At 39.8% G+C, this 144,179-nt stretch overlaps 5 protein-coding genes and 1 long non-coding RNA gene across 11 annotated transcripts; 2 read left to right on the top strand and 4 right to left on the bottom strand.

The window, feature by feature from the left end:
• The first annotated feature begins 2,189 nt into the window (after positions 1–2,189).
• LOC141282325 (uncharacterized) lies at positions 2,190–3,281 on the top strand. Its single transcript, XR_012336920.1, has 4 exons — positions 2,190–2,461; positions 2,579–2,617; positions 2,794–2,884; positions 3,030–3,281. It is a non-coding gene; the product is annotated as an uncharacterized lncRNA (long non-coding RNA).
• A 4,281-nt stretch (positions 3,282–7,562) lies between these two features.
• On the bottom strand, positions 7,563–25,652 carry LOC135744146 (NACHT, LRR and PYD domains-containing protein 1 homolog). The gene is made up of 17 exons (XM_065262113.2): positions 25,355–25,652; positions 25,037–25,162; positions 23,994–24,131; positions 19,095–20,229; positions 18,926–18,974; positions 18,576–18,799; positions 18,318–18,404; positions 13,298–13,387; positions 13,117–13,215; positions 12,883–13,026; positions 12,641–12,784; positions 12,418–12,492; positions 12,206–12,340; positions 11,970–12,119; positions 9,366–9,455; positions 8,874–8,972; positions 7,563–8,739 (listed from the first exon to the last, which is right to left on the bottom strand). The coding sequence occupies exons 1-17, from the start codon at positions 25,389–25,391 to the stop codon at positions 7,563–7,565; spliced, it is 3,999 nt and encodes a 1,332-aa protein (XP_065118185.1). The 5' UTR covers positions 25,392–25,652.
• Positions 25,653–33,429: 7,777 nt separating this feature from the next.
• LOC141282291 (uncharacterized) lies at positions 33,430–41,422 on the bottom strand. Of its 5 annotated transcripts, none has more exons than XM_073814894.1 (3): positions 41,032–41,422; positions 36,431–37,364; positions 33,430–36,244 (listed from the first exon to the last, which is right to left on the bottom strand). In XM_073814894.1, exon 3 carries the CDS (start codon positions 35,267–35,269, stop codon positions 34,331–34,333), a length of 939 nt encoding a protein of 312 aa, XP_073670995.1. In that variant the 5' UTR covers positions 35,270–36,244; positions 36,431–37,364; positions 41,032–41,422; the 3' UTR covers positions 33,430–34,330. The 5 variants fall into 5 exon arrangements, 4 of the variants coding, with proteins under 4 accessions (XP_073670995.1, XP_073670996.1, XP_073670998.1 ...); XM_073814895.1 differs by lacking the exon at positions 41,032–41,422 and having other exon boundaries at positions 33,430–35,820; positions 35,867–36,244; positions 36,431–37,900; XM_073814897.1 differs by lacking the exon at positions 41,032–41,422 and having other exon boundaries at positions 36,431–36,953; positions 37,141–37,900.
• Positions 41,423–45,633: 4,211 nt separating this feature from the next.
• Positions 45,634–65,756, bottom strand: wdr47a (WD repeat domain 47a). 2 transcript variants are annotated; one of them, XM_065262043.2, is made up of 15 exons: positions 65,581–65,756; positions 64,732–64,908; positions 62,865–62,948; positions 61,441–61,525; positions 59,856–60,646; positions 59,509–59,626; positions 53,303–53,484; positions 50,914–51,156; positions 50,493–50,556; positions 50,229–50,386; positions 49,864–50,033; positions 49,514–49,684; positions 49,166–49,297; positions 48,441–48,659; positions 45,634–46,798 (listed from the first exon to the last, which is right to left on the bottom strand). In XM_065262043.2, exons 2-15 carry the CDS (start codon positions 64,887–64,889, stop codon positions 46,656–46,658), a joined length of 2,718 nt encoding a protein of 905 aa, XP_065118115.1. In that variant the 5' UTR covers positions 64,890–64,908; positions 65,581–65,756; the 3' UTR covers positions 45,634–46,655. The 2 variants fall into 2 exon arrangements, with proteins under 2 accessions (XP_065118115.1, XP_065118116.1); XM_065262044.2 differs by having other exon boundaries at positions 49,864–50,030; positions 65,581–65,755.
• A 10,077-nt stretch (positions 65,757–75,833) lies between these two features.
• camsap2b (calmodulin regulated spectrin-associated protein family, member 2b) lies at positions 75,834–143,745 on the bottom strand. The gene is made up of 19 exons (XM_065261994.1): positions 143,111–143,745; positions 123,836–124,095; positions 122,251–122,412; positions 115,611–115,688; positions 100,287–100,428; positions 95,324–95,463; positions 92,301–92,391; positions 92,133–92,217; positions 91,990–92,033; positions 91,744–91,813; positions 89,178–89,411; positions 87,296–89,078; positions 84,701–84,837; positions 83,281–83,501; positions 82,954–83,050; positions 82,729–82,794; positions 80,146–80,258; positions 77,892–78,010; positions 75,834–77,686 (listed from the first exon to the last, which is right to left on the bottom strand). Exons 1-19 carry the CDS (start codon positions 143,274–143,276, stop codon positions 77,390–77,392), a joined length of 4,305 nt encoding a protein of 1,434 aa, XP_065118066.1. The 5' UTR covers positions 143,277–143,745; the 3' UTR covers positions 75,834–77,389.
• LOC135744044 (sterile alpha motif domain-containing protein 9) lies at positions 116,663–121,632 on the top strand. The gene has a single exon (XM_065261993.2). The coding sequence runs from the start codon at positions 116,663–116,665 to the stop codon at positions 121,586–121,588; it is 4,926 nt and encodes a 1,641-aa protein (XP_065118065.1). The 3' UTR covers positions 121,589–121,632.
• Positions 143,746–144,179: the final 434 nt, after the last annotated feature.

Genomic DNA, 144,179 nt, shown 5'->3' with positions numbered 1-144,179 from the left:
GGCAGTGCTGAACATAGCCTACAGGTATACAAATCACTTTCGCACCATTTATCTCGAGATATTTGGTGCAAAACAGAGAGCACACAAAAAAGAGTGTTTGAAACTTGTAGCAGCAGATTCAAGCAGTTGTATTTATGTACTTGTGTTTGTGCTAGAAAATATTTCAAAAAGAAAAAAATATTTGTGAAAATTTTTTTTACACACATGCAACTCTCATCGCACAGATGCACAAACTGATTTTTCGAATGTACAAAATTTGTGTGTGACTTCACATACTTTGATGCAGGTGTTCAAGTAGGTTTTGCACCATATTTACTGCAGCAATTGTAGCAAAAAACGTGAGCTTGTGAGTTTCTTAATCTGTGATTTGTAAAATGGGATTTGTGCAGCTGCATTGAAGGATTTGTGAATGTGTAACTGTTGTGTTGTATTTGAGGGAAAGAAAAAAAATCTACAAGTTTGCAACTCTTCATCTGTGACTTCAAATTTACTGATACACATGTGTGGATAATCTCTACAAATACAAATTCCACTGTCACAGGTGTGCAGTTGTTTTGCACCAAATATACCTTCATAATATTCTCCCTTTTATATGTAAAGTGCTTTGAGTGTTGCAGAAAAGCGCTAAATAAGTGTAACAAATTATTATTATTATTATTATTACTTTGTTGCCCTATTTATTGTCATAGCTGTGTATTCAATATGACCATAGTTGTGATATTGAGAGACTGAGTGCATCTGTTCACACTGATTTCAATAGCAGGCAGCTATCTTATTATAATGGTATCAATGTTAATATTTTTATGAAAACAAAAAAACACATTTAAGTTATGATATACCACCACTGCCACGTACGACATCGGGACTGTGGTCACCGTAGCCCCGACGTGTGTGGCCCCCCGCGCTGCGGCAGCTAGGCGTGTCCCTTACAAAAAAGTCCAGTGGTAATCCTACGTGGTACTGCTTCGGTACAACAGGAAACTACCACACAACAAATGAGTGGAGCTAAATATGACAGGAATACCACAGCACTGTTGTACTGTATCACACGAATTTACCATTAGATGCAATATGTGGTTTTTTCTGTTGTTTTTGTGTGATAAAACCATAGCGTTTGGACAGAGCTAAATATTACAGGAATACCACAGCACTTATTGTTGTACTGTATCACACGAATTTACCATTAGATGTCATGCGTGTTTTTTTCTGTTGTTTTTGTGTGATAAAACCATAGGTTTTCTTAATGTATTTAGGATATTTTTAGTATTTACTTAAATACTATATTTTGACTATATTTCGTTTTATAGAAAAGCTACACTGACATACTGACCACAGTTATGAGGCCTTATGGTCTTACAGTAACTCTGTGACTTTGTGTTAAAGTCCACGCAGTTAAACAACTGAGGAAATATAGACAATGTAGATGCAAGTCTGAACCAGCAAGTATTTACCAAGCTATCATGCCTAATATGATGTTTAATTTTGCGAAAATATTCAGATTATTTAGAAAATCTTAAAGAGTAGGAAACAGGTTTATTTCATGGTGGTGGACTTTATATCTGTAAACGTAGAATATGTAAACTAGATTGGCAGTTACATGTTAAGAATGATTTTAACCATAGCACTTTAAAAACATAAAATGATGTTGAATAGAAAATGCTCCACATGCTTAAATGACATGTTTTATGCAATATAATTATTTTAGGCAATTTCACAATTCACTTGGGTTTATGGGGCTTCTATTTCTTGGGTGCAGTGGGTTTCCTCGCTGTTTTAGGTGCGGGTTGTTACTTTGCTTTGAGGCTGCTTCTGTTTTGTAGTGCACTCTTAAGAAAAATGGTTCTTCAAAGGTTCTGAAACGATGGTTAAGGTTCTATATAAAACCATAACTTACTGAAGAACCCTTTTTTCCCGAAATGGTTCTTGTCTTGACAAAAAGGGTTCTTTATTTCCCTCCTTTTTTGATTTTAAATTTAGTCAGTTATTAGTCCTGATTATTTTCACCTGTAAAAGCCCTGAATCATCAGTCCTGCTGAACCGTCTGCAGATTAACATCACAAGCAGGTAAGAGAGTAAAATAATCATCATTTACTGTTAAAAACATTTTGAAAATTAAAGTTTTGTGTGTTCTTATTGTAATTTATTTATTTTATAGGAGGTAAACTCTATACTGTAAGCTTCATTCCCTTTAAAGCAGGTAAGCTTCATCCATTAATTTTTAAATGATATATTTAAGGGACTCTGCTTTAAGACTTAGGATATTGATTTGTTAAAGTGTTAAAAAGCTAATACATGTATATTGTACATTAAGTTTATTAAACTAATTATCAAAAGAATGTGGTACAACATGTGTTTAGTATTTTATGGATATTTCAGAGTTTTCGTATGTGAGGTAATCTTGCTGGGAGTAAAGGCAGTGTGTATGACCGCTTGATATGAGAGACACATCCTGCTTTTAAAGGTGATGTATGCATGTTTCTTTCAATGCTTACATTAAAATAATGGTTATTTACTGTTTAAACATTATGAAAATTGAAGCTTGGTGTGTTCTTATTGTACTTTCTATCGTTTATAACAGGTACACTTTATACCGTCAGCTTCATTCCCTTTATAGCAGGTAAGCTTCATACTGTTTTAAATGATATATGTAGGGGACTCTGCTTTAACAATGATTTAGGATAATAATTTGTTAAAGTGTTAAAAAGCATATGTATATTGTACATTAAGTTTATTAAACTAATTATCAAAAGAATGTGTTACAACATGTGTTTAGTTTTTTTATTGATATTTCAGAGTTTTCATATGTGGGGTAATCTTGCTTATGCTGGGAGAGATGGCAGTGCGTATGACCGCTTGTTATGAGAGACACATCCTGTATTTCAAGGTGATTATATGCATGTTTCTTTCAATGCTGGCATTAAATTAATAGTTATTTACGGTTTAAAAATTTTGAAGATTGTGTGTGTGATCTTGTGGCACATTTACATGTAATAGCAGAATTACTTATTATTTTTGTCTATCTGTTGTAGGTGGATCATGAGTGAAGCTCTGCAGGTCGGCCATTGACTTGATAACAGTTGTTTATGTTTATTCAATTTAAGAATAAATCTCTCGCCAACCATTCACCTATTTACTGACAAAACAGGTAGCTTGAGCTGAATCATATTAAAACTTCTGTCAAATCATGTTTTACATACAGTATGTAAGCAAACTTCAGGCTAATATTAACTTGTTTTGTCTTTATGTCTTATCCTTTCACCCATGACCAACAGATCCAAATCTTGTTCGGCCTGATGCTCAACCCATGATGATGACCACTGCAAGGTGATGGGAATCTGTGGTAATCACTGCCTGCGTCTCAAGATCAACATGACAACAGCAGAGTAGACCATCTCTTATCTTACTCTTATCTGACAAAATGTTCAACGTCACTGCCACAAAACAAAGAACATTGAATGGAACATGTACTGTACAATGATCCAGCAAACAAAATAATATGGACTTTTTTGGCGAGATTCTACAAACATTGATACAATCAATGTTTATTTTTACAGTTAGTAATGTATTATTAACATCCCATTCATTTGTATTCTATCCCATCTATCTGTTTGTGCTAAAATTTTAAAATCTGAATGTAATGTCATAATATGTTAATATTCAGTATTTATTATCATTTGCATGTTTTGATGTTGCATTTGTCAAGATTTTATTGATTTTATGTTATTGTTGTCTCATTGTTGAATGATTGTCTTTGGCAAATGTTATTGTTCATTTATTTAATTTTGAAGCTGTCATTTAACATCCATATCTTATTTGAGTAATGATTTGTTATATTTGCATAATAATTAATATATTTATTTTGATTGTGATTTTAATGCACATATTTATTATTTTATGATATCTCATGTAATGAAAAAGTGAAAATAAAAGTATTTTTCTGATTTCTTGCAGTTCTGTTTACTGTTAAACTGTGTAAAGTGTTATAAATAACAAAACAAAACAAAAATATAAACAAAAATAATCCTCTTGACTGCTGATAAATGAAAGGGTTCTTTATAGCACCACTGAGGTTCTATGTAGCACTTTTCAAGGCAAGGTTCTATATAGAACCATCTATAAAATGGTTCTATATAGTACCAAAGAGGGTGCTGCTATTGTTACGAGCTGAAGAACCCTTATTTGGTACTATATAGAACCATTTTTCTTAAGAGTGTGTTTTCTTTTTCTTGGGTGCAGGGAGCTTTTTTATTTCTTGAGTGTGGGAGGCTTCTTCTCTTTCTTGGGTGCAGGGGGGTTTTCTGTCTTGGGTGCAGAGGCCTTCGTCTTTTTCTTGGGTGCAGGGGGGTTTTCTGTCTTGGGTGCAGAGGCCTTCGTCTCTTTCTTGGGTGCAGGGGGGTTTTCTGTCTTGGGTGCAGAGGCCTTCGTCTCTTTCTTGGGTGCAGGGGGGTTTTCTGTCTTGGGTGCAGAGGCCTTCGTCTCTTTCTTGGGTGCAGGGGGGTTTTCTGTCTTGGGTGCAGAGGCCTTCGTCTCTTTCTTGGGTGCAGGGGGGTTTTCTGTCTTGGGTGCAGAGGCCTTCGTCTCTTTCTTGGGTGCAGGGGGGTTTTCTGTCTTGGGTGCAGAGGCCTTCGTCTCTTTCTTGGGTGCAGGGGGGTTTTCTGTCTTGGGTACAGAGGCCTTCGTCTCTTCCTTGGGTGCAGGGGGGTTTTCTGTCTTGGGTGCAGAGGCCTTCGTCTCTTTCTTGGGTGCAGGGGGGTTTTCTGTCTTGGGTGCAGAGGCCTTCGTCTCTTTCTTGGGTGCAGGGGGGTTTTCTGTCTTGGGTGCAGAGGCCTTCGTCTCTTTCTTGGGTGCAGGGGGGTTTTCTGTCTTGGGTGCAGAGGCCTTCGTCTCTTTCTTGGGTGCAGGGGGGTTTTCTGTCTTGGGTGCAGAGGCCTTCGTCTCTTTCTTGGGTGCAGGGGGGTTTTCTGTCTTGGGTGCAGAGGCCTTCGTCTCTTTCTTGGGTGCAGGGGGGTTTTCTGTCTTGGGTGCAGAGGCCTTCGTCTCTTTCTTGGGTGCAGGGGGGTTTTCTGTCTTGGGTGCAGAGGCCTTCGTCTCTTTCTTGGGTGCAGGGGGGGTTTCTGTCTTGGATGCGATGGGCTTCCTCTCTTTTTTGGGTGCAAGGGGCTGCTCTTGATTTAAAGAGCCCATTTTCCTCTAGAACCAGCAACAAAGCACAAATTTTATTTACATTATTTGGTGTACACATATTTGAGCATATTATGTCACAATGGTGTACAATTATTTATTTCATTATACTTCATTCATGCTGTCTTGTCATCCATAAAAATAATAAAAACATTATTAAAGTAAACTAAAAATAGTTTACTAGTTTACATATGTAAACTAAAAACTTAACACAAATGGAGTTAATTATCCCAGTATAAATGCTAACCGTAAAGAACAGTCACCTTAAGCATATACTTATTAAAGTTTAGTAGGCTACTTCATCAGATCCTGTTCAGTCCTGTCTTTGAGATAATGTACAGTATAAATTTGTTTTTGTTGACACATTTGAACACCTTATGGTAGGCCTAATGTGTTAACTATTGATACAATTGACAAGAGAGTGTACTCACTTTGACTTGTACTTGGGATTCAGTATAACAAAGCTTGCGTTTCCTAGTAACACCACCTGTAAATAACCATAGGACAGGTCGTAGACTGCACTCTCTGTATCGAGTACTGAGCTCATACAAAATTTAGCAATTTATACCTAATGTAGAATCTCTTACCCAGCTCTTTGAAGAGGTATGGTTCATGTATACTCAGTGCATCATAAAAGGCTTTAATAACTTCAACTCCTTTATTGCACACTGCTGTCATAAGCGTCCTCATTTTCTCTTCACTGGTTTTTTCTGCTCTGATCTCTGAGTAAGTTTCTTCATGTATCATCTTCTTACTTTTGATATCATCTGCTATTGCCATCACTGAATTGACCCTTGCAGCAAGCTTATTAAAGTTGCCATTCAGAAAATGAGCCTCTGGAAATAAATTGTAGTACATTTCAGTTTTTAAAAACTTTCACTAACTGCGTTTATTAATTCACAAATTTGTACGTATATACCAACATTAATAGCGTTTTCTCAAAGAAATCACATATCACCAATTGTGCAAACATAAAGTTAATTTAGCACCAAATAAAATCACAAACAAATTACTAAGCACAAGTTCAGGTCTTATATTCTCTACTGAAATGTGATGGGCACTCCAGGACAGGGTTGACAAAAGCTGATCCATCAACCTACAGTATCCACTCTAAAAAGTGCTGGGTTGTTTTAAACTAAGGTTGGGTCAGTATTAAACACAACACACTGCTAAGTTAAATAACTTAACTGCTGGGTTGTTTTAACACCTGCATCAACATGTTTTTTTTTAAATCTTGCAAATATTGAAACTTTTAAAAATGCTGCAACCTATGGATAAGAGATGCTCTACCTTCGCAAGTGTCCTCTTGCTGATGCTCCTCTGGTTTGTCTTCGTTCATTTTTAAGTACGAGCTCCTTGAAATACAATACTAGGCTTATCATCAAGGGAATGTTTCGTTCATCTAACATACGATGCATTTGTCTGAACAGTTTCACATAAAGATCTAACGGATTTCCGCCTTTCTAAAGATCTAAAGGATTTCCGCCTTTGAAAACGAAAGCAGTTTGAATGGTTGGGCATGTTTACGCACGACAGTGATACATACAGTAGTAAAATGTAGGTTATATGATTCAATAATAAACATTATTTAAAAGGTTTTGTAGTGGCCGTTTGTCAACAAACAAAGAAAAATTAAACTTAAATCAAACCTTCAAACGGCAACTTCTAGCACCCTGGGCAGGTGATGTACGCAGGTAAGAAATAAAACAAATTCAAACTGGATTCAGACTTGTGGCTGGTTTATTTGTTCCCACTGAGCAGACAATACAGCATCTCTCACGCTGGTAAAAAACCATATGCCCGTCACCCAGGTGCTATAGGACACCTCCTACTTCCTACCTATATTCACCTTTACCTGTGCCCACTACTGCCCTCAGGTGTATAAATCAAGTATTGTAATTATTAAACTAACCAAAAAATAAAGACTAAACATATAAATAAAAGACTATTAATAAATAAACAACAAAAAGAATAATGTCAAAATATATATTACTAATTTGAGCAAATCATAATAGTACACAAATTAATTAGAAAATTATAACAAATTACCACTACTTGAATATAAACTAATGTGGCTCCAACAGGTTTTCTATACAATACAGTATAGAAATATGAGTAACCCATAGAGCCGGTTTATACGTTCATCTTTCTTTTGTAAAGCAATAAATTCATCATTCAGAACACATTAGTTTGTATGATATGTGGAACTATAAGACAACCGTTAAATTTTTTCAAATGTCAAAACCAAAAGGTAAAAATGATCTAGGACAAGACTTTATGAAATGCTTTCTCATGTATTGAAGAACCTGCTTTCATGCGTCTTCTATGTAGTTGCTGTTTTAAAACAATACATTCAACTCAAAGTGTTAAATACATTCAGCTCAATCAGAACATATCAGTTCTTCATAAAGGTTGGGCTCCTCTTCCTGAAGAATGGAAATGAATTTGTCTTTGACAAGCCTACTACCTGAATCCACAACAGAACAGATCTTTCTCATGCTATCCTGGCTAGTTAAATTCATATGTGTTATTTGTGAGTACAGTTCATCTTTAATTATGTTCTGCTCAAGCAGTTTATCTGCAATACTCTTCACATTTTTTACTCTTTGAACAAGATTTGACCAGTGGTTAAGAACAAACTGATCCGTATCAATCGTAAAATGTCGCTGTGGTTCATTTTTAATTTGCCTTGGAAGTTCATTTTTCCAAATTGTTGCTTTCCATACAGGAGTACGATCCTCTTCTCTAATAAGAGTCATTTCTACATCACCATCTCGATCCTGCTTAACCTTGAAGAAGTTTGGGTGGATGTCTCTCCGAAATGAAATTCCCTCGATGGGATGTACAGAAGAATCAAGAACTTCGAGAAGGTGAGGTGTTTTCATCCGAAAAGGCCTGTTAGGTCTGGGATGGCTGATCTGAAGGCTTGATCTTTCATTTTGCTCAACCTTTTTTTTTGAACAAGTATCATTCAATGGAAAGAAGTAGACATGAAGTATGAGAGGACTTTTACATCGCATGTAGAGGAGAAGATCGCAGTGTTCCTCCCATTGCATTAGCCAACTTATAACGAGAGTTGTGATGGAAAATGACGGTTGGACTATTTTGGCATGAAAGCGAGTCAGCTCAACAGGATGTAAAGCTACCCCTTCATCTTTTTGGCTGAGGACCTTCACAGCATCTTTGAGCGAGGGGTCAGACTCTGCTAAACAGGCGTAATGAGGGAGATGTGCCTCCTTCAGTTTCCCAGAGATCACGGTTACATCAATCACAGGACCAATTCGCTCATACTGAAGTCTCTCCAGCTCTGCAGTGAGGGAACGTCCGTCCACTGTATGATACTGAAGAGTGACATCACAATCACAAACCCATCGCAATCTGGTTCTGATGCACTCGTAATGACCCGGCTCAGTGCTGATCCTGAACTTTGACTCTCCTTCATCTTTACAGACTGACGGTTCAACTTGAACCCACTGATCAGAATCAACTATGTCAACACAACACTGACATACAGAAAGTGTGGGAAGATTCATTGAATTGAGTTTAGGGATAATCAGCCTAGAGAACAGAGAGAAATCTGTGTAAAATGTGCTTTTTTAATCCACACATATGGATGCAAATACAGATGCGACTTAAAATAAACACTAAACTAAGTCAGTACTAAAAAATTATAAGCATTAAAATATACTCACTTTTCCACTACTTTTGGTTTAAAGCAAATCTCCTCTTTCTCATGACAGATGTGACTCCAGTTCTCTGTACAGTGGTAGGTAGGTGTACTACACTTAAGTCTTTATAAAGAATCAGAAAAAAAACATAACATCACATGCATTTAAATGCTGATGTGACTTTTTCAAAATTTCCATTTGCAAATAATAAATTGTTACATAGCTTGCGTGTTAAAATGTAAATGGGAAATTTAAAATAAAATCTCCTTATGCAAAATTATCCCAAATATCCAATAATCAAAATTTTATATTAGCTTAACAGATTTGCAATGCACTGTGAGTCACTTAAAAGTGTCTGCCAAATGCATAAATGAAAATTGTGTAATAAAAATTTTTTTCTGCAAAATAATTCCTATCCACAACACAAAAATGCTTTTTTGCTGTTTTGGTCACAGTTATGAGCTTCCCAATACTTACAGCTGTCAACATCACAGCTTAAGTATCAAGCACACAAACCTTTGAATGATCACAGTGCAGTGTGGATCCGTCAGTGATTTCTGTAGTAACATGTGTGCCTCCATCACCAGCAACCCAGTAACACTGACACTGCAATACAAATATAATTTAGTTATAGAAAACGTAAAGAAACATTTAGAAATACATTTTGAAGATAGTCTTTAAAATTACAATAAATTAATGTTACAAGTAATAAATTCATGGAACCCACAAGGTTATATGATTCTGCCACATAATCCAACCCTATGTCCTGTAAACCTGCCAACATATTTCGATGGGGCCAATGTAGGCATCATATGGGCTTGAAGTATGGGCCCTAAGTGGGTTTGTCCGTAGGTTCCATGCTGGCCCCATCTAACTTAGCCCATATTAACCTTTTGTCGAAACTGAAGCCAATGTGAACTAAACCAAAGCAAAGAATGGGTGTGGTTGGGTTGAAGAAGTGATGAAGTTAATGAGATAATGAAAAGATGAATGAAGTAATGATTGACCATTAATGATAAACAACTGCTGTTAATAAACATAATCACTAAAGAAAAGATGAACAAGAAGAGAAAAAGAGAAAAGATCAGCAGAAACCACAACAACTACAAAAAAATTAAATAAACATTTCTTGGTGGAGCCATGCACCATATGGGTTAGAAGTATGGACACTAAGTAGGTTCGTCTGCATAAGCATTTGAATGAGCACAAATAAACATTAGGTAGAAAACATAAACATATGTAATGTTTGTTTCATATGTGTAAACAATCATATAACACAGAAATAACAAAGGTTTAGCACTAGTTAATGTTGATGTTTTATTGTTTCATTTGAATTCACTGTTATGGTGTTCAGTGTTTGTTTTAGTTGGACTCATGACTTTTGATTTTTAACTTGTTTGTTTTATTTCTGGCTGATATAACTTTGTGTGTTATATTTGTTAGTATATTTATTATGGCAAAAAGAGACAATGTAGCAATTCTATTATGGTGGTTGTTACATAATGTCAATCACCATCATCTACAAAATTGACTTATTAATTTAGTGTTTACTCTCTCAGCAATGCTATGATAATGCAGATAATATGGTGAGACATTTAAACAACGCGGTAGTTCTGTCACCTACAGACCTAGCATTTCTCTGTTTATGCTTCACTTAATTCGTCAGTATATAACACTCTCATCATCCCTGGTCTGCGGCCGCCATGTTTCCCACATAAGCACACGCAACAGGAGATGCTGGCCCGCCCTCGACGCAGTGATTCACCCAGCGGGGCGTGGTGAACTCAAAATGCATTTTCAACTGACGCGGTATGTAAATGAAAATGCAATTCCATGTGTTCTACCTGCAAATGTAAATAGGAAAATTACATTTAAATTATCGCTTTGCTACAGTTTTTGCTTGACCATGTTAAACACATCTAATCAGTTCAGGTAATACATTTCCAATTTAATTTTGAAACTTAAAAAGCATTTAATAATGCATTTAAAACAGGACTAGGAAATGGCAAATGTAATTTAAATGATTGAATTTTCATTTTGCACCAAACATTGCACATATAGCATGGAAAATGTAAATTTAAATAAAGAAATGAATTGCCATTTTACATATTGCATTGCCATATTGCAATGAGAAGTTGTGCTTTAAAAGTGTATATTTGTTATTTTTATTGTCAAAAATGACAATCGTTTTGCTAGATAAGACCCTTATGCCTCATTTGAGATCATTTAGAGTCCTTTGAAACTCCGTTGAAAAAAACTGTTAAGTGTTGCGTTAAGTATTAAATGTTGGGCTCTATTAAAGTCCATTAAAATGAGAAAAATCCTGCAATGTTTTCCTCAAAAAACATAATTTCTTCTCGACTGAACAAAGAAAGACATCAACATTTTGGATGACATGGTGGTGAGTAAATTATCTGGATTTTTATTTTAAGAAAATGGAATATTCCTTTAAGAAAGTTAATTTGAAAAATTGTTTGGCAACCATTTTAAATACTTGGTTAAAGTAAAGCATTCTGGGAAATGAAGTCATGTTCCATGGTGTTCCACAAAATTACAATTACAAAAAAATCAAACTTAATTTTTTGTTATGTGACTAGAGTTTTTAACATTAATTGCAGTAGGAAAACATTTTCTGTTAATGTAATCTACAAGTATTTCAAACTAATATAATTTATGGAATCTGTAATGCAATCATATCTGACATATACTGAATGCTTCATTTACAACACTTCACTTTCTGTATAATATCTATATGAATTTCTTTGAATTTCTATTGAATTGCAATTCTGCTTCCTTTAATTCAAATTCGAACTGTAATTCTAGATCCTGTTTTTGACATCAATTCATATTCAATTCAAATTCAAGAATTGAATTGGAATTCAGGATTGTGGCTGCTCGAACACATTCGACCACATGTGCGTCTACAAAAGCAGTCCGGACAAATGCGTTTATCAACTACTTCTGAATGTGGCCGAAAGTGGATGTTTTACACCCCATTTACACCTATATTTAGGGTCATCACGACCAAAACGCATCTTAATACAAGGTGACACAGCCTAAAGGCATCTACAAAATGCATACATGTAAATAAATGTAGCCTAATTTAAGTCTCAGGTTTACCAGATTTCTTGGAGACTGGTGCAGGTTTGGATGAGGGAGAGAATCCAGATGGCCCAGCATTTATTCATGTTAAATATCATCAGCTCCAATCTTTTCAAACCACTTACAGAGCGCAGGAAAGAAAACAAAGCATCCACATCTTCGGAACACCTGTGCAGAAACAAATAAAAACACATGAAAATGACAAAACTGACCAAAGCTTGGAATTTAATGCAATACTGGACATGCTCAATTACTCTGATTGGTATTGAGAAACTTTCTGAAATCTCTGGAAGAAGATTCTCCAGTTCGAGCTGCTTAATGTTGAGTGTGGACAAGTAAGACAGACTCTTGAGAGAGCCTCCATCTTCCATCTGAGCCTTACAGCCAGACTAAAAACATGCAAAAAAAAAAAAACATTACCAAATGCCCAGTGTGTGTGTGAGTTTGTGTGTGTAAGGTCATTTACCTGATGTCTTGATCACAAGCTAAAAAACTGAATGATGAGAAGAGACTGTTACGACTGCCTCTCTGTTCTTCAATACTGGCAAACAGAAAAACACCAAGAATGCAAAATATCAAAACTGCATCCAAACAAACGTCATTAATGAAAACATTCAATTGTGTCTTTCTCCATTAAAGCAATGTCAACCATCGGTTCTTTATTCATTTTTAATATTATAAATGAAAACCTTAGCTGCTGCAGACTGGTGCAAGTCTGGATAATGGAAATGATCCCTCTAGCCCAGGTCTCTGTCAGACTGACCACCTTCACATCCAGCGTCTTCAGACCCACAAAGTGAAGCCATGACAGCAGTGAACTGACGTCTGGAGAACTGCAAAAGACATTATATAAGGCTGCTACATGCAATATCTGAATAGCTGGTGTGATACCAATGGCATAATAAGAAGATATGTGGACAAATATTCTTACTCCTCTGCTAGATTTTCTGCCTTGCAGAGTCTCTGTAAGAAGACTGTCCAGTCATTTCTGGATATCTCTGAGTGAGGACACGTAAGAGTGATTTTTAAGAGTGAGGGACATGGTGGATTCATCTTCGAGAGGCTCACATGTAACCTGAAACAGCCATAAATACAAACATTTCCTAATAGCACCACACAGTTATTAGGTTATCTAAAATAAACAATGCTTATTGTGTAGTTTCACCTGTCGTTCCAGCCGGCCGATCTTATGATTTCAGCGCATATCTCAGTTTGCATTTCGGACATCATGGCATGGATGAAGGAGCGACACCTAAAACTTAACCTAGCAAAGACAGAACTCCTCATCCTCCATCCCAGCTCAATTCATCACTTCATGGATGCAAGTTTAATGAGACATTTCTTACAGAAAATCTCCCTCTGTGACTGCCAGGTCAAGTGGCCATCTGTTATGTACCAGTTTGTAGCAGCTATCACTGTATTCATCTCCTTGTTTGCTGCCAATAAATAAAAGACAATTCATCATCTTTTTCATCACACACTTTCATTAATTACATTATTTAAAATTTAAAGGGGTCATATTATTAATTTTTTGTTAATATGTAAAAATTAGTCTTTGGTGTCCCCAGAGTGTGTATGTGAAGTTCTAGCTCACAATACCCCACAGATAATTTATTAATACATCTTAAAATTGCCACTTTGTAGGTGTGAGCAAAAATGTGCAGTTTTTGGGTGTGTCCTTTAAAATGCAAATAAGGTGATGAAACGCTAACACTGATCGCAATGATGGTTGTTTGTTGAAATTGAAACTCAGTTGTGTCAATTATCTTTCCTCTCTCTTTTTCTCTCTGCACTTAATGGCAGTGCCGTGGTTGGATAGTGCAGATTAAGGGGACAGTATTATTGTAACCTACTTACATCACAAAACAGGCGAAATCTGAACGACCTAATTTTTCACATGCGTGCAGAGAATGGTTTACCAAAACTAAGTTACTGGGTTGTTCTTTTCACATTTTCTAGGTTGGTAGAAGGACCCAATTATAAACATGGAGAACGTAAGATTTTCATGCTATGACCCTTTTAAAGCACTCTGACAAGTGAACAGACAAATGCACTAAATTGGAGAAAATGTGAAAAGGTCCAATATCATTGGTCTTAAAGATCCCGCCAGGCGATATATTTTCTTTAACAGAATTCCCCTTTCAAAGCCTACAGTAAACGTCCAGTTTGGACAACAGCCCTCTACTTCCCGGTTGAATGACATCAAAGCAAGACTACGTTTACACGTAGGCGGGTATTTTCATAAACAGACATTTCAACCTTTTAACAGAATCCTGAAAACGGAAACTTATCACTTCCTGTTCCTCTTTTGAACAAGATCGCACTTTTGACGTAGGTGCCAGCTCTGGTGCATACTGTGAAGTTGGCTGCCTAAACATACATTTGTCTCAGTTAACATGCAACCGTGCAACTGAAGATTTTCAAAATCTCCACTCTGGACGGAGTTTTTAGAAAGAATCGGTTTCATAGGCGATTTCTTTGTTTGCGTGTAAACGAAGGGTGCAAACGAAGGGAAATGTCTCCGTTTTTTAAAATAACCATGTACATGTAAACAGGGCCCAATTTTTTGACAAAACTCTGCCCACAGGAATACGTCAGTCACCAGCTAAGCTCAAACGGCTCTGCTAAGCTAAGCTGCTGTCGAATCACAACACACTAAACAAACTACACAATCAGAACTCAATACGTATTTCTGAAAGAGGGACTTTATAGAACAAGGAAGACATCAGCCCGTTTTTAGGACAGTGAAAACGGTGGTATAGAGATAAGTAAACTGTGTGAAAAATATTGCGTGTTATATTACGTACCATAAACAATCATAGCTTTAAAAAAAACAGGAAAACGGGACCTTTAAAAAGTGGGTGGGTCTTGTATAATAATGTTTCCGACGCCCATGACTCTAGTAACGATTTTAAAGTCACATGAGATCTCTCAAAAACATGAGACCACACGTGACTTGAAATAAATAAATGTTGTGATAGTTTTTGCATGACACACAAAAATAAATGTACTGTTGCCATAGCTGTACAAGTTGATATTCTTTCTCAATAATCATCTTTCATGTCATGTTTTTTGGTGTCTTGTTTCAGCTATGAAAGCACACAACATCCAGTTGCAACTTGCTAACTATCATTGGCTATTGCAGCTGTCATATTGCAGCTGCTCGATCAAGTTTTTTTTTTTTTTTTGACAAAAAAACGGTTGCAGTAAAACATTAATCTGGTCACTCCCCCTTTCGATCGCTGAGAGTGCAAATTGGGCTTAAAACCTTCATGTGTGTTGCCAGCCTTAAACAACAATTTTGACTGTAAAATTTAAGATAAAACACACTATTGCCTTGACAATGCTTAGCTAAAGGCAGGACTTAGTTAAAATAAGAAGTTTAAGCATCTTAATTAAACATCCCTTACAAAAAGACATCAATTGGGTGTGTATCCTGAGCAAATCAATGGCACTGGCATATTTTAAGATTTGTCTGTGCAAGTTCTTTTCTGTTGAGACAGCTCAAATATGTGTCTTTGTCTAGGGCTAGCCTTAAGCCTTGTCTGTCTAACCAGAGTCATCAGCAGACAAATATAAATTGTGTCAATGCTATAATTGTGTAATGTCTCTGCGATTTTCTAATAGAACTGGGCTTAATTTAAATTGTTGCCTTAGGTTGATTTTTTATTCTGGTGTGAGGGTTTAACATTTTGCATGCATTTAAATGTTAAAGCAATAGTTCACGCAAAAATGAAAATTAGCCAATATTTTGCTCACCCTCAAGCCATCCTGTATATTAATTTCTTCCTTTCAAATGAAGCTGGGGTAAAGAGCCCTTTTTTCCTTTTCATGATTTTACATTTCCTTTGGCGTGTAAGTGTATGTTAGTACATGTTAACAATCTGCAAAGTTACAAATCCCAAAGTCTATGATGATGCGAGTTATCATCTCCAACCTTGCCAGGATATTTAATATAACTCTGTGTTTGGTTAAAAGAAGAAAGTTACACAGCAAATTCTCAGAGTTAACCCGTATGGGTTGTTGAGGCCATTTTTGGCCATTTTTGTTTTCTTTTTCATTTTTTGCCATTCTTTGACCACAATTTTCTCTGTGTTTCAGCAAATGGAATGATTTTTGGTGACAAATCTTATATTGACACATATTTTGAGAATATTCTTTGACATTTTTCAAAAACCCAACAATATACCGTGGGCAAATTTACTACCCTTTCGGGTTGTTTGTGTACAAAAAAGCCACTAAATTAAGCGGTTGTAAAAATTTATCAGATTAACATTTTATCCATTTTTTTCCATAAATCTGTTAATCTCCCTCAGTACTGATCAAAACTACCAAATGCTTACAAAATTTCCATGATTTTAACTCTTTAATTGCCATGTTCATAAGTGGTGTCACTGATTTGATGACAAAAAAACACAAAAAATTACAGATAAAAAGTGATTGTGGACTAATTTTTTTTAACCTTTTCCACAATCTTGGGCTTGTAAAAGATTGGTAAAAACATTGGCTTTTATGCATTTTTAGTTTTTGTGCAGCATCAGTTTTTATTTTTATTTCTCTGTAATTAGTTTGTATTTGTATTTGTGGCTTTTTTTGCACCATTGACTTCCATCCAAGAATGCATGATTATATGTTGTCATGGCTTTGCAATCAAAAAATGTTGTTATGATAGAAGTCAATGGGGGCAAAAACATTAAATGAGGGAGAAAAAAATAAAAACTGATCCTGCACAAAAACTAAAAATGCTTCAAAGCCAATGTTTTTACCAATCTTTGGCATGCCCAAGACTGTGAAAAAGGGAAAAAAATCCAGTCCACAATCACTTTTATATTGAAAATCTGTCAATTTGTGTGTTTTTCCCCCCCAAATCAGTGACACCACTTATGAACTTGGCAATTAAAGAGTTAAAATCATGTAAATTTTGTAAACATTTGGTAGTTTTGAGATTGATTAACAGATTTATGAAAAAAATAGAAAAAAATATTAATCTGATACATTTTACAATATGTATATACCGTTTATTTCAGTGGCATTTTTGTACACGAACAACCCGAAAGGGTAGTGAATTTGAACAACCCACAAAGGTTAAATGAACACTGCTGGTGTACATACTGTCCCAATCTTACAGTGTGTTAAAAAGTAACTCTGAAGCAGATTTAAAACACAAACACATCCCTTAAACACATAGTAAACACAGTTATAGCAGTCAAAAAGGAAATAACAAGCTAAAAGTCAAGTCCGACTAAAACAAACACTGATCACCATAATGGTGACTTTAATTGAAACCCAAGAAACTCTACAAGTAAGATGTAAAATGCAAGTTTGGGTTTTAAAAAGAGATGGTGACAGAGAGGATAATGTTACAGATTGCAGCTTTTAACTCTGCTTCAGTGTTATTTTTAACTTTCTGATTGGGACAATATGTACAGCCAGCAGTGTTCATGTAACTCTGTAGATTTTGCTGTGTATCTACACCTAATGCCCCATTCAGACAGCCAACGACAAGCAGTAGCAGAGCTACGCAATCTCATTCATTTCAATGGAAACCTGGCGACTTCCGCCGACACGAGCGAAAGTGACCGTTGGCGACCGTATGGGCGTGTCCAGCGACGCGAGAAAGTTAAGAAAAGTTTAACTTTATGCAAATGTTGAGCGACTTTCGGGAGCGACTACCAATGAGAACGAAGCAGTGGAGTTCACATCATCCTTCTCTCGTCAGTTACTGGAGTGGATCATACTCATTTGTTTATGACAAGCAGATTTTGAAACGCTTCATTGAAAGGGACAAGCGACACACAGCGACAACATCGCTGGCTGTCTGAATGCGGCGTAAGATCTTGAGGGTGATTTTAATTTTAGAGAAAACTATTTATTTAAGGTGTTTGACCATCAAAGAGCCAGAGAGCATATGTAAGGGACTGTAGGCCTATTCACTGTCAGAAATAAAGTTAAAGAATGGTCTCTAGCTGTTACTGGGACAGTAACCTTCCCAAAAGTCCACCTAGTCCTCGGGTCCCATTTTTATATGTCTCCATATATAAAAACACCTGATTCAGTTAATCAGCTCAATAGTGTGTAAATTAAGGAGCCTGATGAGTGAAATCAGGTGTTTCATATGAGACATCTAAAACATTCTGGGGGGGGACTGGAATTGGGAACCACTGACCTAAACAGTTCATATTAATACCTCGAGGCTACATATTGGTACCAAATATAAACATATCTGTACTTAAATGGTAGGCTACATTTTAAGACCTTTGTAAAGGCTACCAGTGACAGCTTAGGGCCATTTTTTGATGGCAGTGTAAGATGAAAGACTTAAGATGGCACATGATTTTAGATATTTAGCTAAAGATGGATTATTGCCTGTGACAAATGAGTTTTTCCAGCATCTTTGATGTACCAAGCTCTCGGATCAAATCTTCAACTTCTGACAGGTGATCCACTGTCAATCTTTAAAAGAAAATTAAAATGGTTAAACTACTAGTCTCATAATATTTTAGCATTACTTCAAAGTGGATAAGCAATAATAGTATGGTAACAAGAATCCAAAACACTTACGAGTTTCAACATAAACCTTTCTATCCAGACATACTAACGTAAGACTCTCTCACACATACTTACCTTAGACTCTTACACATAGAGAGCACTGGCTGAAGAATCCTGAGTTTATCAGCTGTTAAACCACACTGTGTGAGGTTCAATTGTGTGATGTGTGGACAGCACTGAAGACAGTATAGCAGCACCCAACAGTCTAGTCTCCTCAGGGATATACAAGACAAATCCAGAGATTCCCAACTTTCAAGAGCTCTCCTCGTAAACTCCACATCCTGGTACTCATAGAGGCACTGAAGAGCAAATATCTTATCTTCATGTGGACAGTTTTGAAGAAAGGTCAGGACTATGTTCTCTACACAATCTCTTAAAGGGTGAGGAACATCCCAGCTGTACTTTTTAAAAAGTGAGCCGCTTACCTCCTGACTACAAAGTCCACAGAGGAACAGGAGAGAAATGGGATTTGACCTTTTATGGTGCAAAATGAAAGACAAGTGGTACTTTCTCAATTTATTTTTGTATGCTTCTTCATAGGGTGACACAACGTTAATTGCAATGAAGAACTCCTGAAAGTTATCGTGCACAAACCTGAACCTTTGTTTTCTGTTCAAAATTTCTTTGTTGAGAAATGGACAACCGTCAGCATCCAAGCCGGTCTCAGACACGATCCCTGCATCAAACAGGGCTCTCTTCTCTGGTACGCCTTTCTCTGCTAGCTGACCCAATCTCTTCAGCGTGAGGACAGACTGACTCCTGCAATGGTCATCTAGTACAGCAGATACAAAATGCATGTATATGGATGTAGTTGTCTCCAACTCCTTCATAACTCTTTTACTGTGTATAACATGCTTCTTCAGACAAAAACAGACAATCCAACACAGCAAAGGAACAGAGCAGGCATTAACAAGGGTTTCATTTGACTTCAAACACTCGTACGCTTCCAAGAAGAGCTGTTCATCCTGAAAGCACTTCCTGAAGTACCCCTCAATCCCCATCAAAGAGAAGCCCATTAACTCAGTGAAACGCTGTCGTCCTTTGAGAAGGTTGTTTGCTGTAACTGCAGCTGTAGATCTGGTGGTGACCAGAAGATACGACTCTGGCAGCAAGCATCCCATTAAGAGCTTCCTAAAAGAAGCATCAATAGTTGAGGTATTTGATACTTTGTATGTGACACTAGTTTGTGCTGGTATCTGACTGTGAAGAGAAAATATCTCATCCTCAAAATCATCAATAAGGAAGAGGACTTTTCCTGGTGAAGATTCCAGTATATGTGTGACCTCCTGTGATGCTAAACTGCAACTCTCGCTCAAGAGCTCAGTTAAGTTCATCTTCTCAGAAATACATTTCAGCATTTCAAATTTCAGAAGGAAAACGACTTCAAAGTATTCACAGAAAAGTCTTTCAGAGGCCCAGTCGAACATGATCTTTTGTAACATGAAGGATTTACCGCTTCCAGATTCTCCACTGAGAATCACAGTTCTTGGTATGTTTCCATCACGGTCAGGACTGAACAGTTGGTCGAGTCGGATGATTTGATTGTTGTCATTTGAAAACAACCAAGTTTGTACATATTGACTGTGCTGGTGCTCTTTTCGCCTCTGATAGATCACTGGTTCAATATAACAAGCGTCCAGGTGCACACGTTCATCTGAGGGAAGGTTACACGTGAACTCAAATAGTTTACTGACTGATGTCTTGTACTGCTGAATCATGCTGCTCTTGTCTATAGGAAAACACACAGAAAAACAACAATATACTGAAGAAGACAGCAGGGTTTAATTACTCAAAAGATCTTATAAAAAAATATTACAAAAATCACTAAAGCAGCAAAACATAATCAGAGTATGAATCTTAACAAAGGTGACAAAGAAAATAATAAAGTCAATAAAGTTTTTTAAGTTAATAAATTTTTTTTGGGGGGGGGGGAATGAGACGGTAAAACCTTAAGATTTTAAGTTGAAATGAACAAATTCAGAAATTGCAAGGTGTGTCAAGTTAAGCAAAATGAAGTTAAAAACAGCAGCACCACGAAAACTTTTTACAGTATGTATAGCCTAATGAGGAGTAAACACCAAACGCGAAGCATGTATTCGCACTGCGTTCCTCGCTTAATATTACTCGCCAGATTTAACGTTGGGTCATGCCAAATTTTAGCTTGAATTTTTTCACTTCCACGTAAGGCACATTTCCGGTGAATAGCCCAATGCGTCTTTGCACTGACTTTGTGGCAAATTATCACAGAATTGCACTATCAACTTTACATTCCCCTTCCATGACGTGGATTTTCGCGTGAATGTCTGTAATGACTAGAATTTCACGTGTGGCATACACGGGGGAATGAAGCGAGTAAACTCAAAAAGAAAATTAGAAAAGTTTCCGCATTACATCTGACTTGCTCTGATGTAATGCGGACTTGTGCCAAAAGTCTCTTGCAATGGCGGGCTCATCGGATTCTGCAGGCAGGCGCAGTTGCTCTCCACCAACTGCGTTAATGAAAAGCACGATGGGAAAAGATTTGCTGAAGTCACAGATTAATGCTCATTGGCCTGGGGATGTCAGCTGATGACTTCTTAATTCTAAGAACTCCACTTCCTGTAGTTGTTATTGACTTGTTATTGACTTGCTATTTTAATTCCTTTAAACTTTTGAATTGATGTTGAATTATTTGTACGGTGAGCTGTTTATATTAAACACAACAGAAAATTATTTGTATTACCACTAGACTTAGATTTCTACATCAGAACATTTACTGAGTAGCCTTTTCCAGTCATGAACAGTTCACCTTCGTTGATTCTACTTATAAACATCTTCAGGTAAATGCATTTATTTGTATTTCCGTTGCATCTATTTCATCTGCGATAAAATACGTGAATGTGGTCTTTTGACATCTGCTGGCGATTGTGGTTGTGTACTGTGAGTGAAGACTGGTGAAGTGTCCGACTTAAAGGGGACATTTTACAATACTTTTTAAAAATGTACAACAAATCTTTGGTGTCCCCAGAGCAGTGGCGAAGCTATGGGTGGGCCTGGCCGGGCCTGGGCCCGCCCACCTTGAGTTGTGGCCCACCCAATCAGAAGGCCATTTTTCCAGAGAAATGTGTAAATAATTTAACAAAAATAAATACTAGTACTACGAATATACGTCTTATCACACTATAATTTCATATATGTAATACAATTATAAATATAATTAAAATATAAAATTTAAGTGCGCGTTTGCATGTTCAGTCAGTTTCGCAGTTTTCTTTTACCCTATTGGTGCACACGCTTGTCAACATGAAACGTTGAATATGATTCGTCAGTCATTGTTAGTTCCGCCTACGCGCGATTGAACTGAATTTGAAAAGAGCGAGTCGCAAATCATCATGTTTAACAGCCTTTCCACGATGACATCTGCTTATGCCTGTTTACTTTTGGAGACGGAGACTATTACATCACTCATGGAAATGTTGGATTACTGAGGACATCTTTTCAAACGTTAACAAAATTAAACGAGCACGTATTACTTTGATAATGACTTCATGCTGTGTTGAAAGACTGTTCTTCACCATATTGTATAAAAAACCTATAACGTTACCCTCATCGATGATAAATGCTCGTCTGAGAAATGTATTTCTGCTTTTCTTTGCGCGAAGGGACATTATGATCAAAGATATTGGACTTTGTTACAGGACATGTAATGGTGAGTTTAGACATTTTCTTAATGTTTATAGTGGTATCATTATTATTTACAGTTTATAGTCAGGAGTATTACTCCAATCAACTATTTAGGGGGGCAGACTGTGATCGTGTCATAGGCTGTATGATTTAATGTTGTTGGAATATTTACACTTAAATGACAACACATGCAATTTTGTATGGCGCCATGTTGTTTGATGGCCATTGTCTCATTAAATAACAATCTTTCGAACGAGTTCTTTAGTAAAATCACTACCTGTTGAATCTGTCATAGCCTATGACGCTTTCACGTCATGCATTTTGCTGAGGAGGAATGACATATTGTTCGGATCTACGTTCACGCAACGTAAATAACGTAAAAACTAATTCCGTTACTAATTCAGTTTATATTGAGTTCTGTGTTTTCAAGTGGATTAATAATTTGGTGGGGCACTGCTCATGACAAGCTGGTTGGTTATTTAAGTTGTTTTATAAATTTCCCCTTGAAACATTGTGCTGCCTGCATGGCATTAAGGTAACTTGGCTTAGGTAGCGTGCACCAAAGCTTTTAAACGCGGCTGAAAACGCCTTGAGGACGCCAAATGCCAGCTGTTTTTTCTGCCAAGCGCTTTGGTTGCTGTGATACTTGAGCTGTGAGCCGGTTGGTTGTTGTGATATTAGTCCCGCCCTTTCACCCACTGTGATTGGACGGCTGTGTGAGAACTTACATTGACAAGCTGAGCTTTTCATCCAGAGTTGAATATTTTTAGACCACAGCGCGGAAAAAATGGACAGTTGCTGGCTGTTTTGAAAAAAGCCGCACTTACATTGGGAAAAAAATATACGCCGGCCATGGGCGTAAACACTCCCAATTTATGTACATTCTATGCTTTGCCCACCCTGTTTTATAAAGGCCCACCCACTTGAACATTTCTGGCTTCGCCACTGCCCCAGAGTACATATGTGAAGTTCTAGCTCAAAATATCTCATACATAATTTATTATAGCAGGTGAAAATTGCCACTTTTAGGTGTGTGCAAAAATGTGCTGTTTTTGGTGTGTCCTTTTAAATGCAAAAAAGCTGATCTCTGCAATAAATGGCAGTGCCGTGGTTGGATAGTGCAGATTAAGGGGCGGTATTATCCCCTTCTGACATCACAAGGGGGAGCCAAATTTCAATCACCTATTTTTGCACATGCTTGTAGAGAATGGTTTACCAAAACTAAGTAACTGGGTTGATCTTTTCACATTTTCTAGGTTGATAGAAGCATTGTGAACCCAATTAAAACACTTAAACATGAAAAAAATGTCAGATTTTCATGATAGGTCCCCTTTATAAGGTCTTTTTTCACTACTCCCCTCACTGCAGCCATCTGCTCTCGTCTAAATTTCAGGCGAGGCGAGCCGCACCTCAAACAAGCCTATTAGCTCACAATGCAATGCTGACAGGAGTTAACTTCCAGGCTGTGAGTCATAAGCGGGTGGAATTATGATAATGACCGTCGTGTCCACGTCAACAAGCCCAGGAAGTAAACTGTTGCCTACAATCCGTGTGTTTGTTGATAACTCACCTCATCTTTTACTTTGGGGTTTGCATATTGTTAACATGTACTAATACACACTTACACACCAAAGGAAATGTAAAATCAGGAATCAAACCATAGTAGCTCTTTATGTTTATATTGAAATCCTTTAATTAAATAATTTGTTTTGATTGTAGAGAGAACGTTGGGTGGATTTATGAGATTTATGAGAATGTATCACATTGCACACTTACAATAAAGTTTATTTTACAAGCATATATACAAAAAAACAACAACATCGCCCTTACCTTTTATGTGTTTCGTCTTGTCTTGTTTCTTTTGATGTTGATCGGCAGATTTGAGTTCACCAGAAGACCTCTGTATTTCTTTAGAAGGCATATAGAGTCCACGAACTTCTACTTTATAGCTGTGGGTTGTGTTTATTACTGTATATTTAGAAGACGCACACAGCAAAAATTAGAGATTAGAAATAAGAAATTTCTTAGTTGAATTCAACACCTAAAGAGTAAATTTAAAATATTTAGAGTAAATTGTTGTTCAGAGTTGGAGTTAATTGACAGAGTTAATCATGCCAGTGTTAACACAACTCCTCAGAGGTGTAATTACACTCCACCCACATATTTCAATCTTCTGTTTGGGCTGGTCGCCCATCATTTTCCATGTGTCTTGCAGATTGAACGGTAAGTAAAACTAAATTATTTACACTCATTTTTTAATGCTCTGATTTGAACTTTTAATTAAACTAGTTCTATCTAAATTGTTAAACCTGAAACTCTGAACAGTGTGGAATGTCTAAATCCCTTTTAGTGTTATTTTAAGTGTTATTTATTTTATGCTGTGTGTTTGGTGGTTTATGGTTCAAAAAACACATTATTTTCCACATTATGTACATCACTGCAGCCGTCTGCTCTCTCATCCAAATTTCAGGCGAGGTGATCGCATCTCATTTAACAAGCCCATTAGCTCATAATGCAATGCTAACAGGAGTTAACTTACAACGTCAACCGGCCCAGAAAGTAAACTGTTGCCTACAACCCGTGTGTTTGTTGTAGGCCAAGAAAAATAGATTTACGTTGGAAACGATAACTCATTTCTTTGTTTACTTTGGGGTTTGTACATTTTGCATATCGTTAACATGAACTAATGCACACTTACACACCAAAGGAAATGGAAAAATCTGACAATAGGTGCTCTTTAAGTTCATATTGAAATACTTTATCAAAATAATTTGTTTTGTTTTTTGAGAGAACGTTGGATGGATTTATGAGAATTTATCACATTGCACACTTACATTAACTTTTATTTTCTAAGCATAAAAAAACACCCTTACCTCCGTGTTTCGTCTTATCTTGTTTCTCTTGATGTTGATCGGCAGATTTTAGTTCACCAGAAGGCCTCTGTATTTCTCCAGAAGGCATATAGAGTCTTATGTTACAGCTTTGGGGTGTGCATTTAACTGTATATTTAGAAGACGCACACAGCAAAAATTAGAGATTAGAAATTAGACATTTCTTAGTTGAATTCAATTCCTAAAGAGTAAATTGAACATATTTAGAGTAAATTGTTGTTCAGAGTTGGAGTTAATTGACAGAGTTAATCATGCTAGTGTTAACCCAACCTAACAGAAATGTAATTACACTCCACCCACATATTTTGTCCTGCTGTTTGGGCTGATCTCCCGCCATTTCCCCTGTGTCCTGCAGATTGAACAGTAAGAAAAACTAAATTACTTACACGTATTTTTTTAATGCTCTGATTTGAACTTTTATGAACTTTTATAAACTTTTTTTCTTTGGCTGCATATTATGCTTATTTCTAATGTTCGGTGTCCTTATCTGAATCATTGCGATCAGTGTTTGGATTTCATCAGCTCATTTGCCTTTTAAAGGACACACCCCAAAATGGCAAATTTTTGTTCGCACCTACAAAGTTGCAATTTTAACATGCATTTTTATAAATTTTGCATGAATTTGTAGTAATTAGTGATAAAATTAGTATAATACTATTTCATGCTTTACCGTTCTCTTTATCTGTGCAGAAAATGTAGTGCAACGGCCTTTGTCTCCGTCCATTGTATGCAAATTAACAGTTGCACTGTGGATCAGTATAACAAAAAATCTTGACGTTTTCAACGTTGACCGCAGATCCTATCCTGGAGTTATCCAGTTGAATTTGTCACATTGTGCCTTTTGTCTTCAAAGAAATCCTCTTGTTTAAGATGATGCAGTGAAAGTTTAGACACTATAAAGAACTTGACAGTTTTGTGCTTTCTCCGAGTATAGATGTCATCTTGCAAGTCCAGCATTACAGAAAGGAACGGTTTGGAGTTTTGTCTTTGCTCGGCTAGTGGTAAAAAACAACTATTCTTGAATACTGGTCCTAAGAAAAGATTTGACTGCAACTTCTCCCAACAATGTGTAATAGGTACCATACAAAAACATGTGTCCACCCGACATGATATCTGGATCCCTTAATAAACCTAGACAAACAGAACTTTTTTCGCAAATGAGGAATTTCCTTGTTCTAGGTGTGTCAAGGTATGAAGCTTTGGAAGGTGGGATTAAGCGGTTGTAGCCCCTGCTGGCATATGCTCTAACTACAATATTATGCAAACAAACAGAATGTTTCTCAGTTGATGGTTCAAACGTGGCCGTGAATGTGTAGCCGTTCGGATGATTTTTTGCAAGGAACAAAAAATTAGCTAAAATATGAGTAAATGATTTCTAGAGGGAAGAAAACACATTTCCAAACACATAATGATCAGATCATGTGAGGCATCCATTTTTAATCCAAAGTCTTTTTCATAGGTGCAAGACCACAAGAGTGAATTTTAAGATGCTGAAAAGAGAATACAATTTTCCAGTTGTGTTGTATGTTGTGCTTGGTACAGATATTGTTGGTTGTTTTTTGTGGATCTTGTGATGCAGAGACAGGCACATTTTTGCTTGCACCTACAAAGTGGCAATTTTAACATGCTAATAAATTATATTTGGGGTATTTTAAGCTAAAAATTACAAGCCTGCAGACGCTTAAAAGGGGTTTATTCAATTCAAGTTTATTGTCCACAAAAAGTGGAAATTTGTCTTTGGCCTCACATGTGGATTTCTAAAACACATACACAATGAAAAAAAAACAATAAATACAACAGACAATTTTTTTATGAAAAAATAGACACTCACGTTTTGCCAGATACCTGCTTAATCTCATGCGTAATCAAAGTTTAGTGTTAAGTTAGTGTCTTGTGAGTATTTTGTGAACGTGTCTCTTTTATCATAAACCATTTCGATGCATGTGCAGGCATGTATTGTGTGGCCCATGATGTATATATAGGTTCACATGATGCACTGAACACATATTTTGAATTCCTGCCCCCAGGAAGAGAAGTCACGGGCCGCCACTGGAAAACAGGTTCATTTGTTTACCACCATCACTAAAGTGAAATACATTACAAAAGACAAAAAGTACTTTCTTCCTTTAATTTTACTTGAGTAAAAGTACAAAAGCATTACATTTTCAGATATTAGGTATTAAATAAAATTTGGTATGCCAGTGGTTCTCAAACTTTTTCAGCGTACGGCCCCCTTTGTGTACGGTGCATTCCTTCCCAGCCCCCCCCCCCCCCCCAAGGAAAATTTATGACAAATTTGTTCTAAAACATAACATTTTAATTAAACAAAACATGTTAAATTATAAAAAGTAGTGCTGCTGGTTAGTAGCCATATATTTCTTAGGTTTAATTACACAGAATTCATGACAAATTAATGTATTTTTTATAAATGTCATAAGACTGGGGCCCCCCTGGCACCATCTCGCGGCCCCCAGTTTGAGAACCACTGTAGTATGCAATATAAAGGAATAAAGAGTATGATTCTATGCTTCAGTATGTAGTAAGATAAAAAAATCCAAGACAAACACAATTACAGATAAATTAGAAAATTGTCCACTTCTGAACACGAGGACCTTGGCCTATTGTCGATGTAGTGATAGCTTTTCCACAATTTGGCCTTTTAGATATTCCTTATTTCTTTGCATTAGAGCTTAAATACATTTTCTGCAGCTCAGTCGGTTGTTTTTGACCATTCTTCTAAATGTCTCCCTTTGTGTAGCAGAAATGAAAAATATCCTAAAAATACCAGCTTCAGTTGGCATTTTTTGCAGATAAAGGTAATCCATTTTAAGTAAATAGTTTGTAGGGCGAATTGTAGGGATGCACCGATACCACTTTTTTGGAATACGAGTGTCACCACCAGGGGCTGGCTATGTTAGACTAAAGCCACGCCCCTTTGCAACTCCCACCTCGAGGAGGTCCCCAAAGCCAACCCAATGACCAGACAAACACGGGAACAGGTAAGTAAAATTTAAAACAAGCTTTATTTAGTTTAAATATTTAAAAGAACTGGGGAATTGGGGAAAGGGAAAATTAAAACTAATAGGTTTCTTCTCCTCCCTCCAGGGAGACTGCAGCCACGGGCAGACAGGGCAAGGGCAACAGGGGTGCCAACCACCATAAGCCGGGGGAGAGAGGGAAACGTCAGGCTCCGGCCTGGACCCTGCTAACCGTGACGCCCTCCTTCTTCCTTCCTGGGGGCAGAATAATTTCAGTGTGACTGGTAAGGAGATTTGTCCACTGTCTGTGTATCTTTCCTCGGGTCGGCAGGGGGTCCTCGCCCCGCGTGCCTTTACGTTCCCTGTCGTACGTCCACCCTCGTCCTCCTTGTGCCCCACAGGTGGTCACTGCGACACAAAAGCACTGTTAGCTTGGACTTTGAGTATTTCTCACCGGCTCTGCTGCTTACAGCTCTCTGGGTAGGTATCACGTTCACAGTCTGCTCTCCAATTGTTCACTCTCGTTTTCCTTTCTCTCCACAGGCGGCCACTAAGACACAAAGACACTGTTACTTGGACTTTGAGTATTTCTCACCGGCTCTGCTGCTTACAGCTCTCTGGGTAGGTATCACGTTCACAGTCTGCTCTCCAATTATTCACTCTCGTTCTTCTCTCTCTCCACAGGTGGCCGCTAGGACACAAAGACACTGTTACTGAGACTTCGAGTATTTCTCACCGGCTCTGCTGCTTACAGCTCTCTGGGTAGGTATCACGTTCACAGTCTGCTCTCCAATTATTCACTCTCGTTCTTCTCTCTCTCCACAGGTGGCCGCTAGGACACAAAGACACTGTTACTGAGACTTCGAGTATTTCTCACCGGCTCTGCTGTTTACAGCTTTCTGGGTAGGTATCACGTTCACGGTCTGTTCTTCGATTATTCACTCTCGTTCTTCTCTCTCTCCACAGGTGGCCGCTAGGACACAAAGACACTGTTACTGAGACTTCGAGTATTTCTCACCGGCTCTGCTGTTTACAGCTTTCTGGGTAGGTATGGTTTCCTCCGTAGGTCAGCAGAGGGGCGAAGGTCACACACCACCTCACCGGGTCGAGCGCTGCCCTATCTCCACTGCCCGTAGGCCGATCGAATCCTGGACAGGGGCGCCCCTTTGTAGAGACCGCGGGGGCGGCGGACCCTTTCGCCTCTGACTCTGCGACAAAACAGACACAGGTAAGTTTACACCACGAATATTTCCAATGTTTTACTCACAGTCACTGACAGCTCTTGGTCTGCATTCCTTCGTACTCCGAAACAGCACACTACGTATGATAGCAGTAATTTCTGAGGTCGTTAGCCTCTCCGTCCTCTGCCCAGTAGAAGAAATGGATGATGCGGGGCTTCGTCTAATAAGACACACAGCAACCCACAGCAAATACACAGCACCACTCCAACGTGAAAAGCTTATTTAATTGCAAGTCTCACTCACCACACTATAAGTGCAACACCACAAGGGAAGTGCCCGGTGTCCTCCACTGCGCTTGGGCTGAGACAGGGGCGATGGAAAATACGACCAAAATAAGTCTCGTTGCTGTGGCTGTTTGGATTTACCTTCTAACGGCTCGCCCACCACACTATTGTAGGGGTAGGGCCGCCCTCCTTCTCCTGGAGGCCTCCAACGGTTACACAGGTTAATTTTTGCAAGTTACTCCACACCAAAAGGGTATACTCACAGCAAATAGCCTCTGTTTACGTTGTACAACAAGATCAATTTTCTTCCTGCTTTACTCCTTCAAAAGTACTGGTTAGACCAAAGTTCCTTTTTACCCATAGGATCTTCCGTTTACTCCAGCAGGTCCACCGTAAACTACAACGAGAGAGGGAGAGAGAGAGAAATACAGACAGCCACCACGTCTAACAATGAGCACAGCTCCGTTCCTCAGCACACACTACGACCCTCAACTGTGATCTAACTGTGCTTTTTATACTCCTCTCTGTGCTCCAGTTGTCCAATTGCCCGGCGATCTCTTTAACTAGGCACAGCTGTGCCCAATCGGCTGATTACAGCCTTCGCGAAGCTGCCGGATGTCCGGTGTTCCTGTTTTCCGGTCTGGACGGAAACATCTGGGCGGAACCAAAACTTCCTCAACTTTTGGTTCCGCCCTGAAAGATCGTCACCCCGTGACATCCTCCCCCGCCAATGCATTCTAGTCCCTGGAATGCCTTTGAGTAGTCCACTCACCGTAACGGGAAGGGGGTCGGCCTCGATTCTCCCGTTGGGAGCGCCTCACAGGGGAGTCAGGTTCGGCGGGCTCGGGCACAACCTCAGGTTGTCTTTGGGCGGCCGGGGGTTCGGCTGGCTCTGGTACTGGCTCTGGTTGTCTCTGGGCGGCCGGGGGTTCAACTGGCTCAGGTGCTAGCTCTGGCTCTCCTGGGGCGGCCGGGGGTGGTGCCACCACGGGTAGGCCTGGTACCACAGCCCATCCTTCCATCCAGGGGGCCGTCGGTGCCGGTTCCGCAACTACCTCCTTCGCGACCTCGGGATAATTTGGGCAAGGGCGAATCATGTTTCGGTGTACCACACGTTCAGGGCCGGCCTTTCCTTCCGGCCGGATGGTAAACACCGGCTGTCCCGGCCTCTGTTGCCTGCAGACTACGTACGGGGTAGTCTCCCAACGGTCACTCAGCTTTCCTTTGCCTTGCCGCCGATTGTCTCGTGCCAAGACTCTCTTTCCTGGTAACAAGGGGGCGTCCCGGGCCGTCCGGTCGTACAACCGCTTGTTCTTTTCCCCTGTAGCCCGTATCTTCTGGGATACCTGTTCGTAAGCAAAGTGCAGCCGTTGGTGGTGGCGCCCCACCCATTCCGTCACGCTCCCTTCCTCTTGGCCAGCGGCCACTCCCAAGACCAGGTCCGTGGGCATCCGCACATGTCTGCCGAACATCAGATAAGTGGGGGCATACCCCGTCGTACTATGAACGCTGTTATTATAAGCTTGCAAAAGGTTCGGTAGAGCACTCACCCAATCGCTCTGCTTCCGTTGGTCCAGGGTCCCTAGGAGCCCCAACAGGGTCTGATTAAACCTCTCACAACAGCCATTTCCTTGAGGGTGATACGACGTCGTATGGGTCTTCGTGCACCCATACAGCTGGCATAATTCTCGGATCACCTTTGATTCGAAATTGGCCCCTTGATCTGAGTGCAGGAACTCTGGACATCCGAACCTTTGGAAGACGTGCCGCCATAGAGCCGTTGCGGTGGTGTTTGCCGTCTGATCAAGGGTGGGAACTGCCCATGCGTATTTTGTAAACAGGTCGGTGATTACTAAGATGTTCGGATAGCGGTCCTGTGGCCGGCCCAGTGTCAGGAAATCCATCGCCATGATGTGGAGGGGGGCTTTGGCATGTATGGGCACCATCGGCGCTCGAGCCTCTCGTCGAGATTTGAACAACATACACCTGGGGCAAGCTTGGACCAAGCTGCGTACTGATGCTTCCAGCCCCGGCCAGTAGAAAAACCTGCGCAGCAGCGATACCTCCGTTCTTGTCCCTGGTGCCCCAGCTGATCATGGTAAGCGGACACCAAGGCTGCTGCTTGATCGGCGGGCACCACGATCTGGCGCACCTCCTCGTCCAGCTTCGGGTCACTAACCTTTCGGCAAAGCACCCCTTCCTGTAGTTCCAGCTTGTCCCACTGTCCCAGCAGTCTTTTTCCCGTCTCTGTCTGGGTCAGCCTCTCAGACGACGTTGGCCGTCGGCCCTGCTCCACCCACATCTTCACCTGGCACACATCCTGATCCTGGGCCTGCCTCGCTTTCCACCGACAGGGGTCCCAGCCCCAGTTCCCCGGTACCGCCTCCTGCTGGCCTCCTGGTGCCTCCACGGCCCCTATCAGATAGCCTTCCCTCTGGCTTTCTTCTTCCTGGCCCCCCCGGCAACCGGGGTTGTCCACCTCTGGTAATCGGGACAAGACATCCGCGTTCGTGTGCTCTCGCCCAGGCCGATACTGTAGTTGATAATCGAAATTGGCAAGTTGTGCCACCCAGCGCTGCTCCACAGCTCCCAACTTCGCTGTCTGTAAATGCACCAAAGGATTATTGTCCGTAATCACTGTTACCTTAGCACCCCAGAGGTAGTCCTTAAACTTCTCGCTCAGGGCCCACTTCAGGGCCAGCAGTTCCAGTTTGAATGAGCTGTAGTTTGCATCGTTCCTCTCAGCTGGGTGGAGGCTTCGACTTGCGTAGGCGATCACCCGTTCTGTTTCCGCTTGTCGTTGGGCCAAGACCGCTCCCAACCCCAGGTTGCTAGCGTCTGTATACAAGAGAAATGGTTGGGTAAAGTCTGCATAGGCCAAGATAGGAGCCTGTAACAATTCCTGTTTCAATCTCTGAAACGCCCCCTCACAGGACTCATCCCAGTCAATAGGGGGTGACCCCCGTCCCCGGTTCCGCCCTGTACCGACCAGCAGCTGGTTAAGTGGTTTAGCAATCTTTGAAAAATCTTTTATGAACCGTCTGTAGTATCCCACAAACCCTAGAAATGACCGTACTTGCCTCACGGTCTTGGGTGCACTCCAATCTCTTACCGCAGAGACCTTCCCAGGGTCTACGGCCACCCCAGCAGCGCTGACCACGTGACCCAGGAACTGGACTTCTCGCCTCAACAGATGGCATTTATCGGGTTGCAACTTCAGCCCATATTTCTCCATCGCCTGGAAAACCTCTTCGAGGTGTCGGAGGTGGGAATCGAAATCTGGGGAGTACACAATTACATCATCTAAATATACCAAGACTGACTCCATTAACTGACCTCCAAGACAGCGCTGCATCAGGCGTTGGAACGTGGCTGGGGCGTTACAGAGCCCGAAGGGCATCCGTTCCCACTCGAACAATCCAAACGGGGTCGTGAAGGCGGTCTTCTCCCTGTCGGCCTCGGCCACCGGCACCTGCCAATACCCACTGGCCAGATCCAAAGTGGAGTACCACGCGGACCGCGTGAGACCGGCCAGGGAGTCTTCGATCCGTGGTAGGGGAAAAGCGTCTTTTTTGGTCACCAGGTTGAGCTTACGGTAGTCCACACAAAACCTCCAAGCTCCCGACTTTTTCTGCACAAGCACGATAGGGGCTGCCCATGGACTACTGCTTTCCCGGACGATGCCCCGCCCCAGCATGCCCTGCAATAGTGAGCGTACCTCTGTGTACAAAGTGGGTGGGATCGGCCGGTACCTCTCCCTACTTGGCCCTGCATCTCCAGTCGGAATGTGATGTTCCACCACCTTAGTGCACCCGTAATCCTCCTCGTGTCTTGCAAACACATGTTGCCATTTCTGAAGGAGGGCTTGGAGCTTTTGTGACTGCGCCTGTTCCAACTTTTCCCCTTGCAGGGACTCTCCTGCCAGGTGCCTCGGCACGTCCCTCTCTCCGTTGTTCGAAGGGGCTTCCATCTGTGTCAGGGCCACCTCGATGACGGTGGGGCACACCTGACGGAAACTAACATCTCTCTCTTCCCTCACCTGATGGGGTGCGACCCCCGTTAGTCGGGCCAGCCGCTGGTGTCGGTGTAAGTGCACTGGATATGGGTGGTCATTTCGAACCTTTACAGGGACCCTCCCCCGGTGGACCGCCGCTAGGCCTCGTGCTACTTCCACTTGGGGGCAATCGGCATGGGGTTCAACCAATACCCATTCTTCGGGGCCAACTCCTCGGGGGGCCACTCTCACCCACACCATGGCCTCACTCCTAGGGGGGATAGATAAAGCAAAGCGACACATTACTCTTCCTACCTCTTCCCGGCCTCTACGGACCTGGGTCATCTGGACCCGACGACAGTCGGCGACTACTCGCTCCCATAGGGGCCTCTCGACAGGGGAGATCCTAGGGCCGGGCTTAGCCCGAAATAACTCCTCCCAACACTCGGAGAGAACGTTCATACCTAATAGGGCTCTATGGACACCCAAACACCTGTCTTCCACAATGATCACCCCTTTCTGGGGGACTAACACCCCGTGAACTTCTAAGTCCGTCAGCCGGTAGCCGATGTAGGGGATCTCTAGGCCGTTGGCGCCCCGCAACGTCAGCCAGGGGGCCTCTCCTCCTTGTACTCTCTGCTTCCCGAATACTTCCTGCGAGAGACTTTCTGCAAACAATGTCACTTGAGAGCCCGTATCTACCAGGCACTGTACTGTCTTGCCACATACCTTTACCTCCGCCATTGGGCTATGCCCCACCATCTGGTCTCTAGAATTGCCACTCCTTCCCGGGTCTTCTCGAGGGGTCCCGGCCACACGACCCACTGTGGCCGGTCGTCCTAAAAACCCCCTTCCGATGCCCTGCGAGGCCCACACTGACGGCTATAATGCCCTGGTTCTCCACAACGATTGCAGATTGGCCGCCCCTGGTCATCCCATTCGAAGCGGGGCCGGTTAAAACGGTTCGGGCGCCCCGGTGGCTCTCGGCCCCTCTCAGAGTAAACTCGCTCTCGGGGTGCCGGCCTCGGTTCCTCTCGCGCCCTACCTTGGCGAAGTTCTCCCAGGAGGGTTTTAGATAGTTCCGACATCTGTTCTCGGACGTCTTTCAACAACTCTACTTTCAGGGCTTGCTTCCAATCGGTGTGTTCAGGCGGTGCTGCTGTATTTCCACTTACGACTGCACATACGGGGGTTTCACTTACTTCGACCTCGTCACCCTCCAGGGCCAGCGCCTCCTTCTTTAGGTCTTCAAACGTAAGCCCAGGGTCCCTCCGAAACTGGACCCTCAGACTTTGCCTCACGGGGCCCTCTTTCATCCCCAAGAGGAACTGGTCGCGTAACAAGGCCTCTCCGTCTCCTAGCCCATGGTCTCGTCGGGCCTGCAGGCGAGTGAACTGCTCCCGCAGCCGGAGGGCAAAAGCTCTAATGGGTTGTCGGGGGCCTTGCTTACAATTAAAAAATTGTGAACGGAGGACAGCTACGGGGGTATGGTCACCATATTGCTCGGTAAGGAACTGGAACACAGTCTGGGCGGTGGCTCTAATTGCTTCGGGGGCGGCTTGTACCTCTCGCCGTGCTTCTCCCTCTAGGGAGTTCAATACAAACTGGAGCCGCTGGGCGGCGCTAAGGCCCTGTAGGTCGGCCAAGTACTCCAACTGGGCCTTCCATTCAGCCAGTCGTACCTCCGACTCTGCTCCTCCATATTTCTGGATCCATGGGCTTCCCATGATGATGGACGTGGCACGGGGTGGGGCTGCAGGCCCCGCGTTGTCAGTCATTGGGTGACCTTGGTTACTCAACTCGAGGTGGGGCCCTGCCGACTACGCCAAAATCTGTCACCACCAGGGGCTGGCTATGTTAGACTAAAGCCACGCCCCTTTGCAACTCCCACCTCGAGGAGGTCCCCAAAGCCAACCCAATGACCAGACAAACACGGGAACAGGTAAGTAAAATTTAAAACAAGCTTTATTTAGTTTAAATATTTAAAAGAACTGGGGAATTGGGGAAAGGGAAAATTAAAACTAATAGGTTTCTTCTCCTCCCTCCAGGGAGACTGCAGCCACGGGCAGACAGGGCAAGGGCAACAGGGGTGCCAACCACCATAAGCCGGGGGAGAGAGGGAAACGTCAGGCTCCGGCCTGGACCCTGCTAACCGTGGCGCCCTCCTTCTTCCTTCCTGGGGGCAGAATAATTTCAGTGTGACTGGTAAGGAGATTTGTCCACTGTCTGTGTATCTTTCCTCGGGTCGGCAGGGGGTCCTCGCCCCGCGTGCCTTTACGTTCCCTGTCGTACGTCCACCCTCGTCCTCCTTGTGCCCCACAGGTGGTCACTGCGACACAAAAGCACTGTTAGCTTGGACTTTGAGTATTTCTCACCGGCTCTGCTGCTTACAGCTCTCTGGGTAGGTATCACGTTCACAGTCTGCTCTCCAATTGTTCACTCTCGTTTTCCTTTCTCTCCACAGGCGGCCACTAAGACACAAAGACACTGTTACTTGGACTTTGAGTATTTCTCACCGGCTCTGCTGCTTACAGCTCTCTGGGTAGGTATCACGTTCACAGTCTGCTCTCCAATTATTCACTCTCGTTCTTCTCTCTCTCCACAGGTGGCCGCTAGGACACAAAGACACTGTTACTGAGACTTCGAGTATTTCTCACCGGCTCTGCTGCTTACAGCTCTCTGGGTAGGTATCACGTTCACAGTCTGCTCTCCAATTATTCACTCTCGTTCTTCTCTCTCTCCACAGGTGGCCGCTAGGACACAAAGACACTGTTACTGAGACTTCGAGTATTTCTCACCGGCTCTGCTGTTTACAGCTTTCTGGGTAGGTATCACGTTCACGGTCTGTTCTTCGATTATTCACTCTCGTTCTTCTCTCTCTCCACAGGTGGCCGCTAGGACACAAAGACACTGTTACTGAGACTTCGAGTATTTCTCACCGGCTCTGCTGTTTACAGCTTTCTGGGTAGGTATGGTTTCCTCCGTAGGTCAGCAGAGGGGCGAAGGTCACACACCACCTCACCGGGTCGAGCGCTGCCCTATCTCCACTGCCCGTAGGCCGATCGAATCCTGGACAGGGGCGCCCCTTTGTAGAGACCGCGGGGGCGGCGGACCCTTTCGCCTCTGACTCTGCGACAAAACAGACACAGGTAAGTTTACACCACGAATATTTCCAATGTTTTACTCACAGTCACTGACAGCTCTTGGTCTGCGTTCCTTCGTACTCCGAAACAGCACACTACGTATGATAGCAGTAATTTCTGAGGTCGTTAGCCTCTCCGTCCTCTGCCCAGTAGAAGAAATGGATGATGCGGGGCTTCGTCTAATAAGACACACAGCAACCCACAGCAAATACACAGCACCACTCCAACGTGAAAAGCTTATTTAATTGCAAGTCTCACTCACCACACTATAAGTGCAACACCACAAGGGAAGCGCCCGGTGTCCTCCACTGCGCTTGGGCTGAGATAGGGGCGATGGAAAATACGACCAAAATAAGTCTCGTTGCTGTGGCTGTTTGGATTTACCTTCTAACGGCTCGCCCACCACACTATTGTAGGGGTAGGGCCGCCCTCCTTCTCCTGGAGGCCTCCAACGGTTACACAGGTTAATTTTTGCAAGTTACTCCACACCAAAAGGGTATACTCACAGCAAATAGCCTCTGTTTACGTTGTACAACAAGATCAATTTTCTTCCTGCTTTACTCCTTCAAAAGTACTGGTTAGACCAAAGTTCCTTTTTACCCATAGGATCTTCCGTTTACTCCAGCAGGTCCACCGTAAACTACAACGAGAGAGGGAGAGAGAGAGAAATACAGACAGCCACCACGTCTAACAATGAGCACAGCTCCGTTCCTCAGCACACACTACGACCCTCAACTGTGATCTAACTGTGCTTTTTATACTCCTCTCTGTGCTCCAGTTGTCCAATTGCCCGGCGATCTCTTTAACTAGGCACAGCTGTGCCCAATCGGCTGATTACAGCCTTCGCGAAGCTGCCGGATGTCCGGTGTTCCTGTTTTCCGGTCTGGACGGAAACATCCGGGCGGAACCAAAACTTCCTCAACTTTTGGTTCCGCCCTGAAAGATCGTCACCCCGTGACACGAGTACGAGTACTTGCATTTCAGTACTTGCCGATACCGAGTACTTAATAAAAAAACATGATTTAAATTTACAGGTAACTGCTTTAGTCATATAATTTAACAAAAAAACAAAGGACTAGTTTTCCAGTTTATTGTAAACTCTGCCTCTTTGGACAACACAAGAGGCATTAACCCCTTACACGCCGCTCAAACATAGACATTTCCCAGACCGTGGTATCGATTCCAGGTATCGGGAGACTTTTAACGAGTACGAGTACTTTAGAAAATGTGGTATCAAGGCCGATACCCGATAAAAGTATCGGTATCGGTGCAAACATAGACATTTCCCAGACCGTGGTATCGATTCCAGGTATCGGGAGACTTTTAACGAGTACGAGTACTTTAGAAAATGTGGTATCAAGGCCGATACCCGATAAAAGTATCGGTATCGGTGCAAACATAGACATTTCCCAGACCGTGGTATCGATTCCAGGTATCGGGAGACTTTTAACGAGTACGAGTACTTTAGAAAATGTGGTATCAAGGCCGATACCCGATAAAAGTATCGGTATCGGTGCATCCCTAGTGAATTGCTCTAAAGTGGGACACTGCCTAATGTGGTACTCCTAAAGCGTAATGTTTTTACAGTAGGGTATTCCAAAAAGCAGGTTATGTGTCTTACCCGGGTAAGTTTTTGAATAAGTAAGCGGATAACCTCTGCTTTCGATTCCAAAAATGGAGATAACTTTTAAAGATTTTTTAAAGTCTGGTTCTCAAATGGGAGGCCCCGAGATGGTGCCAGGGGCCTCCAGGTAAATGACATTATATTATAAAATACATTAATTTATCATTAGTTCTGTGTGTATAAATAGTTTGTAGGGTGAAATGGCCTACAGTGGGACACTGCCTAATGTGGTACTCCTAAAGTGTAATGTTTTTACAGTAGGTTCCCACAAAATACATGAATGCCAGTTAAACTATGCCATCACAAAAACCAAACATGACTTCTCAAATGTCCAGTCATATATGAGGGTGGAGCAATCATCAAATCACAGAAGTCTGAAATTCAAAAAGTGTCCCACATTAGGAAAATTCACCCTATGGGTGTACTTTTTGGTTTCATGATTCCTCCGTTTTTTTCCAGAAATACTCAGAAACAAACTTATAAAACATGAAACATTTATTTAAAGAGGTCATTGCATGAAAATCTGACCTTTTCCATGTTTAAGTGCTATAATTGGGTCCCCAGTGCTTCTATCAAACTAGAAAATGTGAAAAATAACAACCCAATAACTTGCATTTTAAAGGACACATCCAAAACGGCACATTTTTGCTCAGGCCTACAAAGTGTCAATTTTAACATGCTATTGTCACAGGTAGGGGTGGACCCAGGTGTAAATAAGGTCACGCCCCTTTCTCCACCTCGAGGAGATTCCCAAAGCCACCCCAATGACCAGACACACAAGGTAAGCATAAAATTAAAATATCCTTTATTAAATTACTTAAAAATATTAAATAGGGAAGGGGAAACGGGGGACTTAAAACAATGGCCACTCTAGGCTCTCCTCCACCACCACTGTATCTTCACACAGTCCATTCTCCTCATGTTCATTCTCGTTTTCCGTTCTCTCCACAGGAGGCCACTAGGACACAAAGACACTGTTACTGAGACTTCGAGTATTTCTCACCGGCTCTGCTGTTTACAGCTTTCTGGGTAGGTGTCACGTTCACAGTCCGTTCTTCAATTATTCACTCTCGTTCTGCTCTCTCTCCACAGGTGACCACTAGGACACGAAGACACTGTTGCTGAGACTTCGAGTATTTCTCACCGGCTCTGCTGTTTACAGCTTTCTGGGTAGATATCACGTTCACAGTCTGTTCTTCAATCATTCACTCTCGTTCTGTTCTCTCTCCACAGGTGGCCGCTAGAACACAAAGACACTGTTACTGAGACTTCGAGTATTTCTCACCGGCTCTGCTGTTTACAGCTTTCTGGGTAGGTATCACGTTCACAGTTTGCTCTTCAATGATTCACTCTCGTTCTGTTCTCTCTCCACAGGTGGCCGCTAGAACACAAAGGCACTGTTGCTGAGACTTCGAGTAATTCTCACCGGCTCTGCTGTTTACAGCTTTCTGGGTAGGTATCACGTTCACAGTTTGCTCTTCAATGATTCACTCTCGTTCTGCTCTCTCTCCACAGGTGGCCGCTAGAACACAAAGGCACTGTTGCTGAGACTTCGAGTAATTCTCACCGGCTCTGCTGCTTACAGCTTTCTGGGTAGGTATCACGTTCACAGTTTGCTCTTCAATGATTCACTCTCGTTCTGTTCTCTCTCCACGGTGGCCGCTAGAACACAAAGGCACTGTTGCTGAGACTTCGAGTAATTCTCACCGACTCTGCTGCTTACAGCTTTCTGGGTAGGTATCACGTTCACAGTTTGCTCTTCAATGATTCACTCTCGTTCTGCTCTCTCTCCACGGTGGCCGCTAGGACACAAAGACACTGTTACTGAGACTTCGAGTATTTCTCACCGGCTCTGCTGTCTACAGCTTTCTGGGTAGGTATAGTTCTCCTCCGTAGGTCAGCAGAGGGGCGAAGGTCACACACCACCTCACCGGGTCGAGCGCTGCCCTATCTCCAATGCCCATAGGCCGATCGATTCCTAGACGGGGGCGCCCTTTTCGTAGAGACCACGGGGCGGCGGACCCTTTCGCCTCTGACTCTGCGACAAAACAGACACAGGTAAGTTCACACCACGAATGTTTCCAATGGTTTACTCACGGTCACGGACAGCTCTTAGTCTGCGTCCCTTCGTACTCCGAACAGCACACTACAAATAGTAACAGTAGTTTCTGAGGTCGTTTGCCTCTCCGTCCTCTGCCCAGTGGAAGAAAATGGATGATGCGGGGCTTCGTCTACAAGACACACAGCAACCCACAGCAAATACACAGCACCACTCCAACGTGAAAAGATTTATTACACAGTCTCACTCACCACACTATAAGTGCACCACAACAAGGGAAGCGCCCGGTGTCCTCCACTGCGCTTGGGCTACGATAAGGCGATGGGAAATACGACCACAATAAGTCTCGTTGCGGCGGCTGTTTGAATGTGTACTTCTAACGGCTCGCCCACCACACTCTTGTAGGGGTAGGGCCGCCCTCCTTCTCCTGGAGGTTTCCAATGGCTACACAAGTTAATTTTTGCCAGTTACTCCACACAAAAAGGGTATACTCACGGCGGATAGCCTTTATTTACGTTGTACCAGACGGTCAATTTTCTTCCTGCTTTACTCCTTCAGTATTGGTTAGAACAAAGTTCCTTCTTACCCATAGGACTTTCCTGTTTACTCCAGCAGGTCCACAATAAAGACTGCAACGAGAGAGAGAGAGAGAAACACAGACAGCCACCACGTCCAAAAATGAGCACAGCTCCGTTTCCCAGCACACACTACGACAGACTTGACAGCACAATGCTCTCTTCGGGGTGCTCCTTTTCTCCACCCACGTATCGCCTTTCTTTCACCCCAGGCAGCTCCTGTCTTCTTTCCGCGCGCTTCAAGCGCAGCCCGGATCAACAGAGCCTGCGGGCTCTTCAAAAGGTACGTAGTTACCTCTTCTGCACTAAGCAGAGGAGCTCTCCCCGTGTCAATCCCCCTCTCGTGCCCGAACTGTCGAACTGTCATTTAACTGTGCTTTAAATACTCCTCTCTGTACTTCAGTCATCCAATTGCCCGGCGATCTCTTCAACTAGGCACAGCTGTGCTCAATCGGCTGATTACAGCCTTCGCGAGGCTGCCGGATGTCCGGTGTTTCCGTTCTTCGGTCTGGGCGGAAACATCCGGGCGGAACCAAAGTTTCCCGACTTTTGGTTCCGCCCAAAAGATCGTCACCTTGTGACACTATGATGAATTATCTGTAAGTTATTTTGAGCTAAAACTTTACATACGTACTCTGGGGACACCAAAGACTTATTTTACATCTTAAAAAATCTCATAATATGACCACTTTTTAAAAAAACTGTATAAATCCTCTTCGATCCGTCAGAACAATCCAGTGGGGGCGGAGTCTGTGGGATGACACTTATGGCACCTGCCACGTCAGCACACTGAAAGCAGCAAAATGATAGGCTGTCAGTGCACTTTGATTGGGTAAAAAAAATGCATGAATTAATTAATTAATCAGTGTAGCCACTTTATCCCTGCTTGGGTGCAGAAAGCGTCTTTAGAGAAAAAGATCAGTAGAGGCTGTAACGTTTTAATGTTTGTGTTGTACATGTTTAATGTACAAGCGTGGTATTTCTAATAGAAATCAGGGTGTATGCCTACTCACATTTGGCTGGCACTGCGTACTAGTCATCAGCGAGGGTCCAGGCCTTCAACTAATAAAACATTTCATTAATATCTACTATAGATTTGGTAACACTTTATAAAAGGTAACTAACATAAACTACTGAGCATGTAGTTCACTATTTGTTCTTATTAGTTCTGTGTAAATTGTAAATGTAGATTCTCCTACCAGGTCTTCGAAGAGAAATAGTTCGTTCAAACGCAGTGCATTAAAAAAGGCCAATTTAACTCGATCTCCTCCAGAATTCAGTGCTTCAAAAAGCTTCCTCATTTTCTTTTGGTTGGTATTTTCTGCTTTGATCTCCGAGTACATTTCTTCATGTAGCATGTTCTTACTTTTTAAATCATCTGCTATTGCCATCAATGAATTGACCCTTACAACAAGCTGTGCATAGTTCTGATCTACAAACTTGGCCTCTGGAAATAAAGAAAATATATCACATTGCAGCTTTAAAAAACAAGGATTTCATTGTCATTTTTAGTTTTCAAGTGCGGGGCTTAAACATCCGGTCTAAACTTCTGGCTAATGGCTAAACTGTGGGGTATTCCAGAAAGCTGGTTATGTGTCTTACCCAGGTAAGTTTTGGAGTAAGCGGATAACCTCTGCTTTCGATTCCAAAAACGGAGATAACTTTCGGGTATTTTAAGTCAGTGGTTCTCAAACTGGGGGCCGTGAGAGCCCCAGGTAAATGACATTATATTATAAAATACATTAATTTATCCTGAAAAGGTTTGAGAACCACTGATGTAAGTAACCATTAATGTTTTCTTTTTTTTTAAATAGAATACTTTTTAATAAAATGGATTGCTATTTGTGATTGGACTAAACATACATTTAAAGGGGCAATAAGTAGGATTTTAAGTGTTTTATTAATCAAAATCAATGTCTTTATTCATAAATATGTCCTCGTTGGTGTCGAATGACCTCTGCCAGTGATCTGACTTTTCTTTGTAAGCTTTGAATTTCTTCTCTTTACTTACATTGAACGGGTTAGTCCAAGGAGGCATCCATATCGTTCCGCCGTATTTATAAACTACAATAGCAGAGAGGGACAAAAAGCCCTTGCCTACCAATGCGTTTCCACAACGTGTTTTCATTCAGAACACATGAACCAGCTGCAACGGACGTGGAGATCAGCGATTACATAATGGCTACCGTAATTACAACAGGCATTTGGAAAGGCGAGGCGCTAGAGAGCACTGTTCGTTTGAGATAGGGGTAAATCCTACTTATTGCCCCTTTAATTATGTCTATCATTAAAATATTTCCAAATATTAGTGGACATATCAAACACAATTCTATCAGTTAATTAAAGGGGTAGTTCACCCAAAAATGAAAATGATGTCATCATTTACTTACTCTCATGTTGTTACAAACCTGAATAAATTTCTTTGTTCTGATGAACACAAAAGAAGATGTTTTGATAAATGTTTGTAACCAAACCATTCGTGGACCCTATTCATTTCCATAGCAGGATAAAAGAAAACTATGGAAGTAAATGGGGTACACAAACGGCTTGGTTACAAGCATTTCTCACAATATCTTATTCCGAACAAAGACATTTATAGACCATTTCAAAAGATGTAAACAACACTGGTCCAGAAGCACTTCCTGTTTCAGTTTTTTAACACTACATAAACGTTGGGATAAAATAAACCAACAGAACATATAAACCTGAATTAACTGAAGTTAAACAAACATCTTAAAGATAATGATATATGTGAAATAAAATAAAAACGGTCACAAACTGTAACAGGAAGTGTTTCTGGACCAGTGTTGTTTACATCTTTTGAAATGATCTATACAGGTTTGTAACAACATAAGGGTGAGTAAATGATGACAGAATTTCCATTTTTGGGTGAACTATCCCTTTATGTTAACAGCACATTTCCATATTTTGTCAATTCATAAATAAACTCATCACTCTCTTTCACTTGCCAACTAGATAACATGAGACGAATCTCAATTTATTATACATCCCCGCTGAAATAAACAATAAAACCATTTCAGAAAATTCTAATGTTTTTTTTGTTTTATTGGGAATTTTATTGGTTCTAGTAGAATATGGCCCAAAACACACTAGTGTATTGTTTTTTGTTGGTCTCTAATGGTATATGTATTGGTTCTATGGGTTCTAATGAAATATGTATTGGTTCTTATGGAATAAGTACAGTGGTCTTAATGGTAAAAGGTAATGGTTCCTATTGGTATTTTAATGGAAACCATTGTTTTTTTCAGCAGGGATGTGTGTGAAAATACATTATTGAGCCATACACGTTAAGTGACAATGTTCAAATGATACAGTAAATGGGTATAACTAAAAAGAAACACATGATGCCAGTCCTGTGCTTAATAATAAATGATTATTTATTAAGGGACAGAAGTTCCTGCCTGCAGTCTCTGATGTTGTTTACCTGAGCGTGCGGGTTTCTTTCAGCGGGTTGACTGAACTAACTTTACCTCTTAAAGCTGTGTTTTGGAACCGACATACCACGAGTAAGCAAGTTTAGGGTAAATCAAACCAAAGTTCAGGGTTAATGATGGTAAGTTAACCCTGCTTTCTGGAATACAACCCAACTCTATTATTGATTCTTTGCGAAAGTTTACCGGATGTTATGTTTGTTATACAAAAGCTGTTGTTACTGCTGAAATAGTTTATAAACGTTCATTTTCTTAAGTTAATATTTTTATTTTTCAAATATCTTGCTCTTGTAAAGGTTTCAACATTAATTCATTCAATACGTCACACTGTCCATATAGCAAACGTCTAAATATTTTACGCAAGCGCTTATTGTAAAAACGTACAGCCGTATTCGACTGTTGGCATATAACGTGGATCAGATAACTTACCTCTGCATCCGTACCCGTTCATTGTTTAGTGATAATAAAACGGGATTTTAATCACCCAACACTATTTCGCAGATCTACATCTAACAAAAGATCGAAACAAATTCACAACAAAGAAAATATGAAGGATTTCCGCCATGTAATACGAAACTTCGTCGTCAGAGGGTTGGACGTATGCATTAACCAGGCTGTGCATCAGAACTTATACAGTATAGGCTACAGTAGCTAAATTTAATGTGTTTTACTGATCGGATAGCTATACAGTTTCTTTGTTGCCAGGACGACATTGCCAAAACCAAAGATGTGAATACGGCGCTTACGAAAGCCATCAACAATATTTCAAAACATCTGGTGCAGTATAAATGGGGGGGATCTCAGATTATTTTAAATATAGTTCTCAAAAGTACGACTCAAAGGACATTTGAAAACATAACTAGAGAAGGAAGCTTTTAATTATATAATTGTAGCGTGTTTCTCATTCACCTGAGGTAACATAAAAAATTTTGTTTAGCCTACATTACTTCATGCATTAGCTAACATGAACTAACAATGAACAATAGCCTACTTCAACAGCATTTATTTTACATTTCTTCATACATTACAAAAAAATAGTGTAAGTGTCAAGATTAGTTGATGCACGGTAAACTAACACGAATAATATTGCATTGGCATAAACTAAGACAAATAAATGGCTAAAGATTTTTAAGCAGTATTGGTCATTGTTAGCTCATGTTAACTAATGCATTTCCTAATGTTAACAAATGCAATCTTATTGTAAAGAGTTACCATTTAAAAAAAAAAAGAGGCAGAAACAACACATTTTACAATAATGACTTACGTGACCGTTTTATAGCACAAATGTGTCAACATGTTAGTTTGGCTTTTATTTAAAATGTATAACTATAAATAACAACAAAAATAATGAGATTAAATAATAAAATCTACATCATTACAACATATACAACATGGACAACCCATAACAAAGTGCAATTCAAACAAAATAGAGATGAGAGAAACAAAAAAAGTGCAAGTTGAGAGTATTAACTGTCATATTTCATGTTAAATGTTGTGTAAGTTTAACAATGCCCAAACACATTTAAGCACTATTGACAGACAACAACAATTTCAAATGCAATACTTTTCTCCATGCCGTCACTGTAAGAGAGTCTCACAAGGACTGCAAACACAAAGTGAAGCATTCAAACAAAGATTTTAAATAACACTTACTCAATATCATGTACAACAGCAGCCACTTTATGTTGACTTTTCCCTTAAAATCGGCACAGCTTAATTTTGATGTAGTATTTTAAACACAAGTATGGAGACACCTGCCATTCAAACATTCATCCGCAAGGTTGCAATTAGCATGTTATACATTAGAAAGAACTAACTCAAATAATAAATACTGAAGGACGCTAAACATTAAGAATGCTGGATTTAAACATTTAAGCAGGTACTGTACAGAAGCGCTGTGATCGCAAAGAGTGGATGTTTAGGCAGGGTAGATGCAGGGACGTTATAAAATCCGAGGAAGGCCACGGTATACAGTAGATGACATGCCATCACAGAGTCTCGTGTTTATCAGAGTGTATTGAGTGTATTGAATGAATATTTAACGGTACAGTGTTGCATAAAGGTTATTACACAAATATAGCAAAGTATACTGTAATACATCAATCCCAATATGGTTCATGGCCGCCATAAAAATCATACACAAGCACGCACGTACCATCGCAACATATAGATAGATTCGCAACACAAACACGCATATTTGTTCAACCAATTCCACAGACTTTTATGCAAGTTAGATTCCCATAATCCAGACTCTTTGTTCTTGCAGTGTGCGTCTGTGTGTGTGCTGTTGGCCTTGTGGCTGGTGCTGACCCTATGTTGCCTGTGTCCAAAGTGTAACTGTGCGATCGGCAGAAGAGGAGATGAAAGAGAGGTCGTGTGTGTGCCACCTGCACTGAATAACTTTATCAGCATGCTCGCCAGCTACAGTCAACGGCAGCGGTTTCGTCAGGTCCCCTGGAAAGCACAGACATTAAGATATTTTAAATGCACATCAACATACATGCGCTTAAATTTAAAGGGGACATTTCACAAGACTTATTTAAGATGTAATATAAGTCTTTGGTGTCCCCAGAGTACATATGTGAAGTTTTAACCCAAAATGCCCCAAAGAGCATGTTAAAATTGACACTTTGTAGGTGTGACAGGGTTCCCACACCTTAGTTAACTTTAAATTCAAGGGCTTTCCAGGTCCAATACCCTCAAATTCAAGGACTAAATGTGGGGACACATTTCAAGTGAGAGCAAGGTTACATCGTATTACCTTTTAAGATACATTGTTACAGTTCCCTTTCAAGGGAACTCGCGCTGCATCACTGCAGTGACACTTTGGAGATGCCTCCAAGTGCGTCTGAATGTGTAGATCAAAATCAACCAATGGTGAGGCGTAACGACAAAGACAGGGAGACACGGGAGCCAGGAAATATATCGCTATCTGAAATATTGCCAAAGACGGCGTTACAGGGTCACAGGAAGAATGGCAAGGGAGACGCAGCGTCTCGTTCCCTTCTCAGGGAACAACAGTTACATACGTAACCGAGACGTTTTCATGTGTCAAACATAACTATGCAAAAAAGCATTTTGGTATGAATCAACATTCGCATACATAAGATATAAGCATTTATAGCGAACAGTTTAGCACGTGCGCTTAAAAAGTCTAGAATTTTTATGATATTATCCTACACTAAACAGGGAATAATATGGATTTTTTTTTCCAGAAAACTTCTTGCATAAAATGAATTTTTTTCCCTAGATTCACAAACTTTCAAGGATTTCAAGAACCCGTGGGAATCCTGTGCGAGCAAAAATGTGCAGTTTTTGGGTGTGTCCTTTAAAATGCAAATGAGCTGATCCAATTATAGCACTTAACTCTTTCACCGCCAGCATTTTTAAAAAAAGTTGCCAGCCAGCGCCAGCGTTTTTCATGATTTTCACCAAAGTTTAATGCCTTCCAGAAAATGTTCTTCTTTAAATATATAAACATACAATATACCAAATGAAAGAACAGACCCTCTGCTTTCAAACAAAAAAAAAAACGTTTCATCCTACCTTTAGTGGTTCTTTTGCAATCAGCTTTTGAATATGGGTAGGTTTTTGCAAAAACACCATATTTTGAGCAAAAAGCAGAGATAATTCAATTTTTATGACGGACTTTTGATAGAGATCCCATTCAGAGCGATCTTTAAAACAGACACGGAGATGCAGCAGCTTGCCATAGGGCAATACTTCCGGTTTTAAAAAGTTGCGGAAGGGCGCCACCTGGTGGATAATAGCGGTATTGCGGAAAGACGGAAAATCTCGTCATTGGCGGGGAAGCGTTTTCTCTTAATTGACGAGATATCTCGTCAATGGCGGGGAACGAGTTAAACATGGAAAAAGTCAGATTTGCTAGTGTGTGCTATTGCGTATTGCATGTCTATTATGTACATCAATAAATGCAAAAAAATATCAATGTAAAAATAACCAAATATTATCTTTTGGCAGTTCTGCACGGCTGCAATCTAGGGATGTAAGTAAATGATAAACAGTACAGTAGCAAAATTATTTCAACCGATTAGTTTCATAAATCCAATTTAATAGCACTCAGATGAGATCTCACCTTGCAGATCACTGACGATAACTTTGGAGTCGTATGATCCCGTGAGCAGGTAGTGGGCCCCGGGTGAGAAGCGCACCGATCGGACGTCGCTCGAATGTGGCCGGTACGTTTGAACCATGCGTCCGCCTCTGATGTCGTACAACATACAGGAGCTGTCCTCCTGCCCTGTTGCTAGTAGACGCCCACTCGGGTCAACCGCCACTGACGCCACGGGGCTGCCTGTAGATCACACACATCACAAGGTATATCAAGCAACATATATTCACAGAAACAAACCTTTAAACTTAAAAAGGACCACATATTTGAGGTCTTCTCCAGTCTAAAGAAATGTACCCTACCCGAAATGACCAAAATCACTTTTTACTTGAACCCGACATGAATAAATAATTTTTTTTGAAGAAACACCCGACCTGAGACAAACCCGAGAAAATTAGACAGGGGTCCGACCCGACCCAGTGGCAATTTTTTTTAACTCGACTGGACCCAAATGTAAACAAGATTGACGTGTGTGCAGTCTGCATCCCTGCATGCACCAATCAGATAGAAAGAAACCCTGTTGTCCTTGCATGCTCCATTTGTTTTCCTTTGTTATCTTTTAGACCCGAACCCGCTCTGCTCTCGGGTCAGACCTCAAGTTTTCGGATCTAAAATGGACCCGTGAAGACCTCCACCACAGATCAAAAAAAAAATTAACTGACTGTAAATACAAAGTAATTTAAGCCCACCTGAGCCATGGAAAGCTGTGCCCACCACTCTTACACAGCTAGGTACCCGCAGGTCCCAGAAACGCACCGTCATATCCTGTGATCCAGACGCTATCATCCAACCTCCCCACGTGTACAGAGACAAGATATGACCTGAATACACAGACAAATCATATTAGAGACCCAAATATTATACAGTAAGTACAACCAATGTGAGTGCAGGTGTTTGAGATGCTTGAAGGCCAATTTTATATTTGAACAGGAACTGATGTAGGTGTATATACATAGATGTTGTTCATGTTGCTATAAACGCTTAATTTAGGGGCAAACTGTCCCTTTAAATGTTCAGGCGTGTGTATAATTTTGTACCCGTGTGTCCACTCAGCGCGTGCAGACCCTGTCCTCTCTGGCAGTCTGTTGTGTAAATGTTACAGTCTCCAGCGCCGGCGCTGATTAAAATGGCTCCTCCGCTTTCAGGCCCTTCCATGAACGCCAAGTCTCTGATAGTCCCATCATGCATACTGAACTCAAGATCTGGACCTGAAGCACAGAGAGTAAGGTTTGGCATAAATACCTGCAACCAATTGGTTGACTATGACACAAACAACACAAAAGTCGAAGGTTTAAATCCCAGATATACAAGTACTGCACCTTCTGATAAAATAAATAGGACTATTGGGATTTATGAGGTCTTTTTATTTGTAATACATCTCTCTTACCTGTAGCATTGCAGGTTTCAGGGTTAAAGGGCAGCACTTTGACGTATTTGTCGTTGGACCCGGTGGCCAGCAACTGACCGCAGGGGCTCCAGGCCACGCAATATATGGAGCCTTTGTGATGTTTGTTTCTCTTAAAGCGGATTACAGGAGGTTTGCTTGTACCCGGGCTGCTGAGATAAACAGACATCACACACTTGTTCCCTCTACTACTCAAACATTTTATCACTAATCTATCATTTACGGAGTTCCCACACCTTCTTATTCAGATATGAATGTGTGGTTGTTTAAAAAACAGAGACTACACACACATAAAGCAATTTATTGCTAATTTAGCAGGTTTAACGTAGTATGTGTGGGCAGCTGACCTTGTGTCCAGTGTATCAGGATAGGCACACACACGCAGCGTCTTAGAGTTTGAGCCGACAGCGTATAAAGTTCCTGTAGGGTGGAAGGCCACGGCTCGCACCGCCTGTGTGTCCTCCAGAGTGTTAACCATCACAAACTTAGCTTTAGACTTCTCTTTCTAAGAAAGAGAGAGAGAGAGAGAGAGAGAGAGAGAATAAATGTGTGTGATGATAAAGCTGTACTGTATGTATGTTAGTTGTGCTGAGCTGTAGGGGGCGCTGTACCTCTGGGCCTTTAGAGCGGGTCAAGCTGCTGTCATTGGGTTCAGGGTTTTTTCTAGGGGAGGTGCTGCAGAAAGAGATAAACTATTCATAAGAACATCCACTGACCCATGTGAAGTCAACCAGTAATACTGACCAAAAAAAACAAACATTACTAGGCAGAACTAACTTCTAAAAGATGTGAATTATTTGGTTAATTTTAATCATTAAGCATCACTTTAAGGTGCATTGTGTAACCTTCTGGAAGGATCTCTTCTTTCAGTTTTAAACAGAGATGGCTATACTTATACTAGTTTATAACATATGGCTATTTTAAGCTTAATTCACACAAGCAACAGTTGTATATCAAATGCATAATTTGTGTTTGTTTTGATGGATTATGCAACCAGGCAACCAAGAACCTCAAAAGCTTCTGTGGCCTCACCTCAGGGGTAGCACAGGTGACTGGCTGGGTGTAGGTAAGGCTGCCTGCACTGCTGATCTCTGTGGAGTGCTGGTAACCACATCACTTACACCTCCATCTTCTCCCTGTGTGTGTGGTGCCGCTGAAGCTTCTTTTGATAGATTGTTGCCATTACTGCCTCCATTACACTGCTGTGACAGAGCCTGCACCTCTTCTCCTAAATCATCCATTCCCACATTTAGCTCCTCCAGTTTTTGAATAGACCTGCAAAAATACAAAAGAACTTCTTTAGGATTTCGATTCAATCTTCTAGCTTCACACCTAATATAAGTTTGACACGTGACATCTGCGTCAACTTAGGCTGTTTCTCAATTCCAAGAACGCAAAGAAAATTGATTAAATGTAATGTTACGGGGTCCACGACCTTCAAGTCCAAAAAAAGTGCGTCCATCCTTCACAAATTAAATCCAAACGGCTCCAGGATAATAAACAAAGGTCTTCTAAGGGGAATCCGTGCGGTTTGGTTGTAGAAATGTCCATATTTAAAACTTTATTAACGTAAATAAATACCTTCCGGTAGCACCGCCATCTTAGTCGCGTCCGCATTCAGGATGAGAGCTTACGAAGCCTACGGAGGCTACTCTGCTGCTCTGTGCCCCCGCCCTCCGAATTTGTCATACGTCACTAAGAAAAGTGCATACACTACGCTAATACTCTCTCCTGAATACAGAGGAGTCTAAGATGGCGGCACTACCGGAAGGTAGTTATTTTCGTTAATTAAGTTTTAAATATGGATATTTCTACAACAACACCGTGCGGATTACCCTCAGAAAACCTTTGTTTATCATCTTTGAGCCGTTTGGATTTAATTTGTGAAGGATGGACGCACTTTTTTTGGACTTGAAGGTCGTGGACCCCGTAACATTACATTTAATCAACTGAAAGATCTAAAACATTTTCTAAAATATCCGAAAATGTGTTTGTCTGAAAAACGATGGACATATGCAACTCGGACAGCTTGGGGGTGAGTAAATCATGGGTTCAATATCATTTTTGGCCGAATTATCCCTTTAAAGGGATGATACTTCTGTCATTATTTACTCATCCTCATGTTGTTCAAAACCTGTATGAAGTTTTTTCTGATAAACACAAAAGCAGATGTTTTGATAAATGATGGTAAGCACACAGCTGATTGTAACCATTGACTTCCATAGTAGGAAAACAAATACAATGGAATTCAATGGGTACCATCAACTGTGTGCTTACCATCATTTATCAAAATATCTTCTTTTGTGTTCATCAAAATGAAAAAACTCATACAGGTTTAACACAACATGAGGGTGAGTAAATGATGAAATAATTTTCATTTCTGGGTGAACTATCCCTTTAAATATTTATTCATTTTTCCTTAGGGACTCCTCCATCCTCGCTGCACCATCTGTAGAAGCCTCATTAACTTTTCATCCTTTCCTCCGTGTCTATAAAACACCACCCAACAGCACAACTACCATAACTGGTAATTTCCCCTTTCGTCAAGAGGGCGGTTTGTTTAAAACCCACACAACACAAGTGACATGAGGACACAATAGGCACACAGTATAAACAATCATTTTTGTACCACCATAAAAACTCTTTAAACTTAAAGTTTACTGAAACTGCCATATACAATCTTAAATTCAGTTTGGGAGTAATATTCTCTTGATTCCTCTGACCGAACAATGAATGACTGTCCTGTCCCCCTTCCCTCCGACACGCTTCATTATTTATGCTTCTCAACTCTAATGATGACATCACCAGTGGAACGGCACAGTTTTACAACCTCTCTTTGTTATGGTTCTGCTTAAGGATTTTTCTGTAACCACAGTAACACAAAAAACAAGGAACCGTCAGAGCTGAGCAGAAGAGGAAGCAGAGAGGATTTTACAGCTAACTCCCGAAAACATTGTGTCCCCCAACAACAAAAAGTATATTACAGAATATAAACCATTTCCAGAGGTAGTTTTGCACCTTGTGGGCTGCAAAAGGTGAAGGCCCAACAATAAAAACATAGCCCCAGGCCACATGAAAACAAACTACGGTGCTGTCTGGTACTTAAACAATGACTATGCAAATGTGTCAGATGTGAAACAGGTCTCAGAACGTCAATGTGCATATGTGCGTTCTCCTTAGGGATTTCTTTACCCCCTTCAACTGTCCCGGCTGCTCGCTGCACCATCTGTAAAACCCTGAGGTCACTTTCATTGTCATTATTTGTTATTCAACCTTAGCTGTTAGCAGCATCAGATATCAAATCTTTTCTGTCTTTGTGTTTGTTCACTACAGCTGGATTGCAGTCCAATCTCAGTACACAGATCTCTTAACTTCAATAATGGTGGTGGTGATGATGATGATGATGTAGAAATTGACTGACCTGGTGAGGAAGGTCTCCGTGAGATTGGGCTTAGCAGTGGGCGGGGTCTCATTCTGCTGGACTCCGCCTTCTCGCAGCATCTGCTGGTATAGTTCCCTCTGCTGCTGCTTCTGTTCTAGATGCTGTTGCACACGCAGACGCTGGCGGTAAAACTCCTGAAACTGCTCTGTGGAGTCCCGTAGCTACATAAACAACAACACAGAGACAAAGATGTTTAGCTGAAGCATAGCAGACCTCTCTTTATACACATTTTCTTTTACTAATACAATTTCTAATATAAATTGATGTTTTGAGGTAATTTACGTTTCATTTATTTAACCCCTTAGGAATTATTTCCATAAAGTTGAAAATATCTGAACATACACAACTTTACAAATTAGATTCCCACAGGGAATGTACGTAATCTTCTCTGGATAGACCGCAGGAATTTTAGGGAAACCACAGGATATGGAATTAAGGACAATAAATGTCTGTCATAACTCACATTATCTGATGTGTCTGTGTGTGTGCGTGTGTGTTTGTCCACAGAGAATAAAGAATGATAAATGGGATTCCACAATAGGTCTGCATTATAATAAATCTTTAAATCTCAACTTTCTAGAACCCTTTTTCCAACCAGAATCTTTAAAGGGGTGGTTCAATGGTATTTCATGCATTCTGACTTATTAACACAGTTTAAGAGTTGGTTTCCTCATGCTTAACAAATGGAAAGTGTCAAAAAAGCAATTGGATGTGTTACAGAGTATTTCTGTGCCGAATGCACTTCACCAGGGTTCGTACAAGTTTCGGAAAGTTTTTTTCGATTACAGGTTCAGCTGACGTTTCAGGGGTATGCTATACGTATCACTTGTTTTTATGGGCAATTCCCCCGGAAAACCACGCCCACATGTCAATCAGCGGGAGAGCCGAGGACACTAAGTAACAGGCATCACGTCATGCGACAGCTTTGTTTTATATCAAACTCAACAATGGCACAAAAAAAGAAGTGTGTTTTTAGATGTAAGGAGAAGAAAGCCATCATTATGGAAACAATAGATATAGTTTGTTTATTCAGGGTAGCAGCAGAGTTTTGTGTGCGTGTATGTTTAACGCTGGATTTCATTGAAAAGTCTCGTCCGGGTCATGAGTTGCATACGGTAAGTAAGACTTGTGTTATGTTGGAAATAGGTGCGTAAGTGCATATTAATATATTATTATATATAAACGACACAAACATGTGATTCGTAAGTTGTCCAGTCAGTGTTGTATAAAGTGTTGACTCGGACTTGCTCCTCCCGCAGCTAGTAACTCCTCCTTCCAAATTTTTTCGTACATTATCGGAAAGATCTGTCTTTTATAAATCTGATAAAACTAAAGACTCTTCGGAAATATAAAGGATGTAATACTCTATAGGTACTCCAGATTAACATTAGATATGCAGAAACAGTGTATGTTATAGACGCTTTAATGGACCTAACCCTATTCACAATAACAATCTCAAATGGTCAACATTCTAAAAACATTACTAACAACCACAACTTCTATTAGACTCAACCAAATCTACTCATGATATCTAATGGTCAGCATTCTAGAACACAACCAACTAGGGATGCTCACATTGACCGTTTAACTGTTAACCGAAGGTAAGAATTTATGACCGATTAACATTATCAGTTAAAATAAAAAAATATTTGTTCATACATAGTGCGTGTCGTCATGAGCCGACAGACATTTCGCCACTTTTCTATCTTTAATTTGTGAATGTCCTGTAAATGACACAAATTATTGCTGCCCTGACGGTCTGATAAAGTAATCATTTGTATGAGAAATCATTTGTATGCGTGTTTGGAAGCTGAACGGAGACATGCGCGTGTCCGCGCAAGATGACGCGGTCCGTCTCGCGCACATCCGGACAGACGTTCGCTGGTGGCCTCTGACCCTGTCCATAAACATCTCTCTTTTTGCACAAACGGAGACAGCCGAAAAAGCAAAACTTTCTGAAAAGCGTCCTGCTTTAGAAATGACCACTGTGGTAGATGAAACGTAGACAATCTGCCCTTTTAGGATATTAATCCTCTGGACTGATCGCGTGCTTTTTAATAAGGTAATGTTGCGTGAATATCTGATAATGTATGAATCCTGGTTCTGTTGTTGATCTGTCGCTGCTGTTTGCACGTTCAAATTAAATCTTTTGTTTTTACTAGTTCACAGACAACTGTCAACTATATTTTTACTCAATGACAATTTCATATTAAAATCTTATAAGTTAACGGTTAATGTTCGGTTTAGAAGCTACGGTTGTCGGTCTGGAAAATTAACTGATATTAGCATCCCTACAACCAACAGTCAATATTTTAGGAAAGGGACACACCAAACCGACGGCAACAAAGTAGTCCTACATGAGATTAGATATCTTTCCATATCATCAGGTGGCAGTAGTCAGTATTGATTCATGGCAAACTGGAAGAGCTAGTGATAGCTGGGATCCAAAACATAAGCAAAGCAGCACTGGCTTACCAGTTTCACACAAATCCCACTCATCACAGATGGAGTCATATCTTTAAAAATATTCACTTAGGTAGCCTGCCCACCAAATCTTTTACGCCCACAGGCGACGTATGTTTTCAACTGTTTCCAATGGAAGCGCAGCTTTTTTCAGAAAAGAAGTTAGCTTTATTCGTCAATGTCAGTTCTCACACGGCCGTCCAATCGCAGTGGATGAGGCCGTTACCACAACAACCAACCGGCGCATCGTACAATGACTGATTAACAACGTAGAAGTATCACATCAACCAAAGCGCTTAGCTGAAGAAAGCTGGCATTCGGCGTCCGTCCCCCCTAAGAGGTTAAAAAATAAGCCTGTTGGGTCTGTGGGTTCCCTCTTGACGTCTCATTGGAATAATCTGACGCCCAGATGAGCTGCACTGCCGATTTGACATGCTGAATCAGCAAAAACCCAAGCTAACTCAATATAACAATCTCTAATGTCAACATCTAGAACCCTCCTAACAACTTGTAATGGTCAATATTTTAGAACATGCAGAATCGTAATGCTAAGACCAACAGAAGTGAATAATGACAACACTAAATACACTGTAAGAAAGATTTGTTGGTTCAACTTAAAAAGATAAATAATGACATCACTAATACACTGTAAAACAATTTGTTGGTCCAACTTAAAAAAGTAAATAATGACATCACTAAATACACTGTAAGAAAGATTTGCTGGTTCAACTTAAAACATTTTGGTTGCCTTAAAATTTTGAGTTTATTCAACTTAAAAATATTTGCTTACTAAACAAATTGAGTAAACATTTTGTAATTAATATTTTTAAGTTGAATTAAATCAAAAATTTAAGGAGAACCATTTTTTCTGCACTATATGTGACCCTGTCTGCAGTTAAAACAACTTGTTTTTGCAAGTCAATTCAACATACTATTTTAAGTTTTGACCTGTGAATAGTTGACATAACTTTTTAAAAACTAATTTCTTTAGTTTCTCTTTCCCCGCCAGCGTTTAAAAAAAAATTTTGTCAGCCAGCGTTAGCATTTTTTAAATGCTTTTCACAAAAGTTTAATGCCTTTCAGAAAATGTTCTACATTAAATATATAAACATACTGTACAGTATATCAAATTAAAGAACAAAGCTTCTGCTGTAAAAAAAAGTTTCATCCTACATTCATTTGTCCTCTTTTTATCACCTCTCAAATATGGGTAGGTTTCTTCAAAAACACAAAATTTTAAGCAAAAAGCTGAGATAATTGAGAGTGATCAGAGTGATGATCAAAACATACACAGAGTTTGAACTGTTTGACCTAAGGGGTTGCTTTCGGGTTTTGTAAAATGGGTAAGGACGCCACCTGGTGGATAATAGGAAAATACGTATTGACGGAAAAACGCGTCATTGGCATCTCTTAATTGATTAGTTAACTTGTCAATGGCGGGGAAAGAATTAAAGAACCATATATATATTATATTATATTATATTTATATTTATATTTATATATATATATATATATATATATATATATATATATATATATATATAATATTTCGACGAGGCATTTGTTCAAGAGATCAGTTTAGCAACTAGTCAGACCATTAAAAAAACGAAACCGGAAGTAAGGTTCGGATCCAGACGTGTATCACCTGCGTCCGATGAAACCGTCTAATAATATATATATATATATATATATATATTATATTATATTATATTATATTATATTATATATGTTTAATTTGATAAAAATGCTGCGAGATTTGGCTTGGATTTTACACAATCTAATTTTAAGCATCAAAGTTTGATTTCACATTTATTTCAATCTCTGACACGACCTTACTTCAGTTATACTTAGTTAATATTAAAGACATAAAGGTTATAATTTCACAGAAGATTGTTTACATTATGTAGAATGATTTAACCTTAGCTAGGTTTTCACAAGCAGTGTCACATATTTTCTGTAGCACTATGTGACTTTTAGAATTCAAAATCCGATGGGCATGTTGTATTTCTAATGTTTATCAGGGTACCCCCAGGATTGTCAAACCTAAATTCAAGGCTTTTTAAGACCTTTTTAATACCACTTCAAATGAAATTTAATACCTACATCGCACCCATTTCGGTAGAATAAATCATTTTAAATAATGTAATATCAAATAATTAATATTTACAAGTGTTTGAACATTCATGACAACATGCCTCTGAAAGGCTGAGTCCAAGGCCCAAATGGCCTAACACTTATCTTTACCCAACAATCAAAACCAACAATCAAATAGATTTAATAGATTTAAATGTACATTTATTGTAAATTTGAAAATCTCTCAATCAGGGATGGGCAACTGGAGGGCCAGGGGCTACATGCACCTCTCCTCTTTATCTTGTGTAGCCCGCCACGTTTTGATATGACCTTTATGTTGGAGAAGGTAATTTATGATAAAACAATAGCCTTGTTTGATCCATGAAATAAGCTGCAAACCAAACAATAACACCAATTTTAAGGTATTAATTTTTTTTGCTATTCAATATAGTTAAGATAATAACAACATCTAATACCACTCATCAGTAATGCTCTGAACCAAAACAATACTGACAAACAAAATTAACCATATTATGGCAAATGAAACAAAAACCCCTCAAACAGAACAACAAATTAAAATGTAATGCTATTTTGACCCTAAAAAGACAAGAGATCTGTTCACTGAACCAAACAAAAAACTGGACACAAGCTCATATATAGATATATTTCTGTTAATCTTTTCTGTTAATCTTTATACAAGACCATACTAAAGTTTTCTACTGCCAACTTAGTGTGACAATGTAAATATGTAGCCTATAGTATGTATTGCAAGATGATACTATCTAATCAAACAGTAAACAAAATATATAATAGCTTTCAAATTTGCGTTATTGTTTGCAGCTTATTATTGCATGGATCACACAAGACTATTGTTTAACATATAAATGACCTTCTCCGACATAATGATCATATTGAAACGTGTCTTCTCCTAGATTTACTAGATACGGATTGTTGAACAGAAGATTGTGTGTGTCACTGATTAAATCAAACAACCGATTACAGGTGCGAGGACACCCGTCATTGTCCCGCCCCCACAGTCCCAAAGTCAACTTGATCGAGCAAGTGTGTTGTGCAGCTGCGAGCGCATAGAGAGAGTCGAGCGAGCGCTCATCCCAGCCTTTACTTTATCATCCCAGCCTTTTTATCTAACTTTTTACTTTGCTCGCGTGACTGCATTTGTGCGCTTTGAACAGAGGTGCGCTCTCGTGAGGACGTTTTTAGCGGGCGATTACTGTTCTGTGAACACGCGAGAATGCTTTCCCGCGCGCGAATAGTGTTCTGCGCGCTCGCTAAGATGCTTTTCCGAACATGGATAGTGTTTTGTGCTCGTATCTGTCGCTCGCGCGTGGTTTTTGTGCACGCGAGTTTTGTGTCCGAATTAACAGCATATAAATCTATTGATCATTTGAAAAATTAAGACCTCCGTGAAAAATTCAAGACTTTGGGGTGAAATTCAATACCTTTTAAGGCCTTAATATGGGAAGATGAAATTCAATACTTTTTCAAGACTTTTAAGACTCCGCGGGTACCCTGGTTTATGCAGATGGCCAACTCTTATATCTTCACTGTGACTTTTAAAAGCCAGGTGCAGTCTAGAATAAATTTGAGAGATACTGTTGTTCAATTTAATTAAATTGTCTCATAAGTACCTCATTCTTCTCTGCAGAACCGGGTGCTGGGGCGTCCTCACCTGGGGCAGAGGCTGGGCGAGAGTTTTGAGGAACAGGTGAGTTCATCATTTTATCAGATGGAGTTTCAGTTCTGGAGCTGCAAAACCAGAGAGTCCACGTTATTTTGGGAGGCACACACCTTAGCTATTGTGCTAAATGTGTTCTGAACAAATTGTAATTTGAAGGCATTCAGCCCCACCTGAGAACATTACTGAGAATCTTAACCATGCAAATCACACAACCAAGGCCACAATTCTTAATTCTTATTTGAAAACCAAAATAAGCCTAGAAATCTGAGGTGGTTTAGATGTTCAGGTGACGGTTACCTCTCAGGTGACTCCTCAAAGATGCTATGACATCCTGAATTGTCCATCATCACACTACGGTTCAGTTGGTGAAAGTTAGCAAACGAGTGCGACATGGGTGAGGTTTGCCCTCCATTTGTCCTTTGCCCCCTCTTTTCTTGCCCAGACAGGCCGTAGGACAACCCATCCAACGCCGGGTTCAGAGATCGGGACATGTAGGTGTCTGCCGACTGCGGTCGTCGCAGGGGGGATGCGGGGTACGGGGAGAGCTTACTGATAAGCGGAGTAAGGAGGTCAGCGTAGCCGGTCTTGGCAGGTTTCACGAGCCGATCGACATGAATGTTGAGCATCTTCTGTTCAAAGGCGCAGGAGAAGACGCTGGGCGACAGGTTCTGCATCCAAGACAGCATACTCAGGTCGAGGTCGTCGCAACCGTTCCCGCACAACATATCTATACCCAGAAGCACCTCGCTCTCTGTGATCTCTTCTCCGGTGGCTTTGCTCTGGCAGAATTCTACGCAACATTCGTACAGAACGCCTTTGATCAGAAGCTGGAACAGACGATTGGAGCTGGCGCGAAAGCCGGCTTCGCTCAACTTCCGATCGGCGGGAATGAACTCCGCCACCATGCCGCAAGCCTCCTCGAAGCACTGGACGCGCGCAGTGCTTGGGTTCCAGTCCTTAAACTCAGAGTGGTTGGTGAGGCGAGGCAGCGTCAGGAGAAGACAAAGCTTGCTGTAGTCATCTTTAGATGGACAAAACTCTTCCAGAGCATGAAGAGACTTCACGGCTTCCTGCATGGTTAGCTCCAACTGAATTGTATCATAAATAATAGAGAAAGGGACTTGTTAGTTGTGCTTGTTAGTAAGAGTTTTCTTTTACTGAAACGATCATGTTTTTTTGGACAGTGTACGATGGTAATGCCATATAAACCATACTGGTATATATAAATTTATTACATGGTGCTCTGAAATGCCAGATTGGCCAGTGGTGAAATTCTGAGGTAATTTATTCCCAGATACGTCCTGAAACTAATAACACAGCCTCATCCGGGTACTGCAAGACATTCTTATCAGTGTAGTTTAATATAAATATGCATTTTTAATAACATATATGAGATTTTATTTACAAATGATTAAACAAAATGCATCTTTGAACTTGTTTGAGTGCATGTCATCTTAAAGCTGCTATAGGTTTTTGTACAAATGAGCCAATAAATCTTTATTTTGTTCCCATATATTTACTCATGTGACAAGAAGTTGCCACGTAATAAGTGGGAAAATGTATATCCAGCCTGGTTGTTGTCGCGTAAAAACCTTTAAGGGTGATACAAGACCCCTTGCATTCGGCATCCTGATCATCTGTCTGAATGTATTCTGCAATAACATTAAACCTTATTTATTTTTAATCAGTGCTGTATAACCTACACTGTACTATAGTTTCAGTTTAGGTAACTATTTTTAACATGTCCTATAATTTAATTAATTTAAAGTTGAAGAAAGAAAATAAAGCTGCCACATCACAACAGACAGAACGAATCAGAGATGAACTGTGACAACTCATCTTACACGGCACCGGTTACCATGGTGAAACTGTTATCACTTACGTGCTGTGGCTCATCTTCCGCAGACATTGCGTTGTTCACACACAAAGCTTCTAGAAACTTCTGCTTCAGAACGATGTAGCGGAACCTGAGAGGAGACCATATACAGTAAAAACACGGTAAACTACTGTAAGTGTCTGATTTAATACAAATGAGTTAATTCATTATTTGGGGTGCTCTTCACTTAAAGGAATATTCCATTTTCTTAAAAGAAAAATCTAGGTAATTTACTCACCACCATGTCATCCAAAATGTTGATGTCTTTCTTTGTTCAGTCCAGAAGAAACTATGTTTTTTGAGGGAAACATTGCAGGATTTTTTTCATTTTAATGGACTTTAATAGAGCCCAACATTTAATACTTAACTCAACACTTAACAGTTTTTTTTCAACGGAGTTTCAAAGGACTATAAACGATCCCAAACGAGGCATAAGGGTCTTATCTAGCAATATGATTGTCATTTTTGACAAGAAAAATAAAAAATATGCACTTTTAAACCACAACTTTTCGTGTAGGTCCGGCCCAGCGCGACCTAACGTAAATGCGTAGTGACGTAGGGAGGTCACGTGTTACATATATAAAACGCACATTTGCGGACCATTGTAAACAATAAACTGACACAAAGACATTAATTAGTATCAGTTGACATACAACAACGTAGGAACGGTCCTTTTTCAAGACGCTTGTAAACACTGGGGAGTTTTGCGTTCGTCCTCTGTGACCTCTTGACGTATTGCGTGGGGTCAGCTGGCGCATCACGACCGGATCTACATGACGAGAAGTTGTGGTTTAAAAGTGTATATTTTTATTGTCAAAAATGACAATCGTTTTGCTAGATAAGACCCTTATGCCTCGTTTGGGATCATTTATAGTCCTTTAAAACTCTGTTGAAAAAAAACGTTAAGTGTTGAGTTAAGTATTAAATGTTGGGCTCTATTAAAGTCCATCAAAATTAGAAAAATCCTGCAATGTTTTACTCAAAAAACATAATTACTTCTCGACTGAACAAAGAAAGACATCAACATTTTGGATGACATGGTGGTGAGTAAATTATCTGGATTTTTCTTTTAAGAAATTGGACTAATCCTTTAATAATAAAAAAATAGATTTGGTTATCAGAGACTGTTTTACAGCAACATCCCAACTCTAAATCCCATCCTTTTGGTTTATTAACCATAGTGTAGGACTGGGCAATATATTGGGTGGGATTGTCATGCGCATCTCGTCAGTAAAGCCGGTTCCTTGATTAGTAGTAAATCACCATAACCTGCTTTCAGATGGAGCGACATTTACTACACAGAGCCGTAATTCACTGACAAGCTGGACGATACGTCCGCGGTAATGAAGATGAAAGGCATAATGATTTCAATTTGGAAACTATTAAGAACATTGAACTTGTCAGATCCTAAATTAACAAATGGGGCTGACCTTTTCCTGTCAAATTTATCAAGACCCTCGAGAGGCTGAATGAACTGCAGCACTTCGTCCCACTGTCCATCTAGAATAAGTTGCCTGTGTGGAGGGGAGAAAGAGAGAGAGAGTCTAAAGTTGGAAAGTATAGTCAGACACTTTGACTCATAGCATATTTTAGGACAACAGACTACACTAACAAAAAAAGAACCATGGCAATACAACCGAAGAGCTCAGATGCAAAAGTCGCTAAACTTCAACTCCGTCAAAAATGAAATGATGATGATATTGACCGAATTCTCTCGGCACATATTATACGTTGATCAAATACTTTCACTTCAAATCTGCTTAATCCTGGCCTCAGGCCATTTCGAAATAATTGCTGACAGAGCAAAGTCAGCAATGTCCTCTAAGTGCACAAAAGAAGAATTGGATAAGAGATAAGTAAGAGTTTATTTTATCTGATTAAAGGGTTGTGTACACCAAAACTTTTACGCCCGCGGCCGGCGCATGTTTTCAATTGTTTCCAATGGAAGCTCGGCGTTTTTCAAATAAGCCAGCAGCTAGCGGGTTTTTTCCGTGCTGAAAACCGGCGCTCGGCGGTTTTTCCGCGCTCTGCGCTGAGCGTCGAGAGTTGAAAGAGATTCAACTTTGGGAGAAAAGCTCTGCTCGTCAATGTCAGTTCTCACACGGCCGCCCAATCACAGTGGAGGAGGGGCGGGACATTACCACAGCAACCAACCGGCTCGCAGCAGAAGTATCACAGCTACCAAAGCGCTCAGCTGAAGAAAGCTGGCACTCAGCTGAAAAACAGCTGGCATTCGGCGTCCTCAAGGCGCTTTCAGCCGCGTTTAAAAGTTTTGGTGTGTCCAGCCCCTAATAGAAGATTACAGAATGAATTAGGATACTGACTGCATTTTTGACCTTTGTTCAGAAAGGACAGTGAAGAGTGACTGGAGACTTTTTTGGATATTTTACCAAAAAAGCTTGCATGCACATAGAGGTTTTTGCAGCAAAAGACTATCAAATTTGTGAGAAAAGTGACATTTGTCAATATAAAGCATTTCAGTTACTGACCAATAATCTTTTTATGTCCATTAAAATGAAATTATTGAACATAAACATAAGAGCCTGATAAAAAATGCTCATTTACAGGAAAACACGGCAGACGCACTTAGAGGGTTTTGGACACAACTGTAGTACCATGGTTATCTTTAAGTACTTTGAAGTGCCATGTAAATTCTGTGACATGAGAATATGTCATCACATACTCAAAATATATTCAAATATAAAAAAAGGTAAAAAAAGCTCTGATTACACAAAATTAAAAGTCATGTAATTGATTTGATATTTACATTTAATATTTATAAAAATTTTTTGAAAGAATATTATAATTTAAAGGCTTCATTTGTACCTGGCATACATGTTGTATGTTGCTTAAAAATACAATTTATGTCCATTTGAAAAGTAGTTGTTTGTATATGGAAAGATTTGATAACAACACATTTTAGTGTAGCACAGTGACATTGTGGTATTTTTTGCTTAATGTTATCATACCGCCAAAATCTCACACCGACCCATGCCTGCGTCCAAGGGAAATCTACTTATATCTGAGTAGTGGGCTATTGGTTAATCTAAAATCTTAAGATTCAGCCCTCAGCTTCAAACGACAACAGTTTACAGTTTGGTTTTAAGCTGCTACTAGTAAAACTTCATTCAGCTCAAGTAAGATAAGTGAATAGGAACAAATCAGCAACAATTCAGAAATGTATGTAACATTTCTATATATTCTGTCATCTAGAAACAGACGCAGATCTTTTTCTCATCTGTTTGTTATACTGAAGTGGCTCTATCTGAGGATCACGTGTGCATGCAGTGTACGTACCTAAGGAAGAGCATATCATCGGAGTAAAGGCCATTGATAACCCCGCTCTCCTTCTCCAGGGCCACCATACTGATATGAAGCTTACGTGAGTTCAGGAAGTCCAAGATCACCTTAATGATCTCCACCTCCTTCACATTTATGATCTCCTCAGCCGTCATGGTGGCAAGCTGTCAAAGACTGAAAGCACATAATTTGCATAATTTAGAAGATACTTGGATGCTAGCTCTGTGGAGATTGAACCAAGGTAAGCAGAAAGGTTCAATTCAAAAGGACAAGAGACACATTTTGTCAACCGAGACTAATGAGTAGGATGCTGGGGTTCAATCTTTGCTACAATACTATGGTAATTTAAAAGGTTCACCAATCAAATCAATGACTGATCAATCAAACAAAAACGTGGTAACTACACTTTTACTATAATAAAACCATTACTTGTTCTAAGGGGACCCAACCCAACCCTGGCAGCTTCTGTTTGGGGGTTTAAACCAGCCGAGATCTTTAAACACTGAGTCGCACCACCCCCAAACCTTCACCATGGGAAACACAGATTTGCTTTCTCATGCTTTCCCACCGCCGGAGTCCGTTACCCAGCATTCATCTAAACGTACATACGGGCCGCTTACATATACAAGGTCCTAAATAAGCCCCGTTACATCCCACCAGTTCCCTACTTCACTACCAGAGTAATAAACTAACGGGAACATCCACCCAGATTCAACGCCTGTATATCGCGAGAACCGCGCGGGGAGAGAGATCGAGTCATCCGGGCGGAGCAGCAGCAGCCTCCCCGGCCTCGCCTTTCCTCAAAACAACACTGATAATCGACCAAAACAGCCATTTAAATCTCACCTGCTGATCTCTACATATACGCGAAGTGCCAAAATCCTCTGTGGGGGTGTTGAGAGTGTGTTGACAAGCGCGGTGTGATGTTTAATCGCGTGATCCGAACGAGTCGTCTATCTTGTTGTCCCAACCGCTCGCTGGTTGTCAAGCAAGCAGCTTCCTCTGCGCGCTGCGCGCTCCACCAATCCGCGCACACGAGCACGCAAACCCGCCCAGTCTCGCGCTCATCTGCGGCTCAGTGGGGATTAACAGTGTTTGTAAGCATTATACTGAGCATTATACTAATATTTGGATTAAGGCTAATTTAAAAAAAAAAAATAGTAAGAGAATGGCTATTTCGGGGAAGTGCTTCTTTTAAACCATATAGATTATTTATTATAGCATGTTAAAATTTCCACTTTGTGCTGTTTTTTTTTGGGGGGGGGGGGGGGGGGTCCTTTAAAATGCAAATAAGCTCTGCACTAAATGGCAGTGCTGTGCTGTGGTTGGGTAGTGCAGATTAAGACGTTCTGACATCACAAGAGGAGTCAGATTTCAATGACGTATTTTTTCACGTGTTGCAGAAAATGGTTTACCAAAACAAAGTTACTGGGTTGTTCTTTTGCGTGTTTTCTAGGTTGATAGAAGCACTGGGGACCCAATTATAGCACTTAAACATGGAAAAAGTCAACTTTTCATTATGTCAAGATAACATACACATAATAAAATTACTTTTTGTTTCAATACTTAACTGGGTTACCTGCTGAAAAACATAGAAATCCTAATCCCTATATTAAAAACCCAGCTAAAACCAGATGGTTTGCTGGTTTTAGCTGGTCCTAGCCTGACAAGCTAAATCCAGCTTCATCCTCTTTAAAAGTGACCAAAACACATCTAGACCAGTTTGCTACACCATCTAAAACCAGCTCACTTGCTTGTTTTAGCCGTTTTTTCATTAATGGCAATACGAAATGTATTGGTTTTAAAAATTATAATGCTTTCTGTGGGACTCTGCTGGTAATGTGTTGGGTTTTATTGGTGGGTTTTTATCTAGTGGAACAAAACAAAATTAAATCCTACTGGAATAAGGCCCAAAACACCACATAAAGGAATTTTGTAATGCAAACCATTAAAATTTATATCTGTGTTCAGCAGGTTAAGTTGGGTTGTAATTTTATTAATTCTGATTTATTTATGTCAGCCACTAGTTTTATATTGTTGTCACTGTATCTGAAAAGCCTGTGTTGTTTTTGTACCCCTTTTGACTTTTAGAGACAACCACCCATTAAGAAACATTCACTAGAGTAAAAAAGGTGGTAACAACTACACTGAAAAAAATTATTCATTCAATTTACTCAATTTTTAAGGTAAGTGGTTGCAATCATTTTTCTTTAATTTACATTTAAAAAAAAGTTTTTTGTTTTGTTTTTCTAATTTTTTTTTTTGTTTAAATGTAGCTTAAATAAATTGATTGCGACCGCTTACTTAAAAAAATTTAGTAAATTGAATGAATCATTTTTTTCAGCCTGTACACTACTGGTCAAAAGTTTTACTCCTTCATTCTTTCTTTATATTTTTTTCACATTACAGAATAATAATAAACTCATCCAAACTATAGCATAACACAAATGTTACTGGGAATTATGTTGTAACTAAAAAAATCAAAAATAACTAAAAACTTACATTCTATCATCTGAAATGCAGTTACCCTTTGACTACACTATAAAAAATGTTTTTGTCAAATCAGCATATATTTTTATGTTACAAAACTTAACAAATTAAGTTAAACATTTTCATCTTGTTTTTATAAGTTATGTCAACTTATCAGAGGTCAAAACCTAAAATAGTAGGTTGAAATGACTTGCAAAACCAAGTTGTTTTAACTTCATGCTGCATTTTTTACATTGTAGAAATTACAAAACCGTACTTGTGTCATTTTATCAAAAAGCTTGGAAGGATAAATTTGAAAGAATATTGAAGGAGTTTATATTTAATCTGGGCTTTTATTGGCTGTCATCCATTTTAAAAATATATTTTTTAATACATTTTTAGTTTTCTAATACCAGAAATTAATCTGTTTTGCACAGATTTTTGTTTTTGTCCACGAAAGTAATTTCAAGCATTTAACCATACACCATTAGACTAAACGATTTTTAAGATCATTGTTAGGTTTCATAATATATGTATATATATAATACCCATAATTCCACTCTAAATTATGAATGACCAAGTCGATGCTACTATTGAATCTTAAAGAAAAGTTCAGACTTATAGATGTAAATCAATATTTTATGTTGAGGTTAACATTTAAATACAGATGTGGCCTTTAAAAATGCGCGTCTCTGAGAGCAAAATGCCGCGGAGACTTCCGAAATTCTGCGAGATCCCGCAGATGGGGGGTTCGGTGGGGGACGCAGGAAATATAAAAACCTGTAGAGGGCAGGCGTGTTTCATGTAGGCCATACTGACGACAATGTGTGTGCTCGACTTCATGCTGAGCGTATACTGTATGATATTGAAGTAACATGACACGGATTATTGATGTTTAGGCGATAGACTTTGATGTCATACAAATGCATGCTTTTTGGCAAACATTTTGTTGGCGAAGTTTTCTTTTGCCAGTTACATAAACATTCACATATTCTTCATAAAAATCCGACTCAAACGCGCATCATTTGTCTTATTTTTTCCGTGTACTTACAGTAGAAGAGACGTGATGTATGATAATCGAGTCTTATAACAAAATAATTCGCGAAGACCTTTGAAGAGACCGAGCGCATTTACGCAATATCATTAACTAGTTTATCTAATTTTACATTTAGTTCATTTTTGCATCTGAACTTTTAAATAGCTTTAAAATGGTTGTGTTGCGCTTTTCTGCATTACTGAACAGTAGGCTACTTTTTATATTATCATGTTTCCCTTTACATGGTATGAAACACGATAAAAAAGTATGCATTGGTGTTTAATACATTTCACTGAGAATTTGTATAATATGTTATACTTTTGTACTAAGGAAATAAAATCATATTGTGAGTGTAAATATTCATAAATTCGAGGAGTTTCTGAGGTGTATGTCATCGGCAAAATGCGCAGTTTCTTTGTTGCTGATTAAAAACCGTTGGCTATGTGATTGTTTAAAATTGACATTTTTTCTACTTATTATTAATTTATTTTTTGCCTACATTTACTCAAATAATATCAATGTGAAAATAAGTAAATCATACTTCAAGTTAGGCGTTTTATGTCAAATAGAAATAATAATAAATTGAAATATGCAATTATTACAGTTTTAAAAACTTAAATACATTACTCTGACCTTTTTAAATATATTGACTAAAATAATCTGTAAATGTAATACTTATATTATTAATACATCAAATAATATATGTACATTTTACACAAAATATCTGTTCTATTTTTAGTAATTTATTTTCCAACTAAAAAAATCGCATAACTGCATTAAGAGATTTTATTAAGTTACTTTAATCATTTATTTTAGAGATATTTACAAAGCCACTGAATCATTTTTAACAGTGTGTACATTATGACCTTACGGTAGACTTTTATTAAATGCATATAAATAAAAATATGTAAAACTAAATAAAAAAGATATCATACACGGACTGTATGTAAGCATACGTTTTCTTGTTCGGTGCACGTGGGTTTAAATGCCGTTTTTCTAAAGAAGAATTTTAAAACTTTTTTGGTGGTAGTTGAGAAGAATTCCTTTTTCCATTTCTAAATCATTTTGAGCGCAATAAAAATATATCATATTGTTATTCTTATTATATAAGAATACGCAATTTTTACAACATTTTTAACATATAGAAAATATACGTTAAGCATGTTGTGTGTATTTCCTAATTACAAGCTTTTGATGAAATTGCACCAAAACTAAACGTGCATAAAAACATAAAAAAGTCATTTAAATAAGCGAAAAAACTTTTTTATGAGCTTAAAATGTTGAATATAATGTGCTATTGCTGAAAATTGCCCATTTCTAAAGGAGAATATTCATCTTTAAAGATTAAGAAACAAAAAAGTACTGATAAGCATTCTCAAATATATATATATTCTGCAAGCACTCATTTATCATTTATTTAGTTTTGCGCTGTGTGTAAATGTGCTTTATAAATTAAACTTTACTTTACTTTACTTACTTTACTATCCATAATGATGTAATTTATTTTTTAATAACATATTGTCGCTGTCGGGCAAAGATACTCTCTGGACACCAAGACCATGTCTATGGGTTCAAGAATAACAAAATATTGGCCATATGAAAATCGAAAGTCATCACTTTATTTTGTCCCATTGTTTTCCATTTTGCGGGTGATAAAACTCCTGTGCGCGTCGTTCAAATTCATTGAAATTTCGTTCACTTGTAGTTTAGCAAGTATGTATACTACAATTTCAATAATGTTTTTACACTGCACATCGTCTGAGGAAATCCGAAGTTGCGTCGAGGGGAACCAAGCTGACAGCCGCGACAGCAGAGATTGTCACGTACCTACAAAAGGGTATTGGAAAAAGCTTGCATCTGACCTGCAGCGATATCATTCTGGCTTGGTGGGATGTCAGACAGCGAGAGTCCTCTGATTCTGACCTTGTTCTTTTACTCCTCAGAGTCTAAAACCAGGAGGGCATATTAAGTATTCATTGTATTTTCATTTTAACAGAGAAGCTATGGTTGCGCGTTTCACACACCTCTCCAAACCACGTTGTTAACACTATGCTTGTTCGACTTCATGCGGCGCCGCAAGAACCGACAGCCGGATGACGTCAGAGTACCGCGAGAATGATTCAAGAAATCATATTTCGCCTCGCTCTCGCGATACTGTGACGTCTTCCGGCTGTCGATTCTCGGGGCGCCGCATGAAGTCGAACAAGCCTATTGACAGCAGCAAAAGCTACGCATGCGCTTTTAACTTGTAAAACTCAAAGGTGTATGGGTAATGTAGTCTCTGCTCTCGGTGGGACGAATTAGGTAGCTTGCATTGTGAAGGGCGCTTTGAAAAGCGGCAGCGCAGCCAAAGGATTAAATTAAGCCTCTGATTTAAACAGATGTGCAAATGAGCGTTCTGGTACGCTAGAAGTACGTTCTGGGCGCAGGGAGAGGTGGTGGTACGCTCGCTATATTTGGAAGTGGCGGTACTGAGTACTGGCGCCTACCGGCCCACATTAAAGCACTGGCGGTAGCAAAGGTAGACGGCCCTTTGAAAAGCAAAAGAAAGCTGATAAAAATGAGAAACCTACACTGAAATAAATTGGAGTAGGATTTAGGCTACTTAACAAAATCTAAACATTTTTCACTCCGAAAATGCTATTAAATATAAACAAAATTATCACCAGCTTTAACTTTATTACTTTTTTAATTTTAATTCACTCTTTGTTTCAGCGATGTTTATAAATATACTATATTTTTGCATTTTGATTACAAACTGTTCTACACTGAAAAGAAACTAATGTAATCTTCCTGATTGAATCACGTAAAACACAAGCACCACTTTTCTGAATGATGATAATCACAAACATCCCAGAGTTTGTAAACCAATTGTTTGTAAAACATATTTAATGCTAACTTTACTTAAAAATTCAGAAAATATTTTTTACAGTGTATAAATAAAAAGACATGAAGGAAGTTAATTCCAAAATGTAATTAATTGTACATGGTTTAGCTGCTTGTTTTAGCAGCTATCAGTGACACAGAGTCAAGAAATTAAAAACCACCCACCCCTAGGTCTGCCAATTCTTTGCCAACCCCCAATACTAATCGATCACCTCATCAAAGAAAACCGGTTTATCCAGTTTTCACCAGCGTGTTGGGTTTTAATTCCAACCCTTGCAGTTTCTTTGTTAAAATGCAATTTAAGCAAATAGGCCTTATACATACGCTGTATGTTATTTTAAATGAATGTTTATAACTTATAAAAGTGGATATCAGGTAACTTAATTTGACATATGTTGATATAACCTAGGCTCTCAAGTCCCACCATGAGACACACGCATTTCTGTCAGTTCACACGCTCACACACCAAACCTTGTAAGCTATTTATCACGCTGAGAAGTAAAATAGAACTTTTCCTGCTATACAAATTAATAAAGGAGGTGCTGGTATACAGAGCATTTCTGTCGAGTTTAGCAGTACATTTTTTAGGTGTGGTCAACTTTACGCAGCGCCACAAGAACCGAAAAGCAGATGACATCAGAGTACCGCGAGAAATAAAGCGGAGGAGGTTGGTTTTAAATCGCTCTCGCGGTACTCGGATGTCATCAACTCATGTTTGAGTCTGTATCAGATGAAAATACAGATTTTGATGGAACAACTTATTGTTTGGAGATTGTCAATGGACGTTTCTGAGTGTAATGTTTGTTTTTTCAGTGTGGACCTGCAAAACGCCAAATGCATAAAAATTTATTAATATTGTAATGTCTTAGCATGATATGTTTTCTAAAATGTTTAAAAATGAACAAATCAGTTGTGCGAAACTACACAGAATTTTTTTTTTAATGAAACATATTCAATGGTTACAGTGCCTCATGGTGGGGTTGAACCCCTGGTTCAGAATACCCCATCTGGTTCACTTTGCCCCACAGGCACCGTTCTGGGAAACTGCCTAGCTTAGTAATTCAGGCTAATCTTTAGCTAAATCATTCACATGGTTTTAAATATTAGCCTATCACCAATATTTATGGTATGAATATTTAGACCTGGATAAATCTACTTTAACATAACAGCCTTTATGCCTGGTATGTATAAATTTGACTTTGATAGGATAAAAACTGTTTTTTTGTTAAAAAAAATCATACTTTAATCATAACTCTTTAATTTGTCCTTCTCTTTAACATAGCCAAATATAAATTATGGTTGCTACCTGTATTTGTGGTCACACGGCTACAAATCTGTATGGTTGCCTAGATAAAGGGGGTGGGTCAATTTACCCACTGGCTCACTTTGCCCCACTCTCCCCTACTTGGTATTGAGAAACGGACATTGTTTATCGAAGCCGGAGCGCGAGCTACAAACTACAGAGCGAGTGCGCGGGTGCACAATGGTGAAAGAGCAACGCACGATGTAAATAACTATACCAGTGCTCGCAGTACAGACGCTTTATATTTTAGCGTACTGCGTGACTTCACTTTCTTTTGCGTGCCACCACTTCTCATGTTGCTGGTACTTTGACTTAAAGAGTCAAAGGGCGTTTCTATGTGGCGCTGCGCAGACAGTTCGGCAACGAAGACATCAAAGTACCGCGAGAGCAAGTTGAAATGTTACAAATGGTCCGACTTTACCTTTGCTCTCGCGGTACTCTGATGTCAGTCAGCCGACCAGTCAGCGCCGCACCATTTAAAGTCGAACACACAAACCGTCAAGGCAGGGCCGCTGGAAGTCATTTTGAACAGGGGGTGCTGTGAATTTTATTTAACCAAAAAACCTATGAGCCTATAGGCCTATTTAAAATACAATAATAAAAATAAATACATTGAGATTTACTACTTTATTGTCATATACACTTCAGGGCACACAGCCAGGGTCTGAAACACACAGACATCATCAGTTCTCAGATGAATATGCGCTATTAATCAGAAGCAAAAATACTTATACCAGGGGGAATTACTTTCGTTACAATTTACATACAACATATAATATTATAACAACATATAATATTAATTAAACTTCACAATTTTCAATGTCCATGCGGACGAACATATTTTACTTTCGTTTTTAAGTTAGAATCACACGTCGATTAACAGATGTAAAATATTCTCACATTAACATACCTAGTATATTTTTATATAGATCTTTTTTTTACTAAATAGTACTATTACTGTCTTTTTTAAACTTATAAATAATTCATAATTTGAACAAAAATAATGATGGGTTTAGTTCTGATATTGTATACTTTTATAAAGAAATACATGTTGTATAATTACATTTTTAGAATAGGCTTTATATAAGGTTTGTACTGTAAAAATACTTTATGTGTTACAAACAAAAGATAAAGAATTTACAAACGTGTGGAGAGCACTTGGACAGCGAAATGTTTTTTTTTTTAAAGCATTACTTAAAATGTTTTCTCATCTCACCATATCTACAGGTGCAGAGTCATTATATACAATAAATCCGTTGGGTAGCATTTAAAAAAAAACATTTTAAAGTAGATGCATTTGTTTAAAGCAAAGCATTTATTTACTTAGCTACAGACGAAGCGGCTCTTTAAGCCTTCTTACGTCTCATAATTGGTCATCATTTGTGTCCAAGAGACTCAATAATAATCTGTTACATTTTAATCCTTTAATTTTTCATATTAAAAAGCGTTTTTGTGCTGCTGCCCATCCATGTATGTAATAAACAAACCCGCGTTGTCATTCCGTTAATACGCATATTATCAATGCGCTCTTTACTCGCGCAGAAAAAAACTCGCGTCGCGCATTGCGCCGGTTGTATAATAGAGATTCCAAAGTCTCTCATGAGCTAGGGGACGAATGTCCAGGGAGTTCAGTATTTCTGTGTGGGCATGCATCAGGGAAAGGTGTGTGAGTCTTTTCTGGGTCATGGTGCTGCGTATATGTCTTCAAAAGACGCAAGGCAAAGAAAGTGCGCTCGGATGAGGCCACGGATAGGCACAGACAGTAATGAAATTTAAATCCAAAATACACGTAATAACCTACGTGTGTCAAAAATAATTCCCTAAAATATTCATAAGTAATATATCAATTGTGCAAAATATTTTTACTTAAAAAAAAATATATTTCTCGCTTTCCCGCGACCATGCGTCAAGGTCTGGAGGAAAAGGATACCTGCCCGGATCCCACGCACGCATCTGCAGTTATATACATTTTACAAACCCAGTATTCATTAGATTTTAAGAACTTTTTTGCCACTTTTAAAACTGTAAAATTAAATAAAAAAGATATCATATGCCGAATGAGCATGTAAGCATATGTTTTCTTGTTCGCTCCACGCAACACGGGTTTAAACGCCGTTTTTTTTCTAAAGAATAATGTTTAAACTTTATTGGTGGTGGTTGAGAATAATTTATATTGCAGAATAATGTATATTGCATTTTAGCGCAATATAAATGTATCGTATTGTTATTCTTAATATAAAAGAATACTAATATATTTTTTACAACATTTTTAACTTTAAAACATTCATATAAAGATGCTTTGTACAATAGCTTTTCTTCTGACAACAATTTTCTGTAATAAGTCAGTAAATCAATCACAAAATGTGTTGAAAGTGGCGAATAAAATGCTTGTCAATTCAAACAAAGGTGTATAAAACCGCTTTAATTAACAATAACTAAACTGTGCTCTTTTGCATACCTCTACTTTTCTCATGTCTTTCTTTATACCACCTTTATCTTTTTAAAATCTTGCCACTTTTAGAAATAATTTGTTTGCATTTTTACTGTTATGAATAACGGCTGAAAGGATTAAAAAAAATCATAACACTGACTGCCTATATGCGCAAGAAAGGTATTATTAAAGTTTTAAATATGTAAAACTAAATAAAGATATCATATGCCCACTGTACAGAATGTAAGCATAGGCCCATGTTTTCTTGTTCGCTCTGCGTGGGTTTAAACGACGTTTTTAAAGAATATTTTTTAAACTTTATTGGTGGTGGTTGAGAAGAATTCCTCTTTCCATGTAAAGCAATTTAGCGCAATATACATGTGTCATATTATTGTTCTTAATATATTAAGAACAATAATACTGATATATTTTTACAACATTTTTAACTTTAAAACATGTATCTTTATACCACATGAATCTCTTTAAAATATTAATACTTTTAGAAAAACTGACATAATTATTAATATTATGAACAAACAATGAAACGGTGTCAAAATTAGACAACACAAATAATTAAGATATTCATTGTAAATAGAGTTAAGTGTATTAGGCTGACACTAAATTCTTTGTTTCACTTAGTATAAATGCCCATTGCACGTACAGTCATCTTAATATATGTATGCGCTGTTATGCTGGCAAAAAGGGGTTGAAGTTACTTTGCTGTTTTAATAGAAATGTTAAATATTCAGCAATGCCCTTATTAACTTCTGGAAACAACCGCAATGACAACGCATATAAAAATGTAGGTTTTTTTATGCGCCACCTGGTGGATTTTCTGTGAAGCGAAACACATTAAGGGAAAAGGGAAAGTAGCCCCCCCGAAAACACTTGCAGAATTCTGCGTGACTCCGCGAGACGATTTGGCGAATGCCGCGGGAGAAAACGCGCGTTTTTAAAGGCCACATCTGTACAGACAGACAAAAGCGTATGATGAACAAACAAAGCAGACATGACCTGGAGAAAGATTAAACAGCCAGTGGCGGCTCGTGACTGCTCATCTGAGGGGCGCAAATTCACATATGTGTTCGGAGTGTCATGTGTGTTGCTTGTGTTTTCAAAATATGTGTTTGTTGCAACATGTGAACCATGTGCATCACGTGTTTTGTGAAAATAAGTGCCTGCTGCACACCGTTTATGATAAAAGAGACGCTCACGTTCACGAAATACTTGCAAGACACTCACTTAACAGTAAACTCATGAGATCTTGCGATCTGGCAAACGTGAGCGTCTCTTATGATAAACCCTTTAGACGCATGCAGCATGCACTTATTTTGACAAAACACGTGATGCACACAGGTTCACTCGACGCGCAAAACACATATTTTGAAATTACAAACCACACACATGACGGGCTACATACATGTTGTGACAAACTTCGCATCGAACGCCCTCGAAAAAAAGAAGTCACCGGCCGCCACTGTACACGGCATGTAGAAATGAACAACTCTCACTTTCTTTTGACCTCTCACTGATAGGAATTACCCATACTTGCACCTGTTAAACATCTTTTCATATGAAAAATATCAGTAATATTCAATGGCTTAAAAAATATGCTTAGTATGAAAAACTATATCTGTACAGCATCAATAAATTCAAACGATGATTCACTTCACTTAGTAAAAATAACAAATATCTTTCGATTCTCTAGCACCTGAATACAAAATGTCTCCAGATAACTGCTTGCCAAAATGTCCCAGCTCTTTAAAATGCACTTTATAATTCAACATGAGTTACCACACTATTTAACAATAATACGCACGTAATATCTCATTAAAAGCTTCATTATATGATATTCAAAAACTCATTGTCTCCTCTGTCAGCCAAATAAACTTGATCTTTGTAAGATGCATGGTACCCATGGTCCCCAAATATTCTGGGCTGTGAGACTACAAGTGATAGCAATTTATCTAGGAATGTATTTAATATTTCTAAAGTTAATATGTTCATTTTGGAGAAAGAGGCATTTTGCATGGACAACGTTTAGCTAATTTTACATACACGTGAAGTAAATGTGCAACAAGCATGACAAATCCTGCCCAAAATATAAACAGACTCAGACATTAAATAACACAGAGTGAGTTTTTGAGGTTTCAGTATTAATGCAATACTGCAATACAACCTTCAGAGAAGTCAGTCTTCAAGTGTAATATGTCTCTTATACCGGTATAGACGCAGGTCGTGTATCTTCATACAATGACCTGTTCATAAACTCAATAACTGCGCTGTAAGCATACTGTAGCATAAGAGACGCGACAAAACAAGCATAAGGCCACAAAAGTTTAAAATGTTAAAAGACGTAAAGCATTGGTCAATGTTGCAACATGTCCACATACACACACAACAAATAATATGTGTGTGTATTGTGGAAGTTACCACACATAAACAAATCAAACAAAGCTTGCAAAAGTGTTTTCTTTACATTCAGGTTGTGCACCACTAGACGGGAACCATCCATGCATCGGTCTCTTTCTTATTTGAGAAGTTTTTTGGGTGTGTTTGCTTTCTTGATCTGCCAGAGGTGACCGTAGATGGTGATGGCATCTACACTAGCCGACATGGTCTTGGCGGGTATTTTGCTGAACTGTTTCTTGTCCGAGCTGTATTTATAGAGAGTCTCGATCATTTTGGGTGTGATGGTCTTGGGCCCGATGCCAGCTAGCTTGTTGATCTCCTCCGCCTCTGGGCAATACGTGTACAGGCAGCGAAACTGACAGCCCGAGTCCCGGAACAGAATCAGAAAGTTGTTGGCTTGTGTTTTCTCCATTACCTATAGAAAGACAAAAGATACTTACTAATAGGTTTAACATTGATGAATTCCCTGGGCATCGAAACCCATGACCCTTTAACCAGCGAATTTACTTAAACTTGTTGAGTAACAAATCAAATGTACCAGCTCAATTCAAATTAATTTTGAAAGTGAATTGAAATTGATATCTGCAGAGAAAAGTTTCCAAACATTAAAAGCGAATCACCTCCAGGATCTTGTTTTTCTGTCCCTCATTGACTCGGCCTGCGAGACAGCAGTGAGCCAATGCGTTCTGAATGATGTATTTATTTGATTTAGCACTGGGCTCCTTATACAGCTTCGGCCCTGCAAAAAAGGAAACACATCACGCAAGCATTAGAGAAAACTATCAGCGATTGAACTGTTGATCGACCAATTGATCGATTACATTTATAAAACCAGAACTTAACTTTATTCAGCTTTATAACTAAGCTTTATGCTGGCTGATTATTAAAGCTAAAAATCTATAACTTAAAGTCTCCGTAAACCAGAAGCCGCAATCAACTTTACTTCTGTGTTGTGACATATTTCAGAGTGAAACAGACCATTATGCTTTGATTGGATATTGGAAAAAGTGTAGTGAAAAGTGATTAAAGTTTATGACGGCACATGAATTTTTAAAGGGGTCATATGAAAATCAGACTTTTCCCATGTTTAAGTGCTATAATTGGGTCCCCAGTGCTTCTGTGAACCTAGAACACGTGATAAATAACAACTGGGCAACTGTGTTGTAGCTCGTACAACCCAGTAACTTTGATACGCGTCAGCTCGTACAGTCTAAATCTTGCTCACTGCCCATCTCCATGTACAGAGACACCAGACGCACATTTCACCGGGACAGCGCCACCTGGCACTCGTGGGCCAATACAAGCGACACAGTAGCCTATCTGTACAGATGTGAAGCTAAGATTAATCCAAACAGTCGCTAAGTTTGTCTAAATGGGTATAAAAGTTGCTAGATGTAGCAATAAGTCGCTAAATTGGCAACACAGTTGCTGAGTTGGCAACACTGCTTCAGCCAATCCCCTTTTTTGAGCAAGTAAACCCCACCCACTGATTAACATTAAATTTGCATACAAGTTGAAAATGAAAATGAAAACAAAAATGAAAACCAATAAATAAAAGAGAACATAAATTTAAAACTGAAATTTACAGTTTAATTTTGTCCCTATTATTGCTTGGGCATGAATAAAAAGCCTTTTAAAAAATGTATTTACAGATACCTTTTCAAGTTTGCCTTTTTATTTTAATATTGTCAGTCTTGACTCAAGATTATATGGAAAATGAAATGTCAAATCATCAATTTTATTTTATTTTTCAATTTGGCCGGAATGATGCTTCATCACTTTGAAAATGAAATAATTTAATATTTTCATTTTTATTTTAGCATTTAATTTTCAAATTTGGGACATATTTTGAGTTACAACTTACACTTATTTTACACCCTAAAAAATCTCATAATATGACCCCTTTAACAAAATAATGACTTACATGGAAAAAAATGTAAATAAATTGCAATATTACATAAAAAATAAGACTGACAGTTTTGATTTAATTGGAAATAACTTAAATTGCTGTGTTATCACAATATCAAAAACATTTTTTGTTAAGAAGATCCTGTTTCTACTGGCTGTGTTTCAGCTTCATTTAAAGGTGCCAAAGAATGCATTATAATAATATATATAATAATTTAAATAATAATATAATAATAGTATGTGGCTTTACTAAGTGGAAAAATATCCAGAATTTTTTTACATGTCCATTTACAATCATAGGATTTGTCTTTAGAATGAAATGGTCTATTATTACCTTATTTGAAAGGGTGATGAATAATAATGTTGAGCTCTGCTCTGATTGGCTGTTTCACAGAGCAGCTCATTTCAGTAGCTCTGTGTGTGTGTGTGTAAACAGACCTTATATGTTTAAGCCTGTATAAGATGAAGATACAGATGTTTGGAGATTGTTAATGGACGTTTCTGAGTGGTAAGTTTGTGTTTTTTTCAGTATGGATCGGCAAAACATAACGTCAATAGTAGAACTTCAGGCTAAACGCTAGCATATAGCATTAACTAGCATATAGCTCTAACTCAGCAGTCACAACTTTGTTTTCAGCATTGTAAAAACATTGCACTTAATTTAATTTTGATGAGCCGTACATCACAACTGTAATGTCACAGTCGGTGTTATCTTGAGATTGGCCTGTTTTCCAGTGGTCTTTTGCATGCACAAGGTTTACATAAAAAGGAGGAAACAATCATGTTTAAGGCTCACGATATGTCATTACCATGTACAGAACTACTGTTATTCTACGGCATCTTTAAAGACAAATTTGTGTAAACTTGTATTTTATTATAGATTACAGATTATTATACAGGATCAAGGTCCTAACCACGGGTTAAGTGCTATGGTTAATGTTGTGACATGTTATGTCCTGAGCCCACCTGTATATTCTGTGTTGGATGCTGCGGACGATGTCGTCGACTCGAGCTCCCAGTTCTCTCCATTACCACTTACTGATGGACACGGTGACAAGCATCCCTCTGCAGAGTCAGGCCTGAGGATGAACACACATACAGCTCTTTTAGCAAGACTGCAGTCGTAACTTATAAGTTAGCCACTTTTTCTACTGAAAAAAGGAAGAGATGCTTGTTTTCATTAAAAATCAGCTCCACCAATTGATGCTGAAAAGCCGAAGGGTTGAAAAAACCACTGAAGCAGAGCTCTGATGAAACAGCAGAGACAAACTCATCACACTGCATCCTAACCAGGTGCCAAACAACAGTTTCTAACATTTTAAGTTTACACAACAAAGTGAAAATGCGGGGTGATGTGACAAATTCATAGTGATAAGATTTTATATATAGCTCTGTAGAGCATTATTAGGACCAATGAGAAATCAAAAATACATATAAACTTTGACTAAGTCATACTGACTATACATTGACTACATATTAGTGCACCCAGTTACGACACAATGTCATGTTAAATGTGAAATTCTGATGCTTGTGCAGAGGTCAAAATTTTGTTGCTGTGGTTATAAAGCAGAAAAAGCAACAAACAAAAGATGAACACAAGAAAATTAAGCTAAAAGTGCAATGTGTACATTTTAGAAGGATCTATTTACAGAAATGCAATATAATATACATACCTATATTATCAGTGGTGTATAAAGACCTTACATAATGAACTGTTATGTTTTTACTATCTTAGAATGAGCCATTTTTATCTACATACGCCGCGGGTCCCCTGCACTCTAAAAATGTCTGGGTTATTTTTGACCCAAATGGGTAAATATTGGACAGAACACATGCTGGGTTAGGGGGCGTGCACACCAAAGCTTTTAGGCCCACGGCCGGCGCATGTTTTCAATTGTTTCCAATGAAAGCTCTGCGTTTTTCAAAAAAGCCAGCAGCTAACGCTTTTCTTTCGTGCTCAGCTCTGAGCGCAGAGAGTTGAAAAATATTCAACTTTGGGTAAAAAGCTCCGCTCGTCAATGTCAGTTCTCACATGGCCGTCGAATCACAGTGGAGGAGGGGTGGGACATAACACAGCAACCAACCGGCTCACAGCTGAAGTATCAGAGCTACCGAAGCGCTCAGCTGAAGAAAGCTGGCACTTAGCGTCCTCCAGGCATTTTCAGCCGCATTTAAAAGTTTTGGTGTGCACGCCCCCTTAAAAATAAACACATGCTGGGTTAATGACCCAATGATGGGTTATTGTTAGGCAACCATGGGGAATAATAACTCAGCAGTTGGGTTAAAACAACCCAGCATTAGGTCAATTTTAACCCAGCAGTGTGTTCTGTCCAATATTTACCCATTATGGGTTAAAAATAACCCAGCTATTTTTAGAGTGTAACATGGAAGTTGCCACCATGTTTTTACAGTAGCCCTAAACGGACAAACTGCTCTAAAGAGTGCATTTTGTCACTTTAATGTCGCAGACAATGACATGTTTGTCCCGTGGCAGCTACCGTAGGTCCTCTATTGGCGTTTTTTTATTGCATAGAACCCCATGGTTTGGTTTAGGTCGGGTTGGGTCAGCTTACTTTTGGGGGCAGTACGCAGTACCCAATACTTTTTTTAGTACCACCTCGGCCGGGGTTCCAAGCGACCCGAGCTGATACCAAAACGTATTAAAACACTGTAGATCACTGATTGGTCTGAGAAAATCGTCACTACCAGTGTCATCGCTATAATGTAAAAGATTAGCTTTACCTTCATGCTAGCTTGCACTGTTTCGAGTAAACCTGTTATCATCTCTGCTTTGCTGTAAGTTCCTAAACTCCCTTCTAGCAATGAAAACATCCACAGGTTGTGAATCAGGAACACCATACAAGTTTTTTTCCAGACGCACGTCTGCATATATGCTTGAATGCAACTTAAATGAGGCGCAGCTGAGCGCGTCGACTGTCGCCACCGGTGTTTGTACAAAAACTGCCATGTGAGACAGAGGTAGTGATAAACGCGATATGTAAACATCTATTTCTGGTGGTCAATTTTAATTTTGTGGCGGACTGAGAAATAAATTAATGTATGGGAATGTACAACGACGCTCTCACTTGTATGAATTCACAGCAGTAGGCAGCGCAAATATAACCACACGCCTATAATCCCTCCCACTGCGAAGTGTTACTAAACTCGATGGAAAAGCTAACCAAGCCTAAGTGAGGTGAGCTGACCCAACCTGACCCAAACCAAACCGTGAGGTACTATGCAATGGAAAACAGTCATATTTGTCACGAAAGGAAAAAAGCGGAACTGTGCAATTCACAATCTCACCCATAGATGCCACTAAAATCTACACACGGCACCTTTAGCATAAAGTGTAAAATAAAAATTTTCATTATGCTGTATAACATAATCCAGATGAGATATTTATAAGATTATTACAATTTATTGTCATCTAAAACCAAAATCTAATGTCCAAGCACACAGTATGAGTTTAACCAGCGTCCAAGCTGAAATGACAGCCATCAGCCCTGTGAAAAAATGACATGGGAGTGATGCCGTCTGCAGACTGACCTTCCCTTTTTCCCTTTAGAAGAGCTCAGAAATAAACACAGACCGCCAGGTGACAGTCTGCTGCCTCTGAGCAACCAGCACAAAGAAAAGACAGAGATACCATACACAAAAGACAGTGGGTTACAGACTACACGGGTTTTTTTTCACAGCAATAGATGCGTGTCAATACTGATTAAAACAGGTGCAGAAAGATCATGAAATAGACATTAAGAGAATTGCGCTAACCTTGATGGTCTCTTATCTGACTGAACGCTCTCATTGTCTGCCAAGTTGAGGGAAGCGAGTGACAAGCTGGACACGGAGTATCCGCGGGGTCGTGAACCTGGACGTGCAAATACAGTACACATTATCTGGTTTGAGTTGTTTAACTAAAAACATTGTGAAACATAATCTTAGATATAAAAGATGTTTTTTATTTTTCATCTTAAAGTTATCATTTCTAAATGGATTTTCACAATAGTGTGATGGAAGGTTTAATGTCTATCTTTTGAAAATATTAAGCTTTTACCAAGGCTGGGTCGGAAAACCTTCCGGTCAAATTTTCCAGCATACCTGTGGCGGTCCGTACTGGAGGTTTTGGAGACTCCATTATGTCTCTGTGCATAGATTTGGGCCGTGGCTTCTTTTGCTTGACACTCGGGGTGCGTGGCTTAATAACACTGTCCATGTCATCCATCAGTTGGAGCTGTTTCCTCCTCATATACTCGTTTTTTATGTAATCTCGCCTGTCCTTATCATCTTCCTTCTTCTGACGTTCCTCTTCTGCCTTTAGTCTGTTTCAAATTCAATATATTGTATAAATGAACCATAAACGATAAACTTATGATTTATCATTATAATGATCACAGGTGTGTTGTACGACGGCAAGTGTCTGTTAACTGAAGGTACTGTGTGTGTGTGCACATGTGTGTATGGGTGACAACCTGTGTATTTACTGTATGTATGTATTATGTTACTTATTTAAACAGCAGTCACTGTATTTTTATTGTGTCATTTTCTGTAATTGTACTGTAATTCTATACATATACATATATGTATTAGAGAAGGGCATAGATTAATCTAGATTAATCTCATATAAAATAAAAGTAATTTTTGCATAACATACAAGTTTGTGCTGTGTGTAATTATTATGTATATATAAATACACACACATTCATGTATGTATTTAAGAAACATTTACATGTGTATATATATTTATTTATATTTTTATATATTCTAAATTATATATAAATAAAAACCGATAACTAAATAAAACATTTCTTAAATGTATATATATGTATGTGTGTGTGTTAAAATATGCATAATATTTACATTCATCACAAACTCATATATTATGCAAAAAAAAAAAAGTTTATTTTGTATGAGATTAACTCTTTCACCGCCATTGACGAGATATCTCGTCAATTAAGAGAAAACGCTTCCCCGCCAATGACGAGATTTTCCGTCTTTCCGCAATACCGCTATTATCCACCAGGTGGCGCCCTTCCGCAACTTTTTAAACCCGGAAGTATTGCCCTATGGCAAGCGGCTGCATGTCCGTGTCTGTTTTAAAGATCGCCTGTGAATGGGATCTCTATGAAAAGTCCGTCACAAAAATTAAATTATCTCTGCTTTTTGCTCAAAATGTGGTGTTTTTCCAGAAACCTACCCATATTCAAAAGCTGATTGCAAAAGAACCACTGAAGGTAGGATGAAACGTTTTTTTTTTTTTGAAAGCAGAGGGTCTGTTCTTTCATTTGGTATATTGTATGTTTATATATTTAAAGAAGAACATTTTCTGGAAGGTATTAAACTTTGGTGAAAATCATGAAAAACGCTGGCACTGGCTGGCAGCTTTAAAAAAAAAACCCGCTGGCGGTGAAAGAGTAAATCTATGCCCAGCCCTAATATATATATATATATATATGATTTGAATTATTGTGTAGTTTTGAGTGTGTAGTTGTGTATTGTACTGTGTGTGGTGTTGTCATACCGCGCTGCTTCTTTCTTCTGCTCTGTCTCAGCCTCCTGTTGTTGTTTCTTGATCTGCATCTCTCTCTCCCTCCGCAGCCTTTTCTCCATCAGCGCCGCTTTCTTTTGAGCAATATCATCCTCTCCTTTCAGGTCATCCTGAGTTACAATACACACAAAATAAAAACTGATTTAGTATATACACTTAAATAGCTGACAGATCTGAAAATATTGAACTTTTTTGCAGTTTTTATCCAGTTTTATCTTGAATATTTGGTATGTCTACTTTTGGCAGCAATTACAGCAGCAGATGTCTGTGGCATAGTGTCAATATATTTCAATAAATGCCGACTGCATTTTGAAAGTGCAGTTTATTTTCCAAATCACCCCAAATTGGGGACATACTAATTATTAAAGATAAAAGTGGATAAAAATAATAATCTGACATTTGTTGTGCTCAGCGCAACCATCATTATTAGGGCTGTCACAATAGTGAAATTTGTCTGACAGTTAATTATCTAATAAATTGTGACGGTTATGATGATTAATTGCCTGTTTTATTGCTTTGACATTTCATTCTCATACACTTTTTCATGAAATAATTTTCACACATTGTTGCGATTATTTAAATGAAATCTTAATGAACATTATTTACCTTGCAGTAAATATTAATACATCACATAACACATATTTAAAAGTAATTATTTAAAGAATGTATCTTTTAAAATCTGAAAATTCTTTATAGGCTAAGAAATAAAATGCAATCAAAATAAACTGACTATACCAGAACAGGCCTTAAATAGTAGCCATTCCTACTAAGGTCATTTTAGTACCACATTGTCTGTAGTGGTTGCAAAAAAATTCTTTACAGATCCTTAAAGGAATATTCAATTTTCTTAAAAGAAAAATCCAGATAATTTACTCACCACCATGTCATCCAAAATGTTGATGTCTTTCTTTGTTCAGTCGAGAAGAAATTATGTTTTCTGAGGAAAACATTGCAGGATTTTTCTTATTTTAATGGACTTTAATAGAGCCCAACATTTAATACTTAACTCAATACTTAACTCAACACTTAACGTTTTTTTTCAACGGAGTTTCAAAGGACTCTAAATGATCCCAAACGAGGCATAAGCGTCTTATCTAACAAAACGATTGTCATTTTTGACAATAAAAATAACAAATATACACTTTTAAATGACAACTTCTCGTTTAAATCCGGTCGTGATGCGCCAACGTGACCCCACGCAATATGTCATGACGTCAAGAGGTCACAGAGGACGAACGCGAAACTCCGCCCCAGTGTTTACAAGGGTTGAGAACGAGGACCGTTCCTACGTTGTTGTATGTCAACTGATACTAATTAATGTCTTTGTGTCAGTTTATTGTTTACAATGGTCCGCAAATGTGGGTTTTATATATGTAACACGTGACCTCCCTACGTCACTACGCATTTACGTTAGGTCACGCAGGACCGTATTTAGACGAGAAGTTGTGGTTTAAAAGTGTATATTTGTTATTTTTATTGTCAAAAATGACAATCGTTTTGCTAGATAAGACCCTTATGCCTCGTTTGGGATCATTTATAGACCTTTGAAACTCTGCTGAAAAAAACTGTTAAGTGTTGAGTTAAGTATTAAATGTTGGGCTCTATTAAAGTCCATTAAAATGAGAAAAATCCTGCAATGTTTTCCTCAAAAAACATAATTTCTTCTGGACTGAACAAAGAAAGACATCAACATTTTGGATGACATGGCGGTGAGTAAATTATCTGGATTTTTCTTTTAAGAAAATGGAATATTCCTTTAAGAATAGCATCCTGCACTTCCCTGAATTTGGAATTGCTGTTTTGGAAATGTATGTTTTACCTGGCAGTTCATACTGCTTATCAAAGTTTTGCAGCATTTATTTAAATGCTGTTTTTTCCACTGTATTGAATGGCTTTGCAATGTATTGCATTACAAATGTCAGTTAAGGAGTGCCATCTGATACGGTATCGTTTATACGGGCGCTGCAGCTCCCCCTTGTGTTTTTTAGAGAGATGTGCAATCATTGTGGTGATCTGAAATCATCACGATGAGGTGAAACAATTGCGATGAGATGATTATTTAATCATTGTGACAGTCCTAATCAATATGAAATGAAATCATGTTTTAGAGGCAATAAAGATCAATATTTTCAAATCTGTCTGTTGTTCATGTCAAAGATCAATGTGAAATCAAACTTTGATGCTCCTAATAAGATTATGAGACTTAAAGCAACACTATGTAGTTTACATGTAAAAATGACTTACAGCTCCCCCATGTGGTTGAAAAGCGCAACAGTGCCTGGTATCAGACACTCTTCTGCAGGCAGGGGGAGGGGCGGGGCTGTGGTTCCTACCCTCCACCGCCACTTTCACAGTGTGCTTGTAGCAGCTAGGAGGCTGCTCAGGTTGCAGCAACAGTACAATTTGTCCAGTTAAAAGTTGTTCTATCACTGAAATAATTTTTAGAGACATTATTTAAAGGTAAAAAAACTACATAGTGTTGCTTTAAGTCTGAATTTCACAGACAAAGTCATATATGTTAGAGCAACTGCTTTCCATATTCCCACATAAATCTCATAAAAGTTTCACCTTGTAGAAGAAGCCACAGCACATCTTTTGGTCGGTTCTGGATTCTAGTCCAATTTCTATATCTCCACCGTTCTCCAGGCCATGTCCATCCAGAGGCTTTAGCACAGAGAGTGGAACCTCAACCAGATTCTTCTTTCCATCTGCTTGATTTGTGTTGTCGGTGGACGTTACCATCCTGCGTTTATCGTCATATTTCACTTTCTCATTTACTCCATCTTCCTTTTCCTGTTTTTCCTCATCCTGCTTCTCGTTCACCTGACCAGACTCCTGGTTAGCAGGCGTTTGTGAGTTTGCATCTGATTTCTCTTTGGACTCGTGCTTGTGTGAATTGTCTTTAGCCACGTTGTCATCATTCAAAGGTCCCTCATCGTGTCCCAGGTATGCATAGGAGCTGGTCTGCATCTGACTCGGTAAGAAGCGTCTAAGTCGAGGCAGGCTGTCCACTGACTGCTGGGTGTTGAGTATGCGGCTGATGGGGGTGATTTTCAGATCGTTGGGACGTGGAGTTCGTGGCGTCCTGGCGTGGAAAGAGGCGGACTTCCGCTTGATGGTGGAGGGAGAGCGGTGCGTGGTACGCGGTGACCCGGTGGATGAAAGGTTGGGCGAGAGAGACCCCACGGATCCACGGCCCACCACACTACTGCTGCGCAGCTCTCGAAACTGTTTCCGTGGCGACGGATCTGGCGGAGAGATCACCCAGCTTTGCTGATCACGCATCTGCATGATGTGTTCCTGCTGCTGAGCCAATCGCTGCATCTCTGTTTGCAGGAAGCTCAGAGACGTGTTTAGACGCTCGATGGATCGCGTGTACTCCGTCAGGTCCACCTCGACTCCCGCTTCCTCCAGAGGGGATTTTGGAGGTGCGCCGTCTGGTCTGCACCTTTCAAGTCTAGAATTGAAGTCATCTGAACTTAAGGGTGTCTTGGGGGGTTGTGGTTCCCCAGTCTGCTTTTGTCGTTCCTCTTGCCCATCGCTGTCACTAGCCAGTGGGGACACGGCTCCTTTGCGTCTGACCACGTTGAGGAAGGCTGTCCGACCCATTCGCTGCCTGTGACGCGTGAAAGCTGCTTCGACCTTCTTCTTCTGTGCTTCGATAGCCCTGCGTTTCTCTTCCAGCTTCATCTTCAGCTGCACCATTTCTGACACCAACAAGTGGGAAGGGTCACGGGGTGAAGTCAACCGAGCGGGGCTGAGTGAGCTTGTGGCTCCTGTAATCATCTCGGCACCCTCAGGTGTGTTACCACCACTACCACTGCTGCGCCCGTCCCCATGGTTCAGTTTACGAAACTTCTGCTCGGCAAAGCTGGTCATACGCACAGCGGGTCCGAGTGAAGATGCGATACTGGTGGCCAGAGATCGCATTCCCAAAAGGGTCGGGCACGGACTGCCTGCCGTCTCTGGAAGCGGGCATGAACGAGCCTCGTAGTCTTGGTCCATATCGGAGTAATCCTTCAGGGATGAATCTTCATCCTGCCCATCTTGAATATCCTCCGTACGGACGTGGATTCCCGTATCCATGTCGGTAGAGGCGGAGTTTAGGTCCACGTCGTCCGGCCGAGCTTTGGAGAGGGAGTCCTCAGAGTGGTTCGGGTCAGGGGGAGGTATTGGGGATGCCTGGTCATGCAAGAAAAAGGCGCTTTCACCAGATGGGGGCTGAAGACTGCTGTGGGGTCGCTCCGAGTCATGGATTATCTTCAAGGCTTCTTCTATACTAGGGGTGCTCGGCTGAGGAAAGTGGTCATATGGAGGGCTCCGGTCATCTGCAAACACACCATTTGTGTACCTGAAACACAAAATATTCATTTAGTAAGCCCTCAAAAGAGATTTTGTGATAAAACAACTAAAACGACACAAAAAAAGAAAATAGAAAACATAGATGTACCCAGTGTGTTTTGTGAAGTGTCTACCGGACTCCTCATCATCTTCCTTGCATAATTTACTATTTGCGTTCCCATTAACAGGCTGGAAAGACAGGTTCCTCCGTAGCCCTCGGCCAGCGTGTTGAACTTTGAAGCCCAAACCTTCAGGGCTTACCGATCGGCCCAGTCTACGACCCGAAGACGGACTTGCGTTGTCATCGAATGGAATCTCAAATGATATCCCATGAGCTGATGACCTGTGGTAAAGAAAGTGATATTTGTGTCACATACTTAAACACGTTTGTTCATCTTGTGGTTATCAGGGTTCCCACACCTTAGTTAACTGTAAATTCAAGGACAATTCAAGGATTTTCCAGGTCCAATACCCTCAAATTCAAGGACTAAATGTGGGGGCACATTTCAAGTGAGAGCAAGATTACATCGTGTTATCTTTTAAGATACATTGTTACAGTTCCAGTGTTTCCCACAGATCTGAAATTTACTTGTGGTGGTAGCTGGTGAAAAGGGCAATCATTATTATCCACCGACAAAAAATGGTCTACTATACATGTAACAAAGAACTAATAATGTGTGACACAACACAATACTTTGATTTATAAAACATTCATATTAATTTCACATTATAGTTCATTAATCTAACCACCCCAAACTTTTTTTGCCATAAACAAAGCTGACACTGTTTGTCAAAGCACCACGAAAACACTTTATGTTTTTGCACTGATATATGAAGCAATTTGATGACCCCTTTTATCAAACTCAATTATATACAATACTATGTATACTATAGCCTATATAGACAGTGCAGGTCTATAGATTATAAATGTGACTGATGTTATAATGTTAATAACTTCTATAAGATAGGCACTTTTACTGCTTCTGCTTTCTATTTCTCTTTTGCCGATTAAAAAAAGCTTAATCCACTAATTATTTCAGATTTAAAAGTCTACTTGCTGTCCCAATGACAGACTTTACATTACAGCTTTGCGTTTTTTATATCCTGAGTCAGCTAGAGCTTTGCTCATTCAGTATTAGCACTGCTTTTTGCTACAATCTCTGTGCAAACTGTTTAGATTTTAGTAAAGATATTGTCTATTAATAGTAAGATTATTAAAAAATGGGATAAAGAAAATGAAGCGGCGCGTGGTCGTGACAAGAGCCAGTTGCTATCGCCATAGAAACCGGAGGCACGCTAAAACCTAAAACAGCACTCGAGCTTTAGCGCGGTAGCGCTCACGGCCGTTCTCCGATCGACTCGGGTTTTACACACAATATTAATCAGACTTGGGACCCGAAGTAATGAACTAGGACCGACCCGGACCCATCTGACCATTTAAAATATAAACCCGGAACCGTACGGGTCCCGCGTCCTCAGTGAAGAAAGACCTCTAATGGTAAAACTCTGCTCAAGTTCAGAAACATGAAAGGATACAATGTGACACTGAGGTTGCTTCGCGTCGTGGCCAATTCATTGAGAAACAGAGAGCACGTGAACGGACACTCAACCGGAAAGACACAACGTGCTTGCACGCAAAATGAAGCCAACTTAGATGCTATAAACACATATGCACATAAGCATATGCGACCATTTTGGTCGCAGTGTGTTCCCTGGCTGCTCCGTATGTGCTGCTGCAGTTGATCCAGTTTGCCGCGCTGGATGATGAGTTTATGACGCGTGCATCATCTTCACGGTCACCCGACCCCCACCTCTCTCTCGCGCTCTCTCTCTTGCGCTCTCTCTCTCTCTCTTGCGCTCTCTCTCTCTCTCTCTCGCTCTCTCTCTCTCTCCAAAACACGGGTCATCCAGTCGAGTTCAGAAAATATGGAAATTCGTAAAGTGATTTTTTTTACCTGGGCGGGTCGCAATTTACCTGGGCGCAGCGCCCAAGTAGAGCCTATGTATGGGAAACACTGAGTTCCCTTTCGAGGGAACTTGCGCTGCATTACTGCGGTGACACTTTGGGGACGCTTCCAGGGGTAAGTGCGTCTGAATTTGTATATCAAATTCAACCAATGGTGAGGCTTAACGACAAAGACAGGGTGTCGCGGGAGCCAGGAAGTATATCAATATCTGAAATATTGCCAAAGACGGCGTTACAGGGACACAGGAAGTATGGCAAGGGAGATGCAGCGTCTCAGTCCCTTCTCAGGGAACAACAGTTAGATACGTAACCCGAGATGTTTTTATGTGTAAAACACAACTATGCAAAAAAGAATTTTGGTATGAATCAACATTCACATACAGAAGATATAAGCATTTAAAGTGAAAAAGTTTAGCACGTGTGCTTAAAAAGTCTAGAATTTTTATGATATTATCCTACACTACACAGAGAATAATATGGATTTTTCTCAAGAAAACTTCTTGCATAAAATAGATTCAAGCACTTTCAATGCCCTGTATCTATGTATGTATATTTTCAAAAACTTCCCAGGGCTTTGAATTTTTCCCCCTAGATTCACAAACTTTAAAGGATTTCAAGGTCCCGTGGGAACCCTGGGTTATTGTCTTATCTTAAAAATATATTAAATACCTGGGTTTAATTAAAACATGCATGGAAAAAAAATACAAACCGTTTCTCTTTTGGCCATGTCCCTGCAGAACCATCCACATACGACATGGAGGACGATCGCCTAATAACTGCTGTGAAAGACATAACCTGTTACTTTTACTTAACCAGCTCTTCAGTCGACAACAAATACATGTATTTACAAAATAAATGCTTTTTTTACATTTAGCATCTGACAGATGCTATTACATAAACCTGAAATATATACGTGTTTTGAATACACTTAAAAGAATAAGGGTCAGGACTATACCTAAACTCTTACCTGCGTTGTCGGTTTTAGGTTGTGACCTACACCTGTATGGTGTGAAAGATAAAATAAGGCTTGAATAAAAAGACAGAGTGTGTGATTTATTTACTTTGAATGCCTTTTTAAACGTAATACTAATAACAAACCTGGTCTGATCTGGACTGTCTGGTCTGTGGATCAGGTTCTGTTTGGTAATGGGCGCCATTTCATTGGTCTGTGACGGGTCAGAAACTATAGGAAGAGATTTAATTAGATAACTTTGTATTAACAAAATTCACAACACGTACAACACAACGACAAAAGACAGACCTTACCTTTGGTATTTACTGAGCGTGGCTGAACAAAAGACGGTTTTACCACTTCACACCACCAGAACAGCTCTGCCATAAACACAAGGTAGTTACTCTGAAAGCACACAAGTGATAAAACATTAGAAATTATACAATGAAGCCTCAAATCTCTGCACTTTAAAGATTAATGTAATAAATTGAAAGGGTGTAACAGGCTTGTGCATTGGATTTGTGATGTGCTGTACTTGTAATGCTGCATTACAACCACAAGGTGTCACTCCACTCACTTAGATTTTGTCTTAATGCTACTGTAGAAAGCAAAATCATGGTTGTGTTTAAAATATACAGTAATATTAATGTTCTGCATACTGTTGTGTATACTGTATGATGCTTACTATTTTTAATAGGGTATTTGCAATGACAGCACAGCTGCTGTGAGAAGAGTCTCATTCTGTAAAGAATCAAAGAGTGTTCTGACCCAAAAAGAGACACAAAGCAGCTGGGGCGACCTGACACGAACAAAACAGACACGGCAGTCTCTTTTACTCTCTGATAAGTCATTCAGCCCTGAACCTTTATTTCAACACAGTTAGGGACTGTTATGGCTCATGAAAAGTTACTTAAATCAGTTATACAGATGAGACCTAAGGCACTGAAGATTTCATCTGATTTGACTCTGTTGTATTAGAAAGCTTGTGAATGGCTGAAGCAGCTGATAAGCATTTTAATGTGGGTTACATAATCAACCACAGCAATTGTGCTCATATATTAAAGTCATTTCACAGGACATAAAACCAGCAGGGAAAAAATACCAGTTTGGAAAATGTAGCACATTTCACCCCTTAAAGCTCACGTAACACACGCTGTTTCTGCATTTCTGATATTAATCTGGAGTACCTATGGAGTAGTATGACATCCTTTATATCTCTGAAGAGTCTTTAGTTTAATCAGATTTATAAAAGAAAGATTAGCTTTACCGAATCTTTCCGATAACGTACGAAAAAATGAAGAAGGAGGAGTTATAACACGGGAGGAGCGAGTACGAGTCATGCAACACTATACAACACTGTTTTAACTTATGATTCACTACATGTTCGTGTCATTTATATAATATACACGCCTATTTCCAACATAATACAGAAGTCTTACTTACCGCGTGTAACTCGTCATGAAAATCCACCGCATCAAACACACACACGCAAAACTCCGCTGCTAATCCGGATAATAAACTATATCCATTGTTTCCATAAGGCTGGATGTCTTCTCCTTACATCCAAAAACACACTTCTTGTTGTGCCATTGTTGACTTTTGAAATTAAACAAAGCTGAGTGGCGTGATAAACTGTTAGCAAGCTCTAGCGTCTCCCGCTGACTGACGGCTGGGCGGGGTTTTCCGGGGGAAGTTTTCCGGCGGAAGCCCATATAAAGAAGTGATACGTATCGAAAACCCCTGAAACGTCAGTTAGAACCGTAATCGAAAAAAATTAGCCGAAACTTGTACGAACCCTGGCGAAGTGCATTCGGCACAGAAATACTCTGAAACACGCCCAACTGCATTTTTGACACTTTGCCTACGTTTAGCATGAGGAAACAACTCTATAACTGTGTTAATAAGTCAGAATGCTTGAAATACCATTAAACCCCCCCTTTAAAATGTGCTTGAAGGTTGAAAAATGTGCTTTATAACGGTTAATGTGTGACGTAAACGCTACACACTTTATACAGTGTTTATCTTGGGAAAACACTTCAAACCCCTGTCTGAAAGTTTGGCAACAGTATTCTAGTACACACACACGAACGCCCGCACACACTATGACTCAGTCTTCCCAAACAGTCAGATTTAAAACATGCACTGGTCATTTTCCTGTTCCTGAGTCAGTACTGGTAACTCAACGATCACGCATTCATCCGGGTCTCAAACGAACACAAGGATATTTGTGGAAAATCACCAGAGAAACATCTTTTGAAAGAGAAACATGTTTTGAAACATCTGGGAAACCTCACATACCAAGCTAAAACAGGCGAAACAGCAGACACAAAACCTCATGCTACTGTTTCATAAAGAAAATATATGAAGAGCTCAGATGCAAAACCTTCTAAGGCTGCATTTACACTGCCTGTTTGAAGTGACTTAACTCATTCGCCGCCAGCCATTATTTTTAAAAAGTTGCCCCCCCCCCGGCATTTTTGTGATTTTCACAAAATGCCTTTCTAGGAAAATTTTCATCTAAAAATATATAAACAACACACAAATGTATCAAATGAAAGAACAGACCCTCTGCTTTCAAACAAACAATAAACAAACAAATAAAACCGAGAAAAAAAAAGTTTCATACTATCTATATTTTTTCTCTGCTTATAAACTCTTAAATATGGATATTTTTCTTTAAAAATATTTTTTTTAATCAAAAAGCTGAAATAATTGCATTTTTGTGAAGGAATTTAAAATTAGTAAATCATTTTTTTCTTCAGTTTTTTTTATAAATTGGGTAACTAGGCATATTAGCGGTATTACAGATTACCATATAAATTTGTCAGAAACACGTTTTTTTTTTCAGATTGGATATGACCCACGGAAGTTTAAGCAGAAAAAAGTGCATAGATGCTCCGATCGGTTTCAGGCCTCATTAATATGTGAAAATAAATCGGATTTGAATCGTATAGATGCATTCGCTTACACAATGTAAGCGGACCGATCAAATATTCTAAATATGTGTCGTGCGTCATAGAATCTGAAGATGCTGGCAAATGGCATCAACTCAGGTGGACACCACCCGCGGTCACATGACTCTTCTTAACAGCGCAATGGAGGACGTCTCAGTCCACTGCTCACCCCTCGCTTTTGAAACACATAGAGAAGCTACAGTAGCCGCCAATCAATTGAAAGGAGAATTTGAACAAAAATTAAATTTTCCTACAATACTCTTATTATACCATCAGAGTCCAAGTGTTTCTATAACAGATGTGCAGCAGAAATTTAAATAATCTCAATAATAATAACAACAATCATGCTCTTTGTAGTTTTAAATGTGGACATCAGGTTTTACCTTAATGGTGCTGGAGGCATACAGCATATCCTCCAGTGTGAAGTGACAGCAGTTGCTGAAGTTTTCTCTGCAGAATTCTTGGATCAGCTGAAGATTGTACAGACTGTCAGCCAATGACATTACTTCTTTCACACAGATGTCTATGGGGGAGGGAACATACCACAAGACAGCCAATAGCGTTATGAGTTTATCTAAGACAGTCTTTTCATTACACCAATCATGTTTTAGAAATGTCTTTGGGGCGGGATCATAATGTGTGATGTAATGAGCAGAATCTTCACGGTCACGGGGTGGAGATGTGTTTATGTTTGAATAACTGCAGCACTGTTCTCTCTTCTCTTCCATTCACTCACTCCTACTCTTTCTCTCTGTTTTTCCCCTTTTCATTTCTTTCTATCCAACCTTATATGACATTTTACAGCTCCCATTCTTTCGTCTTATTTACAATCATTGTTAAGATTATGCAAATATACTGATGATTTTGTCAACTTTTTGAAAGGGCATAACAGAATCATATAAGCTCTTCCATTGCATGAATAATATGACTATGCTTTTGCTGTTTGGGGACTTCAGAGAGAGTTTAGTGAATAATCTAGTCTTCCTGATGCAGTTTGTGTGTGTATGTCTGTTATCTATAGGGCCAGATTAGGTGTTACATTGACAGAGTATTTTGTTGAGGGTTTATCTGTATAGGCTTCTGGTGAAGTCTGTCACAAGCCAGGCCAATGACAGGGACTGTATTCTCTCAAATATAAATACTCAAACCTCTTATTTTATAACACGGAGAACACAATCTTTCTGTCCAATGCTACCTTTCCATTGCACACAACATTCAGACACGACGGTCTGTGTTTGCTCTCTAGTGGCAGTGGAATTAAAATTTCAGTTTGACCATTAATCTGTGCCAACCATAGACTGGAAAAATACATAGTGTCTGTGACGTCACCCATAGGCCTTGTTCCAAATGGCACACTCTAGACCTGTGGACGTCCTCAGAGTCCACACTTTAATGACAGACCTTAGGCACCCATGACGCGAGTCCACGAGGGCACGGCGTATTTTCGGACAAACGAGCGCCATGCTCGTGGAAGTGGTGAGAAGTGGTGTGAACTCCTCCCATCCGTCGTCTAATTGCTCTTTCTCAAGGACATCTGGGTTGGTAGAGTGTGGGGAACCTGCAGCAGTGCAGCTTTTGCCGAAAACCACATCAAGGGTGCAAAGGGGGCACTGATGAGCACACTTCTGATGTAAAAATGACAGATGTAACACCCTACAGACTTGCAATTTAAGGCCACGAGACCAAAAGTCCACATGAAGTGCGCCATTTGAGACAGGGCCAAAGGTCTGAGAAGATCTTTTTCAAGCTAATAGTTGGCATAACCTCCCGTCACCACGCATCACTCACAGATAACCAAAAATGGGTAAAGAGGCGGGACGCAGGTGGAGCTGAGGTGGTTGGTTGGTTGAAACCACACCCATCTAGCTTTTTATTAGAGAAATTATACAGATAATCTTTACAAGAAAACAAAAGATCTTCCATATTTCTGTATGCATACATAGTAAAACAGCACTAGGGGTGACCCCGAATAGTCGAAGATTCGATGCATCGATAGGAGAAGCCTGATTCGACTACCAATCTCACATTCGAATCGTCGCAGATGTGTTATGAAATGATTTTTCAATTTTGGCCATATGGGCTCACATATTATCTGATTTCACATATAACAGCTTTCTCCCCATATATTAATATACAGCATATTATTATAATCCTGAAAATAATGTGTGAAGTAGCAGCTTTCGATAGATATTTTTAAAATGCGTTAATAAATCCAACAATCCCTGTGACAGGGCTACACGTCCAAAAAGAGGTTCCCATGTTAATACACCATTGCCTTTTTGTTTCTACATTTAAAAGACAAAGCTGGCAATTCTGGCTATACTTTCATTCTTTTAATAATTTCTTTATTTTATTTTATTTATAAATCACTCGGGGTTATCTGATTTATCTATTTGGCTTGTGTTTTGTTTCCGTGCACTTGAGGCATTTTGCACATTTGTTCTGCACTTTGTTACTTCTGACCTTATTTTATAAAAAAAAAATGGTATTTATTATAAACGTAAATTCTGATCTAATGTAAATCTGTACATTTTGAATTGCTTTTCGTTGTATCGATGTTGCGCTATTGCGTGCTGGCCATGCTTGCGCATGTAATTTAGCCGAACGGGCTAGGTGATCTGCGTCTCATATTTAGGAGTTCATCAAACTAAACATTAAAAAACGGATGTTTTTCGACGGGTATAAGTTTTTAAAATGTATTTAAAACATAGTGGTTATCTTGTCAAAAGTTAAACTACAAAACAGGTAAGCCGTTTCTTTAAATTTCGGTGATGAAACGGAAAATATCTGCACCGAACCTTTATTTATGCCTGACACGACTGTCTTTCTTGTGATTTAATATTACGGTCGGTGTTCACTTTCAAATGATAGCAAAGAGATTCCTGAAATAAATAATATCATTAGGTCTTTTTTGTATCTAAAGTGAATAAAGAGATGATCAAAGTCAAAGCAAGCAAGCAGGTATTTCTGTGTTAAATAATACGCGTAGTGTCTATAATCATTAATTCAGTGTTTTTCTTGTTATAAATTAACGTTTAATGAATTGTATATAAAGCTTCGTTTTTCTCATTTGCAGTAACAATCACACATTTTTTGTCATCTCTCATCTCTCTGCTTTGACGCGCTAAATCTCCAAATTAAATAAAAACACTGAATTGTAGCCAGGGTTTCCAAGGCAGGATCACCTTTGCGGTATATTTTTAGGTTTAGTTATCAAAAAGTTTTTTGTGTGATATTCTGTAGATCGTGGCTTTAAAATGTTATGAATAATTAAACAAATGTTGCCTTACATTTTACCTTAAAAATATATAAATGCATCGTCAGTTTTGTCTTCGTTCATCACTTGAAATACAGTTTTGGTCACTTTATCAGAAAGTTGTTTATGTGTGCTGCTTGTGAAAGAAAATAAAAGTTACCAATTTGTACCTGCTGGCCCCCTCCCAACCCATGCACACACAGATGATTCGACTATCGGTCAACTATGGAAAGATTCGACAATTCTGATTCGAATATGTAAATCCTTAGTCGAGGTCACCCCTAAACAGCACGATTTACTTCTTTTTATGAATATTTACCACAGTGGACTACATACATGAATGCAAATTAAATAAACAGCTAGGCATATATGACAAAATGCCACTAATATTTTGAGAGAGAGAGAGAGAATATATGGAGACAAGATTAAAAATAACATTAATATAAAAATAATAATTTATTACTTATCAGTAGTAATCAATAGTTTTTAACGGATTCAAGTGTTACTGATGAAGTTAAACAAACACGATCAACAATTTTCACCTTGCACACAGTGTTTTGTTTGGAGCACATTGAAATACATCACTTCCGGTCTTGCGGGTCAAATGCAGTGAAGTTTTTTTTTTAAAACGCATCCAAAGCTCAAATGAGATCCAAAAATGTTGCATATGCCGACGATCGCAACTCCACGCAACCCTTGTGCGACTCTCCCTAGAAAATGAATGAATTCTGGTTTATCGGCCGTTGTTTGTTGTGAACAGTGGGAAGGGCGGCAAAATATCCTGTAGCTACTGCATATGCCAATCTAATCTAAACTTTGTCTAAACTAAAATTAGAAGAACTACAAGGGCTCTATTTTAACGATCTAAGCGCATTGTCTAAAGCGCACAGCGCAACGTCTAAATGGGCGTGTCCGAATCCACTTTTGCTAATTTAACGACGGGAAAAATTGTTTTTGCGCCGAGCGCATGGTCGAAAAGGGTAGGTCCTTTTGTAATGGGAGTATTTTGGGCGTAACGTGCAGTAAACCAATGAGAGTCACAGCTCTCATCCCCTTTAAAAGCAAGTTGCGCTGGCGCTATGTCTAATCCCTATTTAAATGACGGACTTTGTAAACTGAAAAACTAAGCGGAGGAAGACGATCCCCAGTTTAAGATTAATGTTAAATAATTGTGTTGTTTTTCACTTGTATTGAAATTGTTATTTTTTATTAAAACCTTTAAAACCCGTTTTCTTTTAGTCATGGAAGTAAAAAGCAGGCTTGTAATTGCTTTAAATGTATGGCTATCCAATATCATCAAAACATAATTTACAAGTATGTAAGAAAAGGTTTGTACTCTAAAAATACTTTATTTGTAACAAACAGGAGATAAAGAAATTACAAACGGCTCTCCTCACGTTTCAGCACTTTGGACAGCGTTTTTTTTAGCAAAGAGTTTTTTAAGCATTACTTACAAATGTTTCTCATCTCACCATATCCACAGGTACATTATATACAATAAATCCGTGAGGTAGCATTAAAAAAAACATTTAAAAACAGACGCATTTGTTCAAAGCAAAGCATTTATTTACTTACCAGGCTGGTGAAGCAGCTCTTTGCGCCTTAACGTCTCATAATCAGTCCTCATTTATAAATATGTCCAAGAGACTCAATAATAATCTTTTACATTCAATCCTTTAATCTTTCATATTTAAAAGCATTTTTGTGCTGCTGCGCATTCATGTAGCCTACTTTGTGATAAGCAAACCCGCGTTGTCCTCCCGTTTATAGGCGCATTTTACTAATGCGCTCTTTAAATAACATAAAACACATTGCGCCATTGACTTTAGACTTTAGACCAGGTTTTTGTTGGTCAATGGCGTAGTCTATTTTAGTTGCCTCAAAATAGCAACGCGCCAACAATGCGCCTGAACACACCTCATTTTCAGACCAGAACGCCCATGGGCGCAAAAGGGGGCGCAAATGCATTTGCTATTTAAACAACGCGGCGGTAAACGTGAAAATTAGGGTGGAAACTAGCGAAAGACACTTGCGTCGCGCATTGCGCTGCATTGCGCCGGGTGTAAGATAGAGCCCCAAGTGTTTTTTACCTTCCAGTGGCATTGCATCAGGGCAGTAATAGTGAAGCAGGGCAGCCAGTGCACAGCCATCTGTGTTGTCCTTCAGTAGATTGTCCACCAGGGGAAGACAAAGAGCAGGTAGTGCTTTCGAGTCCTCTCTCTTTAACCGGCCCTTGGGATAACAAACACATTTCAGATTCTATGACAGCAACATTGTTAAAATTGAATGCATCATAACCAGACCTATGATGCCTTTGTAAGAATTCACTTTAACTGTCAGTTGTTTTATGTTGTTTAATCGATCGGAGCATCCCTATTGTTTGGGTTCTACTCTGCCTTGTTCCTAGCAATTTATGAGATACAGTACTCCTTTGACCAATAACTGATGGATACATCTAGGCCAACCTTACTTTCCTATGCACTGTTCTTCTATAGATGGTTTCAGCTGTAAAAACATAAACAAACAGCTTTTGTGGCCCAAAAATTTTTTAAGGGCCATTCTGCCTTTATTTGATAGCCAGTGTAAGGTGATGACAGGAAAGTATAGGGTGGAGAGAGTGGTACGGGGTTGGCAAAGGACCACAAGCAGGGAATCCAACTTGGGTCACTGAATATCAGAGCACTGCCCAATACAGCATCGGCTCTGACTTGTGGTCTAAATAGGGGTGGGCGATAAATTGTGTGAAATACGGCTCTGTGTAGTAAATGCCACTTCATCTGAAAGCGGGTGACAGTGATTTACTACTAATCATGAAACCGGCTTTACTGATGAGATACGCATGAGAATCGCAAGCGATTTTTCACCCACCCCTAGGTCCAAACTTAAATGTTGGTAGACTTACACAAGGAATCAGTAGCAACAGAGTCCTACTAGAGTAAATAATTTTTAACTAGAGGTTAAAGTTTGTAAACAAATTTTGATGTTGGCTTGACGAATGCCCCGGCTAGACATGCATGTGCATCTGCCGGACTGTAATCTGACCCAACAGTCTTGCCCAGGGATGGGCAATCCTGGTTCTTGAGGGCCATATTCCTGCAGAGTTTAGCTCCAACTCTAATCAAGCACACCTGAACTTCATTTGCAAGTGATACTGAAAACTTTGATTAGATTTTTCAGGTGTGCTTAATTATGGTTGGAGCTAAACTCTGCAGGACTGTGGCCCTCCAGGACCAGAATTGCCCACCCCCGGTCTTGCCTATATGAAAAACAGGGTGTTATATTGCTAGGGAGTGGCTTGGCGCTGTTAATGATGTTACTCAACAAAAGAGCCACTTGCCAGAATGAATTATATAATTATATTCAATTTAACACATTAGGATATACACACAGTTTCATGGGCATTTCCTTAACCACAGTATATAGGACAGCATTTGTACCCCCGGGGTACAAGTTACAAGTTCTTAAAGCCTCTACAAATATAATAACACACGTTTCTAAGATATCCTCAGTCTCTGCAAAGTCTGTAGGAATTTTAGCAGCGTCTACAGTGAATTCCGAATGTCCGATCCCCTAGAGCATTGATTCCCAACCAGGGGCATAAAAGTATTTAGATTTTGCTCTGATCTCATTTACTTAAAAAAAAATATCTTGTTTGTCCAGTCTTTGACCTGTAACAGGGGTGCCCAATAGGCAGTGTTGGGCAAGTTACTGAAAATTAGTAATTAGTTACAGTTACTTCTTTTAAAAGTAGTTGAATTACTCTACCAGTTACTGTATATCAAAAGTAATTAGTTACTAAGGAAAGTAACTTTTAAGTTACTTTTATGTATGTTTTTTAAATGTAACTATGAACAGTACTGAACAGTCAAACAATAAAATAATATGGATGGGCTATTTTACACGCAAGACTCTAATATGACATTCTGTAGGAGCCTATTTTTTAATTTTAGATTCAGCCTTTGAATATTTTTGTTAGAAATGATCTTAATATGTAAGCTTAGTTTATTTATGTATATCATTTAGACCATTTAGACAAATATTTATGTTTGTAAATGTAATTGTGTACTGTCTCTTTAAGAATTTGAAGACAATGTCACATTTTCTAAAATTAAAATTTTTCTGATTCCATATTTATTTTAATAAGTCAGAAACGTCTCAGCTGTGTCCTGCTGACAGGCGCGGTCTGTGCGTGCAGTAGGTGCAATAATGGGTACTCCGAAGGTTAGACTGTCTCATTTCAGTTCTCTTCGCGGACTTCTGAGGCTTCCACCTTGAAAGACTGAGTGCTCACTGTGGTGACTCACCTTTTAAGGTCGCATGCTTAGAAGGTCGCAGCCCTTGAACTGGGACACAGCTTGTGAAGCTTGCGGCGGGTAGTGCGCTCTTTGGTCAAATATTGTTTGTATATTTTTTTTATATTTAATTTAAATGATACACAAGATTAAGGGCCAATCTCATTTCTCTGTCTTACCCCTTCCCCTTTGTCTTCGTCTTCCCCTTGCCCCTCGAAACCGAGTAAAGGGGAATGGGGTAAGACAGATCGTTCGTCTAAAAAATGAGACACTACTCGATTACCGTTTGCGTCACCTTCCCTTGCGCTAACTGGCTGCTATGTAAACAGACAAGCGTTAACAAACAAAGAAGATGCCGTTGTCTCAGGTTGTGGTATCGATTGCCTGAGCGGAGCTCAACAAATAGCGCATAACTTAGCTGCTAGCTAGCGCGTTAACTAGCGATTCAAAACAAAAACATTACAATTAAAACCGCTTGAACATTTTATTAAAAGTATCATAAAACTTGAGTGTCATAATATAATCTCAATTAAATTGCAGAAAATACTGTACTTTCATTTGTGTGACTTCTTGACAGTTCGACGTTCATCAATAAAACGTCTTGATGCCGGCTCTCCTGAGATATTCCTACGTTAACGTTTACCCCTCTCTTTCAAGTGTGCTCCTTATCACACTTCGTTTCAAGGGCTATGTATCCCTACGCCTTGGCCCTAGCCCTTGATCAAACTGAGAATTGAGACACCACTTTGCCTCACATGAACGCGCAAAACCGAGGTGAAGGGGTAAGGGGAAGGGGTAAGACAGAGAAATGAGACGCACCCTAACTCTTTCCCCGCCAGCGTTTTTAAAAAAAGTTGCCAGCCAGCGCCAGCATTTTTCATGATTTTCACAAAAGTTTAATGCCTTCCAGAAAATGTTCTTCTTTAAATATATAAACAAACAATATATCAGATGAAAGAACAGACCCTCTGCTTTCAAAAAAAAAAAAAAAAAAACGTTTCATCCTACCTTCATTAGTTCTCTTGTCCTACCTTCATTAGTTCTCTTGTAATCACCTCTCAAACATGGGTAGGTTTCTTCAAAAACAATTCAATTCAATTCAATTTTATTTATATAGCGCTTTTCACAATTCTCAATTGTTTCAAAGCAGCTTTACATTAATAGATGCAGTAAAAGCACAGAAAAACGACAGATAGCATAACATAATACACAATAGCATAAGCAGTCAAATTTGCTGCGGCTATGACGCGACATTATGAGCAGGCATATTACTAATGTAACGTCTAGAAGAAGAAGCTAAGTTAAGCCCAAGCAGGCTACCTCCCCGGGGTAAAAAACCCCCTAGGAGAAAAAAAACAAAAACCCCGGGTTGTTTAGCCGAGGAAATAAAAATAAAAGTCCTAGGAGGGAAAAACCCATGGGAGATATACATGTATATACACACATATAAACGGATAAGGAGTAAGCGGAGATTAAGCGGATATTAAGCGGGTCCTGCCGGTGGTCATTGGTCAGGCATCAGCTGGGCATCACATTGATGGACGACCAGTAGATCAGAGGTGTGCCGACTTTCACATCTACCGGAACTGGGTCTGTTTGTCCCATTGTCCTCAGGGTCAATGGGACCCAGGGACGAGACAGGGAGAGAAAAACAAAATCATATTAGCGTAGGGGCCGTTCATATGTAATGCAAGTGTCACACAGTGATGTGGTTTAATCAGCTTAGTTTCAGACAGACTAACTATTGAGGCATAATTGTTTTATCCACAGTTGAGGATTTTGCAAATTGGGGGCCCACTGTGACGGTATATATGGTAACTAAGGGTCACCTTCCGATTTTTAAGAGAAAATGAAACCTGTCGACACGTTTGACTAAGGCCTGTAACCCCACTGTCGTCGTTAATGCAGGTTCAGTGGCAAACGGGTCTATATTGCATACTATTTACAAGATCACGAGAAAACGCCAACATCTCAACCTGACCATACGTGTCAACCCGTTTGACTAAGGCTGGAGGCCCCACTGTCGTCGTTAATGCAGGTTCAGTGGCAAACGGGTCTGTATGGCATACTATTCACAAGACACAAGAAAGCGCCAAAATCGCAACCCGACCATACGTGCCAACCCGTTTGACTAAGGCCGGAAGCCCCACTGTCGTCGTTAATGCAGGTTCAGTGGCAAACGGGTCTGTATGGCATACTATTCGCAATAGAAAGAAAGCGCCAAAATCACACCCAACCATACGTGCCAACCTGTTTGACTAAGGCCAGAAGCCCCACTGTCGTCGTTAATGCAGGTTCAGTGGCAAACGGGTCTGTATGGCATACTATTTGCAATACAAAGAAAGCGCCAAAAAACACCCAATTTTGAGCAAAAAGCTGAGATAATTCCATTTTTGCAAAGGACTTTTGATAGAGATCAGATGCAGAGCGATCTTTAAAACATACACGGAGTTCTTTCTCTTTCATGTGAGGCGCTACTTCCGGGTTGTATAAGTTGCGGAAGTGTGGCACCCAGTGGATAATAGCGGTATTGCGGAAAGACTGAAAAATCTTGTCATTGGCGGGGAAGCGTTTTCTCTTAATTGACGAGATATCTCCTCAATGGCGGCGAAAGAGTTAAAGGAAGATATTTAACCCTCTGGGGTCTAAGGGGTTTTTAGGGCCTTGGAGAAGTTTTGACATGCACTGACATTTGTGCTTTTTTCAGTTGCTTAAAAACATAATAATGGCAAAAGTCTTATAACACTGTGTTCAGCACAAACTGGGCTACTATATTATATGATCAACATGTATGTACATGTTTGTATTTTTGAGAGAAAAATGTTTATGCGTGGTTTTTGAAAAAGCCAAATTTTTAAGTGACTGATATAAGTAAAAAAACTCATACTAAACATGTTTTCCCAAGACTTTTCAATACAGGATCTAGTAGTCTAGATTTTTTTCTTTAAAATGATGTGAAAATCATTCTGCTTACTCATTTACATAAGACAATAATATTGATTTACAATTTCAAAGTCACTTTTTGGTTAGGAAGGCAATATGCAAGGAGGCTGGAAGCTCTTGAATAGTCTGTGATTGACAGCTAAAGAACAAAACACTTGCATAATGAGCTGCATAGGCTAATGAGCCTTTAGGCAGTAAGACGACGCCTTGTTACGTGTTTGTTTGTGAAAGCAACACAAAAGAAATGCCTTCCCATGCGTGATCCTGCGTTAAATAAACTTACCGTGCAGAGATATACGCGAACAAACAGGGTTTTAGATGTGTTTAGATCCGTCTTAATACAAAAGTGCGTCAAATATGAGGCATTGTGTGTGCGTTTGGCCGTCAACCGGGTCTGACGGAAGCACAAAGAAAACATAAGCGCCTGGAGATGACTTGTATTTACAGGCGAGAGAGCATACTTTATAATTTTACCACAAAGCGCATCAAATATGAGGCATCTTGTGTTTTTGTGTGCGTTTGGACCTCGATCCCGTCACACTGACGAAGCACACACTCGCGTCTTTTTGGAGATAACTTTAGGCGCGAGTAAACAAGTAGATGTGATGTTTACAATCGCATATCTTATAATGATACCACAAAGCGCGTCAAATATGAGGCATCGTGTTTGTGTGTGCGTTTGGACATCGCGTCACTGACGAAGCACACGCACTCGCGTCTGTTTGGAGATAAGTTTAGGCGCGAGTAAACAAGTAGATGTGATGTTTACAATCGCATATCTTATAATGATACCACAAAGCGCGTCAAATATGAGGTATTTGTGTGTGCGTTTGGACCTCGATCCCGTCACACTGACAAAGCACACACTCGCGTCTTTTTGGAGATAACTTTATGCGAGAGTAAACAAGTAGATGTGATGTTTGCAATGGCACCTTTTATAAGAATACCACAAAGCGCGTCAAATATGAGGCATCGTGTTTGTGTGTGCGTTTGGACATCGCGTCACTGGCGAAGCACACGCACTCGCGTCTGTTTGGAGATAACTTTAGGGGCGAGTAAACAAGTAGATGTGATGTTTACAATCGCATATCTTATAATGATACCACAAAGCGCGTCAAATATGAGGTATTTGTGTGTGCGTTTGGACGTCGATCGCGTCTGTTTGATGAAGCACACACACTCGCGTCTGGAGATAACTTAAGTTACAGTCTGAGTAAACAAGTAGATGTCATGTCACCAACACTTGGATTAAAACTCAACACAGCACTGCCACTGACTGAATGGCTACAGAGACTGAGTCTCCATTGACTGGGGTTGACTAATGAATATGGATGATCTCTGCTCTTCTCTTCAATGGAGCGGGGCGTGGCTCATTATAGATAATGCAGGAACACGAGAAAGACGATAAATCTCCCTCTTCTAACACAGTTAACAACGAATTACAATATTTGATTTCGATTTCACTTACATCTTCCAAAAGCAGACATTCCAAGCATTATGTAGATATGTATCTTTTGTTTATATGACAAGTATTCCTTAAGTTACAGTTAATTTTTCTGACGTGTTTCTGAAAGGACTTCACTGAGGGAGAGAGAACAAAACACGCATCATGTTTATTTTCTTAATTTTGCGAAAAGCACAACATTCTGTTTTTATTGGGAGTGGACAGAAAAAAACTAGACACTTTAACGTTTTAAATGATGTATAAATCATATCTGTATGACCAAAATCAGCAGAGTTATCTAACTCTCTTTGCGGAGTGATTGAAAAATAAAGAGTTTGCGGCGCCCGCGCCACCGTCGACCCCAGAGTGTTAATCAGAAAACGGAGTAGGCTACGCGGATTGTTTTGTCGGACGGAAACAGAGTGAGTTTGTTTTGTCGGATACGCCGCGAGTGAAACTGAAACTAAATGCGCACTCTCATACTATGGAGTTTTAACACGTTTTAACAGTTGTACAGTGCTGTGTGAATATTTTACTGGAAACAACAATCACGGATCGTTCTTTTCCATGAAGCCGATGTAAACATCTAAGAATATTTTAACATTTCTCAGATTTATTGCTTTTCAAACTAGCAAATTGATGTCAAACTGGGATTGCTTGGCAAAGATAATTTACAAACATGAGACCGGTTGGATTATGACTAGTTCACAATTTTTAGATTTTTCATGTTCATTCTATACTCACTGTCGTCCATGATGAAGTTTATTGATTCATTGCGCCGCCCACCACGGTCCTGCGACGTTAGATCAGAAATGTCTTGTCTGCAAGTGTTATTTTCTTTTTCAAAATAGAGTTACGCGAGTAACAAACTCTTTTTAATTTCAGTAATTGTAATTGCGGATTAAACAAAATACTATGTTACATGCTTGTTAATGCTAAAAGTAGTGGAATTACAGTAACGCGTTACTTTGTACTTTGTAACGCGTTACGCCCATCACTGCCAATAGGTCGATCTGCAATGCCAGTAGATCGCACATAAGTTAACTATGTATTCTGCTCCACGCCTCCACGAGCTTCGGAAAACAGAATGCAAAATTGGCATTATGGTCTTACTGTGTGTTCACAACAGACCCGTTTGAGGGGTCAAATTTGCGTCTACTGTGCGTAGTTGATTGCTTGAACATTTTAAATGTACTCGCTTCATTCGTGTGTGAAATTCTAGTTATTGACACATTCACGCGTTAATTTGCGTCATGGGAGGGACTTCTGTGACTCCGCTCACTTTCTGTAATCACATCACTACTAAAGCAAGCTCCTGATTGGTTAACGCAGCGTGTTTTTCAGCTTTACTAGACGTGTGAATGCGGTGGAATCGCGTCTGCCACGCTAAATGCCTCATTAGTGCCTCAAGACCTCGATACGCGCGTCAACGCATCTTTACACTGACTTAACATTAAAATCACGTGCGCTTGATGCCTCTACCGCGGCTGGTGGGAACGCAACATTAGGGTACTTGTAAAACACAAAAGTCTTTTTTAGTTGCTTGGCCTTTATTCTCAGATGTGTTTTTATGATACTTATGTCATCTAATTTCCGAAATTTACCAGGATGCGCTTTCTTTCCAGCATGCAGAAGCTGATCCACGTACACGGTGTGTGCGTGTTTATGTACGTGCGCATGCGATCGAGAGAAAGAGGCAATGTAGCGCTGACTTATACTGTATGCTTCTGATATGTTGTCATTTTCTTTCTAGTTTGTTTTACTAAACCATATCTCCGATATTTTAAGGAGTACTCGACATGTACTGAAGGAACTCCTCAAAAAGAATAGAGTAATGGGACAGCCCTAAATTCAATGTAGAGATATATGCAGTATAGTCCTAACACGCATTTAAAGAATTAAACTGTGTTTTTTAGCAAGTAAATCTTGTCGGTTTTATAATTTTAAAAGTAGATAACCACACATATACACAAGAATTGTATCCTGTCCTGTCCTGTCTTGTCTTGTCCTGTCTCGTGCCGTTTGAGAGTTTTGCTATCATTAATTAACTATTAGAATTACTCTGCACCCTTTATCATATACATTCAAAGAACTCTGACGTGAGTGGTACATTGCTGTTACCAGTGTGGTGCCTCGGCCTGTTTCCTGCGTCTCCAAGCCTTCACCGGCTCCCCAGTGAACCTCACTGCCCTTTCCGTTCTGCACTGCCACAGAGGACTATTTGGTTTGCCATTTACCAGTTGTCTGGAGATTTTCTGTTTCCTAATGCCCTTGGTTGATGCCGTTATTTTATCCTGTGGTCAGCTACAATAAAGTATTCACTAACTGCAATCTCAGCTTTTGAGTCCTCCCTTATTCCTAACAGAACAATCTGACCAGAACATGGACTCAGCGAGTAGCAGCCCGTTTCACAGCAGGTTGCCCTTCTAGGTCGCCACGAGGAGGACATCACCGCTGCCAGACATGCAGTCGAGACGCTAGCCTCTCAGATGTCGGATCTTTCACGTCAGGTCCATCAGATCCGTCACCCGCTGCCCCCTTCACCGGACGCTCATGATCCGCCGGAGCCGCGGATAAACAGCCCTCCTGTCTACTCTGGTGAGCCTACTCAATGCCGTGCCTTTTTAACCCAGTGTTAGGTGGTTTTCTCCCTTCAGCCGGTGACTTATGCCAGGGAGCGAGCGAGGGTCACCTTTGTCATCTCCCTTCTTGCTGGTCGCGCTCGTGAGTGGGGCACAGCAAATTGACTGCGTCCTCAGCTTTGCGCAGTTTAAGGAGGAGATGATCTAATTCCTGAGGTAGGGGTGGGAGCCATTCTCTCGCAGTGATCAGCCGCTGATGGTAAGATCCACCCGTGCGCCAGCTTTTCCAATCATCTCTCGCCTGCGGAACGAAATTAAGATGTCGGTAACCGTGAGCTGCTTGCCATTTGCTTGGCCCTCGGTGAATGGTGACATTCAAGGGGATGGAAGAACCCTCCAGCAATTGTCTGGACCGACCATCGCAAATTAGAATATATCAGTTCCGCTAAGAGATTAAACGTGTGTCGGGCTCGTTGGGCATTATTTTTCATGCGCTTTGATTTTTCTATTTCTTTTCGTCTCGGTTCAAAGAACTTGAAACCGGATGCGTTGTCTCGTGTCTTTGATCCCTCGACCACCTCTACGTCCCAGGAGGAGATAATTTCTCCTGGTCTCGTGGTGGGGGCCGCGGGGTGGGGAATCGAAAGACAGGTTAAGTGCTCGTTATCCTGTGTTGCCGTGCCACGAAATTGCCCTAGGGGCTTACTCTTTTTCCCGGTTCCCATGCGCTTGGCTGTCCTACAATGGGGTCACTCTTCTAAATTAACAGCCCATCCCGGCGTTCGGGGCATCATCGCAGCCATTCGCCAGCGTTTTTGGTGGCCCTCTTTAGATTTTGACATTTGCCGTTTTATCGCGTCGTGCACAGTATGTGCTCAAACTAAGACCGGCAATGCCCTGCCAGCAGGTCTGCTTTGTCCGTTGCCTATTCCGACTCGCCCGTGGTCTCATATCGCTCTCGATTGTATTACCGGTCTTCCCCCCGTCCGATGGTAACATGGTCATCTTGACGGTGGTTGATTGGTTTTCTAAGTCTGCACACTTTATCCCGCTCACTAAACCCCTCTCTGCCAAGGAGACAGCCCAGATCACCGTCAATCATGTGTTTAAGTTACATGGTTTACCTTCCAAGGTCGTTTCCGACAGGGGACCACAGTTCGCCTCTCAATTCTGGAGGGAATTTTGTCGCCTTATTGGTGCCACCGCCAACCCCTCGTCAAGCTTTCATCCCAAACCAATGGTCAGGCTGAACGAGCCAATCAGATCATCGGCCGCATCCTTCGCTGTCTCGTGTTTCGTAATCCTGGTCTTGGTCCAAGCAGCTCCCCTGGGCAGAATATGCGCACAATTCGCTCCCATCTTCTACCACGGGACTCTCTCCGTTTCACTGCTGCCTTGGGTATCAACCCCCTTTATTTTCATCACAGGAGGTTGATTCTAAATGCACGTCCGCTCAGACATTTACTTCTCGGTGTAAACTAACCTGGAGAAGGGTGAGATCCGCTCTTTGCCGCTCTTGTAGACGCATGTGCACTACCCGCACTATTTACCAGGTCAGAGAGTGTGGTTATCCACTGTTAATTTGCCTCTGCAGTCTGAGTCTCGTAAATTGGCTCCACGTTTTATCGGACCTTTCCCCATCACTAAGATTATTAATCCTGTCGCTGTCAAGCTCCGTCTTTCATCTAGTCTTTGCCGGGTCCATCCCGTTTTTCATGTGTCTTGCATTAAGCCTGCCACCCGCTCGTCCCCTTCGCTCCGTGCTTTCCGCCGTTTGTATCGAGGGGTCGCCCGTTTACAGAGTCCCCAGGATTTTGGACATGCGTCGTCGGGGATGTGGGCATCAGTACTTGGTTGAATGGGAGGGTTATGGTCCTTAGGAGAGGAGTTGGGTTTCCATCCGGGACGTATTGGACCCTTCGCTTATTGATGATTTCCTCCGGTCTCGCCGGGCTTTCCCCTTGGGAGGCCAGGAGGGGCTTGTTGGGGGGTACTGTCATGATCTTGTCTCTTTCTCTCTCTCTCCTCTTACACATACACACACCGGCACGCTCTCATTATCCTCCTCCACAGCTGTTTCCACTCTCTCCGCTCTGTACCTGTCCCTCATCTTCTCTCTTTAACTTTGGCTTTATCGATCTTGCCCTGTCTTTGTCGTATTGTCAGATTGTTAGACCTTGCAGACACGTATATTGAGCTGTGCCGTATACACAAGAATTGTATCCTGTCCTGTCTTGTCTTGTCCTGTCTCGTGGCGTTTGAGAGTTTTGCTATCATTAATTAACTATTGGAATTACTCTGCACCCTTTATCATATACATTCACAGAACTCTGACGTGAGTGGTACATTGCTGTTACCTGTGTGGTGCCTCTGCTTGTTTCCTGTGTCTCCAAGCCTTCACTGGCTCCCCAGCGAACCTTGCTGCCCTTTCCGTTTTGCACTGCCACAGAGGACTATTTGGTTTGCCATTACCAGTCGTCTGGAGATTTTCTGTTCACTAATGCACTTGATTGATGCCGTTATTTTATCCTGTGGTCAGCTACAATCAGTGATGGGAGTAACGCGTTACTGTTACTCCACTACTTTTAGCAGTAACGAGCATGTAAAAGTATTTTTTTAAATCAAGTAACGCAATTACAATTATTCAAATTTAAATGAGTTTGTTACTCGCGTTACTCTATTTTGTAAAAAATAGACAAGACGTATCGGACGTCGCAGGACCGTAGTTGGCGGCGCAATGATTCATTACACTTCATCATAGCTGACAGTGCATATAGAATGAACATGAAAAATCTAAACGGGACAACATACCTTTGTTTAAAAATTGTGCGCAAGTCATAATCCATCCGGTCTCATGTTTGTAAATTATCTTCACCAAGCAATCGCAGTATGACATCAACTTGCATTTGTAGTCCACAAAGGTAATAAATCTAAGAAATGTTCATATATTCTTAGATGTTTACATCAGCTTCATGGAAGAGAACGATCCGCGATTGTTGTTTCCACTAAAATATTCACACTGCGCTGTACACCCGTGTTAAAACTCCATAGTATGTGTGAGCTCGCTTTTAGTTTTAGTTTCAGTCTTTCCATATCCGAACAAACAATCCACTCGCTCTGTGTCCGTCCGACAAAACAATCCACGTAGCCTACTCCGTTTTCTGATTAAATATCTTCCTTTAATCCTGTGTATCATTTAAATCCAACAGAAAACAAACAATATATGACCAAAGAGCGCAGTCCCTGTGGCAAGCTTCACAAGCTGTGTTCCAATTCAAGGGCTGCACCCTACTAAGCATGCGATAAAAGGTGAGCACTCGGCCTTTCAAGGCGCTCAGAAGTTCGTGAAAAGAACTAAAATGAGACGGTCTAACCTTCGGAGGACCCATAATTTGCCTCATCTGCGGCACGCGCATCGCGCCTGTCAGCAGGACACAGCGGAGACATTTCTAACTTATTAAAATAAATATGAAATCAGAAAAATTATAATTTATTTTAGAAAATATGACATGTTGACACAATTGTCTCCAAATTTTTAAAGAGACACTACACAATTTTAACACATTATATATTTTTGTAAACATGCAGAATATTTGTCTAAATGGTCTAAATGATATACATAAATAAACTAAGTTTACATATTAAGATAATTTCTAACAAAAATATTCAAAGGTTGAATCTAAAGCAAAATAGCCTCCTAGAGTATGTGATATATTAGAGTCTTACGTGTAAAATAGCCCATCCATATCATTTTATTGTTTGACTGTTCAGTACTGTTCATATTTTGTTTTAAAAAGCAGACATAAAAGTAACTTAAGTTACTTTTTTAAGTAACTAATTACTTTTGATATACAGTAACTGGTAGAGTAATTCAGTTACTTTTAAAAGAAGTAACTAGTAACTGTAACTAATTACTAATTTTCAGTAACTTGCCCAACACTGGCTACAATAAAGTGTTCACTAACTGCAATCTCAGCTTTTGAGTCTTCCCTTATTCCTAACACCTTTACACAATACCATAAATACATTTACTTATTCATTAAAAATTTTAAATATAGCTTATTAGCAATTATCTTTAACTAAATTATTATTTAGTTTCATGAATAATACATTTATTTTGTAAATTGGTATGCTGTGGTTTGTGCTACAGTGAACCTGTGTATATTGTAGGACCTAATATTATAGAGTGGATTTCAAAATCATTAAACTGTGGGTGACTTTGACATTTTTAACAAAATATGAATTGAGTGAGATCAGAAATGCCATAGCACAGACTTTTCTCAGACCCAACTTCATGTGGACTCGGTCTTGACTCGGACTCGACTTTCTCTGGTCTCGGTCTTGACTCGGACTCAACGCTCTCTGGACGCGGTCTTGACTCGGACTCAACCCTCTCTGGACTCGGTCTCGACTCAGACTCGAATGAGCTGGTCTTGAATACAACGCTGAATATACTATTCATTCAAATAATGTCATAAACTGAATATAGCAATACACCAATTAGCTTATGCCTGCAACTGTAGAACTGCATCCTAGGATTGTCTCTATCACTCTCTTTTATAGGTGTGTTTGTTAATATTTGTTTTAAGTCAAAGTTCAAAGTTGCAGAGTGTAGTATATAAGCACATTGGAAATATTACAACTGGAAATGTAATAATCTGTGGTATTTAAAAAAGCCTGTTTATTTCGATTGTATGGGCTCATAAGAGGACAAAAAGTGGACATTGCAATACGTGGTCTATTATGGCTGAAATGGGATCAAAGTAATACAAAGCAGGAACTAAAACCTGCAACGGCATCAGGGTGTGTATCAAAATGAGTCATGTGGTCCATTTGTTAAGATATTGTTGACGTTACTATGCAAACAACCTGGAAAAAGGCCTCAGGTGTCAATGTGACAAATGAACTGGTAACAACCGGTTTGTTATCAGTAGATGGCATATGACCAAGGAATTATTCTGCCCAGCGGACTGTATATTGACAACAGGCACTACACAGATTCCTTATTTTACCTTCATATTGCTTACTTACATATGACAATATGTAAAAACGACAAGTAAAAAATAGTAGTACTGCAACACCCTTAAAAGAAGAATCACACTGTAAGTATTATTGAAGTAGCTGATTTTTTCTGCAGGTGTGCCTGATATAGTATGACGTACTTACGCAAAGGCTGATTTTCTAAATAATTTTCTATTAACATCCTGGAACTCATCAGAAATTTATATATTTATACAATATATTATAAAATATTAGCATTTTGTGGATGTGTTGTGTAAAAACTTATTTCTGCTGGAGCAATTCTACTTACTTAGAGTATGTATGTTTCTGCTGTAAAACTGTATGTTTAGCCTCAGTGGAGAAGCGAAAAACATGTATCTTACAGGGCCATTATATTGCATCTTGCTAAAAACTGACTCTATAGGTCTCTATAATTTTTTAGGTGTTCGTTATTGAATAATTTAGGCTGTGATCATGTAAATATTGCTCGACATCTGTAAATTAAGATTAACAATGTGCTGTAGTTACATTAAAAGCAAGCTTATGCATTAGTGATTTAACCCATAGAGTAGCAAACAATAAAACATTGTGAAAGATTAAATTATATTTGATTATTTGGAATATTTTGTTTTATCCTGCTTTTTTTACTTGTGGTACATCTTTCCCTTTGTACTGTACCTTGCCATCTGGCATTCTTTTGTCCTGTACCAAAATCTTGTATCACAATATAATTCATTTTGGGGCAGTTTCCCAGACAGGGATTAGACAAGACCTAGACTAAAATAAATGTAAGAGCTGTCCAAAGTGAAAACAACTTGCACTGACATATCTTAAAATACATCAGTACTCTTTGTTTTCCTCAAAATGGACACAAGTAATGTTTTTACTAAGGCATGTTTGTTAAAACTAGTAATATGTCCTAATTAAATTAAGGCCTTAAATCCTGTCTTAAAATAATCTCTGCCTGGTAAACCACCCCATATTATCATGATAACGATATGGTAGACTTTTCTTTTAATGAGGTCTTTCAATTACTTTTTGAGACAAAATTGTACTGCTTATAAAGCTTTTCCTTAGTACGTGAACTAATTTTAAATCGCTTAATGAATAATTCATAGTTCCAGACTGAAATAAGCTGTAATATCTCATCACCTTTTGAGCTACAGAGGGTTCCACCGTGTCTCCAACTCTTTTTTCTTGGTCCACAATGTGGCGAAGATGTTCATTTGCCTGCCATGGAAAAAAAATGCAAAATTAGCAGGCACACAGCATCACAAATAAACAAGCATTACACACGCAAACAGGATTTTGCTCTGCATCCTCTCAAATCTATAAGCTTATACTCCTTGTAAAAATGACAAGTATTTTACGTTTTATGTATTAACAGTTACTTTAAAGAAGGCTTACAAAAAAATACTTTTAAAAACGGCATCACATGCGCCTTTGTGCAAAATTACTGTGGTGAAATGAACCTCTAGTGACAGGGTGGTAAAATTCTCTGGGTGGATTTGAATCAAGACTGACTTGACTATTTTTTTCCTACTGAAAGATAATGATCAGTTGCTTCCTGGTAATTCAAGTGTTATGTGATTTTTTAACACAAAAGTCTGCATTGCAATTTATAAAAATAATAAAAAACTTTAAAATGAATTTGCAGTATGCATTGGCACAATGTTTTGCTGCAGAGACAAAGAAACCTCATGAAAAAGCATAGTGTTTACATACCTTGTTGAACATAAAAGGTGCCGTTTTAGTATAATGGTATGTCATTTAGTGGATAATTTGTAAATTATTATCATATAGAGTAGCTGTAATGAACCATCACTCTAATTGGGATCCATCTGCAGTTTATTTAAAGGGGACATATCATGAAAATCAGACCTTTTCCATGATTAGGTTGTATAATTGGGTCCCCAGTGCTTCTATCAACCTAGAAAACTGTTCTCAAACTGATACGTGTGGTTGCTAAGGGTGCAGTGATAAACAGAACCGTTGGGTGAAGCGGTCATAGCCGTGTTTTATTGTGAATAAAACACAGCTATTGACCAATCAGAATCAAGGATTGGAACTAACCGTTTCATAAAATAGCAATAATTACCAGCAGAATGAACAAAACAATGTGTTTTGAAAAATGAAAACATGTGTTTCTAATAAGAATATTATAACTCCGAAAAAAGTTATTTCTGTATTTTTTTCAGAAGGCCATGTCTACTATGATGAGTCAAAGGATGGAACTTCCTCATCAAGTGGAAGAGTGGACGAGAGAAGATGTCCATTACTGGTTAACTGAAGTAATTAAAGTGGATAAAAAACATGCAGACAAATTGTATGAGGAAGAAGTATCTGGGGAAGAACTAGCTTGTTACCAGCCGAACCATCTGAAGGAACTTGGTATTAAACATGGGCCAGCTGTTAAAATCATTGCCAGATTTAATGAGTTAAAAAAACTCCATGAAAATGAATCAAATTCTGAATCTTCAGAACAAAGCCAAACACATCAGACAGAAATCATGCAAAACAAAACAGTGGAAGTCAAAGAAATTTTGTCAACTGTTCAAACACAAATATCCATAAAAAAAACTGTACGAAAATCACAGAAGAAAAGACAAGCTGAACGGAGACGAAATAATACTATAGAACAACAACCAAGCATGGGTGAAGCTTTCATTGATAACACTTCAAGCAGCACCCCTTCAGAAGTAACCCAAGCAGAAGAACCTTTACAAGTAGCCCTTTCTCAGGAGAAGCTTGCAAGATCTTCTAAAGGTCAATCCTTCAAAAACACTGAACAAACAGAGTCAGCTGACCCTAAAGCATTAGTCATTGTTGATGAAGATAAATCTGGTCAGAATAAAAAGAAAATAAAGCAGCCGGTACCCTCACAACATCAATGTACTCTCTTTCCATTTGATCAGAACAGTGCCTCTCATCGATACATTCAAAACTACACATTACCACCAGAGACGGGACCAGGCAATCTGATTGATCCAGTTCATGAGTATAAGTTCATGGGCAGAACCGATGATATTCATGTAATGAAGAAGAAGTTCAACAAAGAGGTGTTTCGTTTTGCAGCTGGGTGCATGAACAGTCGCACAAATGGAACCATTCACTTTGGAGTAGCAGATTCCAAAGACACTGAATATGCTCACGGTGAGATCATTGGTGTCAAAGTTGAAAACAAGGACATCTTCATAGATCACTTCAATCAGGGTATTAAACCTTACTTTGAAGATCATACAGGTGAAGCAAATAGCTGCATCAGACAGCCACGCTATGTAGAAGTACTGTGCCCTGACAGCAAGTTATCTGGAAAATATGTCATAGAGGTGGATGTTGTTCCATTTCACAGCATAGTTCAAGGTAAACTATTTTATATCCAGACTTTGGATGAGGACAATCAATGGAAAAGGAGCAAAGGGCAATCACTTTTTATTCGAGAGGGAGCTGCAACACGGGATATCTGTAAAATCGGTAACCCAAAAGAGTTACAGGCTAAAATGGCTCAAATTAATACTCAAGTGAATGTTCTGGACAACATGAGAAAAGAGGCAGAAAAGAGACCTGAAAAGAAAAAAACATCAAATCAGGGGGAAAATCTGAAAGATCTGCTGACTTTTGGAGGAAACTGCCTTGGTCATTATGACTACTACATCATTGTAACAAACAAAAGCCACACTGAACAACTCCAGCATCTTCAGTTCATGACAACATTAAAACTGTTCTGTGTACTTGATTTTGATCCAAACTCAGCAGTAAGTGGACTCTGTCATGACTACACAAAAGTTCGAATTGCAAATCTTCACAAACCACAACAGTTTCTTGGGGACCCAGGAACTGTCGTAAATACTCTCAACTTATACAAACAAACAAGTTGGATATTTTGTAATGGCAGAGAAGACCTCAACAATGAATCTGAAATACCACTTCGACCAAGTGAATGGTTAACAAACAAAGCAGGCGAGGTACAAGATATGATCTCATTCCTCTGCAATTCTGACACTCTTCCAAGAGGACGATTCTTAGTCATATTCCTCCTCCTTTCAACTGTTGAAACCATGAAGGATCCAATCTTTCACACATTTATGTCATTTCATAATTACCTTGGGGGCGCTGAAAGCATTCTAAGTATTTGCACTTCAGATACTTCCTTTCAAAAATGGAGAGATTTCATTCAAACCATCAGTGGACATGACATTAGTCGGCGGAGTATATACGACCTGGAGCTTAGTGAAATCAATGGGACAATACTGAAACTGGGACAGAATAAGTCAAGTGCTGAGAAACTCCTTCCATCTGCTGAAGGAAGTTCAGTGGTTCTCCTACAAATGGATGAGGACCTTATGCCATCTCTTGATGTCCTTTGTGAAAATGAGTGTGATAATAAGTTTGATGAGGATAGTAAAGAGTTTCAAGAGTTTAAACGCGAAAGAGAAGCTGAATTCTATAGAGGGGACAAAGTGAAATGGTGGAATTTCTATTTCTCTGAGAAAAGTACAGGAAACCAATTTATTAAACGGGACAAATATGACCAACTCAAACGTATGATTGAATCGAAAACTAAAAATCCAACAAGCACGTGTGTCATGCTGAATCTTTTTCATCAACCTGGTTGTGGTGGCACCACCTTAGCTATGCATGTCATGTGGAATTTGAGAAAGGATTTCCGTTGTGCTGTACTTACGGACAACATTGTGTCCAAACTTAATGTAGCACAAGAAGTTGTCTACTTGGTACGGTGTGGAAAAACTGAGACCTCAGGAATAACGCCTGCACTTTTGTTGGTTGATGACTCTGAGGAGACAGAAAACACAGTGGAGCTTCAGCACTACATTAGAAAAATTCTTGATGAAACATGTCCAAGTGCACTTGTTGTCATTTTGAATTGTTTACGTTCAAATAACCCAAAAGTTCGATACTCAAACAGTGTCATCGAGAGTCAGTACATCACAGCAACACTGTCTAAAGAAGAACAGGATGCCTTCGAGATGAAACTAAAGGAACTTCAAGAAACACATGAGAAACCAGAAAATTTCTACAGTTTCATGATCATGAAATCAAACTTCAGTCAGGAGTATGTTACAAATGTTGCTCGTAACATTCTTAAAGATCTCAACATTGAAAGCAAGCAAGCACAACTTCTTTCAATCTTGGCATTACTCAATTCCTATGTGGCTGAATCAGCAATTTCTGTGTCACTATGTGAAGACTTTCTGGGCATTAAAATGGCTTTACGATGGAGGAAGACAGTTTTGGAAGAAATGCAACCTCAATCCTGCCTGCTTATTGAAGTTGAAGCTGAATATGGTGTGCACAAAGCAATCCGTTTTGTTCATCAACGTATTGCAAAAGAGTGTGTCAATGAGTTGGAAAAGACGCACAACAGCCAGAGATCTGAAATAGTCCGTAATTTGTTGCATTGTGACTTGTTTTTCAAAACTGGCATAGGAAAAGACCAACTCTTACAATCTGTTAAAAGCATGCTAATCACTCGGCAACGCAAGACAGAAGGTGATGAGAAAGACACTTTGTTTTCACCCTTAATTGAGGACATCAACCAGAGTGATGGGCTGAAAAACATCCAAGACATCTTTACTGAAGCATCCAAACGATTTGATAAGGACTTTGCAATCCCTCAAGCTTTAGCAAGACATTTGTATCTGACTGAAAAGAACTTTGCTCAAGCAAAAAACTGGGCAAACATGGCTAAAACTATCAAAGAGAACTCATACACGCTTGACACAGTTGGGCAAGTCTCTAGAAGTGAGCTAAAACATAAAATCGAAAGCAAAAAACAATTGACACCTGATGACCTAAAGGAATATCTTGATCTCTGCAATGCTGCAGTCATTGCTTTCCAAAGAGCTCAAACTTTGGCAAAGACAGACGATGTTCCTGATGAGAAAGAGACAGTTCATAGGAAACCAAACACCTACAATATATCTGGATACATGAACGAGATTGACACTGCCATGACAGTTTTTGATATTGTGAGGGGACTGCCATTATTTGATGAAAGGGACAGCATGAAAGATGACTACATTCAGCAGTTTTTCAAAGGCAAAATGCCTATTACAAACATTCCCATAATCCAGAATGATGACAACAACAAAATGGTTGATATTCTTAGGGAAAATGAAACATTCCTTGTTTCTTTAAAGTCTCACGTAGACAAAGCTTTTGAGTTCCTTGAAATATTCTTCACTTACACAAGAGAAAAAGGCATCGTTGACAAAGAAAAGCAGGATAAGAACAGAACAAAGCTTTCTGAGCACTTCAAAAAATACATCTCTCTATTTTGCAGTTCAAAAGAGGAAAAGTTAAGTGAGAAAACACGTAAACCCAAACTTAGCATGAACATGGAAATTGAGGAACATCGAATGTTCTTAGAGGAAAAAAGGGCAAATAATTTCCCAAGAATTCTTCAGTTTCTGGAGTTCAGAAAGGACATGATTGAGCAAATTGTTGAAAAACATTCCTTTATATATAAGAATTGTGTCACAAAGTCACTCAAGGACAAAACAAATTATTTGCTAGCACACTTAATTCTAAAGCTAAATAAACCAAACTCCCAATTTGCCAAACCCACAAATGAACTCATTGGTCTTCTAAAAGAAATTTTGCAAGAAGTTGGAACACAACATCAACATCCAGAACCATACTACCTAGCTCTACTGTTGCTGTGGCCTGGAAACAATCAACCTGACCCCAGAATAACTACATATGTGGAAATGATAAAAAAATCCTCCAAAAGGCAACTCTCACACATTTTCAGAGTCAGAAACTCAATTGCCTACTTCTATCTGGGAAAGGCAGATGGATTGGATAGACTGCTTTCCAAAGCATCCCTTGACAGCGACTTCAGAAAAGTACAGGGACGAGAACGCAACGTTCTATGGCAGAATGCAGACATTTTCAAGGAACAGGCGATTAAAGACAAGCTCCTTAGAGTACACGGCACAATTGAGCTGGGTGAGGTTTACGCTGAGTACGGCAAGGTGAAGATTCCTGTGCGCCCCACCTACCTAGGTGGAATAAGAAGTGGTCACAGTACAGAGAGAGTTACTTTTTACCTAGGCTTTGCTATTGATGGACCACTTGCCTATGACATTCAATATGCAGACAGGTAGATACTGTAAATACATAAACCCATCAAAGCATGTCTTACATTCAAACCGTACTACCCTTAATGTTATCCATTGTTACTACAAATGTTTTTAGAATATTTTAGAATTCATTTTATAAATGTAGGAGCTAGTTTTCTAATTATATCAGTTTACATATATCAGTTTTATACATTATACATATTGTTACGAGCATAATTATTTGATTATATAATTTGAATAATTTATGAGATGGGATGTAAAAATAAACTTTTAAGAAACTAGCTGATGTGATTGTATACGTCATTACTTTTTTATTATTTGCATAGTTTGTATTACAAGTTTTTCCCAAAAAAAAAAACTTAGTCAATCAATGCATTTCTTTAGAAGATGCATAGTTAAGTTAAATGTAAACAATGTAACACTGACATGACAAAATGAAAACTATATAGCACTGGGAAGCTGAAAAATAAATTATAATTTGTAAAGGCTTTCTCTTGTTCCTTGTCATTTTGTCTGTGTCTTTTTCAGTCCAAACAAGTTCAAATGTACAGTGTAAAATAAACATTAATTTAATATTCACATGTTATTACATTTCAATGTATTGACCATCTAGATAGGATCACATAGGCACATTAAGGTCAACCACGGTTTTCTATTCAGTATTGTGAAAGCTGCAAAATTCTCACCTTGTTTATCCATGTTATCACAGCCTCTTCAGAATCATACGGAAAGTCTTCCTCAGGAAGGAAAGGAGTAAATTTCTGTATGCAGGTCAGGACTCTCTCTACGCTGACCATTTCAACTGTGTACGCCATCATTAAAGTGTCAATCATTGCCAGATGAGAACTCTGAAATGATAAAAAAAGGGCTTAAACAAAAACAAAAAACACACCAATATATTTAAATAAAGAGCAAAGAGGTCAACTGTTTAAGTCAACACTTTTTTGAAAAATATGCAGACAGAAGGGAATTTAATCAATGCAGAGCTTCTCAGATCACAGCTCTGCATGCAGACATGCTGCCGCAGTGCTAATCGCCATGACAACAGGCACACCCACCCATGTGCACATATAGACGGTTTCATCGGACGCACGTGATACACGTCTGGATCCGAACCTTACTTCCGGTTTCGTTTTTTTAATGGTCTGACTAGTTACTAAACTGATCTCTTGAACGAATGCCTCGTCGAAAATAACAAATGTTTTGGTTTCCTAGGTAATCTATGTGTTGTTTTTTTTGCTTGTTATATAAATAAACTACGTTTAAAGAACTTTGTTATTATTTATTCTTAGCGGAGTTTACCGGAAGTTACGTGCGGACCGCGACAGCCGCTTGTTTATGTTGTTACTGCTGAAACGGTCTATAAGAGCACGCTCATACAGCGACAGAAGAATACATTCATATGTATGGTTCTTGACACACAATAATGTATGATTGGCAGCGGGTGTGACTGTAAATGTGTAAATTGTGCAGATTGTGGGACAGACTGAGATTAAGTCCTTCCCCTGGGCCTCATCTCAGCTGAAGCACCCTGCCAATCCTAACCACATGCATTGTTGCTGGTGCAGGCAGATATGCATTTTAAGAGAGAGAGCGAGAGCAAGAGCGACAGAGAGAGAGAGAGAGACTACTGCAATGCAGGCAACAGCAGTACCTCATAACATTGTCCAGTTATCCTCATGCATCCTTCATGCTTGGATAAAGTGCACACTGCAGGCTACACATACCGTAGTAACATAAGGTCAGTATACAATACTAGTACGTGACTAGTTTGTTATCACTGCTTTACACCCTGACACTAAACGCAAGAGAAACATTATATGATGACCGACAATATATATTTCCTGTGCACAGACTAAGGGTAATTTATAGTCGAACATAAATTCTATGCTGTAGCTACGGCATATGTTATGCGTAGCCTGACGTGCACCTCACCAGAAATTTAACAACGCGTCCATTCTAGGTGGACCGGTTACACGCGTAGATACTGCCTACTAGCGGTCAGAATGTGTAATTGCACAGAAGTATGAATGAAAACCAGCGTCTAACCTATGGGGCAGAACTATAATGAGCCCCTTATAATTATAACGTGTTTGTACGCATAACTAGAAATAGATTATGTCACACCTAGGAAAATTTATGGTAAGCACTACACAATACTGTCATTTCAAAATTTAAAGGTATTTACACTTGAAACCATGTTATTTGATGTGCAGAAAATTGAAGTCAGTATATGACAGAAACATAAAGGTAAAATGCTAAGTCACTTGCCATCTGTATGGGGGTCTTGCAGAGGTCTCTTTCAGTAACCAGTCTCTCCTGATCAGTGACGTACAGACCTTTCTGAGCTAAAGCTTGGATGACAGCGTTATGACCCAGCAGAGGTTTAGCTGTATCACTCCTGAGGATCAGACTCCCGGCACGACAGTACAGCTCTGCAGACAGCAGCAGAGATACAACAGGTGGCTTCACATGCTCCTGGTCATATTGGTCCCGGTAAAATGGATCCTCCAACTCTACAGGTACACAGTCTACAAAAAGTAAGAGAGAACAAAAGATCAACATACTGTACAGTGTTGAATACATTTATTAGACCACCACCTAATGTAAGGTTTGTGCCACAGCTGAACTAAACTAACAGTATTGGTATTACCAAAATCATTTGTTTATCTTTCTGTAATGGTTAATCCAGTAGTATGTGTGAGCTCTTTAGTCACAGTAGTATCTCTAATGCTAAAATATAATTTTTGTTATATGCATTAATTTTTAAATTTACTGTTTTATAACTTTATAAGTTAGAAAAAAATAGTAAAGCACTTTTTATTTATACAGATGCCTAATTACAGTTATTAATAAGTCTGTGTTCTTAATAAAAAAAGAGTTTGTAAAGTCTTTAATATGTATATTTTTCTTCCAAATCACATTGAGCTTTCCGAAGGCCTTTATTAATCCACTGGAGCCATGCAGAATTCTTCTGTGAAGGAAGGCTGCACTTTTTATGCTTGAAAGTCATGGACCCTGATATAAAACTGAACCTGATAGGTTCACACACCTTAGTTAACTTCAAATTCAAGGACCTTTCAAGGACTTTCCAGGTCCAATACCCTCAAATTCAAGGACTAAACGTGGGGACACATTTCAAGTGAGAGCAAAGTTACATTGTGTTACCTTTTAAGATACATTGTTACAGTTCCCTTTCGAGGGAAATCGCGCTGCATCACTGCGGTAACACTTTGGGGAGCTTCCAGGGGTAAGTGCGTCTGAATGTGTATATCAAATTCAACCAATGGTGAGGCTTAATGACAAAGAAAGGGTGACACAGGAGCCAGGAAGTATATCACTATCTGAAATATTGCCAAAGACGGCATTACAGGGACGCAGGAAGTATGGCAAGGGAGACGCAGTGTCTCGTTCCCTTCTCAGGGAACAACATTTACATGCGTGACCAGAGACGTTTTCATTTGTCGAACACAACTATGCAAAAAAGCATTTTGGTATGAATCAACATTCACATACAGAAGATATAAGCATTTAAAGCGAACAGTTTAGCACGTGTGCTTAAAAGGGTAGAAATTTTATGATATTATCCTACACTACACATGAAATAATATGGATTTTTCCAGAAAACTTCTTGCATTAAATAGATTCAAGCACTTTCAATGACCTGTATCTATGTATGCATATTTTCAAAAACTTCCCAGGGCCTTGAATTATTTCCCCCAGATTCACAAACTTTCAAGGATTTCAAGGACCCAACCCTGAAACTTGGAAGGACATTTTCTAAAATAACTGAAATTGCGTTTGTCTGAGAAATGATGGACATATGTATTTCAGATGGCTTGAGGGTGAGTAAATCATGGAATTTTTTTAATTATCTCTTTAATTTCGTTAAAACCATACAAACTCCAAAGTAAATGTTGGTAATGTAGTTACAAAATGACCTCCAAAGTAATTGGGGTTACCTAAACCAGTGGTTCTCAAACTGGGGGCCCTGAGATGGTGCCGGGGGGGAAGTTTTATGACATTTTATAAAAATACATTAATTTATCATGCATTCTATGTAATTAAACGTCAGAAAAATAAGGCTACCAAACAACAGCATTACATTTTATCATTTAATATGTTTTGTTTTATTCAAATATTACGTTTTGGAATGTCATACATTTTCTTTGGAAGGCCATGAAGGGATGCACCGTACACAAGGGGGGGCCGCATGCCGAAAAAGTTTGAGAACCACTGACCTAAACGACTAGATGACAGAGCTCCAAATGAACGTTCAGGTACACCTCAACCTGTCAATCAGAACTTTACACTAGGCTACTATAAAAACACTATTATGGCTTACTATTATTTTTTTTGGGGGGGGGGGGCATTTTTGCCTTTAATTTGATAGACAGTATGATAGGAGAGGACAGGAAAGTATCGGCTAGAGAGAGGGCAACAGGATTAGCAAAGGACCTCGAAAGTGTGTCTGCACCAAATGTCACCACTACACCATCGGCTTTAACTTACTATTATTATTATAGTGTTTGCCTTATTAACTGTATATATTTCTCCTGCTCACAGCTTTTGTCAACCTCACAATCCATATCGAGAGCGTAGATGGCACCCAACGTCCACAAAAAATAAGTGCAATGAAAGTGCATAGTGGCAGGAGAATAAAACGTGTGTTGGCGACATCTGCTGGTCCAAGCAGTGTAACACAATAAGAACATGCATAATGAAGTTTTACAAACCAATTGCTATTACTTTTTATCAAAGTGCAGTCTACTAAATATGTAATATCAATAAATTATTAGCATTTAAATATCAAGTGTCTGTATGTTATGAAATCTTTCAATTATTTACAATTTGGTTCCTATGACAAAACCATATGAAGTACCAAAACATGATCTGCAAAAAACACACGACATCGATATGCACTCCAAATCACTCAATTGAAACCATTGGATCTTGCCAGCTGTATCTTAAAGTTACGATTGTTTTATTTTCCTGGCTGGATGCTCACAATTCAGAGCGAGATGCGATGTGGTGTCCCAAGACAAGAGTTAACCAAAGAAAGAGAAAGTGAGAGAGTCGTCCTGTCATGTCTGTCACTTACATTATTTTTATACATTTGGCAGAAACTTACAGTGCATTCACAGTATACATTTTATCAGCATGTCCGTTTGTTCCCTATTATCTGATTTACTAAACTTCTTCAAAACAGCACAAAAGACTCACAGGCATACAAAGACAGGTACGGACATGAAGTCACACATGAAAACACACACAATTACAGACACACACATGTAGATCCAGGTACAGACTGGGAAACTCTTAGTCACAAGTGCATGCATACAAAAACACTGCAGGCATGCATGACACACACAGAGACTAACAGGACTGCCAGATAAACAGCACAGTAACATCTGCAAGCAGGCTGATTGTTCAGCTTTGTTTTTGATGCATCAAATGTCTAAGGCCCAAAATCTTGAAGGAAATTCCTGGCATCCCATAATGCTTCACTGTGAGCCAGACTACAGGCGATGTAAATTCCTGTTGGTGCCGGGTCATTTCCTTTCAGCACGTCTTTGTGTGTGTGTTCATTTTCTTTGTCTTAAAGGTGAATTCTTGCTGAGTGCACAACTTTTGTGTGACGTTTACCGGTGCCTGAAGTCTGGATGACATTTATGTAAAAAATGTAGATAATGGTCGACTAGTCATCTAACAATATAGATTACATTCAATAACTACAGTTTTGGTGTTGATGCATTCTGTTCTGTCAGAGTGTTTTATATTAAGGAACATGTCTTATTGTGTCCGTCTTATGATATATGACTTCCTTAAGGCAGATTAGTAGACTAGTTATTCAGTCCACTCACCCACACGTCAATTTTTAAAATACGTGACCCTGTCTGTGATATCCAGGTTAAAGTCTCATAATATAATTATGAGATTAGGAGCATCAAAGTTTAATTTCAACCACTGATTTCACATTGATCTCAATCTTTGACATAACCTTAGTCAATATTAAAAAATCAAGGTTATTTTTCACAGAAAATATTTTATGAATATTAGTAATGAGTTGTATATTAATTTGAATATTAGTAATGAGTTGTATAGATCCTGAACATAATATAAATCTAAATTCTAATTTAGGTAATTATGAAGATGATGACATAGATTTAGCTGACACATCTAATAATTTATTTGATTTGCATAATTTCAATAATTTTAAATTCATTAGACCCAATAAGTATGATATTGAAAGAGAAATTGACCCAGAAACCCATCTTTATAATGAACTAAATTGTCAGTATTATACAGATGAGCAATTTAATAGTAAAGTTAATATGAAACAATCATTATCTGTAATACATTTTAATAGTAGAAGTTTATGGAAAAAATTTTCTAAAATTAAAGACTATTTAAACAATTTTCCAAAGTTCAGTATAGTGGCTGTTTCTGAAACATGGTTGGATAAGGATAAGATATCAGATGTAGAGCTTGATGGATATGAATTGTTTGTAATGAATAGGGAAGATAAAAAAGGAGGTGGAGTTGCTGTTTATGTGGATTCTAATTTACAATCTAATTTAGTAAATAATATGTCGATAACTGTTGATAATGTCTTGGAATGTGTGACTGTTGAAGTTAAAATAGAAAAACGAAAAAGTGTAATTGTTAGTTGTATGTATAGGACTCCTGGTTCACCACTTGAAATTTTCAATAAATTTATAGCAGACTTGTATCAAAGTCAAAGTGGAAACAGGACCTATATTGTCTGTGGGGACTTTAATGTTAACCTGCTTAATTCAGGAGAACATAGAGGGACCACAGATTTTATTAACACCTTCTATAATATTACATTATTTCCAGTAATAGTAAAACCAAGTAGGATAACCACAACATCAGCAACATTGATAGATAATATCTTTACTAATGAAATGAATCAGTTAGACACAGGACTTTTAATAACGGATATTAGTGACCATCTACCTGTCTTTGCAGTTTTCCAAAATGTATTTAAAGTCAATTTCAGGTCAACATATGAGTCCAGAATTGTGAGACACAGAACACCAGAAGCAATAGAACTATTTAAAGAGGAACTGGGCAGAGAAAATTGGGATGAGGTCTATGGCTATGAAAATCCAAGTGAGGCTTATGATATTTTTCTGGGGAAAATATTAAAAATTTACGATAAGTGCTGTCCACTCCAAGTAATTAAAGTCAATTATAAAACACAGAAACCTTGGTTTACTAAAGGTATTATAAGAGCATGTAAGAAGAAAAATTTATTGTACAGAAAATTTTTGAAATCTAGAACAACAGATGCTGAAAATAAATATAAAGAATATAAGAATAAATTGGTAAATATAATTAGAAACAGTAAAAAAGAATATTATACAAAATTATTGATAGAACATAAACAGAATATACAAGGAACATGGAAAGTCCTAAATAGTGTAATACATAAAAGAAAACATAAGGGTGAGTATCCAAATTATTTTACTAAAGATGATGGAATTATAAATAATATAAATGAAATTGTAAATGAGTTTAATGATTATTTTGTTAAAATTGGTTATAATTTAGCAAATAAAATAGTGCATTCACAAAATAAATCCATAGATATTGATTGTATTCACAGGAGTTCAAACTCATTTTTTTTAAACCCAACAAATGAAAACGAAATATTAAAAACTGTAAGAAATTGCAAAGCAAAAAAATCGGAAGATAAAAATGGGTTGGATATGTGTATAGTTAGAGAAATTATGTATAATATTGTTCAGCCGTTTGCCTTTATTTGCAACCAGTCTTTCAAAACTGGTATCTTTCCAAATGAGATGAAAATAGCTAAAGTTCTCCCATTATATAAAGAAGGTGATAAGCATTTGTTTTCTAATTATAGACCCATTTCTCTGCTTTCTCAATTCTCTAAAATATTAGAAAAGTTATTTGTTAAAAGGATGGATAACTATATAGAATTAAATAACATTTTAACGGAACAACAATTTGGTTTTAGAGAAAATAGGTCCACAACAATGGCAGTTATTAATTTAGTTGAAAATATTACACAAGCAATGAATAAAAAACAGTATACAGTTGGAATTTTTTTAGATTTACAGAAAGCCTTTGACACAATAGATCATAACATTTTATTATATAAATTGCAAAAGTATGGTTTCAGGGGGATAGCACAGTCTTGGGTTGAAAATTATCTAACAAATAGGCATCAGTACGTACATATAAATGGTGTAGATTCTAACTTGCAGAGAATAAGTTTTGGAGTTCCCCAAGGCTCAGTGTTGGGACCTAAGTTATTTTTGCTCTATATTAATGATATTTGTAAGGTGTCTGATGTACTCAATTATGTTTTGTTTGCTGATGACACCAATGTTTATTGCTCGGGTCAAAATCTGGAAGAGTTGGTAATGGTAGTGGAGAGGGAACTGTACAAATTAAAGAGTTGGTTTGACTTAAATAAATTATCTTTGAATTTATCTAAAACAAAATTTATGCTATTTCATAATAAATTGATAGAAAATGATATTATTATTAAAATTGACAATCATTTGTTAGAAAGAGTTAATTACATTAAGTTTTTAGGAGTGATTATTGATCATAAAATGGCATGGACATACCATATACAAAATGTTCAACAGAAAATATCAAAAATAATTGCAATTTTATATAAATTGCAATACATTTTGAATAAAAGTGCATTATATATATTGTACAGTTCTCTCATCACTCCATATTTAACATATGGAATAGAAATCTGGGGGAATACTTATAAAGTTAGAACTACTCCAGTTCCCTTTCAGTCGGTCACTACGACGTCACGTCGTGACCGACGAATTGGGAACCGCTTCGCGGGTGACCTATCTACTTCGAGAACTATAAGAAACGCCAATGAACTTGGCATGCAGGTATTTGCATAATGCCGGCGCCGCCCCGCCAGGTGCGTATATAAGGCGCAGGTGCACAATACCAAATTAGCTTTATTGCTTCGAAGCCGGCAGACATCTGCTCACGAGAAGCTATTCTGAAAAAACTGATCTTCGTAGATCCTGTTCTGTGGGAAAAAAGATCTCAGCTTGCCAAAGTTGGTTGGGCGAAGACACCTCAGCGGAGGCTCGCAGTGTTTTTTCTCCACCCTTTCTCTCTCTCTCTGTCTCTTTAATCAGGACTTGAGTTCGAGTGAGTGCGTTGCCTCTCCCTGTGTGTTTCACCAGCTTGCACAAAAGAGTGATTTCCCTAAAAGAGCAGCACGTTTGAGCTTTGTGTCTTTTTAAAGACAGCCACTCATTCGTGTCACGGTCGGGGTCGTCTTTTTAAAGATGGATTTCCGTCCGTGTTCGGTTTCTGGATGCGGTGTGTTCATCGCCCCCCGGGATGGCCACCAGCGTTGTCTTTCGTGTCTGGGGCTCCAGCATGCAGAGGCAGCGTTGCGTGATAGTTCATGCTCCATCTGTGAGGGCATGACTATGGCGGATTTGCGGAGACGGGTGTCGTTTCTCCGGGAACGGCGCCCGCCTTCCAAGTTTGGTGCTGCTAAGAGCGCAGCTACCAGACTTGCGAAGGATAACCTCCGTATAACGGTGCTGGGTCGGTCTGCTGGTTCGTCCAGCAGCTCCCAGCGCCCTGATCCGTTGCCAGCGGAGGTCCCGATGGAGACGAGCGGCCCGTGTTCTACGGTGTCCTCGCGCTCTGTCGAGCCTCCACCCGACGCGATGTCCACCGTAACATCGGAAGGGGGGTTGTCAGCCTCGGACGTCGATCCGGATCCGCTCCCGCCTTCGGGCCAGGTTGCGGCTTCTGTGTTCGACCCCGAGATGGCAGCCATGCTCGCTCGGGCGGCGGAGGCGGTCGGCTTGGAGTGGACTAAACCTCCCCCACCTGAACCGTCCCGCCTCGATGATTGGTTCTTCGGGGGTGCCAGGGCTTCTCAGTCCTCGCCCCCGGTGCCTTTCTTCCCCGAGGTGCATGAAGAGCTGACGCGGTCGTGGAAAACCCCGTTTTCCGCCCGGAACCGACCGTTTCAGCCTTCACCCCTCACCTCTCTCGAGGGTGGAGATGCCAAGGGGTACACTGGTATCCCGTCAGTGGAGCGGCCGGTCGCGATGCAGTTGTGTCCGGCCGGTGTCGCTTCCTCCTGGCGGGACCAGCCTACTCTCCCCTCACGGGCCTGTAAGCAGTCTTCGGCGCTGTCCGGTGCTGCTTATAAGGCTTGTGGGGAGGCAGCCTCTGCCCTGCATGCCATGGCATTGCTGCAGGTCCACCAGGCTAAGGCTCTGAGGGACCTGCACGCGGGAGGTCACGACTCGGCGGAGTTCTCTGAACTGCGTGCGGCTACGGATCTGGCGCTTCGTGCGACCAAGGTCACCGCACGCGCCGTCGGGCGTGCGATGTCTACCCTGGTAGTCCAGGAACGCCATCTCTGGCTGTGTCTGGCGGACATGAAGGACGCCGATAAAACCCGGCTCCTGAATGCTCCGGTTTCCCAGACCGGCCTGTTCGGCGAGACGGTCGAGGAGTTTGCGCAGCAATTCTCCGCGGCCAAGAAGCAGACTGAGGCCATCGCTCAGATCATGCCACGTCGGAAGCGTCCTGCGCCTGCCCCATCCACGTCGGCGCCTCAGCCTGCTCCTCGCCGAGGGCGTCCTGCGGCGGCCGCCTCCGTTCCTCCCCGGGGCTCTTCTAAGAAGCGAGGAACCGGTCGTCAGCAGCCCGCCCCGCCCGCTCAGCCCGCTTCAAAGGGTGGAAAAAGAAAATCGAAGCGGCCCTGAGACGGGCGACCTAGAGATGGAGGGGATCGCTCTTCGGGAGATGGTGAAAGCACCACTCCCCCCACCGGAGGAGGGCCGGTTGGGGAATCCTTTGTTTCAATTTTCTGTTCCGCCGACTTTTCAGTCGGCACCCACAATTCCACAAAAAGAGCGAATTCCACTTCCATCTCTAGGTCTTCAGATGAGCGCCGGAGACACGAGCGGGCTCATAACCCCCCCTCGTTCTCCGACTCATCAGAGGAGTACGAGAGCAACGCACGGGCTCATAACCCCTCCGCGCTCTCTGTCTTCTCAGGGGAGAGAAGACAATCACGGGCTCATAACCCATCGTCTTCCTCCCCCTTCGCCAGAGGGTGCATCGAGTGGCGTGAGGTGTCTCCAGCAGAGCCTCCCTTACTCACCCACCCAGCAGCGGACTCAGGTGAGTGTTATCATGCACAACACTACTGTCGGTGCGGCCAATACGCACACACCGGCGATCACCTCCGTTGCGCCCGCCGCGGGTACACCGATCGTGCCTTTAGTCCCTCTCGCACGGTGTCTGGGGGCGTGGGAACAGCTTCCCAGCCCGTCGCGTTGGCTTTTACGCACGATTCGTCTCGGCTACGCGATCCAATTTGCCCGGCATCCCCCCAAATTCTCCGGCGTTCGTTTCACTGCGGTGAGAGCTGCCGATGCGCACGTCCTCCGTGCGGAGATCGCTGTCCTACTGGCGAAGGACGCGATTGAGCCGGTCCCTCCAGCCGAGATGAGGTCGGGGTTTTACAGCCCTTACTTTATTGTACCCAAGAAAAGCGGCGGCTTGCGACCGATCCTGGACCTGCGTTCGCTGAACCGTGCACTTCACAGAATGCCGTTCAAGATGCTGACGCCCAAACGCATATTTCCATGCATTCGTCCAAACGATTGGTTCGCATCCATCGACCTGAAGGACGCGTACTTCCACGTATCGATTCTCCCCCGGCACAGGCCGTTTCTCCGCTTTGCGTTCGAGGGGCGAGCATACCAGTACAAAGTCCTCCCATTCGGGCTCTCTCTGTCTCCCCGTGTATTCACCAAAGTAGTGGAGGGGGCTTTAAAACCCCTGAGAGAGAAAGGTGTGCGCATTCTCGCGTATTTAGACGATTGGCTCATAATAGCTCAAACACGTCAGACGCTGTGCGATCACAGAGATTTAACTCTAAAACACCTCGCTCGTTTGGGTCTTCGGGTCAACTGGGAAAAGAGCAAGCTTTGCCCCGTGCAGAGAATCTCTTTTCTCGGGATGGAACTGGACTCGATCAATTTGACAGCTCGTCTAACAGAAGCGCGTGTACAGTCGATTCTGACTTGCCTGAATACATTCAAGAGCAAGAGCGCGGTCCCGCTGAAACAATTTCAGAAGCTCCTGGGGCATATGGCAGCAGCCGCAGCTGTAACTCCGCTCGGACTGCTTCATATGCGACCGCTTCAGCATTGGCTTCACGATCGAGTCCCGAGGAGAGCGTGGCTGCGCGGCATTCACCGTGTTATCATTACACCTGCGTGTCGTCGCACTTTCACTCCGTGGTCAGACCGTGCGTTTCTCCGAGCCGGTGTGCCTCTGAGACAGGTCTCCAGGCATGCAATAGTATGCACAGATGCTTCGGACACGGGGTGGGGGGCCACGTACGATGGGCTTGCGGCTTCGGGGGTCTGGACGGCACCCCAGCTGCATTGGCACATAAATTGCCGAGAAATGTGGGCTGTATATCTTGCGCTCGTCCGTTTCAGCAACGAGTTACAGGGCAAAGATGTATTAGTACGCACAGACAACACTGCGACCGTGGCGTACATCAATCGTCAAGGCGGTTTACGCTCGCGTCACCTGTCGCATCTCGCCCGTCATCTCCTCACTTGGAGTCAGAAGAATTTGAGGTCTCTTCGTGCCATTTACATCCCGGGCACGCTCAATGTAGAGGCGGATGCGCTCTCTCAGGCTGCGCGTCCCGGCGAATGGCGACTCCACCCCATTGCGGTTCAGCAGATTTGGAGACGTTTCGGCAAAGCGCAGATAGATCTGTTTGCTTCCCCAGAGACGACCCATTGTCGCCTGTTCTATTCACTAGCCGACGACTCGCTCGGCGTGGATGCATTGGCACACAGCTGGCCGCGAAACATGCGCAAATACGCGTTCCCTCCGGTGAGCCTCATTGCGCAAACCCTATGCAAAATCCGGGAGGACGAGGAGAGCGTGCTGTTGGTGGCACCGTATTGGACAACCAGGAGTTGGTTTCCAGAACTCTCTCTCCTCGCGACAGCCCCTCCTTGGAAGATTCCCCTGAGGAAGGACCTTCTTTCTCAACAAGAGGGCACATTATGGCACCCGCGCCCCGACCTGTGGAACCTCCATGTGTGGTCTCTGGACGGGGCACGGAGGATTTGAGTGATTTACCGCAAGAGGTATCTAACACTATTGCTGCAGCGCGAGCGCCGTCTACGAGACAGGCTTACGCGCTTAAATGGAACCTGTTTGTCGACTGGTGTTCTTCCCAAAGTGAAAACCCCCGAGAATGCCCGATTAGTGTTGTGCTTTTATATCTCCAGCGTCGTTTGGAGAATAGGCTGTCACCATCCACTATTAAGGTCGATATCGCTGCGATATCAGCTCACCATTCACCCGTAAACGGTAGAACAGTGGGTCAGCACGACCTGGTCATTAGATTTCTCAGAGGCGCTCGAAGACTGAATCCTTCGCGTCCTCCCTCTATTCCTCCTTGGGACCTGTCCTTGGTGCTGAAATCACTCCAGGAAGCCCCATTTGAGCCTCTGCATAGTGTGAGTGTTAAATTTCTTACTATGAAAACATTAACTCTCCTTGCTTTGGCTTCTGTTAAGAGGATAGGGGATATTCACGCATTTTCGGTCGATGAATCGTGCCTTCAGTTCGGGCCGGCTGCATCCAGCGTAACACTGAGACCCCGGCCCGGCTTTGTGCCCAAAGTTCCCACCACTCCTTTCAGAGATCAAGTGGTGAACCTCCAAGCGCTGCCTTTGGAGGAGGCAGACCCAGCCATGGCTTTGTTATGCCCTGTTCGTGCACTACGTGTGTATATAGACAGGACGCAAAGTTTTAGGACCTCAGATCAGCTCTTTGTTTGTTACGGTGGTCAGCAGAAAGGAAAAGCTGTCACCAAGCAGAGGATGTCCCATTGGATTGTGGATACTATAGCCCTTGCATATCAAAAGCAGAATGTGCCTTGTCCATTTAATTTACGTGCTCACTCTACACGCAGTGTGGCATCATCTTGGGCACTGGCTCGCGGTTCCTCGCTAACAGATATTTGTAGAGCTGCAGGCTGGGCGACACCTAATACGTTCACAAGATTCTATAGTGTTCGTGTCGAACCGGTTTCCACTCGGGTTCTTTCTACTAACTAGTTAAGAATGCCGGGGGTCGGCTCGTGTGTCGGCTTGGAGCCTCTATTTTGGTGCTGCACATCTGCACCAATATGGAAGGCCATCGGGGCAAAAACGTCTAAAAAACTGTTTTTGCCTCTCCTCCACCGCCCTGATAGCTGGTGTTGCGGAGCATCCGCTGTCAACCTATCACTGATGTATTCTCTGTAAACCTGTGTAGGCTAGGCGTCCACATTTGTCCCCTACGTGGGGTTCATTTGTGTGTATACTCCGTGGGGTACTAATCCTCCACGTTTTCCTTAGCAGAGCCTGCTCTGCATCTCTCTGCATACTATGTTTTGTTCAGAGACTTTTTATGAGCAACCTATCGGTTGTTTCATATTTTATGTCATCCATTCAACCTTCTTAGGGGATGGCTTCCGCAGTGTTCTAGCTCCGCTCAGTTTAGACGCTTCCCCAGTTCGCTGCTTCACTATCGTGGGTTAAGGAACAGGTAGTGACCGGCCTTCTGCATTTCGCCTTAGGTTCCGCCCCCTATGTGGAGGGCGGAGGGCTTTTACAGACACTGGAAGGGTTCAGCTGCAGTGGCGTTTTGGTAGGGATTCCCAATTCGTCGGTCACGACGTGACGTCGTAGTGACCGACTGAAAGGGAACGTCTCGGTTACGTATGTAACCCTCGTTCCCTGAAGGAAGGGAACGGAGACGTCACGTCCCGTCGCCACAGTTTGCTGTTCCATTGCTGTTTTCAGGCCGGGCACTGCTGCTCGGCTTCTCAGCAATAATATAGCTAATTTGGTATTGTGCACCTGCGCCTTATATACGCACCTGGCGGGGCGGCGCCGGCATTATGCAAATACCTGCATGCCAAGTTCATTGGCGTTTCTTATAGTTCTCGAAGTAGATAGGTCACCCGCGAAGCGGTTCCCAATTCGTCGGTCACGACGTGACGTCTCCGTTCCCTTCCTTCAGGGAACGAGGGTTACATACGTAACCGAGACGTTTTTCTACTACAAAAAAAAGGTTATCAGAATAATTACACATTCTTCATATAATTCTCCAACGAATCCTTTGTTTATTCAGTTAAAAACATTAAAATTCTATGATTTGGTAGATTTGTATACAGTTAAACTTGTGTTTAAGGCAAGACAACATACTCTCCCTCAGTCCTTGCAAGCTATGTTTAGCTTGAGAGACAGTATTTATGATCTAAGAGGGGCTTATATGTTTAATATACCATATTGTAGAACAAATTTAAGAAGAAACTGTCCATCAAATAAAGGTGTTCAGCTTTGGAATAGCTTCCCGGATGAGTTAAAAAAGGCCAGGTCATTAATACAATTTAAAATACTTTATAAAGGATTGGTATTGAAAAGATATATTGAATAGCGATGATAAAATTAATAGTGAAAATAATAACAATAATAATGATAATGCATGTACTTCTAAATATATACTGAAAATATTTTATTTCGCCATATTAAATAATAAAAATTACTGCTGCTTGTATGTAGTTAAGGGTGGGCTTAATAAGCTTTTGCTTCAGCCTACACCTTTTGGTCAATAAAAGTGTAATGGAATTTTTTATTTTTATTTTTTTTTGTATTAATATTCTTTTTTTTCTCTTTTTGAATGCTTTTGTATGTGTATATGCATAATTGTATGTATGTACTTATACGTTTTTATGTTGTCATGTGCAAACATGACCAATCCATTTGTTGACCAAAAAAATCTAATAAATAAATAAAAAAAAAAAATGTAAAAAATAGTAATACACAAAAAAATGTTATTGTGTGTGCATGCATTTGTTTTTTAAAACCTTCATTGTGACATTAAAATCATGCTTTTAACAGTGAATCCACTATTTGCAGTCATCAGAAATCTCTTATTTACATGTATACCTTTAAAGACGCTAAAGGAATAAATGCAACTGACACATTTTCCCTCAAAAACATCTTCCAAAATTTTATGGAAAGCTGCTGCGTCAAAGGAAACCCTTTCTTTGCCAGCCTCTGTGAGTTCAGAGCCAAAAGTATCAACACAAAAACACAGCACTTCTGTAAAGCTCAGTTTTTCCTAAACATGTTCATGAAGAGGTTAGGCCTTTTTCCCTGTTTCATCCTAACTGGAGAGAGGACAGAGGCAGGAAGCAGCTCTCCGTCACGACAAACATAGGGAGGAAGTTTGGGGTCAAAAAGAGAAAAGCTTGACTCACCACAACTCACAAAAGCCATGACAAAAGTTCAACCCTGCACTTTGGAAAGTCTGAAGGAACAGCTTATAAACATAAAAACTGCTGATTTTATGGGGAAAATATCAGATGTATTAATGCAAATGATTTTACACTATGTATAAAATTGTAAAGACATTGCTGATAAATGCTTATAAAATACACTGCATGGCTATTGGCATCATCTGTTGGCATGCTCTTTGGGTTTGTTAAAATGATATTTGCCTGAACATGAATCATCAACCTATGAACAACAACCTACCGATTCCCATGAAAGTTCAATAAAAGGTTTTCACTGCACATTTCTAGAGTCAACTATGTCGTAACAAGAAAAAAACCATTTCTTTTTTGACAAATGCTTTTCAATATAACTTTAAGTGGCAAATATTTAGCAAGTACACTCCAAAAACTGCTGGGTTAGTTTCAACCCACAGATCAACCTAACCGGTTTGGCTGTAATTTAACCTATGCCGGATTGTTTCGACCCATTGCTGGGTCAAATATAAAAATTTCCTGGGTTAATTTGACCCAGCTACTGGGTTTGTCCCCTTTTGACCCATTGATGGGTTTTCTTGTTTGAAAAAAGCACTGGGGATCCAATAATAGCACTTAAACATGGAAAAGTCAGATTTTTGTCAAAAATCCTGGAAAAAATTTTTTTACTCTTCAGCTCAGAGAACATATCTCTTGTAATAACTTATATAAGCAGTTTCAATGCAGGGTTTGTGCTTTTTACAGTGTTGAAACTGCACTTGTAAAGATTTACTAGCAGCTGATGCTGGTCTTTTAACAATACCTATACTTCTTGACCTTGAAGCATTTGACATCATTTGCTTCCTATACTTTTGAACAGGCTGGAATCTACTGGAATTACTGGTACGGCCTTAAGCTGGTTCCGTTCCTATCTCACAGATCGCATTCAATTTGTACAACTTAAACCGTTTAAATCAAAACCTACTTATGTTGTCACTGGTGTTCCCCAGGGCTCTGTTTTAGGACCACTTCTGTTTATTATTTATTTTTTACCAATTGCATTTTTAGGAAATAGGATATTCATTTTTATTGTTATGCCGATGACACCCAACTTTACCTGTCTGCTAAACCTTCTTCAAAGTTTCCCTCTTCTGCTCTTGGTGAGTGCTTAAATGAATTGGTTTACAAGTAATTTCCTAATTGAACAGCAGTAAACAGAAATCCTTTTTGTTGGTTTAAAAAATACAATAACTAAGTTGAATGTTTCTTCTATGGTAATAGATAACTGTTCTGTTTTTCTATCGAATCAGGTAAAAAGTTTAGGTGTCATTGTTGACACAACGCTGTCTTTTGAATCTCACATTAATAGAGTTACCCGTTCTGCTTTCTTCCATATTCCCAATATAAATTGTCTGCGTCCTGTCCTTTCACTCAAGAGTACTGTTACACTTGTGCATGCTCTTGTAACATCACAAATTGACTATTGTAATGCTTTGTTTTATGAGCTTCCCTCCAAATCTTTCCATAAATTACAAATGCCGCAGCTCGAATCATTAACAGAACTTCCACTTTTGAACACATTTCTACTGTTTTACAGAGGTACTGGCTCCCAGTTAAATTCCGTGTAAATTTAAAAATTTTACTTTAAACTTACAAAGCACTTAACAATTTGGCTCCTTCATATTTTCAAGATCTTATTCATACACTCCTTCTCACACTCTAAGATCTGCTTCTGCACTTACACTTGTTCTGCCATGCACTGGGACAACTTCTATGGGGTCACAAGCTTTTGGCTATGCTGCACCCCATCTATGGAACTCTCTTCCGGTAGAAGTTCGCAACAGTTCTAGTCTTTCAGTTTTTAAATCTCATCTAAAACGTATCTGTTTAGGCAGGCTTTTATGTGATTAAATGATTTAATGTTTGTTGCTGTACTCGTTTTATTGTTTAATGTCTTTCTTATGAATTTTGTAAGGTGTCCTTGAGTGCCATGAAAGGAGCCTTAAAATAAAATGTATTATTATTATTGTTATTTTCATGATATGTCCTCTTAATTCAAACAGTCACACTCATAAAAAATTAAAAACTTATAACCTTTACCACTTTGTTTCACCAATTGCTTTATCTCTTGTTTTCATGTATGTTACCATTTCATATTCTTGTCTTTAATAACACGTTTAAGAAATGTTTAAGCATATAATTATTACATGTGCACGTCACACAGTCTCAGGGTCCTTTAGGCTTCAGTGATGTAACTGGTACAAATGGCCTCTGTTAAGATATGTGCAGTATGCAAAGTCATGGACAATATCACCATGATGTCTTAGTAGTGACACTCAACAGTTATGTGTGTTCAGTTTTATTTCCAATCAAATGTTCAGGAAAACAGGCATGCAAGGAGGCTTTGTCTTGCAGTAGTGGGTATCATTCTCCTGTGTTTGTTTCTGCACATCAGCAGTTTTATTTTGCTGCGAAGAGCAGTAAATGATGTCAAGATGTTACAGTATTTGTACATTTTATAGGCATAGTATCAAAACTGACATCTGGAATAGTGATGAGAGTAAATCCATACTTCATCAGCAGTGGTGCAATGCTTTAGCAGTGCAAAAGGTTGTGGGTTCACGCATACTGATAAAATGCATACCTTGTAATGCACTGCAAGTTGTTTTGGATATAAGAAAAGCATCAGCAATTAGTAAAACAGACTTCACACACATACACTTTTCATCTTGGCCCGGTTGCAGGTTTCTCTGTTGTGGCCGAGCCTCGTTACTACTTAAAGCCATGTTGATCTACATCCATGCAAGTTTGTTTGCATGTTTTTGTGTCTTGTATCCTCTATTGGGAGTTATTCTGGAAAATGCAATCCTATTGCGTGTTATGTGTGGATAGAAGAAGAGGGAATCTCCTTAACGATTCATTACTGACTGTGGGGATTGACCCAGAGCCATAAGCCAGACAGCAGCTTTCATGAGTGTATACACAGAGATCTAGGCTAATGACTTCTGCAGATTTGGCAAAGGTTACAGCACCATGTAGATGCTGTTTTGTGGAGTACATTAAAGTGAACGCCTTACTTATTAAAGGGGTCATATTATGAGATTTTTTTTAAATGTAAAATAAGTCTTTGGTGTTCCCAGAGTGCTTATGTGATGTTTTAGCTCAAAATACCTCATAGATAAGTAATTATAGCATGTTAAAATTCCCATTTTGTAGGTTCTAGCAAAAAATGTAATTTTGGGTCTGTCCTTTAACATGCATATGAGCTAATGAAATGCAAACACTGATCACCATAATGGTGGTTTGTTTAAATTGAAACTCAATTGTGCTGTCAATTATTTTCTCTCTCTCTCTCTCTCTCTCTGCAATGAACAGCAGTGTCATAGTTGGAGAGATTAAGAGATTAAGTGGCGGTATTGTTGTAATTGGCCTTGCTACCTACCTCACAAAACAGGCAAAATCTGAACCAGAATGGTTTACCAAAACTAAGTTACTGGGTTGTTCTTTTTCACGTTTTCTAGGTTGATAGAAGCACTGGGGACCCAATTATAGCACTTAAACATGGAAAATTACGATTTTTTACATTATGAACACTTTAACACTTTCGCCGCCATTGACGAGATATCTCGTCAATCGAGAGAAAACGCTTCCCTGCCAATGACGAGATTTTCCGTCTTTCCGCAATACTGCAATACCTTCCGCAACTTTTTAAACTCGGAAGTATTGCTCTATGGCAAGCGGCTGCATGTCTGTGACTGTTTTAAAGATCGCTCTGAATGGGATCTCTATGAAAAGTCCGTCACAAAAATTTAATTATCTCTGCTTTTTGCTCAAAATGTGGTGTTTTTGCAGAAACCTACCCATATTCAAAAGCTGATTACAAAAGAACCACTGAAGGTAGGATGAAACGTTTTTTTTTTGTTTGAAAGCAGAGGGTCTGTTCTTTCATTTGGTATATTGTATGTTTATATATTTAAAGAAGAACATTTTCTGAAAGGCATTAAACTTTGGTGAAAATCATGAAAAACGCTGGCGCTGGCTAGCAACTTTTTTTTTAAACGCTGGCGGTGAAAAAGTTAAAGGGGCCATATTATGAGTTTTTTTAAGATGGAAAATAAGTCTTTGGTGTCCCCGGAGTGCGTATGTGAAGTTTTAGCTTAAAATATCCCACAGATAATTTATAATAGCATGGTAAAATCACTTTGTAGGTGCGAGCAAAAATGTGCTGTTTTTGGGTGTGTCCTTTAAAATGCAAATGATCTTATGAAATGCAAACACTGATCACCATGATTGTGGTTTGTTGAAATTGAAACTCAATTTTGCTGTCAATTACTTTTTCTCTTTCTCTCTGTACTAAATGGCAGTGCCACGGTTGCATAGGGGTGGTATTATTATTAATTAGACTTATTTCACAAAACACGCGAAAAATCTGAACGACCTATTTTTTTTGCATGCTTGCAGAGGGTAACAGAGTAACAAACTTACTGGGTTGTTCTTTTTCACGTTTTCTAGGTTAATAGAAGCAATGGAGACCCAATTATAGCACTTAAACATGGAAAAAGTCAGATTTTCTTGCTCTGACCCCTTTAAGTTATATTATTTCATTTTGAGAATAGATCACACTTATGATACATTATTGGTCTCAAAACTATTATGGAAATGTCATTATCATGTTAAATGAACTTGTCGTTTCAAACAATGTTTGAGTCAAATATGTACATCATCTCGTTTAAATAAACCCAACAGTTGGGTCTGTCCATATTTTACCCCACCCCATTAATGCGTGAAATAAAACTGATGCTCCTGATCTCAAAATTATATTATGAGACATTAGCATGGAATTCACAGACAGGGTCACATAGTGTACTGTATGTTCACGTGTGTGGTTGTGATGCAGTAAGTAAATATCAGTCTGTGACTATAAGAATCCCAGTCAGTCTGTATTAAAAGAAAATGCGCAACCTCTCTCGATTATTAGGTTAGTCAGGCTCTGGTATGCTTCAATTCAATTCAATTGATTCATTTTATCCAAGCTATTAATGAGTGAATCACTTCGTGACACTGCCCTGCTTTAAACAACACTCGCAACAAGTAGGATTTCTGCAGGCCTACGTGTTTATCATTTACCGGCTACAACACCATCATGATTTTTTTACTGCATTAATATTTTCACATCTTTAAGCACCACCTACCAGACCCAAAGGCTTTGGCAATGAGCCACGTCAAACTGCACGATATCTTGGCCCTTGTGAAATCGTAGTGATCAAAAGATTTGATGGCAGGGACGATGAAGGTCCTCTTGCCACCCTTGATCTCTGCGCCATCATCACCCATCTTGACGTCCACGCGTGGCTGCATCACGTCCCACGGGCAGACACGCGTCAGACTTTTAGATCAGACTGGATGACATTCCCATGGTCTAATCCTATGCGCCAAATATGAGGTGAAATATAACGGACCCGCCTTGTAGTTAAATAATCCTCACTGTTCGCGCGTTAAACGGTAACGACTGTACGTACAGTATGAAAAACAATCTCAGCTGCATCTCCTGGATGGAATATCCAACATGCAATTCCAGGCGACTGCGGTAACGTAGATCTCATCCGTTTCCCGGCATTATATCCTCAAGTTGCGGTGGATTTAAAAAAATCTGTAAATAAGACTATCACGCGAGAAGCATGATCGAGGGATGTCTTATTCAATAGCGAGGAAACGGTCGGCGAGATCGCCGTCTCGTGTCATGTCTTTTCCTTTTCGTTAACTTTTGTAACTGTCCTTCCTAAAATCTTTCCCTCTCCCTGCGGTCCGCCTGCCGCACTGGCCTGGAAAAGGAGAAAGCTGAGTGCGCATGCGCGAAACGCCCAGACGCAGCAAAGCACTACTTGTGGATAAACATTCCCGCAGCTCCAAACCACGTAAAATTTTACGTTTATTTTTAGATATTATTTAATCTTTAACAGCGAAACATGTATAACATCACTGGTTACAATGAATTTGTTTAATTAAAATAGCATTATTTTTAACATTCAAAGTTCCTATCAAAATGTCACTACAAAATGTACACATACACTGCAAAAAATGACTTTCAAGAAAAAATGTACTTAGTATTTTTGTCTTGTTTTCAGTAAAAATGTCTAAAAAAAATTTTTAAATTAAGATGTATTTTCTATAAGAAAATCACTTAAATCTTATTTATTTATATTTACTTAAAAACTAGACATATTTTCTTAGGTCGTTTTGCTCATCATCTTAATGTAAGAA

This window comes from Paramisgurnus dabryanus, chromosome 6 (assembly GCF_030506205.2).
Source record: "Paramisgurnus dabryanus chromosome 6, PD_genome_1.1, whole genome shotgun sequence".
Lineage (NCBI taxonomy): Eukaryota > Metazoa > Chordata > Actinopteri > Cypriniformes > Cobitidae > Paramisgurnus > Paramisgurnus dabryanus.
This window is presented reverse-complemented; position numbering and strand designations above follow the sequence as displayed.

Excerpts from the sequence above, each read along its gene's own strand:
- LOC135744146 (XM_065262113.2), bottom strand. The coding sequence starts at position 25,391 with ATGGCGGGAGATCAGCCCAAACAGCAGGACAAAATAT. Across the intron at positions 13,216-13,297 it reads GTCACAGAGGGAGATTTTCT|GTTAAGTTTTAGGTGTCGCT; the intron begins GTAAGAAATGTC and ends TGTCTTTGCTAG. Across the intron at positions 12,341-12,417 it reads GCTTGTGATCAAGACATCAG|TCTGGCTGTAAGGCTCAGAT; the intron begins GTAAATGACCTT and ends GCATGTTTTTAG.
- LOC141282291 (XM_073814894.1), bottom strand. The coding sequence starts at position 35,269 with ATGACTGACAACGCGGGGCCTGCAGCCCCACCCCGTGCCACGTCCATC.
- wdr47a (XM_065262043.2), bottom strand. The coding sequence starts at position 64,889 with ATGACGGCTGAGGAGATCATAAATGTGAAGGAGGTGGAGATCATTAAG. Across the intron at positions 61,526-62,864 it reads GATAAATTTGACAGGAAAAG|GTTCCGCTACATCGTTCTGA; the intron begins GTCAGCCCCATT and ends GTCTCCTCTCAG. Across the intron at positions 46,799-48,440 it reads TATCGTCAGTGATCTGCAAG|GGGACCTGACGAAACCGCTG; the intron begins GTGAGATCTCAT and ends TGTGCTTTCCAG.
- LOC135744044 (XM_065261993.2), top strand. The coding sequence starts at position 116,663 with ATGTCTACTATGATGAGTCAAAGGATGGAACTTCCTCATCAAGTGGAA.
- camsap2b (XM_065261994.1), bottom strand. The coding sequence starts at position 143,276 with ATGCAGCCACGCGTGGACGTCAAGATGGGTGATGATGGCGCAGAGATC. Across the intron at positions 89,079-89,177 it reads CACTTCACAAAACACACTGG|GTACACAAATGGTGTGTTTG; the intron begins GTACATCTATGT and ends TTTGTGTTTCAG. Across the intron at positions 77,687-77,891 it reads AGAAAAACAAGATCCTGGAG|GTAATGGAGAAAACACAAGC; the intron begins GTGATTCGCTTT and ends GTCTTTCTATAG.